The sequence below is a fragment of the Bufo gargarizans genome, chromosome 9 (genome assembly GCF_014858855.1).
Source record: "Bufo gargarizans isolate SCDJY-AF-19 chromosome 9, ASM1485885v1, whole genome shotgun sequence".
Classification (NCBI taxonomy): domain Eukaryota; kingdom Metazoa; phylum Chordata; class Amphibia; order Anura; family Bufonidae; genus Bufo; species Bufo gargarizans.
In genome coordinates this window covers 99,112,476-99,256,654 of record NC_058088.1, presented here as the reverse complement: position 1 = coordinate 99,256,654, position 144,179 = coordinate 99,112,476, and positions in this window count along the sequence as shown.

Genomic DNA, 144,179 nt, shown 5'->3' with positions numbered 1-144,179 from the left:
ATCAGCTGAAATTTTCAAGAAGGAAATTGTGAGATTAAATGGTATTCAAAAATAATATCCGAGGTATAGAGTTTGAGAGAGTTTAGGTCATGACCAAATTCTGGAAAGTTTTATGCCAAGTTTTAGGAATCAAACTATCTACTGCATTTCATCCACAGAGCAATGGACAGAAAGAAAGGGAAACAAATATATAAAAATAAATAAATAAATAAAATAAAAACCTTGGTCAATAACTCAAATGATTTTCTATTTCTTTTCATAATGTCATAAGTGGCTGTGAGTCTTGCCCTTAGTTTAGTTTTCTTATAATAATTCCTTCCATTAATCCATCAATCAAACTGAGCTGTTTTTAATTACAGGTTTCCTTTGCATAATCATTACCAGCCTAGCTTACCACAAGAGATCTCTGTACCAGCTGTCCACATAAGTTGACATTTTTTTCTGGATAACATTGTTAGTCTCCAGCAGTTCCACAAACAAGCCCAGGATTGTCACTGTTCATGTAAATCAAAAGAGGGAAGATTTTCCTAAGTTTCAAATAGATGTGGTTATCCATAGCTGAATTATATTTTTTTTCTCTTTTCCCAAGAAACTGGCACCAAGATACTGGACAGTATCAATAAACAAATCCAGTCATTTAAAAACTTCAGCTGACATCATTATTATTCAGTTTTTCATATATCACTGTTAAAATCCATTCATCCCAATATGGGCAGAATATGAGGTGGAGAAAACTCAAGACTGTAGAAAGTACCATGAAGGCTTGAAATATCTAATTGCCTGGAACCATATCTGGTCTGAGGAAAATTCATAGAAGCATGGAAAAAGGTTCATGCTTCTTTTAATGATCCAGTTCGCCTGCACCAAAAGTCACTCTTGAGGAGGGGACAATATCATCCATGGGCAAGCATGAGCCACCACAATGCTTTATTTCCCAGGGGCAATGTGTTTTCTCATCTGAAGCCATGGAGCTTGGGTCTCACATTTACCTGCCTGTTGCAGACCTATAGCTATACTATTTTTCTAATTGAGCCTGTGTATAGCTGTGTGACTGTTAGGGATTAACCTTGGAGGGAACCCCAACCTGGGTATCTGACTCCACTGCTCCTTGAGTGGGTTAAGGGTAAAGAAAAAGAAAAACCTTAGGTTAGCCTGTACCAACCTAATCATGGTCCCCTGAATTGTCTTCTACCTATCTGTCAAGTCTACAAGACATGCCACCCACAAACCACCTACCAGCTCACCTCAAATGGCATCCAGAGACATTTTTGCCCTTAGACTTGAACTTTAGAAGCATAACACACTACATAAGCAAATTTTTAATTTAATAAAGTGCCTTATTTTAATATGTTGCCCAGTAGAGATGAGTGAATATTTACCACTGACTCACCAAAATGCAAATCATTTTGATGTGCAATCAATCTCAAACCTGGCAAGTTCTATTGACAGGTACTTGGGTAATAAGTAGAGTTGAGCGAACACCTGGATGTTCGGGTTCGAGAAGTTCGGCCGAACATCCCGGAAATGTTCGGGTTCGGGATCCGAACCCGATCCGAACTTCGTCCCGAACCCGAACCCCATTGAAGTCAATGGGGACCCGAACTTTTCGGCACTAAAACGGCTGTAAAACAGCCCAGGAAAGGGCTAGAGGGCTGCAAAAGGCAGCAACATGTAGGTAAATCCCCTGCAAACAAATGTGGATAGGGAAATTAATTAAAATAAAAATTAAATAAATAAAAATTAACCAAAATCAATTGGAGAGAGGTTCCATAGCAGAGAATCTGGCTTCCCGTCACCCACCACTGGAACAGTCCATTCTCAGATATTTAGGCCCCGGCACCCAGGCAGAGGAGAGAGGTCCCGTAACAGACAATCTGGCTTCATGTCAGCAGAGAATCAGTCTTCATGTCATAGCAGAGAATCAGGCTTCACGTCACCCACCACTGTAAGAGTCCATTTTCATAAATTTAGGCCCAGCACCCAGGCAGAGGAGAGAGGTCCCGTAACAGACAATCTGGCTTCATGTCAGCAGAGAATCAGTCTTCATATCATAGCAGAGAATCTGGCTTCCCGTTACCCACCACTGGAACAGTCCATTCTCAGATATTTAGGCCCCGGCACCCAGGCAGAGGAGAGAGGTCCCGTAACAGACAATCTGGCTTCATGTCAGCAGAGAATCAGTCTTCATATCATAGCAGAGAATCAGGCTTCACGTCAGCCACCACTGCAACAGTCCATTGTCATAAATTCAGGCCCAGCACCCAGGCAGAGGAGAGAGGTCCCGTAACAGACAATCTGGCTTCATGTCAGCAGAGAATCAGTCTGCATGTCATAGCAGAGAATGAGGCTTCACGTCACCCACCACTGCAACAGTCCATTTTCATAAATTTAGGCCCAGCACCCAGGCAGAGGAGAGAGGTCCCGTAACAGAGGATCTGGCTTCATGTCACCAGAGAATCAGTCTGCATGTCATAGCAGAGAATCAGGCTTCACGTCACCCACCACTGCAACAGTCCATTTTCATAAATTTAGGCCCAGCACCCAGGCAGAGGAGAGAGGTCCCGTAACAGAGGATCTGGCTTCATGTCACCAGAGAATCAGTCTGCATGTCATAGCAGAGAATCAGGCTTCACGTCAGCCACCACTGCAACAATCCATTGGCATATATTTAGGCCTAGCACACAGGCAGAGGAGAGAGGTCCCGTAACAGACAATCTGGCTTCATGTCAGCAGAGAATCAGTCTTCATATCATAGCAGAGAATCAGGCTTCACGTCAGCCACCAATGCAACAGTCCATTGTCAGATATTTAGGCCCAGCACCCAGGCAGAGGAGAGAGGTCCCGTAACAGAGGATCTGGCTTCATGTCAGCAGAGAATCAGTCTTCATGTCATAGCAGAGAATCAGGCTTCACGTCACCCACCACTGTAAGAGTCCATTTTCATAAATTTAGGCCCAGCACCCAGGCAGAGGAGAGGTCCCGTAACAGACGATCTGGCTTCATGTCAGCAGAGAATCAGTCTGCATGTCATAGCAGAGAATGAGGCTTCACGTCACCCACCACTGCAACAGTCCATTTTCATAAATTTAGGCCCAGCACCCAGGCAGAGGAGAGAGGTCCCGCAACAGAGGATCTGGCTTCATGTCAGCAGAGAATCAGTCTGCATGTCATAGCAGAGAATCAGGCTTCACGTCAGCCACCACTGCAACAGTCCATTGTCATAAATTCAGGCCCAGCACCCAGGCAGAGGAGAGAGGTCCCGTAACAGACAATCTGGCTTCATGTCACCAGAGAATCAGTCTGCATGTCATAGCAGAGAATGAGGCTTCACGTCAGCCACCACTGCAACAATCCATTGGCATATATTTAGGCCTAGCACACAGGCAGAGGAGAGGTTCATTCAACTTTGGGTAGCCTTGCAATATAATGGTAAAATGAAAATAAAAATAGGATTGAATGAGGAAGTGCCCTGGAGTCCAATAATATATGGTTATGGGGAGGTAGTTAATGTCTAATCTGGACAAGGGACGGACAGGTCCTGTGGGATCCATGCCTGGTTCATTTTTATGAACGTCAGCTTGTCCACATTGGCTGTAGACAGGCGGCTGCGTTTGTCTGTAATGACGCCCCCTGCCGTGCTGAATACACGTTCAGACAAAACGCTGGCTGCCGGGCAGGCCAGCACCTCCAAGGCATAAAAGGCTAGCTCTGGCCACGTGGACAATTTAGAGACCCAGAAGTTGAATGGGGCCGAACCATCAGTCAGTACGTGGAGGGGTGTGCACACGTACTGTTCCACCATGTTAGTGAAATGTTGCCTCCTGCTAACACGTTGCGTATCAGGTGGTGGTGCAGTTAGCTGTGGCGTGTTGACAAAAGTTTTCCACATCTCTGCCATGCTAACCCTGCCCTCAGAGGAGCTGGCCGTGACACAGCTGCCTTGGCGACCTCTTGCTCCTCCTCTGCCTTGGCCTTGGGCTTCCACTTGTTCCCCTGTGACATTTGGGAATGCTCTCAGTAGCGCGTCTACCAACGTGCGCTTGTACTCGCGCATCTTCCTATCACGCTCCAGTGCAGGAAGTAAGGTGGGCACATTGTCTTTGTAGCGTGGATCCAGCAGGGTGGCAACCCAGTAGTCCGCACAGGTTAAAATGTGGGCAACTCTGCTGTCGTTGCGCAGGCACTGCAGCATGTAGTCGCTCATGTGTGCCAGGCTGCCCAGGGGTAAGGACAAGCTGTCCTCTGTGGGAGGCGTATCGTCATCGTCCTGCCTTTCCCCCCAGCCACGCACCAGTGATGGACCCGAGCTGCGTTGGGTGCCACCCCGCTGTGACCATGCTTCATCCTCATCCTCCTCCACCTCCTCCTCATCCTCGTCCTCCTCGTCCTCCAGTAGTGGGCCCTGGCTGGCCACATTTGTACCTGGCCTCTGCTGTTGCCAAAAACCTCCCTCTGAGTCACTTCGAAGAGACTGGCCTGAAAGTGCTAAAAATGACCCCTCTTCCTCCTCCTCCTCCTCCTCCTGGGCCACCTCCTCTTCCATCATCGCCCTAAGTGTTTTCTCAAGGAGACATAGAAGTGGTATTGTAACGCTGATAACGGTGTCATCGCCACTGGCCATGTTGGTGGAGTACTCGAAACAGCGCAACAGGGCACACAGGTCTCGCATGGAGGCCCAGTCATTGGTGGTGAAGTGGTGCTGTTCTGTAGTGCGACTGACCCGTGCGTGCTGCAGCTGAAACTCCACTATGGCCTGCTGCTGCTCGCACAGTCTGTCCAGCATGTGCAAGGTGGAGTTCCACCTGGTGGGCACGTCGCATATGAGGCGGTGAGCGGGAAGGCCGAAGTTACGCTGTAGCGCAGACAGGCGAGCAGCGGCAGGATGTGAACGCCGGAAGCGCGAACAGACGGCCCGCACTTTATGCAGCAGCTCTGACATGTCGGGGTAGTTGTGAATGAACTTCTGCACCACCAAATTCAGCACATGCGCCAAGCAAGGGATGTGCGTCAAATTGGCTAGTCCCAGAGCTGCAACGAGATTTCGCCCATTATCACACACCACCAGGCCGGGCTTGAGGCTCACCGGCAGCAACCACTCGTCGGTCTGTTGTTCAATACCCCGCCACAACTCCTGTGCGGTGTGGGGCCTGTCCCCCAAACATATGAGTTTCAGAATGGCCTGCTGACGTTTACCCCGGGCTGTGCTGAAGTTGGTGGTGAAGGTGTGTGGCTGACTGGATGAGCAGGTGGAAGAAGAGGAGGAGGAAGCCGAGAAGGAGGAGGTGGCAACAGGAGGCAAAGAATGTTGCCCTGCGATCCTTGGCGGCGGAAGGACGTGCGCCAAACAGCTCTCCGCCTGGGGCCCAGCTGCCACTACATTTACCCAGTGTGCAGTTAGGGAGATATAGCGTCCCTGGCCGTGCTTACTGGTCCACGTATCTGTGGTTAGGTGGACCTTGCTACAGATGGCGTTGCGCAGTGCACACTTGATTTTATCGGATACTTGGTTGTGCAGGGAAGGCACGGCTCTCTTGGAGAAGTAGTGCCGGCTGGGAACAACATACTGTGGGACAGCAAGCGACATGAGCTGTTTGAAGCTGTCTGTGTCCACCAGCCTAAATGACAGCATTTCATAGGCCAGTAGTTTAGAAATGCTGGCATTCAGGGCCAGGGATCGAGGGTGGCTAGGTGGGAATTTACGCTTTCTATCAAATGTTTGTGAGATGGAGAGCTGAACGCTGGCGTGTGACATGGTTGAGACGCTTGGTGACGGAGGTGGTGGTGGTGGTGTTGGTGGTACATCCCCTGTTTGCTGGGCGGCAGGTGCCAACGTTCCTCCAGAGGCGGAGGAAGAGGCCGAGGCGGCAGCAGCAGAATAGGCCGAGGCGGCAGCAGCAGAAGAGGTAGCAGGGGGAGCCTGAGTGACTTCCTTGGTTTTAAGGTGTTTACTCCACTGCAGTTCATGCTTTGCATGCAGGTGCCTGGTCATGCAGGTTGTGCTCAGGTTCAGAACAGTTAATGCCTCGCTTCAGGCTCTGATGGCACAGCGTGCAAACCACTCGGGTCTTGTCGTCAGCACATTGTTTGAAGAAGTGCCATGCCAGGGAACTCCTTGAAGCTGCCTTTGGGGTGCTCGGTCCCAGATGGCGGCGGTCAGTAGCAGGCGGAGTCTCTTGGCGGCGGGTGTTCTGCTTTTGCCCACTGCTCCCTCTTTTGCTACGCTGTTGGCTCGGTCTCACCACTGCCTCTTCCTCCGAACTGTGAAAGTCAGTGGCACGACCTTCATTCCATGTGGGGTCTAGGACCTCATCGTCCCCTGCATCGTCTTCCACCCAGTCTTGATCCCTGACCTCCTGTTCAGTCTGCACACTGCAGAAAGACGCAGCAGTTGGCACCTGTGTTTCGTCATCATCAGAGACATGCTGAGGTGGTATTCCCATGTCCTCATCATCAGGAAACATAAGTGGTTGTGCGTCAGTGCATTCTATGTCTTTCACCGCTGGGGAAGGGCTAGGTGGATGCCCTTGGGAAACCCTGCCAGCGGAGTCTTCAAACAGCATAAGAGACTGCTGCATAACTTGAGGCTGAGACAGTTTCCCTGGTATGCATGGGGGTGATGTGACAGACTGATGGGGTTGGTTTTCAGGCGCCATCTGTGCGCTTTCTGCAGAAGACTGGGTGGGAGATAATGTGAACGTGCTGGATCCACTGTCGGCCACCCAATTGACTAATGCCTGTACCTGCTCAGGCCTTACCATCCTTAGAACGGCATTGGGCCCCACCATATATCGCTGTAAATTCTGGCGGCTACTGGGACCTGAGGTAGTTGGTACACTAGGACGTGTGGATGTGGCAGAACGGCCACGTCCTCTCCCAGCACCAGAGGGTCCACTAACACCACCACGACCATGTCCACGTCCGCGTCCCTTACTAGATGTTTTTCTCATTGTTATGGTTCACCACAACAACAAATATATTATTTGGCCCAATGTATTGTATTCAAATTCAGCGGGATATAAATTTGAGGCCTAGTATTTAGGCGCTGGGTGACCGGTATGGATTTAGTGACAGAATTAGACTTGGAAATGCACAGAAGCGTGTGTGTGAAGTTATTCTGAATGACCCTATGTGCACCTTGAATATTATATACCCTTTTTGGGATAGATTTCAAATAGCTCTGATATAGCAGGAACCACTAAATTATGAAATTGCTAAATTGGGAATTGTATTTCAACCCAGAACAAAAAATGTGCTTTGACGGACACTAAATATCTTGCCCAGCAACAACAGTACAGCGGTAACGAGAGATTTAGCAGGATATAAATTTGAGGCCTAGTATTTAGGCGCTGGGTGACAGGTATGGGTTTAGTGACAGAATTAGACTTGGAAATACACAGTAGCGGGTGTGTGTGAAGTTATTCTGAATGACCCAATGTGCACCTTGAATATTATATACCCTTTTAGGGATAGATTTCAAATAGCTCTGATATAGCAGAAACCACTAAATTATGAAATTGCTAAATTGGGAATTGTATTTCAACCCAGAACAAAAAATGTGCTTTGACGGACACTAAATATCTTGCCCAGCAACAACAGTACAGCGGTAACGAGAGATTTAGCAGGATATAAATTTGAGGCCTAGTATTTAGGCGCTGGGTGACAGGTATGGGTTTAGTGACAGAATTAGACTTGGAAATACACAGTAGCGGGTGTGTGTGAAGTTATTCTGAATGACCCAATGTGCACCTTGAATATTATATACCCTTTTAGGGATAGATTTCAAATAGCTCTGATATAGCAGAAACCACTAAATTATGAAATTGCTAAATTGGGAATTGTATTTCAACCCAGAACAAAAAATGTGCTTTGACGGACACTAAATATCTTGCCCAGCAACAACAGTACAGCGGTAACGAGAGATTTAGCAGGATATAAATTTGAGGCCTAGTATTTAGGCGCTGGGTGACAGGTATGGGTTTAGTGACAGAATTAGACTTGGAAATACACAGTAGCGGGTGTGTGTGAAGTTATTCTGAATGACCCAATGTGCACCTTGAATATTATATACCCTTTTAGGGATAGATTTCAAATAGCTCTGATATAGCAGAAACCACTAAATTATGAAATTGCTAAATTGGGAATTGTATTTCAACCCAGAACAAAAAATGTGCTTTGACGGACACTAAATATCTTGCCCAGCAACAACAGTACAGCGGTAACGAGAGATTTAGCAGGATATAAATTTGAGGCCTAGTATTTAGGCGCTGGGTGACAGGTATGGGTTTAGTGACAGAATTAGACTTGAAAATACACAGTAGCGGGTGTGTGTGAAGTTATTCTGAATGACCCAATGTGCACCTTGAATATTATATACCCTTTTAGGGATAGATTTCAAATAGCTCTGATATAGCAGAAACCACTAAATTATGAAATTGCTAAATTGGGAATTGTATTTCAACCCAGAACAAAAAATGTGCTTTGACGGACACTAAATATCTTGCCCAGCAACAACAGTACAGCGGTAACGAGAGATTTAGCAGGATATAAATTTGAGGCCTAGTATTTAGGCGCTGGGTGACAGGTATGGGTTTAGTGACAGAATTAGACTTGGAAATACACAGTAGCGGGTGTGTGTGAAGTTATTCTGAATGACCCAATGTGCACCTTGAATATTATATACCCTTTTAGGGATAGATTTCAAATAGCTCTGATATAGCAGAAACCACTAAATTATGAAATTGCTAAATTGGGAATTGTATTTCAACCCAGAACAAAAAATGTGCTTTGACGGACACTAAATATCTTGCCCAGCAACAACAGTACAGCGGTAACGAGAGATTTAGCAGGATATAAATTTGAGGCCTAGTATTTAGGCGCTGGGTGACAGGTATGGGTTTAGTGACAGAATTAGACTTGGAAATACACAGTAGCGGGTGTGTGTGAAGTTATTCTGAATGACCCAATGTGCACCTTGAATATTATATACCCTTTTAGGGATAGATTTCAAATAGCTCTGATATAGCAGAAACCACTAAATTATGAAATTGCTAAATTGGGAATTGTACTTCAACCCAGAACAAAAAATGTGCTTTGACGGACACTAAATAACTTTCCCAGCTACAACAGGACAGCGGTAACGAGAGATTTAGCGGGATATAAATTTGAGGCCTAGTATTTAGGCGCTGGGTGACAGGTATGGGTTTAGTGACAGAATTAGACTTGGAAATACACAGTAGCGGGTGTGTGTGAAGTTATTCTGAATGACCCTATGTGCACCTTCAATATGATCTACCCTTTTAGGGATAGATTTCAAATAGCTCTGATATAGCAGAAACCACTAAATTATGAAATTGCTAAATTGGGAATTGTATTTCAACCCAGAACAAAAAATGTGCTTTGACGGACACTAAATAACTTTCCCAGCTACAACAGGACAGCGGTAACGAGAGATTTAGCAGGATATAAATTTGAGGCCTAGTATTTAGGCGCTGGGTGACAGGTATGGGTTTAGTGACAGAATTAGACTTGAAAATACACAGTAGCGGGTGTGTGTGAAGTTATTCTGAATGACCCAATGTGCACCTTGAATATTATATACCCTTTTAGGGATAGATTTCAAATAGCTCTGATATAGCAGAAACCACTAAATTATGAAATTGCTAAATTGGGAATTGTACTTCAACCCAGAACAAAAAATGTGCTTTGACGGACACTAAATAACTTTCCCAGCTACAACAGGACAGCGGTAACGAGAGATTTAGCAGGATATAAATTTGAGGCCTAGTATTTAGGCGCTGGGTGACAGGTATGGGTTTAGTGACAGAATTAGACTTGAAAATACACAGTAGCGGGTGTGTGTGAAGTTATTCTGAATGACCCAATGTGCACCTTGAATATTATATACCCTTTTAGGGATAGATTTCAAATAGCTCTGATATAGCAGAAACCACTAAATTATGAAATTGCTAAATTGGGAATTGTACTTCAACCCAGAACAAAAAATGTGCTTTGACGGACACTAAATAACTTTCCCAGCTACAACAGGACAGCGGTAACGAGAGATTTAGCGGGATATAAATTTGAGGCCTAGTATTTAGGCGCTGGGTGACCGGTATGGATTTAGTGACAGAATTAGACTGGGATATGGCCAAAAAATAACCACACTATTGCTGGTTAAATGCACTTGGTGACGGGCGCAGCTTGCCCCTGATGTAGTATATGGCCAAAAAATGAACAGACTATTGCTGGTTAAATGCACTTGGTGTCACAGCTTGACCAACCACACTACTGAGGGTTAAATGCACTTGGTGACGGGCGCAGCTTGCCCCTGATGTAGTATATGGCCAAAAAATAAACAGACTATTGCTGGTTAAATGCACTTGGTGTGACAGCTTCACCCTGATGTAGGCTTTAGCCAGAAAACAACCACACCATTGAGGGTTAAATGCACTTGGTGACAGGCGCAGCTTGCCCCTGATTTTGTATATGGCCAAAAAATGAACAGACTATTGCTGGTTAAATGCACTTGGTGTGACAGCTTCACCCTGATGTAGGCTTTAGCCAAAAAACAACCACACCATTGAGGGTTAAATGCACTTGGTGACAGGCGCAGCTTGCCCCTGATTTTGTATATGGCCAAAAAATGAACAGACTATTGCTGGTTAAATGCACTTGGTGTGACAGCTTCACCCTGATGTAGGCTTTAGCCAAAAAACAACCACACCATTGAGGGTTAAATGCACTTGGTGACAGGCGCAGCTTGCCCCTGATTTTGTATATGGCCAAAAAATGAACAGACTATTGCTGGTTAAATGCACTTGGTGTGACAGCTTCACCCTGATGTAGGCTTTAGCCAAAAAACAACCACACCATTGAGGGTTAAATGCACTTGGTGACAGGCGCAGCTTGCCCCTGATTTTGTATATGGCCAAAAAATGAACAGACTATTGCTGGTTAAATGCACTTGGTGTGACAGCTTCACCCTGATGTAGGCTTTAGCCAAAAAACAACCACACCATTGAGGGTTAAATGCACTTGGTCGCAGCTTGTGCTGGCGCACCACAAGACACAAAATGGCCGCCGATCACCCCAGAAAAATGTGACTGACAAACGGTCTGGGCAGCCTAAAAACAGTGAGCAATTGAGGATCAGCAGCTCAATGATCCACAGCTGCAGATCGATCAGTTAATCAAGTCCTTTGGAGGAGTTAATCTGCCTAATCTCGCCCTACTGTCGCAGCCGCAACCTCTCCCTACGCTAATCAGAGCAGAGTGACGGGCGGCGCTATGTGACTCCAGCTTAAATAGAGGCTGGGTCACATGGTGCTCTGGCCAATCACAGCCATGCCAATAGTAGGCATGGCTGTGATGGCCTCTTGGGGCAAGTAGTATGACGCTTGTTGATTGGCTGCTTTGCAGCCTTTCAAAAAGCGCCAAGAAAGCGTCACAAAAGCGCCAAGAAAGCGACGAACACCGAACCCGAACCCGGACTTTTACGAAAATGTCCGGGTTCGGGTCCGTGTCACGGACACCCCAAAATTCGGTACGAACCCGAACTATACAGTTCGAGTTCGCTCATCCCTAGTAATAAGGAAAATGTAAACATATCCAATCCACTTATGATTAAATGTGAGTAGTTTCCACAGACTTCCGTAAATATACCTGTCTAAGTTCACAAGGGCTATTTATTTCTGTGCACACGATTATCCAGGTGAGTGTGGTTGTGGTAGAATGACAGTCAGCTTCCTGCTCTAAAATTTGGCACTGAAGAAACCTCTGATTCCAGTCATTTCATCTCTTATAATACTGATCTAGACACCAGTACTGATTGCAAATTTCTCTGTTTGACAGCTTCTTACTTCCATTAATAATCATCTGTTGATATTGGGAAAGCTTTGTCTAGGCATACATTTTTCCTGCAGCATTTGCTATCCATTCCAACAAATGACTGTTCATGTAATACACAGATACACCGGGTTAGCTAAAAGGGTAGGCCTATGGATGTTGTAGTGCATCCCCCAACATGCCATCCATATACCTTAATTTTAAAGGGGCAGAACCCAAAACAAAAAAAAAAGATCTTTTAAATATTTCAGACACATTATTTATTTATACTTAACTAAAAATGTTTCACAAATACTGTAGTTTGTAGAATGTATTTGTCAATGGCATTTATCTTTTTTCACTATCAATCCGATCTTTCTAGTGAAGATTCACGTAAATGACAGCAACATCAAAAGAACTGGATTACATTCTGAGTCAAATAGACTCCAAAATAAACTGTATGCTCGAATCTAAAAGATTCACTGTTATTATCTCAGCTGGAAACTTCAGGTTAGATTTCTCTTTTCTATGTAAATATCGATACAATGTCAATACAATTTAATGTAACTTTGCATTTACTTAACTTTTAGCCTGCGCCTTGCTGAAGAAGCATTGAACCGTGACATTCCCCTGTATAAAGTTGGATTCACAGTTGCCTGCTTTGAATTCATATGAGTTATCAAGTCCAGCTGTCTGCTGCACCCAGAAGATATACGCAGGCAGCTCCGATAGACTCAAACTTCCTGCTTCACTTGATATTGTTGGAACTTGTACTTCCTTGCTGGCTCAATTAATTTTTTCCTTCCTATGAAAAGATTACAGCAGATGCTGACACCATGTGTTACATCAACACAGTTTCAATGGGTCAATGCTGATAATATGGTGGAGAGGTGACAGGTGATAACCAGCACAGTGGTATGTCCCATTTGTAGTGGATACTCCTCAGTCTGAAGAGTGACAAAATATTGCAGATATGCAAATCTTCAATACATCTATTAAAGAAAACAAATACACACTACTGCATTTGCCATGTATGTAGTGTGTATGCATCTAGGGGATTTACCTATGTATACCTCTGATGAATCCTCCACATATGCCAATATATAGGCATAGAAAGGCAGACATCGTTCCAGACTCCAGAATGTCTTCCATGGATCCAGCTGCATCCCTTTGGTGCAAAGAATGAAATTAAGGAATTCCATTGTGTCTTGAAACTAATATTTAAACCATTTTTGTTTATACAAGAGATACTTTGGGGGTCCTTTATGACGAGAAGTGCGCCACTTTTTTGTGTACTTTTATCGCAGATTCTGTTGCAAAGGGGATTTGCGTCCAAATCTGCGACTTTTCCCTGCTCACGTCACTTTTCTGAGGTGAAGGGAAAAGGGAGCGTGGTGTCTACAACTGTTTTTAGTGTAAAAAATTACTTAAATCTATGTCATCCAGGGAGCTGGCATAGATTTAAACAAGTTGCACAGCCAGCACGGCGCCTCAAAATAACTTTATCAAGCGCAGGATTATCAAGACCGGCGTCTAAAACTCCAGTCTCCATAAATGACCCCATTTATCTTTTATAACCTGTAGTTTTCAATGACTACAGACTTTTCTTTCTACTTTGTGATTAAATATATCAGAGAGATGTTCTAAAGGTTTTTTCTGTACTTTCCAGACAGCTGGTAAATACTTATTCAAAAAGAACCCGCCTCTATAGAATGTAGTACAATCTACAGGCAGCTTGTTATGGAGCAGAAAAATCTGATCAGATTAATACATCGTTTTGGGGAAAATATTCAATTACACTTGTAATTTATACATTAAATCTCTGCTGTTTCTAAGTTTAGTTGTACACAAGAGCTGTTTTATCGGTGACTGACAGATATGTCTGTATACACAGAGAATGCCGTCAATCATTATTAAGAAAGGTCATCAGTAAAAAAAAGTCTGAAACCTATGGCCCTCATTTACTAAGACTGGCATTTTATATCTTAATAATCGGGTTCGCTAGTTTGAGATCCAGCAAATTTATTACTGGGTAATAATAATTATACATTTTGGTACATCTTCGATTCTTCACTGCACTTGACTCTGAAATTTACACCAGCTCAGATTTGGCTTAGATTAAATAAAATTGCAGAATATTAGTAAAATAGTTTACGTTATATATATATATATTTTTTACTACGTTGGTGTATTGTACGTGCTGCAATGAAACATTTTAGAGTACAAATACTAACAATGAGTTTTTTCTTTTCTACTTTAATGTCAGCTTAACGTTCTCCACTTTAGATTTATTTCATTATATTTCTGTAAAATTGCCAAAATCTGGTCAGCATTTTATAAATGTACAGTCCTATAGACTTTCTAGGGTTCTAAAGTCCCAGCATTCCCTACAGAGTTACTTTATAATTGCTGTGAAAACATCACCAGGAACATTTGTGCAATCTAGTCTGATTCTAAAGCATCTCTCCAATAATCCACCTGAAAGACTTTCCAAATTTTTTTTTTTTTTCTGGTGGCCTATCTCCTGAGAGCAGCACATTCTGATTAATAAGACTGGGTGAGCAATTCTGGAATTTATTTCAAAAGCACCTTATGTGTACGATCCACAGGAAGCCAATACAAAGCTATGCACATTCAGCATTATTATAATTTTGCTTACAGCGATACATTTTTAAATTAGTAACATATTTAGTTTATTTTCTTTCATGTATTACTTAGCTCACAAGCAAAGTTTAGCTGGCATATCTCCTAGTTGACAATAAGCCCTTTACCCTTATTAGCCAGGATATTTAACTCTTTCAAGAATGGGTGATTTTCAGTTTTTTTTTTAATATTTATTTTAGTTTTTTACTCCCAGCCCTCCCAAAGCCATAACTTTTTTATTTTGTCATGCACATAGCCGTATGAGGACTAGTTTTTTGCAGAGCAAGATGCAATTTCTAAGGACAATACTTATGTATGCAACATACAATGTAGTGGGAAGCTGGAAGAAAATTACAAATTATTTGAAATTGGAATTTTTTTAAATCCTGGAACAGTTTTTGGGGTTTTGTTTATAAAGTGTTCCCTCTACGGGAAAACTGACCAGTTACTTTCATTTTCCAGATCAGTACAAATCTGGAAATACCACATATGTTTTTACACAAAAAATAAAATAAAATCCTTGAAAAAAAAACTTTTTTTTAGCTTGCTATATTCTGACTCCTATAACTTTTTTGTAGTTACATGTATAGAGCTATGTGAGAGCTCATTTTTTGCCGGCCGATCTGTACTTTTCAGTGAAACCATTTTGGGGTGCATTCAACTTTTTTATATTTTTCATCAAATTTTTTGTAGAAGGAGAAGCAACCAAAAAACAACGAATCGTCCATTTAGCATTTTTTTTTCCATTTTGCTATTTTCCCTATGGGATAAATACTTTTTTTTGGTAACTTTTATTTTTATTGAGAATAATTAATACAATTACAGAATACATAGACAATCATTTGAGGTATTTTGTAGTAATAAAGTAGAACAACAGGAATAGGAAAGTCAAATAAATAAAATACAGTAGTTTATACTATACTATAAAGAAAATCAACATTTGTTGGTCCAGGTAATCAAATTATTTGCTACATAGGAGATATTGCAATACAAGACAATCTAACTATAGGTATCACAAACTTCTTGTTGATAGATTGGAGTATGTATTGATTGTCATCAAGATTTCACCAAGAAGGGGTAAGTAGTTGGTTTTGAATAACTTAGAGACAGGGTATGTGAGTTGTATGCCTAAATATGAGCAGACGTTTCCGATCCAAAAGAGTACCCAGATTTTAATTGTTATACTGTCTTAGATGGAAGACCCATATTCAGGATAGATGATTTGGAATGATTCACTTTATAATATTAAAGCTTACTAAAGTTGGTGAATAAAACTAATTTACAAGTAGAACAAAAGAATAGGAAAGTCAAATAAATAAAATACAGCATTTATACTATACTATAAAGAAAATCAACATTTGTTGGTCCAGGTAATCAAATTATTTGCTACATAGGAGATATTGCAATACAGGACAATCTAACTATAGGTATCACAAACTTCTTGTTGATAGATTGGAGTATGTATTGATTTTTATCAAAAGGAGATTGTTTTATGTTTACAAAATAACCATATATCCCATTTATTTTTGAAAGCCATAATGTTATCCATTAAAGAGGCAATCATAGATTAATACCAACAGTTAGTTTTCACCCCTTGAATTACCCTAGCCATTGATGGTCTGACTGGAGATCTCCAATTACGGGCAAATTGTTCTCTCACTACAGTAAGCACATGAAGAAGGAAAGATTTGTAGAATAAAAAAAATTGGCCAGAATTGATGTTCAGTAATGCCAATGGGGCCTCAAGAATTATTGGAAAACTACATATAAATGATATAAGTCTCCCAATTCTTTTCCAGAATTTCAGAATACATGGGCACTCCCACCATATATGTAAAAAGGATCTGGTTTACCGACATCTCCAGCATTTACTGGGAACGCCGCTAAACAGGGACATCCTTGCAGGTACCATAAACCATCGATGCAACAATTTCCTAGATAGTTCAATATGATTTGAGCATCTACATATCTTATGAATTATAGTGTATGCTTCCTGCTATAAAGGTAGTTTTGAGAGCAGTATCCCATGTTGTTTTATATTTTGCAAGGATCCTATAGCAGTAAAATATTGCCTTCCTTGTGATTGAAAGAGAGGTAAGCCAACTGCTCATTGGAGATTTTGGTGTTCCAGCAGGCCAGATTATCTTAGCTAAAGCATGCCTGACTTGTAAATATGTAAAAGTATCTGAGGATAGTAATTAAAATGTGTTCTTTAAACTTTCAAAGCTGGTAGGTCAGTTGTCTGAGATTAAATCTGATAATTTACATATGCCTTTTGATCTTTCGTATAATGGATTAAAGCAGTTCAGTACCTGCATTCAGAAAGTTCATGGAAAACAGTTTACATTCAATAACTGCTGTCCACCAGGAATCCATGATTTCCCCTATATTTGGATGAGAGCTAATAAGTGGTGTATGAAATAGTGTGGCAGCCTCTAATTTTGCAGATATACCTAGTCTACCGAAAGCTGTATGTCTTGATGTCAACCCAGTGTTTAGATGTATCTAGAAGCCAAAGAGGTTTTAGTTGGTCTAATATGACAGTTCGATAATAGTAGCTAATAGAAGGACATCCCATACGCCATCTTTTTTTTTTTTTTAAGATGAGCCCCAATACTAATACAGTGACCCCTAATATATGCTTTGTGGGCGCCCCACACTGTTTGTGGTGAAACCTCAGAGGTGCAGTTTGTAGTGAAGTATTCTTCGAGAAGGCATTTCAGTTTAGATTTAATAGCTGGTAAGTTGGTGAGTTGTTCATTAAATCTCCAATGGCTAGTGGGTTTATGATTAAGGGGAGATTTCATATGTAGATATATGGGGGCGTGGTCGGATAAAATTATGGATCCTATTTCAGCTCTGGAACACAGATGGAGATGTTCCTTTGAGACAAATAGATAATCCAGGCGTTGATACGACCTGTGTAGTGATGAATAAAAGGCATAATCTCTAGAGTCTGGATAAATGGTGCGCCAGACATCATTTAGGTGAGCTTTGGCTAGTGCAAGTAATAAAGAACGAATGCCCCTTTGGGATTGGACCGATTTGTGTGAAAAGGAGTCAATGAGGGGGTTTAGGACAAGGTTTAAGTCTCCTCCTACCACTGTAATGCCACCTCTAAAGGACTCTAATTTTAGTAAGATTGATTTAAGCCAGGGTATCTGACGACTGTTTGGGGTATAGATATTTACTAAGGTATATAGGTGCTGACCTATCTTAATCATTGAATCCCTTAATCATTATGAATCGACCCTCAGGGTCACATAATTGATCGTCCAAAATAAAGGGGACCTTGCTCTGGAAGCCAATACTCACTCCTCTAGAGTTGGACGTGGGGGAACCACAAGGGTACCAATTAGGGTAAAATGAGATGGATAGGTTAGGAAAGCGTTGGATCTTAAAATGTGTTTCCTGTAGGAAAACTACGTTGCAACCCTTAACATTATAAGAAGCAATGCTAATAGCCATCATGGGGATGACGAGGAGAGGCAAAATGCTGAGTCATTTAAGCACGAGAGCTTGTTGCAATAGTGAACTGTTCAGGGTACTTAACGTCTAGACGGCATGGAGAAAATGAAGGTTGCAGCCTCAGTAATGAAATGACCCGTCTCGGATGAATACACCACAGGATATTGAAAGACTTGAGTAAAACATAGTAAAACAAACACAAAATGAACACATGAAAAACTAAAGCAGCCATAACGAATGGGTCTTGAAGGACCTGGCAAGAGGGGGAAAGTGGCAATTGCCATTTGTGGACCCATTTCATAATTACATATATCAAAAGAGCCACAAGGCTAAAGCTATATATTGTTGAGGGAAAATGGGAATGGGCGAGTTGTATCCTTAGCTCCTTCAATATGTTGTCTAGTTGGACAGTACATGGAGAGAAAAGGAGATGGGCACCCTGGTGAGTGGTGGATGTAAAGGGGACGGCCAGGAGGGGAGGGAATAAAGACAAGGGATAAGGGTCCAAAAGGATCAACGGGTACTCCACGTTAATAGGGAACTTCAAGTTGTTTTAATCAAGAAGTAAGGATATTTAGGATCTGAGTAGATACTCTTAAAGATTACATTTCGTAAGTGAGATAAATTTAAGCCTGAGGCCGCTGAGTACATAAAAAAATAGAACATAGGCGTTGCGAACAAAGTATGACATTGTGATGCCAGCTACACAATGAATCATCACAGAAAAAAAAGAGAGCACAGAGACAGTGTGTAGTCGGGATCACCGTCAGGGACTGATGGGTACATATCATAGCCTAACTGCTCTGGAAAAAATATACAAATTTAAGCCTAAGGCCGCTAAGTACATAAAAGTGAAACATAGGTGTTGCGAACATAGTATGACATAATGAGCTACCCATTGAATCATCGCAAAGAAAGGAGAGCCCAGAGGCAATGTGTAGCCGGGAACACCGTCAATGACCGCTGAGTGCATATCATAGCCTAACTACTCCGGAAATATTATCGATAAGAAGTTCGCATCCTAGTAGTCAACGAATATATAGCCTAACATAATTTCAAGGTATCATAAGCACCATATGACAATATAATACCAGATGAACATCAAATATTGCATTGGAAAACATAACATGAGGTAATGTGTCATCGGGCGCTATGTAATGTAATTTCAAGAGCTCAACATAACCCGGCCAGTTAAGACGGCTGCGAGGCGATTTCGTACCATCTACATCATGCGCCAGGAAATTGCATTGCATGCTGCCCTCCGATATTTCGCATCATCGCACCTAGGAAATGTTGAGCACTCAAAACAGCCCAGCTGCACTAAGGATTCCTCAGGGCAGTACACCGGAGGGAGAGTGAAGGGTCAGAATGTATCACATGATACCTTGTTATCGGGAACATCTCTGTAGAGGCATGGGTAAGTTCTGCACATCAGATAACCTGGTCACGCTTCAAACCCAGCATCTCCACAGAGTACCCAATACCTTGAAGAGTTAGAAAAGAGGAAGACAGAAAGCGCGACATTGTGTCATTGGGTATTTCGCTTGTTAATAGATCGGGCATATTATGCACATTTTCAAGGAGAGTGAAGGAGAGAAAAAGTCATGTGGAGTACATAGAGAAGTAAGTAAGGGAAGTGAGAGAAGGGATATAGAAAGAGAAGGTTTTGAGCATTATACTCAGCATATGGAGCGGAGAACAAGGAGAAGTAGTCCTCCCATGATTCAGAAGACGTCTGTAGATATGCTTCTTGGGGTAAGAGGCTGGTTTTTCTTCTTCTCCTTTTGTCTTTGGGCCCTCGTTTCAAACAGTAGAATCCTGGGGAGCGCCGGTAATAATGATAGATCTTGGACAGTGTCCCAATCCTCGATTTCTATGGGAGAAATGTCCAGAATATCGAAAGCAGGGCCTAAGTCCAGGTGAGACTTAATGGATACCTTCTTGCCTTGGTAAGAAAAGGCCAAACTGAATGGAAACTGCCGGCGATATAGAATTTTGTGGCTTCTGAGCCAATCTGTGAGATGCTTGAGGGTCCTTCTTTTCTGAAGGGTCATTGGGGCTAGATCTTGAAAAATATTCACCGGTACCCCGTTGTATTTCGCTCCACTCGGCAGTCGCGCTTTGTTGATTATGGCTTCTTTGTCTTGGAAGTGGAGGAAGCGGCAAATTATATCTCTAGGGGGCTTATTGCCCTACGGTTTTGGGCGTAAAGCCCGGTGAGCCCACTCAATAACAATCTCAGCGGAGCGTTCTGGGCCTAGTAGACCTGCGCAGATCTCCTTTATTATATCAGAAGAGTCCTGGGGAGAGTCGGTCTCTGGGACCCCTCTAAAACGTAAGTTGTTTCTTCTCCCTCGAATCTCCTGGTCCTCTAGGGCATTAAATGCTTCATTAAGGTGCGTTTGGCACTTCTGTAGGCTTCTGGCTGTGGCCGACTGGAAGTCCAGGATTGCGGCCTGGTTGGATTCAAGGGCCTCTACGCTTCCGCCCACATGCCTAACGTCTTGTCTGAGGGAGGAAAGTTCACTTACAAGTGGTTCCATCGCTCTTTGTAGAGCTGAATCCAGATACTTTCTGGAGATCAGGAGATGTTTGCGATGCCTATGATCCTCCGCATCGCTGCCATCAGCTTGGAGATCCGGCTCACTCTCCTCGGTTTCTTTGCAAGGCTCCGGTGCCATCTTTGCTTCTCTTGCTGCACAGATAGCCGCGGCTTTTTTAATGAATTTGTCCATATCTCCATAATTTGTCGATTGCTCATGGGAGAGGGACGAGTCCCCCGCTTTCTGCTGACCTATTTTGCCCATTATATTTGCCAAGTTGTTAACGTTAGCTTATATGGTCTGAGCAGCAGAGCTCAAGCGCACACGTCCATTCCTGTCCGGCGCTAGCTCCGCCCCCCCCCCCATACCCCATCTTAACCTCCTTATACAGTATGTCTGCCCATGGGGTTTTGCTGTTCCAAATAAATCTCATTAATAAAGATTGGATCTTTGTTAGAAAGGCGTTAGATAAGCGAATCACGACATTTCTAAACACATATAGTATTTTGGGAATCATTAACATTTTGACAGCTGCAATCTTGCCAAACCAAGAGACTCCACCAGTTCTAAAACTAGACAGATCCTTATTGATTTCACCAAGAAGGGGTAAGTAGTTGGTTTTGAATAACAGGGTATGTGAGTTGTATGCCTAAATATGAGCAGACGTTTCCGATCCAAAAGAGTACCCAGATTTTAATTGTGATACTGTCTTAGATGGAAGACCCATATTCAGGATAGATGATTTGGAATGATTCACTTTATAATATTAAAACTTACTAAAGTTGGTGAATAAAACTAATTTAACCTAATTAAAACGTAACATTTAATGCATAATCATTAAAAACAGCCCAAATATTATGTCAAAATCAAGAATCCAAAGACCACCACAGATGTTGCACAGTACAAATGTTGGTTTGTGTACCAGTATCTCAGGCACACCAAGGTAACCATAGAAAAGGATAGCGGAAGATAGAAAAGTTGGAGGAACACAGGTACTTGGTCTCTCGCCCTACCTAACTCTATGTCTACCTCCTTATATCCATCACTCTATGTGACCCTTATTGTCTCTATCAGTGGCCAGCGTTGACTGCCCAGCTTCATCAAAAGATTAGAAAGGGAAAAATGGGTACACTGTTGTCCATTCAATACAAATATCCCGTACCAACGTGTTTCCTTGGCAAAGGTCAAATTATCGGGGGACCAATTCATAAGATAGTATTTCAATGCTTGAATGGCCCCAATGTACATTAAGGCCAAAATCAACAGTCATGTCTATCCATTTGATCAGGTACATGGACAAGTAGCTCTCATGGTGTCCTGCGTGTGGCAGCAGCAACAGGAGAGTGCCGATGCAGCTTTTTAAAGCCGCACCAGAGAGCCTGGTGTCCGCCCCAAGTTTCAGATGACCGGTCACGTGATGTGTCATGTGACTGGACGCACCACATGATTGCCTGAAGCTGCGAGAGGAGCATGTCTGAAGACTGAAGGCACGCCCCTTTCACTGAGGTCAGAAGTGGGTGGACCTGGATACCCAGGTGCATGAGGACAGAATGGGCCACTCTCACTGACCCATGCATCTCCGTATCAGCTGTATTAGCTCAAATCCTAGCGCGACAGGAAGGTAGCTGTCTGCTATAGGCACTAGGGTTTTAGACATGTTCAGGCTATATAAGAGTTATAGGACCAATGTAGGTACTTTAGTGGCAATCTCGTCTAATGCACACGATAATAAAGCAAAATGTCACATAATGTCAGCGTAGTATGAAAGTCAAATTGACAATTGCAAAGAGTAAAGCATGTCTTATTAAAGTACTGCAAAGGACGGATGGGGCATGAAAAGTATTGTTTTGCAAAATAATTTATTTGCAAGAATAGGTTTAGTTAAGAGATAATATCTAATTTTAGAGATGGTATCACATGATATCAAGTTTAAAAAGTGATATCACGTGCTAATCATATTTAGTGTGGAACCTTAATATGAGGTTCGGTATCCGCCATATATATCCACCTGAGAGCAATTATGCATCTAAAAGTGTTGCACAGGGGTAAAGATCAGTGTCATATATAAATATATGTATATATATATATATATATATATATATATAGCAACCAAACAACAATTGTTTGTTTAGACCCTTTGGATGTACTGTTTTGAGTTTGAAGATCCACCATTTTTCTCTTACTTACTTGTAATACATTCTTCTCCCAGTCTCCTCCCCCTCTTCATTGGGGAGACTGTCTCAATGCCCATGAACCTCAATTTAGAGTAATTTCCACCATGTTCTATCAAAATATGTTTGGCCAGAGGGTTGTCTCTTTGATGCCTCAAGTCCCCCTGATGCTCTCCCACTCGCTTACGGAACTCCTGGGTGCTTTTTCCTATGTATTCCAAGCCGCACACACAGGTTGCCCTGTAAATGACACCTTTAGTTCGACAATTTACGAAGTGTCGGATGATATACTTTTTACCCGTGACCCCATTCTTAAAACAACATCCCTGGATAATGAGTGTGCAGGATACACAACCACTGCAGCGAAAGCACCCCACAGCTCGCTGAAGCCATGTCTCAGCACATGCTGGTGTCTCGCTGAAGTGGCTGTGGACTAAAAGTTCATGTAGGCTACACCCTCTGCGATAGGTGACTTGGGGGGTGTCTCTGCAATCACCTCTTTGATATCTGGATCCCACTGCAGAGTTCCCCAATGTTTGTTTAACACCTTTCTCACTTCCATGGCGGCCGCATCATAGGTGCCTATTAGAAATGGCCTTGTGGTTCGCCCTGCAATCGTTTCACGGAGAACTTTGCTCGTTCGCGGTTCGCCGAATGGGCGAACATATGGCGATGTCCAACCGAGCCATATTCTTTTACATTGTGAAGAACTTTGACCCATGACACATCCATCAGGTGGTACAGGACAGACAATTGAGATGTTTCAGCACATGGACACACCCTCTACCTTATAAATAAACCCTATCTGGCCGCTATATTACATTCAGTATTTTGGAAATGTAGGGAGAGGTTGCTGTGTGGAGCAGGGGCAGACTGTTAGAGACACCAAACGCTAGCTAATAGGGACACAAAAGTCCTTTTAAGGACTGATATAGGTGTGCTATCGATAGGTGTGACCTACTAAGGGGTGTGATTTACTTATAATATACTTTATAACATAGAAAGTATATTATAGTGCATTAGTATTGTGCAGCAGTTGTCTGCGTTTCTGCTGCGATACTGCAGCTATACAGATGGGCAAATACTCTTGGAACAAATAATTTAAACTGGTGATATATACCAGTTGCCCCCCCCAAAAAAAACTGATTAAGGCAGGGGTGTGATATACCAATAATATACTTTCTATATAGTGCATTTAGGTAGTGCAGCATTTGTGTGCGGTTCTACTGCTTTACCACAGCTACACAGAGTGACAAACGCTATTTGAACAAATAATTTCAACTGGTGTGATATAGCAGTTGCCCCCCCAAAAAACTGATTGAGGCAGGGGTGTGATATACCTATAATATACTTTCTATATAGTGTATTTAGGAAGTGCAGCATTTGTGTGTGGTTCTTCTGCGTTACCGCAACTACACAGTGACAAACGCTATTGGAACAAATAATTTCAACTGGTCTGATATACCAGTTGCCCCCCAAAAAACAGATTGAGGAAGGGGTGTGATATGCCAATAATATACTTTCTATATAGTGCATTTGTGTAGTGCAGCATTTGTGTCGGGTTCTGCTGCGTTACCCCAGCTACACAGAGTGACAAACACTATTGGAACAAATAATTTCAACTGGTGTGACATACCAGTTGCCCCCCCCAAAAAAAACTGATTGAGGCAGGGGTGTGATATACCTATAATATACTTTCTATATAGTGCATTTGGGAAGTGCAGTATTTGTTTGCGGTTCTACTGCGTTACCGCATTTGCACAGAGTGAAAAAGCTATTGGAACAAACCATTTCAACTGGTGTGATATACCAGTTGTTCCCCCAAACAACTGATTGAGGCAGAGGTGTGATATACGTATAATATACTTTCTATATAGTGCATTTGGGTAGTGCAGCATTTGTGTGCGGTTCTATGTAGCTGCATTACCGCAGCTACATAGAGTGACAAACGCTATTGGAACAAATAATTTCTACTGGTGTGATATACCAGTTGCCCCCGCAAAAAAAAAAACGATTGAGGCAGGGGTGTGATATACCTTGTGACGAATACCACACCTCGTGCCCGCTTGATGTCAACTACGTCAAGCTCACAAGACGCGGTATTGTCCCTGGTTACCAAAAACTTGACGTTACGCCCTCCGGGAGGAGCAGATAAGGTCAGGTGGGTACAGTTTACACAGACACCTCCGATCCACGCGGGCACAGAGAGGCAACAAGCTGAGAGAGCCTTTTCACTGCCGCAGTGAAAACAGTGCTGTCTTAGCCTGGGAAATCTGCCACCAGCTTCTCGTTTGATATAAGCCCGGTCCACTAACGGGATTATATAGGGTCAGAAACTAACCCGCGATAGCTTATATCTAGGCCTAAACACGGACGTGGGGATTCATGATCGAGATACAAGATAGCACAAGATGAAATTATATATTTAATCGCCGTAAGGGCACACTAGATTTAACACAATATACACAGAGACATATACACAGCGGTCTGAGGTTACAGATACAGGTTATATGGGTACAACAGGGTTAAGCAGTGTAAAAGTCAGTTACCGGGTTTGATGAAAGTTCCTTTTGGTTGTGAGATGTTCTTTGCTGGAGTCCACATGAAGGGCTGTGATCTCAGGGTCACAGGGAGATGGTTCTGGGACCAATGGACCTGCCTGGGTTCCGGCTACAAGTAGAGTCCAAACCTGGTACCATTATGTGGTTTCTATGGGGAGATATGGATATCTCCCTCCTCTGACCTCGTCCCATTAAACAAAGACCATGGGCACATACATCGTGGCCACTGGGACACAAATATGTATCCGGTTTGCGCCTGCGATGGCCAGGCGATTCATAATTCCTTATGAAAGGTACATGCCAACATGTCTGGGAGGTCTCATTGATCCTGGGCGAGGGCTGATACCCCCTGCTGGGGGTTTTCCTGCAGGATTTAGCTTGGCTCCAAACTGGTTAACTTAGTTGTGACCTTCTTCACCTGGAGCCCCCTTGAAGCCTGGACCCCCTGGGGCTTTCTTCCTTGCCAGCTGACACTCAGATGGGTGGGAGGGGGTGGAAACTTACTTTGCATGTATCCTGATGAACCTGCCAAAAGGTGAATCAAATGACAAGCAGGACTGGGGCTCTGAAGCAGGGCCCTCCTGTGGAATTCACTACCTCCGCTATCTGTCAGCAAATGGGGGTGTGAGGACATGGCTGACAGTAAATATTAATCCATATTCCTTGCATACCTTCTTCCACAAATACTACTCTTCTATAGGGACTTTTTCACATGGTAATTTTGAAAATGACAGGCAGAGGAAGAGGCAGGCCATTCCGCAAGGGTGGTAGGAGTCGAGTAGGTGCACCAGGCCGGAGCCTAAGTGGGAAGTTGCAGAAAGTGTGTGCAATTATATCAAAGGCTTACTCAGCCATCCGCTTCTGCACACTCCTCATCCTGTCTATCTGCATCCTCTTCACTCTATGCTGTGTGCACCCCCAAAGAACCCACCACCACCACCATATCCCCTTCGCTCGGGTCAGAGGAATTCATTTCCCATCCATTCCAAGACCTTACCGATGCGCAGCCATTCTTGGCATTGGATTAGAAAGAGGAGGAATCAATGGTCGCCACCCAGCAGTCACATGACAGTACCCAGATCAGCCCAAGGAGGGTGGTCTCCGCTGTTGCTGCCTGCTCCGAGATCTCTATTGTCAGTGGTGGTACAGGTGACGATGATGATGTTTTCGATGAACGTCGCGTCGGTGCCCACAAGAGATGAAGAGAAGGGGAGTTCAGAGCGAGAGACAGAGCAGCAGATAGGGAGGAGAATGAGAAGCAAGCATAAATTACAGTGCATAGAAGGCAAAAAGCAGACTGCTAATGTATCTGGAATGAGCCATCCACCATGCACGGTCACATCTGGCTCTCCCAGGATGCCGAGACATGGGTCCGCAGTGTGTGCTTTTTTTTTACGTGTTCGCTGCTGACAATAGTGTTGCCATCTGCAGCCTGTGCTGTCAAGACATAAGTCGCGGTAAGCCCAACACTCACCTAGGGCCGACCGCCTTCAGAAGGCACCTGGCCTCCCATCACCGAGCCCAGTGGGAGCAACACCGTCAGAACCCACAAAGGTACACTCCCGGTGCTACACGTCTTGCCTCTTCTCCTTTCTCCTCTCATTTGTCCTCCACTTCACCTTCCACCATGTCATTTACGCGTTCATCTGGCAAGAGGCAAGCTTCCGTGGCCCAAATGTTTGAGCGTAAAAAGATGATGACGCTGGATAACCCTCTTGCCCAAGGGCTGACTTCCGTTTTGTCGGAACTGCTAGCCCGCCAACTACTGCCATATAAACTGGTGGACAGAGGCCTTTAGAAAATTTGTGGCCATTGGCACACCGCAATGGAAGGTCCCCGGAAGTAAATATTTCTCACAGAAGCGAATCCCGGAGCTATATAGCCAGGTTCAGCGGCAAGTGAATGTATCTCTGGCACACAGTGTCAGTGCAAAGATACATCTGACCACAGACACGTGGTCTAGCAAACACAGGCAGGGAAGTTACATGACTTTTACTGCCCACTGGGTGAACCTTCTGACGGCTATCAAGCATGCAACCCATAGCACACATGTGACACTACCTAACCTTCAGATGTCTGATTTGTGACTGCCCGATGCGATGGAACTCCACCTTGTATATGCTTGATAGGTTGTTCAAGCAGAAACATGCAGTTAACGACTACCTGTATGAACTCTGCGGCAGGAACGTTTCTGGGAGCTAGGTTTTATTTCACCACGCCAGTGGTTGCTTATGCGCAATGCATGCAGACTTCTGTGGCCATTTGTTGAGATCACCAAACTGGTCAGTCGCAGCCAGGGTGCCATCAGTGACATCGTATCTTATGCCTTTTTTGTGGAGCGTGCATTGCATTGTGTCATTGCTCAAGCCATCGAGGAGCAGGAAGATGAGGAAGTCACAATGCTGGATGAATTCCCAGGGACGGCTACTCCATCTAAACAAGTCAACAGGAGTCTGAAGAGGAGTCAGAAAAGGATAGTGCCATGGGGGAGGAGGAGCAGGAGCAAGAAGAGCATCCTTTAAACTTTTCTGGGATCTGGGATCCCTGCTGTTGTCCGTGGCTGGGGGAAAAAGAGCGAGGACGACATTATCCTGGATGATGAGCAGGAGCCAGGCCACCCCATCACTTGAAGTTTAGTGCAAATGGGGGCCTGGCAGAAGAATTTCCACTCACAGAGAAACATTTGCGGGTACCAATCCAGCAGTGAATGCAAGAAGAAGCCGGTTGAAGATGTGTTGGTCACTTCGGATTTGAGAGCATTCTTGCAGCCAACCCAACCACAGTCGCTCTCCAGATCCAGCCTCAGGGAATGCCTAGACCGACAGGTGTCCGACTACATCGGGTTAACGGCCGATGTGGTCGCTCTGAGAAGCGAGAAACCCCTGGACTACTGGGTGTGCAGGCTTGGCCTGTGCTGGCACAATTTGCCATGGAACTCTTGGCTTGCCCCTCTTCCAGTGTCCTGTTCGAAATGACGTTCAGCGCAGCAGCAGGGATCGTGACGATAAGCGCACTCGCCTAGCTCACGACAGTGTGGACTACCTCACATTTCTTAAAATTAATGGAAAATGGATCTCAGAGAAATTCAACACCTGTAACCACCACGTTTAATTGAATTTCCTCATGACAGCCCACACATATCCTACAACACCAAGAACAAAGAATGGTTGCTGTTTTATGTAAATAATGAGGCATAAAAAGCCTTTTCTGTTGATTGAATGGCTAATGTTTTGGGCCTTGGAGGAATTCAACACCTGTGACGACCAAGTGTTTCAACTATTATCATTAGGATTTTTTTTCAAAAGGGGGGATTTTGTTAGCCATGTTTTTAATCCAATTTTATATTTTTAGTTCTAGTAAACATATGTATTTGGCAAGTACCTTCAGTAAAATTGATATCCATTGACCGTCTAATATACCTCCAGCCACATAATCACTTGATCTTTTCTGTACGGTGAATGCATAATTTTTGGGACCTGGATTACACTGGCCTGCAGTAAAATTGATTTCCAATAACTGTGTAATCTACCTCCAGCCACATACTTACTTGTTTATATCTGTCCGGTGAATGAATAATTGTTGAGGCCTGTAGTCCACTGAAATGATACGCAACAGACAATACTAGCTAATTCCTCAAGCCAAAGCTAAGAACTTTGCCAATATCTTTCAGTCAGGAACATATCGGAGCCCCTCATGCACCACTTGTGTGAACAGGGTCTGAACAGTGGTAGAAACCAACTCACCAAGATATTGGCAAAATTTGAGTATGTATATTTTTTCATCTGCACAATGTATTATTTTGTGTAAGATGTCCTTGTGGTGCATGTAGTCCGCCCCGGCATCCTCCATTTTACGCATTTTTTGCTGGGGATTGCCGTTATCGGACCGCATTTTCACCCATTTAGGCCACTTTTTTCAGTGAGCTTTTGTCTTTATGTGTATGGAATGTGCCATTTTATTAATAACATTCTTTTGCACCTGGTAGCTTGTGTCACTCGGTCTGTTGTGGGTGCAGCCCACAGTTTTATTCTACCTCACAGTGCATTGGTGAAACCACTATGGAGACATGTGAGAGTTTGGCTGTGAGTTGGTTTCTACCACTGTAATCTACATTCAGCCACATACTTGTTATTTTCTGAATGGTGAATGAATAATTGTTGGGGCCTCGGAGGAATTCAACACCAGTGACGACAACATGTTATCGAATTTCAGCAATTGTCATTGTTTTTTTTTTTATTATTCAAGAGGGGGGATTTCGTTAACCATGTTTTTAATCCAAATTAATATTTTAAGTTCTTTTAAACATATGTATTTGACCTGTATTTGAACCAGCCTGCAGTAAAATGTATATGTTTTGACCGTGTAATATATCTCCGGCGACATAATCACTTGATCTTTTCTGTCCGGTGAATGCTTAATGTTTGGGCCCTGTAGTCTAATGGCCTACAGTACATTTTTTATCCATTGACCGCATAATGTACCTCGAGCCACATAATCAGAATTTCTTGCCTCATTTTTAAGACCCGTACTCCCATGGCCTAAAATAACATTTTCTAGGCTCCAACAGGGCACATTTTAGAGACTTTTCCTTTAAGATGCATAAAAATGTCCCCTGAATTTCTGTTGGAATTTTTGTCGTTGATCCCCCTCTAGTATGTCACAGTACATGTTGTGGAACTATTTGTGCACTTCTACTAAGTATTTGGTGGCTGCAATTATGAGCTGAAGATTTTCCAGGTTCGACTGCCATTAAAGTGAATGGGGCCCGCCGTGAACTTGCGGTTTGCGAATATTTGATCTCGTTTGCGCGATTGCGTTCGTGAACCGTCTCGGCTGATGTTCGTCCATTACTTGTGCCTATTAGGCGGATCTGATTTACCACAGATTCCTTTTTCTTAGGGTCCTGTGAATGCGCGCACGCAGGCAAGCTGCAGGTAAGCGAGTGGATCTACAGCCTGCCAGCGGCGATTGTTCGCTGGCAGGCTGTAGATGCGATTTTTTTAACCCCTAAAAGGTATATTAGACGCTGTTTTGATAACAGCATCTAATATACCTGCTACCTGGTCCTCTGGTGGTCCCCTTTGCTTGGATCGACCACCAGAGAACACAGGCAGCTCTGTAAAGTAGCACCAAACACCACTACACTACACCCCGCCGTCACTTATTAACCCCTTATTAACCCACTGATCACCCCATATAGACTCCCTGATCACCCCCCTGTCATTGATCACCCCCCAGTTAAGGCTCCATTCAGACGTCCGTATGTGTTTCGCTGATCCGGGGTGTCCAAGTTTTGCGGATCCACAGATCCGTGGATCCACAAAACATATACGGACGTCTGAATGGAGCCTTACAGGGGGGTGATCAATGACATATAGACATATAGCCTATATAGACTCCCTGATCACCCCCCTGTCATTGATCACCCCCCTGTAAGGCTGGCTCCATTCAGAGGTCCTTATGTGTTTTGCGGATCCATAAATCAGATCCGCAAAACACATACGGACCTCTGAATGGAGCCTTACAGGGGGGTGATCACCCCATATAGACTCCCTGATCACCCCCTTGTCATTGATCACCCCCGTGTAAGGCTGGCTCCATTCAGAGGTCCGTATGTGTTTTGCGGATCCGCAAAACACGGACACCGCGGATCCGCAAAACACATACAGACTTCTGAATGGAGCCTTACAGGGGGGTGATCAATGACATATAGCCTATATAGACTCCCTGATCATCCCCTGTCATTGATCACCCCCCTGTAACGCTGGCTCCATTTAGAGGTCTGTATGTGTTTTGCGGATCCATGGATCGGATCCGCAAAACACAAACGGACCTCTGAATGGAGCCTTACAGGGGGGTGATCACCCCATATAGACTCCCTGATCACCCCCTTGTCATTGATCACCCCCGTGTAAGGCTGGCTCCATTCAGAGGTCCGTATGTGTCTTGCAGATCCACGGATCCATGGATCGGATCCGCAAAACACGGACACCGCGGATCCGCAAAACACATACAGACATCTGAATGGAGCCTTACAGGGGGGTGATCAATGACAGGGTGGTGATCACCCCCCTGTCATTGATCACCCCCCTGTAAGGCTCCATTCAGACATTTTTTTTGCACAAGTTAACGGAAATTTATTTTTATTTTTTGTTTGTTTTTTCTTACAAAGTCTCATATTCCACTAACTTGTGACAAAAAATAAAATCTCACATAAACTAACCATACCCCTCACGGAATCCAAATGCGTAACATTTTTTAGACATTTATATTCCAGACTTCTTCTCACGCTTTAGGGCCCCTAAAATGCCAGGGCAGTATAAATACCCCACATGTGACCCCATTTCAGAAAGAAGACACCCCAAGGTATTTGCTGAGGGGCATATTGAGTCCATGAAAGATTGAAATTTTTGTCACAAGTTAGCGGAAAGAGAGACTTTGTGAGAAAAAACTATTTCCGCTAACTTGTGCCAAAAAAATAATAATTTGATGAACTCGCCATGCCCCTCACTGAATACCTTGGGGTGTCTTCTTTCCAAAATGGGGTCACATGTGGGGTATTTATACTGCCCTGGCATTTTAGGGGCCCGAAAGCGTGAGAAGAAGTCTGGAATCCAAATGTCTAAAAATGCCCTCCTAAAAGGAATTTGGGCCCCTTTGCGCACCTAGGCTGCAAAAAAAGTGTCACACATGTGGTATTGCCGTACTCAGGAGAAGTAGAGCAATGTGTTTTGGGGTGTATTTTTACATATACCCATGCTGGGTGAGGGAAATATCTCTCTATAATGACAACTTTGTATAAGTTCCCTCGGTTTTCAATCCATTGTCTGTCTTTCTGGACAAGTTATTGCAGGTCCGGGCGACCTCCGCCCCATCCTATATCAAGGATACTGTGCATTTTCTATCTAAATTACAGGATTTACAACTGCCCGCCCATTTCCTGTTGGTCAGTCTTGATGTAGTATCTTTATACACATTGATTGACCATACATATGGGCTGGGTGTCGTCGATGTGGCCCTGGCCGACATGGGGCTCTCCCCGGGGGTGTGCCGATTTGTCCTCCGCCTCTTGGAGGTGGTCCTGAAGAGGAGTTACTTCCTCTTCGGGGACACTTTCTATCAGCAGCAGCGGGGTGTGGCCATGGGGTCTAATATGGCCCCCACCTACGCTAACATCTTTATGGCTGAGGTGGAGGACAGACTCGTGTATCACTCCCCTTTCTCTGGGAGAGTCCTATGTTGGTGGCGCTACATCGACGACATCTTTATGATCTGGACAGGCACCATGGATGAACTTGAGGCGTTTCATTTGCATCTGAATGCGGGTGTCCCGGGACTGCAATTCACTGTTTCATCCAGTGAGTTGCAGTTCCTTGACGTGCGTGTCTACATGATGGAGGGTAATTTGGCTACGGACCTCTATCGGAAGCCCACTGACCGCAACACTTTACTAATGCATGATAGCTACCACCCACATAGAATGCTTGACTCCCTTCCATGGAGTCAGCTCTTAAGGGTAAAGAGAATAGTCTCCGATGAAGAAATACGATTCTTGGAACGAGGTTACCCGAAACCCCTACTTGTTAGAACTAAACAGAGGGTGAGATTGGTTGACAGATGCACTGCACTACGGAAATCAACAAAAGCGAGTTCTGAGGCTAGGGTTCCGTTTGTGTCCATCTTCGGTCGGGACAGTGGCGACATCGCCCATATCCTTAGAAAGGAATGGCATATACTCCAAAGGGGTCTGCCAGAAATAGAAGAATTCAAGTCCCCACCGATGATGGCATACAGGCGGAACCCTAGCCTCCGTGATAGACTGGTCAAGTCCGATATAGGCGGCCAGTCATTGACACAAAAACTACTTGCACCACGTAAAAACGGGACTTATCCTTGTTTATCTTGTTGTAATTGTGGTAACGTTCTCAAAGGTGATCATTTCTCCCACCCTTACAGCGGTAAAAAATATAAAATCAATGGCTATTACACCTGCAGGTCACGGGATGTGATTTATGCCATCCAGTGTCCTTGCAGCCTTATCTATGTGGGAGAGACCACCATGGAAGTTAGAGAACGTATCAACAAACATAAGAGTACCATACGCAAGATGAATACGGATAAGCCCGTTGCGAAACATTTCGTGGAGGCGGGGCATTCTGTTAACCAACTTCGCTTTAGAGTTATTGATAGTGTGGGTCCGTTACGGAGAGGGGGTGACAAGGACGCAATATTAAGGAAGAAGGAGCTCAAATGGATCTACACATTGAAATCTTTACAGCCATGTGGTTTAAATCTAGAGTTTAATGTGGCTGGCATCAGCTAAATATGGATATAATTGATTTTTCAATGTGGTTGCTCTCATATATTTCTCTTCTGTTATAGTATTTTGCTATGTTTTTATATTATATGCCTTAATCACACCGCTGTGTAGCGCTGCACAATAGACAATGGAGCTTTTTTGTCTGAATATTTTGACATGGTGAATAGTTTGTTAATGAGACTTTCAGTCTAATGAGGATGATACTTGTTGTTAACATACAATGATTTTATTGTATTATGCTTGCTGTACCCTTGTGGCGCTTATATCTTTTCACAGATGCTTTGGTCTTTCCTTGCGCTAATGATGTGTAAATTTGCGCAATATGCCCGTAATACCTAGTCATGGCTTTAATCCACAAAGCGCCCTGCACACTGTTTATGTTTGACAGTAGTGCGAGCGCCCTCTATTGGTAACTCTATTGAGTCCTCATGCACACGTCAGCCTGGAGCGTCAGGTGGGAGTAGCCTTGTGACGTCTGCCGCCCGCCCCCTGATGACGCAATCTGACCGGCGCAGACTGTGTATCTGGATCCATTTGGATACGTCATGCGCATGTCGCCTTGTGGTGACGTATGCGGTGACGTATGCGGACATGTGCATTGCCGATTATGAGACGCTGGATTGACGGAGGGTGTCTGTGCAAGGTGGCCCCACACAGGTATGATTGCTATTAGTTACAGCTGGTTAGCATGTCTCAATATGTTAGTACTCACAGGTCTATTGTGCAGGTGTGTTCTATACATACTAATTTATTTTGGTTGCTCAGCGGTGTGGGCGGTCTTATCATTTGTGATTTATAGGCTGTGATTTTAATTGTTAACATGCTTGACAAAGGCTATCTCTAGCCGAAACGTTGCTGCAAAGATTTTTTATGCCCTGCTGTGAGGTGTTGTACTAAATAAAGAAGAATATTGGTGATACGCTGCTGTGGCCCTCCACTTTTTCTAAATCTATTCCAAGTGATCACATTGTTAACGTGTATATTAGGGACATCGCAAAAAACAATGGTCCTCTCCCACTAGCACAGGAACAGATTAGCGTACGATGGGGCGCAAGAACTCCCCATCGCCATGCCCCGGAGCTAGTGGTAAAGGGAACCATTAAACACAAAGTAGTTAGACGTCAAAGTAAAGTTAAGTAACTGCACTACCAGTCTGTTGTGAGCTTGGTATTGACATCCCCTCATAGCAAGGAAAAATTCAACTGCTTTCAATCCCAGACAATGAGGGATGGAGGAGTATAATGCCTCTACATCAATAGATGTGAGTGCCATACCCTCCTCCATTGACACCCCTTCAAGACGTGTAAGGAGGTCACTGGTATCTCTAACATATGAGGGTAACGTTTTCACAAATGGTGCTAAGATGTAATCAACATAAATTCCCACGTTTTGGCTTAAACTATTTATGCCTGATACAATTGGGTGTCCCTTTAGAGGACTTATACCCTTGTGGATTTTTGGCAGGCTATAGAATGTCGCCACAGTGGGTTGTTTTTTGAACATGAAATCAAACTCATCTTCCAATATTAATTCTTCTGATCTGGCTACACATAAGATCTCATATATTTTCTTATGATAAACTGAGGTGGGGTCGGATGAAAATTTCTCATATGTGTTTCTATCAGTCAACAAATCCAGACACATTCATTACACATTTAGAAAACCTACAGTCACCAATTCACTTTTAAATTGGACCAGTTACCATCCCTCATCTTTAAAAAAAGGAATTCCAACAGGACAATACCTTAGGATGAGAAGGAATTGTTCCAATGATAAGGACTTTAAGGAACAAGCGGATGATCTCCGCAAGAGGTTTTTGTAAAAAGGATACCTTGACCCCATACTTAAGGCAGCCTATAAGAGAGCTTGTAATAGCAACCGTACGGAATAAGTGCACCCTAAGACAAAGACAAAGGAATTTGTGGTAAATCAGATCCGCCTAATAGGCACCTATGATGCAGCCGCCAAGGAAGTGAGAAAGGTGTTAAACTAACATTGGGGGACTCTACAGTTGGATCAATATATCAAAGAGGTGATTGCAGAGACACCCCAAGTCACCTATCGCAGAGGGTGTAGCCTACATGAACATTTAGTCCACAGCCACTTCAGCGAGTCACCAACGCATGCTGGGACATGGCTCCAGCGTGCTGTGGGGTGCTTTCGCTGCAGAGGCTTTGTAACCTGCACATTCAATACCCAGGGATGTTGTTTTATGAGTGGGAGTAAAAATGGGTCCGGCAGCACTACTATGTCCAAAGAAAAGGCCAATTTGGAAAGTCCATATATTATACCTTATATCACGGTAATGTTGGTGCCAGCAGATCGGGATCCTGGCCGATGATCCACAGTCAAACAGCAATATATAAAGAAATCCGCAGCACTCTTCAGGTGATGGTGAATAAAGTGGATTTATTCCATACAGCAGCAAGAAAATGCGACGTTTCGACCGCTCCCGGTCTTTCTCAAGCAATCTGAGAAAGACCGGGAGCGGTCGAAACGTCGCATTTTCTTGCTGCTGTATGGAATAAATCCACTTTATTCACCATCACCTGAAGAGTGCTGCGGATTTCTTTATATATTGCTGTTTTATGAGTGGGGTCATAAATTGTCGAACTAAAGGTGTCATTTACAGGGCAACCTGTGTGTGCGTGGTGCGTCCGGCCACATGACCGGTCATGTGAAACTTTAAAAAGCTGCTTCGGCGCAAGCCTGTTGCTGCTGCCACACACAGGATGCCATGAGAGCTAGTGTGTGTTTGGGTTAATTGTCCTGCTGGAAGGTGAACCTTCGTCTTAGCCTCAGATCACGCACAAAGGTTTTGCTCAAGAATATCCCTGTATTTAGCACCATCCATCTTTCCCTCAACTCTGACCAGTTTCCCAGTCACAGTTTCCCAGTCCCAGCTGCTGAAAAAAATCCCCACATCATGATGCTGCCACCACCATGTTTCACTGTGGACGGTGTTCGTTGGGTGATGTGATGTGGTGGGTTTGCACAAGACATAGCGTTTTCTTTAATGGCAAAATAGTTCAATTTTAGTCTCATCAGACCAGAGCACCTTCCTCCATACATTTTGGGAGTCTCCCACATGCCTTTACGCAAACTCACAACGTGCCTTTTTGATTTTTTCTGAAAGGTCACTCTGCAATAAAGCCCAGCTCTATGGAGCGTATGGCTTATTGCCATCTTATGTACAGATAATCTAGTCTCTGCTGTGGAACTCTGCAGCTCCTCCAGGGTTACCTTAAGTCTCCGTGATGCCTCTCCAATTAATGCCCTCCTTGCCCTGTCCATGAGTTTTAGTGGGCGGCTGTCTCTTGGCAGGTTTGCTGTTGTGCCATGTTTGTTCCATTTAGTTATGATTAGAGTTGAGTGAACACCTGGATGTTCGGGTTCGAGAAGTTCAGCCGAACTTCCCGGAAATGTTCGGGTTCGGGATCCGAACCCAACCCGAACTTCGTCCCGAACCCCATTGAAGTCAACGGTGACCCGAACTTTTCGGCACTAAAAAGGCTGTAAAACAGCCCAGAAAAGAGCTAGAGGGCTGCAAAAGGCAGCAAAATGTAGATAAATCCCCTGCAAACAAATGTGGTTAGGGAAATGAATAAAAATAAAAATAAAATAAATAAAAATTTACCAATATCAATTAGAGAGAGGGCCCATAGCAGAGAATCAGGCTTCATGTCACCCACCACTGGAACAGGCCACTGTCAGATATTTAGACCCCGGCACACAGACAGAGGAGAGAGGTCCCATTGCAGAGAATCAGGCTTCATGTCATAGCAGAGAATCAGGCTTCACGTCACCCACCACTGGAACAGGCCATTGTCAGATATTTTGGCCCTGGCACCCAGACAGACGAGAGAGGTCCCATAGCAGAGAATCAGGCTTAATGTCATAGCAGAGAATCAGGCTTCATGTCATAGCAGAGAATCAGGCTTCATGTCATAGCAGAGAATCAGGCTTCACGTCACCCACCACTGGAACAGGCCATTGTCAGATATTTTGGCCCTGGCACCCAGACAGAGGAGAGAGGTCCCATTGCAGAGAATCAGGCTTCATGTCATAGCAGAGAAACAGGCTTCACGTCACCCACCACTGGAACAGGCCATAGTCAGATATTTTGGCCCTGGCACCCAGACAGAGGAGAGAAGTCCCATAGCAGAGAATCAGGCTTCATGTCATAGCAGAGAATTAGGCTTCATGTCATAGCAGAGAATAAGGCTTCATGTCACCCACCACTGGAACAGGCCATTGTCAGATATTTTTGGGCCCCGGCACCCAGACAGAGGAGAGAGGTCCCATAGCAGAAGAATCAGGCTTCATGTCATAGCAGAGAATCATGCTTCATGTCACCCAACACTGGAAGAGGCCAATGTCAGATATTTTTAGGCCCCGGCACCTAGACAGAGGAGAGAGGTCCCATAGCAGAGAATCAGGCTTCATGTCATAGCAGAGAATCAGGCTTCATGTCACCCACCACTGGAACAGGCCACTGTCAGATATTTTTAGGTCCCGGCACCCAGACAGAGGTGAGAGGTCCCATAGCAGAGAATCAGGCTTCATGTCTTAGCAGAGAATCAGGCTTTATGTCATAGCAGAGAATAAGGCTTCATGTCATAGCAGAGAATCAGGCTTCACGTCACCCACCACTGGAACAGGCCATTGTCAGATATTTTGGCCCTGGCACCCAGACAGAGGAGAGAGGTCCCATTGCAGAGAATCAGGCTTCATGTCATAGCAGAGAAACAGGCTTCACGTCACCCACCACTGGAACAGGCCATAGTCAGATATTTTGGCCCTGGCACCCAGACAGAGGAGAGAGGTCTCATAGCAGAGAATCAGGCTTCATGTCATAGCAGAGAATTAGGCTTCATGTCATAGCAGAGAATCAGGCTTCATGTCACCCACCACTGGAACAGGCCATTGTCAGATATTTTTAGGCCCCGGCACCCAGAAAGAGGAGAGAGGTCCCATAGCAGAAGAATCAGGCTTCATGTCATAGCAGAGAATCATGCTTCATGTCACCCAACACTGGAAGAGGCCACTGTCAGATATTTTTAGGCCCCGGCACCCAGACAGAGGAGAGAGGTCCCATAGCAGAGAATCAGGCTTCATGTCATAGCAGAGAATCAGGCTTCATGTCACCCACCACTGGAACAGGCCACTGTCAGATATTTTTAGGCCCCGGCACCCAGACAGAGGAGAGAGGTCCCATAGCAGAGAATCAGGCTTCATGCCATAGCAGAGAATCATGCTTCATGTCACCCAACACTGGAACAGGCCACTGTCAGATATTTTTAGGTCCCGGCACCCAGACAGAGGAGAGAGGTCCCATAGCAGAGAATCAGGCTTTATGCCATAGCAGAGAATCATGCTTCATGTCACCCAACACTGGAACAGGTCACTGTCAGATATTTTTAGGCCCCGGTACCCAGACAGAGGAGAGAGGTCCCATAGTGGAGAATCAGGCTTCACGTCATAGCAGAGAATCAGGCTTCATGTCATAGCAGAGAATCAGGCTTCATGTCACCCACCACTGGAACAGGCCACTGTCAGATATTTTTAGGCCCCGGCACCCAGACAGAGGAGAGAGGTCCCATAGCAGAGAATCAGGCTTCATGCCATAGCAGAGAATCATGCTTCAAGTCACCCAACACTGGAACAGGCCACTGTCAAATATTTTTAGGCCCCGACACCCAGACAGAGGAGAGAAGTCCCATAGTGGAGAATCAGGCTTCACGTCATAGCAGAGAATCATGCTTCATGTCAGAGCAGAGAATCAGGCTTCATGTCATAGCAGAGAATCAGGCTTCATGTCATAGCAGAGAATCAGGCTTCATGTCACCCAAAACTGGAACAGGCCACTGTCAAATATTTTTAGGCCCCGGCACCCAGACAGAGGAGACAGGTCCCATAGCAGAGAATCAGTCTTCATGTCATTGCAGAGAATCAGGCTTCATGTCACCCAACACTGGAACAGGCCACTGTCAGATCTTTTTAGGCCCCGGCACCCAGACAGAGGAGAGAGGTCCCATAGCAGAGATTCAGGCTTCATGTCATAGCAGAGAATCATGCTTCATGTCACCCAACACTGGAACAGGCCACTGTCAGATATTTTTAGGCCCCGGCACCCAGACAGAGGAGAGGTTCATTCAACTTTGGGTTGCCCCGCAATATAATGGTAAAATAAAAATAAAAATAGAATTGAATGATGAAGTGCCCTGGAGTACAATAAAATATGGTTAAGGCGAGGTAGTTATAAATGTCTAATCTGCACAAGGGATGGACAGGTCCTGTGGGATCCATGCCTGGTTAATTTTTATAAACATCAGCTTGTCCACATTGGCTGTAGACAGGCGGCTGCGTTTGTCTGTAATGACGCCCCCTGCCGTGCTGAATACACATTCAGACAAAACGCTGGCCGCCGGGCAGGCCAGCACCTCCAAGGCATAAAAGGCTCCTATCACGCTCCATGCAGGAATTAAGGTGCGCACATTGTCTTTGTATCGGGGATCCAGCAGGGTGGCAACCCAGTAGTCCTTACACGTTAAAATGTGGGCAACTCTGCTGTCGTTGCGCAGGCACTGCAGCAAGTAGTCGCTCATGTGTGCCAGGCTGCCCAGAGGTAAGGACAAGCTGTCCTCTGTGGGAGACGTATCGTCATCGTCCTGTCCTGCCTTTTCCCCCAGCCACGCACCAGTGATGGGCCCGATCTGCGTTGGGTGCCACTCCGCTGTTAACATGCTTCATCCTCATCCTCCTCCACCTCATCCTCGTGCTCCTCGTCCTCCAGTAGTGGGCCCTGGCTGACCAAATTTGTACCTGGCCTCTGCTGTTGCAAAAAACCTCCCTCTGAGCCACTTTGAAGAGACTGTCCTGAAAGTGCTAAAAATGACCCCTCTTCCTCCTCCTCCTCCTCCTGGGCCAACTCCTCTTCCATCATCGCCCTAAGTGTTTTCTCAAGGAGACATAGAAGTGGTTTTGTAACGCTGATAACAGCGTCATCGCCACTGGCCATGTTGGTGGAGTACTCGAAACAGCGCAACAGGGCACACAGGTCTCGCATGGAGGCCCAGTCATTGGTGGTGAAGTGGTGCTGTTCCGCAGTGCGACTGACCCGTGCATGCTGCAGCTGAAACTCCACTATGGCCTGCTGCTGCTCACACAGTCTGTCCAGCATGTGCAAGGTGGAGTTCCACCTGGTGGGCACATCGCATATGAGGCGGCGAGCGGGAAGGCCGAAGTTACGCTGTAGCGCGGACAGGTGAGAAGCAGCAGGATGTGAACGCTGGAAGCGCGAACAGACGGCCCGCACTTTATGCAGCAGCTCTGACATGTCGGGGTAGTTGTGAATGAACTTCTGCACCACCAAATTCAGCACAAGCGCCAGGTAAAAGATGTGCGTCAAACCGGCTAGTCCCAGAGCTGCAACGAGATTTCGCCCATTATCGCACACCACAAGGCCAGGCTTGAGGCTCACCGGCAACAACCACTCGTCGGTCTGTTGTTATATACCCCACCACAACTCTTGTGCGGTGTGGGGCCTGTCTTGTGTTCAATACTTAAGGGCCTATTATTTTATTTAAACATCACATTAAATGTTACGTTTTAACTAGAGTTGAGCGAACACCTGGATGTTCGGGTTCGAGAAGTTCGGCCGAACATCCCGGAAATGTTCGGGTTCGGGATCCGAACCCGATCCGAACTTCGTCCCGAACCCGAACCCCATTGAAGTCAATGGGGACCCGAACTTTTCGGCACTAAAAAGGCTGTAAAACAGCCCAGGAAAGAGCTAGAGGGCTGCAAAAGGCAGCAACATGTAGGTAAATCCCCTGCAAACAAATGTGGATAGGGAAATGAATTAAAATAAAAATTAAATAAATAAAAATTAACCAAAATCATTTGGAGAGAGGTTCCATAGCAGAGAATCTGGCTTCCCGTCACCCACCACTGGAACAGTCCATTCTCAGATATTTAGGCCCCGGCACCCAGGCAGAGGAGAGAGGTCCCGTAACAGAGAATCTGTCTTCATGTCAGCAGAGAATTAGTCTGCATGTCATAGCAGAGAATGAGGCTTCACGTCAGCCACCACTGCAACAGTCCATTGGCATATATTTAGGCCCAGCACCCAGGCAGAGGAGGGAGGTCCCGTAACAGAGAATCTGTCTTCATGTCAGCAGAGAATTAGTCTGCATGTCATAGCAGAGAATGAGGCTTCACGTCAGCCACCACTGCAACAGTCCATTGGCATATATTTAGGCCCAGCACACACACAGGCAGAGGAGAGAGGTCCCGTAACAGAGAATCTGGCTTCATGTCAGCAGAGAATCAGTCTGCATGTCATAGCAGAGAATGAGGCTTCACGTCAGCCATCACTGCAACAGTCCATTGGCATATATTTAGGCCCAGCACACACACAGGCAGAGGAGAGAGGTCCCGTAACAGAGAATCTGGCTTCATGTCAGCAGAGAATCAGTCTGCATGTCATAGCAGAGAATGAGGCTTCACGTCAGCCACCACTGCAACAGTCCATTGGCATATATTTAGGCCCAGCACACACACAGGCAGAGGAGAGAGGTCCCGTAACAGAGAATCTGTCTTCATGTCAGCAGAGAATTAGTCTGCATGTCATAGCAGAGAATGAGGCTTCACGTCAGCCACCACTGCAACAGTCCATTGGCATATATTTAGGCCCAGCACCCAGGCAGAGGAGGGAGGTCCCGTAACAGAGAATCTGTCTTCATGTCAGCAGAGAATTAGTCTGCATGTCATAGCAGAGAATGAGGCTTCACGTCAGCCACCACTGCAACAGTCCATTGGCATATATTTAGGCCCAGCACACACACAGGCAGAGGAGAGAGGTCCCGTAACAGACAATCTGGCTTCATGTCAGCAGAGAATCAGTCTGCATGTCATAGCAGAGAATGAGGCTTCACGTCACCCACCACTGCAACAGTCCATTGGCATATATTTAGGCCTAGCACACAGGCAGAGCAGAGAGGTCCCGTAACAGACAATCTGGCTTCATGACAGCAGAGAATCAGTCTGCATGTCATAGCAGAGAATCAGGCTTCACGTCAGCCACCACTGCAACAGTCCATTGTCATAAATTTAGGCCCAGCACCCAGGCAGAGGAGAGAGGTCCCGTAACAGAGGATCTGGCTTCATGTCAGCAGAGAATCAGTCTGCATGTCATAGCAGAGAATCAGGCTTCACGTCAGCCACCACTGCAACAGTCCATTGTCATAAATTTAGGCCCAGCACCCAGGCAGAGGAGAGAGGTCCCGTAACAGACAATCTGGCTTCATGTCAGCAGAGAATTAGTCTGCATGTCATAGCAGAGAATGAGGCTTCACGTCAGCCACCACTGCAACAGTCCATTGGCATATATTTAGGCCTAGCACACAGGCAGAGGAGAGAGGTCCCGTAACAGACAATCTGGCTTCATGTCAGCAGAGAATCAGTCTGCATGTCATAGCAGAGAATGAGGCTTCACGTCACCCACCACTGCAACAGTCCATTGGCATATATTTAGGCCTAGCACACAGGCAGAGCAGAGAGGTCCCGTAACAGACAATCTGGCTTCATGACAGCAGAGAATCAGTCTGCATGTCATAGCAGAGAATGAGGCTTCACGTCACCCACCACTGCAACAGTCCATTGGCATATATTTAGGCCTAGCACACAGGCAGAGCAGAGAGGTCCCGTAACAGACGATCTGGCTTCATGTCAGCAGAGAATCAGTCTGCATGTCATAGCAGAGAATGAGGCTTCACGTCAGCCACCACTGCAACAGTCCATTGGCATATATTTAGGCCTAGCACACAGGCAGAGGAGAGAGGTCCCGTAACAGACAATCTGGCTTCATGTCAGCAGAGAATCAGTCTGCATGTCATAGCAGAGAATGAGGCTTCACGTCACCCACCACTGCAACAGTCCATTGGCATATATTTAGGCCTAGCACACAGGCAGAGCAGAGAGGTCCCGTAACAGACGATCTGGCTTCATGTCAGCAGAGAATCAGTCTGCATGTCATAGCAGAGAATGAGGCTTCACGTCACCCACCACTGCAACAGTCCATTGGCATATATTTAGGCCTAGCACACAGGCAGAGCAGAGAGGTCCCGTAACAGACAATCTGGCTTCATGTCAGCAGAGAATCAGTCTGCATGTCATAGCAGAGAATCAGGCTTCACGTCAGCCACCACTGCAACAATCCATTGTCATAAATTTAGGCCCAGCACCCAGGCAGAGGAGAGAGGTCCCGTAACAGACAATCTGGCTTCATGTCAGCAGAGAATTAGTCTGCATGTCATAGCAGAGAATCAGGCTTCATGTCAGCCACCACTGCAACAGTCCATTGGCATATATTTAGGCCTAGCGCACAGGCAGAGGAGAGGTTCATTCAACTTTGGGTAGCCTCGCAATATAATGGTAAAATGAAAATAAAAATAGGATTGAATGAGGAAGTGCCCTGGAGTCCAATAATATATGGTTATGGGGAGGTAGTTAATGTCTAATCTGGACAAGGGACGGACAGGTCCTGTGGGATCCATGCCTGGTTCATTTTTATGAACGTCAGCTTGTCCACATTGGCTGTAGACAGGCGGCTGCGTTTGTCTGTAATGACGCCCCCTGCCGTGCTGAATACACGTTCAGACAAAACGCTGGCTGCCGGGCAGGCCAGCACCTCCAAGGCATAAAAGGCTAGCTCTGGCCACGTGGACAATTTAGAGACCCAGAAGTTGAATGGGGCCGAACCATCAGTCAGTACGTGGAGGGGTGTGCACACGTACTGTTCCACCATGTTAGTGAAATGTTGCCTCCTGCTAACACGTTGCGTATCAGGTGGTGGTGCAGTTAGCTGTGGCGTGTTGACAAAAGTTTTCCACATCTCTGCCATGCTAACCCTGCCCTCAGAGGAGCTGGCCGTGACACAGCTGCCTTGGCGACCTCTTGCTCCTCCTCTGCCTTGGCCTTGGGCTTCCACTTGTTCCCCTGTGACATTTGGGAATGCTCTCAGTAGCGCGTCTACCAACGTGTGCTTGTACTCGCGCATCTTCCTATCACGCTCCAGTGCAGGAAGTAAGGTGGGCACATTGTCTTTGTAGCGTGGATCCAGCAGGGTGGCAACCCAGTAGTCCGCACAGGTTAAAATGTGGGCAACTCTGCTGTCGTTGCGCAGGCACTGCAGCATGTAGTCGCTCATGTGTGCCAGGCTGCCCAGGGGTAAGGACAAGCTGTCCTCTGTGGGAGGCGTATCGTCATCGTCCTGCCTTTCCCCCCAGCCACGCACCAGTGATGGACCCGAGCTGCGTTGGGTGCCACCCCGCTGTGACCATGCTTCATCCTCATCCTCCTCCACCTCCTCCTCATCCTCGTCCTCCTCGTCCTCCAGTAGTGGGCCCTGGCTGGCCACATTTGTACCTGGCCTCTGCTGTTGCCAAAAACCTCCCTCTGAGTCACTTCGAAGAGACTGGCCTGAAAGTGCTAAAAATGACCCCTCTTCCTCCTCCTCCTCCTCCTCCTGGGCCACCTCCTCTTCCATCATCGCCCTAAGTGTTTTCTCAAGGAGACATAGAAGTGGTATTGTAACGCTGATAACGGTGTCATCGCCACTGGCCATGTTGGTGGAGTACTCGAAACAGCGCAACAGGGCACACAGGTCTCGCATGGAGGCCCAGTCATTGGTGGTGAAGTGGTGCTGTTCTGTAGTGCGACTGACCCGTGCGTGCTGCAGCTGAAACTCCACTATGGCCTGCTGCTGCTCGCACAGTCTGTCCAGCATGTGCAAGGTGGAGTTCCACCTGCTGGGCACGTCGCATATGAGGCGGTGAGCGGGAAGGCCGAAGTTACGCTGTAGCGCAGACAGGCGAGCAGCAGCAGGATGTGAACGCCGGAAGCGCGACAGGCGGCCCGCACTTTATGCAGCAGCTCTGACATGTCGGGGTAGTTGTGAATGAACTTCTGCACCACCAAATTCAGCACATGCGCCAAGCAAGGGATGTGCGTCAAATTGGCTAGTCCCAGAGCTGCAACGAGATTTCGCCCATTATCACACACCACCAGGCCGGGCTTGAGGCTCACCGGCAGCAACCACTCGTCGGTCTGTTGTTCAATACCCCGCCACAACTCCTGTGCGGTGTGGGGCCTGTCCCCCAAACATATGAGTTTCAGAATGGCCTGCTGACGTTTACCCCGGGCTGTGCTGAAGTTGGTGGTGAAGGTGTGTGGCTGACTGGATGAGCAGGTGGAAGAAGAGGAGGAGGAAGCCGAGAAGGAGGAGGTGGCAACAGGAGGCAAAGAATGTTGCCCTGCGATCCTTGGCGGCGGAAGGACGTGCGCCAAACAGCTCTCCGCCTGGGGCCCAGCTGCCACTACATTTACCCAGTGTGCAGTTAGGGAGATATAGCGTCCCTGGCCGTGCTTACTGGTCCACGTATCTGTGGTTAGGTGGACCTTGCTACAGATGGCGTTGCGCAGTGCACACTTGATTTTATCAGATACTTGGTTGTGCAGGGAAGGCACGGCTCTCTTGGAGAAGTAGTGCCGGCTGGGAACAACATACTGTGGGACAGCAAGCGACATGAGCTGTTTGAAGCTGTCTGTGTCCACCAGCCTAAATGACAGCATTTCATAGGCCAGTAGTTTAGAAATGCTGGCATTCAGGGCCAGGGATCGAGGGTGGCTAGGTGGGAATTTACGCTTTCTATCAAATGTTTGTGAGATGGAGAGCTGAACGCTGGCGTGTGACATGGTTGAGACGCTTGGTGACGGAGGTGGTGGTGGTGGTGTTGGTGGTACATCCCCTGTTTGCTGGGCGGCAGGTGCCAACGTTCCTCCAGAGGCGGAGGAAGAGGCCGAGGCGGCAGCAGCAGAATAGGCCGAGGCGGCAGCAGCAGAAGAGGTAGCAGGGGGAGCCTGAGTGACTTCCTTGGTTTTAAGGTGTTTACTCCACTGCAGTTCATGCTTTGCATGCAGGTGCCTGGTCATGCAGGTTGTGCTCAGGTTCAGAACGTTAATGCCTCGCTTCAGGCTCTGATGGCACAGCGTGCAAACCACTCGGGTCTTGTCGTCAGCACATTGTTTGAAGAAGTGCCATGCCAGGGAACTCCTTGAAGCTGCCTTTGGGGTGCTCGGTCCCAGATGGCGGCGGTCAGTAGCAGGCGGAGTCTCTTGGCGGCGGGTGTTCTGCTTTTGCCCACTGCTCCCTCTTTTGCTACGCTGTTGGCTCGGTCTCACCACTGCCTCTTCCTCCGAACTGTGAAAGTCAGTGGCACGACCTTCATTCCATGTGGGGTCTAGGACCTCATCGTCCCCTGCATCGTCTTCCACCCAGTCTTGATCCCTGACCTCCTGTTCAGTCTGCACACTGCAGAAAGACGCAGCAGTTGGCACCTGTGTTTCGTCATCATCAGAGACATGCTGAGGTGGTATTCCCATGTCCTCATCATCAGGAAACATAAGTGGTTGTGCGTCAGTGCATTCTATGTCTTTCACCGCTGGGGAAGGGCTAGGTGGATGCCCTTGGGAAACCCTGCCAGCGGAGTCTTCAAACAGCATAAGAGACTGCTGCATAACTTGAGGCTGAGACAGTTTCCCTGGTATGCATGGGGGTGATGTGACAGACTGATGGGGTTGGTTTTCAGGCGCCATCTGTGCGCTTTCTGCAGAAGACTGGGTGGGAGATAATGTGAACGTGCTGGATCCACTGTCGGCCACCCAATTGACTAATGCCTGTACCTGCTCAGGCCTTACCATCCTTAGAACGGCATTGGGCCCCACCATATATCGCTGTAAATTCTGGCGGCTACTGGGACCTGAGGTAGTTGGTACACTAGGACGTGTGGATGTGGCAGAACGGCCACGTCCTCTCCCAGCACCAGAGGGTCCACTAACACCACCACGACCATGTCCACGTCCGCGTCCCTTACTAGATGTTTTTCTCATTGTTATGGTTCACCACAACAACAAATATATTATTTGGCCCAATGTATTGTATTCAAATTCAGCGGGATATAAATTTGAGGCCTAGTATTTAGGCGCTGGGTGACCGGTATGGATTTAGTGACAGAATTAGACTTGGAAATGCACAGAAGCGTGTGTGTGTGAAGTTATTCTGAATGACCCAATGTGCACCTTGAATATTATATACCCTTTTAGGGATAGATTTCAAATAGCTCTGATATAGCAGAAACCACTAAATTATGAAATTGCTAAATTGGGAATTGTATTTCAACCCAGAACAAAAAATGTGCTTTGACGGACACTAAATAACTTTCCCAGCCACAACAGGACAGCGTTAACGAGAGATTTAGCAGGATATAAATTTGAGGCCTAGTATTTAGGCGCTGGGTGACAGGTATGGGTTTAGTGACAGAATTAGAATTAGACTTAGAAATACACAGTAGCGGGTGTGTGTGAAGTTATTCTGAATGACCCAATGTGCACCTTGAATATTATATACCCTTTTAGGGATAGATTTCAAATAGCTCTGATATAGCAGAAACCACTAAATTATGAAATTGCTAAATTGGGAATTGTATTTCAACCCAGAACAAAAAATGTGCTTTGACGGACACTAAATAACTTTCCCAGCCACAACAGGACAGCGTTAACGAGAGATTTAGCAGGATATAAATTTGAGGCCTAGTATTTAGGCGCTGGGTGACAGGTATGGGTTTAGTGACAGAATTAGACTTAGAAATACACAGTAGCGGGTGTGTGTGAAGTTATTCTGAATGACCCAATGTGCACCTTGAATATTATATACCCTTTTAGGGATAGATTTCAAATAGCTCTGATATAGCAGAAACCACTAAATTATGAAATTGCTAAATTGGGAATTGTATTTCAACCCAGAACAAAAAATGTGCTTTGACGGACACTAAATAACTTTCCCAGCCACAACAGGACAGCGTTAACGAGAGATTTAGCAGGATATAAATTTGAGGCCTAGTATTTAGGCGCTGGGTGACAGGTATGGGTTTAGTGACAGAATTAGACTTAGAAATACACAGTAGCGGGTGTGTGTGAAGTTATTCTGAATGACCCAATGTGCACCTTGAATATTATATACCCTTTTAGGGATAGATTTCAAATAGCTCTGATATAGCAGAAACCACTAAATTATGAAATTGCTAAATTGGGAATTGTATTTCAACCCAGAACAAAAAATGTGCTTTGACGGACACTAAATAACTTTCCCAGCCACAACAGGACAGCGTTAACGAGAGATTTAGCAGGATATAAATTTGAGGCCTAGTATTTAGGCGCTGGGTGACAGGTATGGGTTTAGTGACAGAATTAGAATTAGACTTAGAAATACACAGTAGCGGGTGTGTGTGAAGTTATTCTGAATGACCCAATGTGCACCTTGAATATTATATACCCTTTTAGGGATAGATTTCAAATAGCTCTGATATAGCAGAAACCACTAAATTATGAAATTGCTAAATTGGGAATTGTATTTCAACCCAGAACAAAAAATGTGCTTTGACGGACACTAAATAACTTTCCCAGCCACAACAGGACAGCGTTAACGAGAGATTTAGCAGGATATAAATTTGAGGCCTAGTATTTAGGCGCTGGGTGACAGGTATGGGTTTAGTGACAGAATTAGACTTAGAAATACACAGTAGCGGGTGTGTGTGAAGTTATTCTGAATGACCCAATGTGCACCTTGAATATTATATACCCTTTTAGGGATAGATTTCAAATAGCTCTGATATAGCAGAAACCACTAAATTATGAAATTGCTAAATTGGGAATTGTATTTCAACCCAGAACAAAAAATGTGCTTTGACGGACACTAAATAACTTTCCCAGCCACAACAGGACAGCGTTAACGAGAGATTTAGCAGGATATAAATTTGAGGCCTAGTATTTAGGCGCTGGGTGACAGGTATGGGTTTAGTGACAGAATTAGACTTAGAAATACACAGTAGCGGGTGTGTGTGAAGTTATTCTGAATGACCCAATGTGCACCTTGAATATTATATACCCTTTTAGGGATAGATTTCAAATAGCTCTGATATAGCAGAAACCACTAAATTATGAAATTGCTAAATTGGGAATTGTATTTCAACCCAGAACAAAAAATGTGCTTTGACGGACACTAAATAACTTTCCCAGCCACAACAGGACAGCGTTAACGAGAGATTTAGCAGGATATAAATTTGAGGCCTAGTATTTAGGCGCTGGGTGACAGGTATGGGTTTAGTGACAGAATTAGACTTAGAAATACACAGTAGCGGGTGTGTGTGAAGTTATTCTGAATGACCCAATGTGCACCTTGAATATTATATACCCTTTTAGGGATAGATTTCAAATAGCTCTGATATAGCAGAAACCACTAAATTATGAAATTGCTAAGTTGGGAATTGTATTTCAACCCAGAACAAAAAATGTGCTTGAACGGACACTAAATAACTCGCCCAGCTATAGCACTAACGACAGATTTAGCTGGATATGAATTTGAGGCCTAGTATTTAGGCGCTGGGTGACAGGTATGGGTTTAGTGACAGAATTAGACTTGGAAATACACAGTAGCGGGTGTGTGTGAAGTTATTCTGAATGACCCAATGTGCACCTTGAATATTATATACCCTTTTAGGGATAGATTTCAAATAGCTCTGATATAGCAGAAACCACTAAATTATGAAATTGCTAAATTGGGAATTGTATTTCAACCCAGAACAAGAAATGTGCTTGAACGGACACTAAATAACTCGCCCAGCTACAGCACTAAGGACAGATTTAGCTGGATATAAATTTGAGGCCTAGTATTTAGGCGCTGGGTGACAGGTATGGGTTTAGTGACAGAATTAGACTTGGAAATGCACAGTAGCGGGTGTGTGAAGTTATTCTGAATGTCCCTATGTGCACCTTCAATATGATCTACCCTTTTAGGGATAGATTTCAAATAGCTCTGATATAGCAGAAACCACTAAATTATGAAATTGCTAAATTGGGAATTGTATTTCAACCCAGAACAAGAAATGTGCTTGAACGGACACTAAATAACTCGCCCAGCTACAGCACTAACGACAGATTTAGCTGGATATGAATTTGAGGCCTAGTATTTAGGCGCTGGGTGACAGGTATGGGTTTAGTGACAGAATTAGACTTGGAAATACACAGTAGCGGGTGTGTGTGAAGTTATTCTGAATGACCCAATGTGCACCTTGAATATTATATACCCTTTTAGGGATAGATTTCAAATAGCTCTGATATAGCAGAAACCACTAAATTATGAAATTGCTAAATTGGGAATTGTATTTCAACCCAGAACAAGAAATGTGCTTGAACGGACACTAAATAACTCGCCCAGCTACAGCACTAAGGACAGATTTAGCTGGATATAAATTTGAGGCCTAGTATTTAGGCGCTGGGTGACAGGTATGGGTTTAGTGACAGAATTAGACTTGGAAATGCACAGTAGCGGGTGTGTGAAGTTATTCTGAATGTCCCTATGTGCACCTTCAATATGATCTACCCTTTTAGGGATAGATTTCAAATAGCTCTGATATAGCAGAAACCACTAAATTATGAAATTGCTAAATTGGGAATTGTATTTCAACCCAGAACAAGAAATGTGCTTGAACGGACACTAAATAACTCGCCCAGCTACAGCACTAACGACAGATTTAGCTGGATATGAATTTGAGGCCTAGTATTTAGGCGCTGGGTGACAGGTATGGGTTTAGTGACAGAATTAGACTTGGAAATACACAGTAGCGGGTGTGTGTGAAGTTATTCTGAATGACCCAATGTGCACCTTGAATATTATATACCCTTTTAGGGATAGATTTCAAATAGCTCTGATATAGCAGAAACCACTAAATTATGAAATTGCTAAATTGGGAATTGTATTTCAACCCAGAACAAGAAATGTGCTTGAACGGACACTAAATAACTCGCCCAGCTACAGCACTAAGGACAGATTTAGCTGGATATAAATTTGAGGCCTAGTATTTAGGCGCTGGGTGACAGGTATGGGTTTAGTGACAGAATTAGACTTGGAAATGCACAGTAGCGGGTGTGTGAAGTTATTCTGAATGTCCCTATGTGCACCTTCAATATGATCTACCCTTTTAGGGATAGATTTCAAATAGCTCTGATATAGCAGAAACCACTAAATTATGAAATTGCTAAATTGGGAATTGTATTTCAACCCAGAACAAGAAATGTGCTTGAACGGACACTAAATAACTCGCCCAGCTACAGCACTAACGACAGATTTAGCTGGATATGAATTTGAGGCCTAGTATTTAGGCGCTGGGTGACAGGTATGGGTTTAGTGACAGAATTAGACTTGGAAATACACAGTAGCGGGTGTGTGTGAAGTTATTCTGAATGACCCAATGTGCACCTTGAATATTATATACCCTTTTAGGGATAGATTTCAAATAGCTCTGATATAGCAGAAACCACTAAATTATGAAATTGCTAAATTGGGAATTGTATTTCAACCCAGAACAAGAAATGTGCTTGAACGGACACTAAATAACTCGCCCAGCTACAGCACTAAGGACAGATTTAGCTGGATATAAATTTGAGGCCTAGTATTTAGGCGCTGGGTGACAGGTATGGGTTTAGTGACAGAATTAGACTTGGAAATGCACAGTAGCGGGTGTGTGAAGTTATTCTGAATGTCCCTATGTGCACCTTCAATATGATCTACCCTTTTAGGGATAGATTTCAAATAGCTCTGATATAGCAGAAACCACTAAATTATGAAATTGCTAAATTGGGAATTGTATTTCAACCCAGAACAAGAAATGTGCTTGAACGGACACTAAATAACTCGCCCAGCTACAGCACTAAGGACAGATTTAGCTGGATATAAATTTGAGGCCTAGTATTTAGGCGCTGGGTGACAGGTATGGGTTTAGTGACAGAATTAGACTTGGAAATGCACAGTAGCGGGTGTGTGAAGTTATTCTGAATGTCCCTATGTGCACCTTCAATATGATCTACCCTTTTAGGGATAGATTTCAAATAGCTCTGATATAGCAGAAACCACTAAATTATGAAATTGCTAAATTGGGAATTGTATTTCAACCCAGAACAAGAAATGTGCTTGAACGGACACTAAATAACTCGCCCAGCTACAGCACTAACGACAGATTTAGCTGGATATGAATTTGAGGCCTAGTATTTAGGCGCTGGGTGACAGGTATGGGTTTAGTGACAGAATTAGACTTGGAAATGCACAGTAGCGGGTGTGTGAAGTTATTCTGAATGACCCTATGTGCACCTTGAATATTATATACCCTTTTAGGGATAGATTTCAAATAGCTCTGATACAGCAGAAACCACTAAATTTTTAAATTGCTAAATTGGGAATTGTATTTCAACCCAGAACAAAAAATGTGCTTTGACGGACACTAAATAACTTTCCCAGCCACAACAGGACAGCGGTAACGAGAGATTTAGCGGGATATAAATTTGAGGCCTAGTATTTAGGCGCTGGGTGACCGGTATGGATTTAGTGACAGAATTAGACTGGGATATGGCCAAAAAATAACCACACTATTGCTGGTTAAATGCACTTGGTGATGGGCGCAGCTTGCCCCTGATGTAGTATATGGCCAAAAAATGAACAGACTATTGCTGGTTAAATGCACTTGGTGTCACAGCTTGACCAACCACACTACTGAGGGTTAAATGCACTTGGTGACGGGCGCAGCTTGCCCCTGATGTAGTATATGGCCAAAAAATTAACAGACTATTGCTGGTTAAATGCACTTGGTGACGGGCGCAGCTTGCCCCTGATTTAGTATATGGCCAAAAAATGAACAGACTATTGCTGGTTAAATGCACTTGGTGTGATAGCTTGACCAACCACACTACTGAGGGTTAAATGCACTTGGTGACGGGCGCAGCTTGCCCCTGATGTAGTATATGGCCAAAAAATAAACAGACTATTGCTGGTTAAATGCACTTGGTGTGACAGCTTCACCCTGATGTAGGCTTTAGCCAAAAAAGAACCACACCATTGAGGGTTAAATGCACTTGGTCGCAGCTTGTGCTGGCGCACCACAAGACACAAAATGGCCGCCGATCACCCCAGAAAAATGTGACTGACAAACGGTCTGGGCAGCCTAAAAACAGTGAGCAATTGAGGATCAGCAGCTCAATGATCCACAGCTGCAGATCGATCAGTTAATCAAGTCCTTTGGAGGAGTTAATCTGCCTAATCTCGCCCTACTGTCGCAGCCGCAACCTCTCCCTACGCTAATCAGAGCAGAGTGACGGGCGGCGCTATGTGACTCCAGCTTAAATAGAGGCTGGGTCACATGGTGCTCTGGCCAATCACAGCCATGCCAATAGTAGGCATGGCTGTGATGGCCTCTTGGGGCAAGTAGTATGACGCTTGTTGATTGGCTGCTTTGCAGCCTTTCAAAAAGCGCCAAGAAAGCGTCACAAAAGCGCGAAGAAAGCGACGAACACCGAACCCGAACCCGGACTTTTACGAAAATGTCCGGGTTCGGGTCCGTGTCACGGACACCCCAAAATTCGGTACGAACCCGAACTATACAGTTCGAGTTCGCTCATCCCTAGTTTTAACTTAAATAAGCTACCCACTAATGTTAATATAATTTTTTGGGGCCTGTCCCCCAAACATATGAGTTTCAGAATGGCCTGCTGACATTTACCCCGGGCTGTGCTGAAGTTGGTGGTGAAGGTGTGTGGCTGACTGGATGAGCAGGTGGAAGAAGAGGAGGAGGAAGCTGAACAGGAGGAGTTGGCAACAGGAGGCAAAGAATGTTGCCCTGCGATCCTTGGCGGCAGGAGGACGTGCGCCAAACAGCTCTCCACCTGGGGCCCAGCAGCCACTACATTTACCCAGTGTGCAGTTAGAGAGATATAGCGTCCCTGGCCGTGCTTACTGGTCCACGTATCTGTGGTTAAGTGGACCTTGCCACAGATGGCGTTGCACAGTGCACACTTGATTTTATCAGATACTTGGTTGTGCGGGGAAGGCACGGCTCTCTTGGAGAAGTAGTGGCGGCTGGGAACAACATACTGTGGGACAGCAAGCGACATGAGCTGTTTGAAGCTGTCTGTGTCCACCAGCCTGAATGACAGCATTTCATAGGCCAGTAGTTTAGAAATGCTGGCATTCAGGGCCAGGGAACGTGGCTAGGTGGGAATTTACGCTTTCTCTCAAATGTTTGTGAGATGGAGAGCTGAACGCTGCCGTGTGACATGGTTGAGATGCTTGGTGACGGAGGTGGTGGTGTTGGTGGTATATCCCCTGTTTGCTGGGCGGCAGGTGCCAATGTTCCTCCAGAGGCGGAGGAAGAGGCCGAGACGGCAGCAGCAGAAGAGGCCGAGGCGGCAGCAGCAGAAGAGGTAGCAGGGGGAGCCTGAGTGAGTTCCTTGTTTTTAAGGTGTTTACTCCACTGCAGTTCATGCTTTGCATGCAGGTGCCTGGTCATGCAGGTTGTGCTCAGGTTCAGAACGTTAATGCCTCGCTTCAGGCTCTGATGGCACAGCGTGCAAACCACTCGGGTCTTGTCGTCAGCACATTGTTTGAAGAAGTGCCATGCCAGGGCACTCCTTTAAGCTGCCTTTGAGGTGCTCGGTCCCAGATGGCGGCGGTCAGTAGCAGGCAGAGTCTCTTGGCGGCGGGTGTTCTGCTTTTGCCCACTGCTCCCTCTTTTGCTACGCTGTTGGCTCGGTCTCACCACTGCCTCTTCCTCCGAACTCTGAAAGTCAGTGGCACGACCTTCATTCCATGTGGGGTCTAGGACCTCATCGTCCCCTGCATCGTCTTCATCCCTGACCTCCTGTTCAGTCTGCACACTGCAGAAAGACGCAGCAGTTGGCACCTGTGTTTCGTCATCATCAGAGACTTGCTTAGGTGGTATTCCCATGTCCTCATCATCAGGAAACATAAGTGGTTCTGCGTCAGTGCATTCTATGTTTTCCATTGCTGGGGAAGGGCTAGGTGGATGCCCTTGGGAAACCCTGCCAGCAGAGTCTTCAAACAACATAAGAGACTGCTGCATAACTTGAGGCTCAGACAGTTTCCCTGATATGCATGGGGGTGATGTGACAGACTGATGGGCTTGGTTTTCAGGCGCCATCTGTGCGCTTTCTGCAGAAGACTGGGTGGGAGATAATGTGAACGTGCTGGATCCACTGTCGGCCACCCAATTGACTAATGCCTGTACCTGCTCAGGCCTTACCATCCTTAGAATGGCATTGGGCCCCACCAAATATCGCTGCAAATTCTGGCGGCTACTGGGACCTGAGGTAGTTGGTTCACTACGACGTGTGGCTGTGGCAGAACGGCCACGTCCTCTCCCAGCACCAGAGGGTCCACTAACACCAACACGACCATGTCCGCGTCCGCGTCCCTTACTAGATGTTTTCCTCTTTGTTACTGTTCACCACAATAAGAAAAAAAATATTTGGCCCAATGTATTGAATTCAAATTCAGGCCTTTTTTTACAGACATCTAACACTATCTGGCTATCTATTTAGGTACCGTATTACACTAATTCAGGCACAGCAGTAACAACAGAATTAGCTGAATATAAATTGTAGGCCTAGTATTTAGGCCCTGGATGACAGGTATACGTTTACGGACAGAATTAGACTTGGAAATGCATGGTAGCATGTGAAGTTATTGAGGATGACACTATCCGCACCTTCAATCTAATATACCCTTTTATGGATAGATTTAAAGTAGGCCTGATACAGCAGAAACCACTAATTTAGGGAATTGCTAAGTTGGGAATTGTATTTCAACCCAGAACAAAAACCGTGCTTTGACGGACGCCAAATAACTTGATCAGCCACAGCAATAATGACAGATTTAGCTGAATATAAATTGTAGGCCTAGTATTTAGGCGCTAGATGACAGGTATACGTTTACGGACAGAATTAGACTTGGAAATGCACTGTAGCGTGTGAAGTTATTGAAGATGACACTATCCGCACCTTCAATCTAATATACCCTTTTATGGATGGATTTAAAGTAGGCCTGATACAGCAGAAACCACTAATTTAGGGAATTGCTAAGTTGGGAATTGTATTTCAACCCAGAACAAAAACTGTGCTTTAACGGACACCAAATAACTTGACCAGTCACAGCAATAATGACAGATTTAGCTGAATATAAATTGTAGGCCTAGTATTTAGACGCTGGATGACAGGTATACGTTTACGGACAGAATTAGACTTGGAAATGCACGGTATCATGTGAAGTTATTGAGGATGACACTATCCTCACCTTCAATCTAATATACCTTTTTATGGATATATTTAAAGTAGGCCTGATACAGCAGAAACCACAATTTTAGGGAATTGCTAAGTTGGGAATTGTATTTCAACCCAGAACAAAAACTGTGCTTTAACGGACACCAAATAACTTGACAAGCCACAGCAATAATGACAGATTTAGCTGAATATAAATTGTAGGCCTAGTATTTAGGCCCTGGATGACAAGTATACGTTTACGGACAGAATTAGACATGGGAATGCACGGTAGCGTGTGAAGTTATTTAGGATGACCTTATCAGCACCTTCAATCTAATATACCCTTCTATGGATCGATTTAAAGTTGGCCTGATACAGCAGAAACCACTGATTTTGGGAATTGTATTTCAACCCAGAACAAAAATATATTCTTTGCAAGACTGCAGACAGTATTACAATTGACTAGCCACAGCTGAAACACCAAAATTTAGGGTACTGCTATCTCGGCAATTGTATTTCACCCCTCAATAAAATAGCAAGCACAGCCAAGCCCCTGATGTAGGATATAGCAAAAACAAAACAAAACACTATTGATGGTTAAATGGACTTGGTGGCAGCCTGTGCTGGCGCACCTCAAGACACAAATTGGCCGCCGATCACCCCAGAAAAAAGTGACTGAAAAACGCTCTGGGCAGCCTAAAAACAGTGAGCAATTGAATAGCAGAAGATGAATGATTCACAGCTGTAGATCGATCCCTTCATTAAGTGTTTTTGCCGAGTAAATCCCTGTCTAGTGCCTAATCTCACCCTAACAGCAGCTGCATCCTCTCCCTACACTGATCAGAGCAGAGTGATGTGCGGCGCTACGTGACTCCAGCTTAAATAGAGGCTGGGTCACATGCTGCACTGGCCAATCACAGCCATGCCAATAGTAGGCATGGCTGTGATGGCCTCTTGGGGCAAGTAGTATGACGCTTGTTGATTGGCTGCTTTGCAGCCTTTCAAAAAGCGCCAAGAAAGCGACGAACACCGAACCCGAACCCAGACTTTTACGAAAATGTTCGGGTTCGGGTCCGTGTCACGGAAACCCCAAGATATTAAATGGGGAATATTCCGATAACATACATATTGGTAGGGGGGTTAAACAGGGATGCCTTCTTTCCCCGCTACTTTTTGCTATAGTCATGGAACCGTTAGCTGACATGATTAGGCAAGATGAAGAAATTGTAGAGTTCAGGTTCGGTGAACACGAGGAAAAAATTGCTTTATACGCAGATGATATTATGTTGTTTGTAGGTTCACATAGATCACTCATGAAAAATTTTCAGGTATTTGACCAATATGGCAAACATGCTGGGTTAACTATAAATTGGTCTAAATCGGCCTGCGTGCCGATTGATCCTCTGAACAATTTTATACCAGGACCATTGGAAATTAAGAGAATTAACGAACGCGTTTAATATCTGGGCATTCAAATAACTCCAAATCTCAATGTATTTGTTCAACTGAATGTGATCCCTAAAATACAGGAGATTAGGAAAAAAATAGAGGTATGGAAAATACTATATGTCTCGATGGCAGGCCGTATATCTTTGGTAAAAATGTGTCTACTACCTTCCCTAAATTATATTCTATGGAACTCACCGGCAATAATCCCCCCAAAAATATTTAAATGAATAGCAAGCCTCTTAATGGATTTGATATGGCGAGGGAAAAAAACAAGGATAAAATCAGAAATATTGTGCATTCATGAGAAGGAGGGTGTACTATCAGTTCCAGACTTGGAACTTTATTTCATGTCGGGCATATGAAAAACATGATAACGTGGAGCAACACGCAAAGATACAAGGCCATGATTGAAGGGATAAATGATAGGTTGGAGAACTGTACTATCTTTCAATTAATAGAAGCCAGTATTCTGACACAACAGGGTAGTAAGATACCACTATTTGAGCTGATGGATAGGGTCTGGAGGCATGTAAGAAAGAACATTGTGGAATCAAACTAGACTCAATGTTCACACCATATTGTGGGAAAATACCCACCTTTTAGAATTTAAGCTAATTGAACAGAAAATTTGGTGGAAACAAGGAGTCTATAAATTAGGCCAGGTATGGAGACAGGGGGATGTAATATTGTATGAAGATCTTAAAAAGGAGTATGGACTTGGTGATATAGACCTGAGGTTTTATTATTTACAATTAAAATATGCACTACGAGCATCATTAGGAAAAGGTACACCAATCGATACTCTCCAACAGTCGGTAGTTAATATTTCTAAATTGACACCAGTGGGAAAATTAGTATCTAAAATATATGGATGCTTATTACAGCGAAAAACTAAGAAGAGAGCAGCCATTAGTTTAATGCATAAATGGTGAGATGTTATAAATCCTCAGCGAGAAGAGTTCTGGGATCTGGCTATACAAGAAAAAAATAGGATTTCAAAGAACTTTTCCTATAGGATTACCCAATTTAATATACTATATCGCCTGTACTATTTCCCTGGGATATTAATGAAATGTTATAAACCTAAAATCTTTAGCTGCCTAAAATGTGGGGAAGTAGGGGTGGATCATGTCTATATACTCTGGCTATGCATAAAAACTCAAGAGTTCTAGGGAAAGGTCAATGACAGGATAGGGCAATATCACAGGATTAGAATACACAGGCAATTTGAGATATGCATACTGGGGGTGATGGGAAAAAATCGATAACCCCCAACATCGAGAAATAGTATCCAAACTCCTGTTTCAAGCAAGGAAATGTATTGTTCGACATTGGGGAGGTAGTGCTGTACCCATGGTCAGGGGATGGGAGAGACTCACTAGAAATTCACTTGCCATAGAGGAATTGAATTAGGTAAATATTAAGAAAACATAGTTTTATTAGAACATGGAAGAAATGGTTAATAAAGTGACCCCCCTTTGAGAGGACAGCAGGGGGAAATTAATATGGGCTGGGGGGGGGGTATACAAAATGTTATTGAAATTATAATGTTATGAAATCAAAAGATTGTTATAATTATTTGTATTATGGAAAAGAAAACAATAAAGAATTATTTATAAAAAAAAAAAAAAGATAATACACTGGCTGCAGGGCAGGGCAGCACCTCCAAGGCGTAAAGGGCAAGCTCAGGCCATGTATCCAATTTGGAGACCCAGAAGTTGAAGGGGGAAGATCCGTCATTCAGTACGTGCAGGCGTGTGCACACATACTGCTCCACCATGTTGGTGAAATGCTGCCTCCTGCTAAGACATTCCATATCAGCTGGTGGAGCTGGTTGCTGTGGCGTGCTGACAAAGCTTTTCCACATTTTGTCCATGCTAACCCTGCTTTCTATGGTGCTGGCGGTGCCCCAGCTGTGTTGGTGACCTCTTCCTCCACGTTTGCCTTTGTCTTGTGCTTCCACTGTGCCACCGCTGTCAGGTGGGAATGCCACCAGCAGCGCGTCTACCAGCATGCGTTTGTACTCGTGCATCGTACGATCACGCTCCAGTGACGGAATTAAGGACGGTACATTGTCCTTGTAATGGGGATCCAGCAGCGTGGCCACCAAGTAATCAGCACAAGTTAGAATGTGGGCAACTCGGCGGTCGTTGCGGAGACACTGCAGCATGTAATCGCTCATGTGTGCCAGGCTGCCCAGAGGCAATAAAAAGCTGTGCTGTGTGGGAGGTGTATCGTCTGTGTCCTCTGTATCCCCCCAGCCAAGCAACAGTGATGGCCATGAGCTGGTCTGGGTGCCACCCTGCTGTAAAAAAGGTTCCTCCTCCTCCATCTCCTCATCCTCCACCTTGTCATCCTCCAGAACTGTGCCCTGGCTGGACAATTGTGTACCTGGCTTTTGTGGGTGCAGGAAACCACTCTCGGAGCCACTTGTGAATAACTCGCCGGAATCCCTAAGAAATGATCCCTCTTCCTCTTACTCCTCCTGTGCCACATCCTCTTCCATCATCGCCAGCAGCGTTTTTTCAAGGAGGCATAGAAGTGGGATAGTAAAGCTGAGAACGGCGTTATCACCACTGGCCATGTTGGTGGAGTACTCAAAACAGCGTAACAAGGAAAACAGGTCTAGCATGGTGGCCCAGTCATTGGTGGTGAAGTGGTGCTGTTCTGCTGAGCGATTCACCCGTGTGTGCTGCAGCTGAAACATTACTATCGCCTGCTGCTGCTTGCACAGTCTGGCCAGCATGTGCAACGTGGAGTTCCACCTTGGAGCCACGTCGCATATGAGGTGGTGAGCGGGAAGGCCGAAGTTACGCTGCAGCGCTGACAGGCGAGCAGCAGCAGTGTGAGAACGCCAAAAGCACGCACAGACGGCCCGCACTTTATGCAGCAGCTCTGACACAGCGGGGTAATTTTTAATGAATCTACTCACCACCAAATTCAGCATATGCGCCAGGCAAGGGATGTGCGTCAAACCGGCTAGTCCCAGAGCTGCTACAAGATTTTGCCCAGGCCAGGCTGGAGGATCACTGGCGCCAACCACTCATCGGTCTGTTGTTCAAGGCCCGTCCACAGCTTCTGAGCGGTATGGGGTTTGTCCCCCAAACAGATAAGTTTTAAAACTGCCTGCTGTCGTTTACAACTGGCTGTGCTGAAGTTGGTGGTGAAGGTGTTACGCTGACCAGATGAGGAGGCGATAGAGGATGAAGAAGCGGAGTAGGAGGAGGAAGCAACAGGAGTCAAACTAAAGCGCCCTGCAATCCTCAGTGATGGAAGGACATGTGACAAATTGCTATCAGGCCCAGCCGCTACTGGAGTTATATCTCCAGTGTGCTGTTATGGAGATATAACGTCCCTGACCGTGCATACTGGTCCGCGTATCCGTAGTGAGGTGCACCTTGCCACAGATGGCGTTGCGCAGTGCACACCTGATTTTGTCCCCCACTTGGTTGTGCAGGGAAGGGATGGCTCGTCTGGAAAAATAGTGGCGGCTGGGCACGACGTACTGTGGGACAGCCACCTCCATAAGGCCTTTAAAACTCTCTGTCTCCACCAGACGGAATGACAGCATTTCAAATGCCAGTAATTTTAAAATGCTGGCATTCAGGGCCAGGGTTCGCAGGTGGGTAGGGGGATACTTCCTCTTCCACTCCAGTGTTTGGAAGATGGAGAGCTGAACACTTCCATGGGACATTGTGGAGATGCTTGGTGACCCAGATGGTGGTATTGCTGGCAGATCCTCAGTTTGTGGGGTGGCAGGTGGCACTGTCACTCCAGAGGTGGATGAAGAGGCCGAGACTGCAGCAGAAGAGAAAGCAGGAGGAGCCAGAGACATTTCTTGGTCTTTGAGGTGTCTACTCCACTGCAGCTCGTGCTTTCCACTTAGATGCCTGGTCATGCAGGTTGTGCTCAGGTTGAGAACGTTTATGCCTCGATGGTCCTCCCATGTACTCATCTTGAAACATAAGTGGTTGGGCATCGGTGCACTCAATCTCTTCCACTTCTGGGGCAGGGATAGGTGGATGGACCTGGGAAACAATGCTAACAGAGTCATCAAAAAGCAGAAGAGACTTATGCATGACTTGGGGCTCAGACTGCTTGGCTGATTTGCAAGGGGGTGAGGTGAAAGACTGATGGACATCGGCTGCAGGTGCAAACTCTGATCTTTCAGCAGGAGACTGGGTGGGAGACAATGTGAAGGAACTGGAAGCACTGTCAGCAACCCAATCTACTATCGCCTGTGCTTGTTCTGGCCTCACCATTCTTATAGCCGCATTAGTCCCGACCAAATACCGCTGCAGGTTCCATCGCCTACTTGCACCTGAGGAAGGAGTTTTAATTGTGCGTGTAGCTGGCACAGATCAACCACATCCTCTTCCTGCAACAGGAGCTCCACCAGCAGCACCATTACCTGGGCCACGTCCCTTATTTGACGATCTCCTCATATTTCTCAAGTTTAGGATCTTGCCCTAAATGGGTGTTTTATTAAAGCAGAATAGAACGACTATATAAAAAGGCTGTATCTCACACGTACAGATGCAGACTAGACAGAAATTAAATATTTTTGCCCAAAATGGGTGTTTTATTAATAGCAGAATAGAACCACAGTATTTAAAGGGTGTATCTCACAATGACATATGCAGCAAAAGCCTCAAAATTATGTTTTTTGCGCAAAGGCTGCAAAATTAAGTTTTTTGCCCAAAATGGGTGTTTGATTAATAGCAGAATAGAGCCACAGTATGTAAAAGGTGTATCTCACAATAACATATGCAGTAAAGGCTGCAAAATTATGTTTTTTGCCCCAAATGAGTGTTTTTTTACTAACAGAATATGACAGTTGCATATAAAGCTTAAATTTCACACGTGCAGATGCAGCAAGGACTGTAAAATTGCATATTTTGCCACAAAAAGGGTGTTTTTTAAAACCCAGAAAATTATAACTGTATTTCTAGCTTAAATTGCACACTGACTAATGCAGCAGAGGACCAAAATGAAGTTTATTACCAAAAATTGGTGCTTTTTCAAAGCCCGAAAAAAAATTCTAACTTCTTTTTAAGAATCACAGATACAGCAAGGGCTGTAAAATTGTGTATTTTGCCCAAAAAGGGTGTTTTATTAATAGCAGAATAGAACCACAGTGTCACGGCGGACGTACACCCAGTATCAAAGACAACACACCAACCAGGCTCTGTACGAGAGACAGGGGAAGGGTCACCTCCTAGCTTATCCCTGACCTCTTTCCCTGCACTGCTCAGCCCACAGTAGACCTTGAAGGTAGGTGTACTAGTGTCCTCCAGCCTGGGCTAACAAAAACCCTGAACTCCCTAAGATGGTGAAGTGGGGAGATAGGAGCAGTCTGCTCGCACAGAACCTGGATGGACAAGAAGACACAAACAACCGAACAAGCAATGAAACTTATCTCTGAGAGCAGGAACAGACAGCCAACCTTCTCTCCAAACTTCCCAGACAGAATGAACAGTATAATCCACTCAGGGCACTGGGCAGTGTGCTATTTAACCTAAAAACCCCACCCAGTGCACCTGAGAGAGGCGGATCCAGCACAGCTCCAAAGCAATCACTAAACTCGTGCTGCTATCCTGGCTGACCTCCGCACATGGTCAGAGTGGGGCATGACACACAGTAACTAAAGTGTGTATCTTTCACTTACAGATGCAAACTAGGCCGCAAACAAATATTTTGCGCAAAATGGGTGTTTTGCTAATAGCAGAATACAACCACAGTATCTAAGGGATGTATCTCACACTTACAGATGTAGACTAGGCCGCAATTAAAGTTTTTTGCCCAAAATGGGTGTGTTGCTAATAGCAGAATAGAACCACAGTATGTAAAAGGTGTATCTCGCAATGACATATGCAGTAAAGGCTGCAAAATTTTGTTTTTTGCCCAAAATTGATGTTTTTTTAATTACAGAATATGACAGCAGTATATAATGCTTGAATTTCACATGTGCAGTTGCAGCAAAGGCTGTAAAATTGTGTATTTTGCCCAAAAAGGGTGTTTTTTTATAGCAGAATAGAACCATAGTATCTAAAGTGTGTATCTCACACTTACAGATGCAGACTAGGCTGCAATTAAATATTTTGGCCAAAATGGGTGTTTTATTAATAGCAAAATAGAACCACAGTATGTAAAGGGTGTATCTCACAATGACATATGCAGTAAAGGCTGCAAAATTAAGTTTTTTGCCACAGAATATGACAGCTGTATATAAAGCTTGAATTTCACACGTGCAGATGCAGCAAGGACTGTAAAATTGCATATTTTGCCACAAAAAGGGTGTTTTTTAAAACCCAGAAAATTATAACTGTATTTCTAGCTTAAATTGCACACTGACTAATGCGGCAGAGGACCAAAATTAAGTTTATTAACAAAAATTGGTGTTTTTTCAAAGCCAGAAAATTATTCAAGTATTTCAAACTCGTTTTTAAGAATCACAGATGCAGCAAGGGCTGCAAAATTTAGTTTTTTACCTAAAATGGGTGTTTTTTTAATTACAGAATATGACAGCAATATATAACGCTTGAATTTCACACGTGCAGATGCAGCAAGGGCTGTAAAATTGTGTATTTTGCCCAAAAAGGGTGTTTTATTAAAAGCAGAATAGACCCACAGTAACTAAAGTTTGTATCTCACACTTACAGATGCAGACTAGGCCGCAATTAAATATTTTGCCCAAAAAGGGTGTTTTGCTAATAGCAGAATAGAACCACAGAATCTAAAGGATGTATCTCACACGTACAGATGTAGACTAGGCCGCAATTAAAGTTTTTTGCCCAAAATGGGTGTTTTGCTAATAGCAGAATAGAACCACAGTATGTAAAGGGTTTATTTCACAATGAAATATGCAGCAAAGGCTGCAAAATTAAGTTTTATGCCCAAAATGGGTGTTTTTTTTGTTTTATAACAGAATACGACAGCAGTATATAACGCTTGAATTTCACATGTGCAGACTCAGTAAGGGCTATAAAATTGTGCATTTTGTCCAAAAAGGGTGTTTTATTAAAACCCAGAAAATTATAACTGTATTTCTAGCTTAAATTGCATACTGACTAATTCTGCAAAGGCAGAACCTTTTAAACCAGATTATTATTGCAGTATTTCAAGCTTGGAATTTGAATGTCACAAAAGCACAGAGGGTGCACTGAGCTTGCATAAAATGGCCGCCTCCGCCCACCTAACTAACAGACAGATAAAAGTTATTTTTCTTTGGCACTGGGCTCAGGCAGGGTAAAAAGATTGTGCACTGCACCCACACAACTAAATCTATGTACATCGCTGAGTTCAATTGAAGGAGGGCAACTAAAGTAATAACTGGAATGGGGCAACTACAGTACCCTGAAAGATTATCAAAATTAGGGTTATTCACTTTAGAAAAAAGACGACTGAGGGGAGATCTAATTACTATGTATAAATATATCAGGAGTCAGTACAGAGATCTATCCCATCATCTGTTTATCCCCAGGACTGTGACTGTGACGAGGGGACATCCTCTGCGTCTAGAGGAAAGAAGGTTTGTACACAAACATAGAAGAGGATTTTTTACGGTAAGAGCAGTGAGACTATGGAACTCTCTGCCTGAGGAAGTGGTGATGGTGAGTACAATAAAATAATTCAAGAGGGACCTGGATGTATTTCTGGAGTGTAATAATATTACAGGATATAGCTACTAGAAAGGGATCGTTGATCCAGGGAGTTATTCTGATTGCCTGATTGGAGTCGGGAAGGAATTTTTTATTCCCCTAAAGTGAGGAAAATTGGCTTATACCTCACAGGGTTTTTTTGCCTTCCTCTGGATCAACTTGCAGGATGACAGGCCGAACTGGATGGACAAATGTCTTTTTTCGGCCTTATGTACTATGTTACTATGTTACTATGTTACTATTGATTAAAGATTCTGTCCTATTCTCTCCCTCACAGCAGCAGCATCCTATCCCTACACTAAGCACAGCAGAGTGACGTGCAGCGCTATGTGACTCCAGCTTATATAGAGGCTGGGTAACATGCTGCACTGGCCAATCACAGCCATGCCATTAGTGTCATGAATAAGAACTCACCTGTTCGAAACGCGTAGATTGCAAACAGGACCTGCGAACTAGTTTTATTGCTGTCATTTATCACTGCAAATAAAGAATATTTTACTCAAGAAAAACAGTGGTGCTGGAAAATCCTTCTCTATTTCTACTTCCAAGGTCTGTCCTTCGCTTCTGTGCACCCAAAGTGGAACATCCATATGCAACAAGGGTGAGCTGGATATATCTATCATCCATGCCATTAGTAGTCATGGCTATGATGGCTTCTAAGGTCACACAGTTAAACGCTTGATGATTGGCTGCTCTTCAGCCTTTCAAAAAGCACAGAGAAATCGCCTAACATCGAACCCGAACCCAAACTTTTACTGAAATGTTTGGTTTCGGTTCTGGGGTCCAAAAAAACGAAAGTTCGGTATGAACCCGAACTTTACAGTTCCGGGTTCGCTCAACCCTAGTCAGGTTATTTCTTGCTCTAGTAATAGGAATTTTAGGAAGATGAATAGATTGTGCTACTTCTGTGGTCAAGAAGGTCATTTTGTTAATGTGTGCCCTTTTATTAAACCTCAAAGTGGTAATGAAAAACAAATAGTGGATTCCTTCAAAGAAAAAAAAAACTCCCTTACTCTTGGTAGTGTGAATGGGGAGTCAGAGCAGCCATATTCGTATGCTACCTGCAGTACCCGATTCCTCCTGCCTGCCATGGTGGCGCTAGACTCTGGAAATTTTGAGTTAAAGGTATTTGTTGACAGTGGTGCAGGGGTTAATCATATTGATTTTCAATGTCTTCAGAGTCATGGTTTTAAAACTAGCGCATTAAGCAAAGAGATACCAGTGTTTGCTATAGATTCCGTCCCCCTCTTGCAAAAATGTCTAACTCATATTGTTCAGGATATTCATTTGAGGGTGGGTGATTCTCATGATGAGTTCATTTCTTGCTTTGTTATGAAAGGTTTGCCTGCTCCTATGGTTCTGGGTTTACCATGGTTGATAAAACATAACCCTACCATTAACTGGCAAACAAGACATATCAGTAATTTGAGTGAATTTTGTATGAACAACTGTCTTAGTGCCTCTATTTCGATGGTGTCCACTAAGGTGTTGTCTCAGTTTCTTTCTGTTTTTTTGGATGTATTCTCGGAGGGAGGAGCTCAGGAGTTGCAACCTCACCGAGAGAATGATTGTCCGGTCAATCTTATCCCCGAAGCAGAATTGCCAAAATCTCAGTTATATAATCTTTCTCAACCCGAAAGAGTAGCTATGCAGGAGTATATTGCCGAGAGTTTGACAAAGGGACATATTAGACCATCTAAGTCTCCTATGGCCGCTGGCTTCTTTTTCTTAAAGAGGAAGGACTGATCTCTTAGACCGTGCCTAGATTTCCGAGAACTGAATCTCATTACTGTCCGTGATACTTATCCCCTTCCTATTTGATCAGATTGTTGGTGCCAAGGTGTTTTCTAAGTAGAATTTAAGAGGAGCTTATAATCTGATCCCAATCAGGGGAGGAGATGAATGAAAAACGTCATTCAATACCCCGGAGGGTCATTTTGAGAACCTAGTCCTGCCCTCTGGTTTAACTAATGCTCCAACAGTCTTTCAGCGCTTTATCAATGACATTTCATCATTTGGTGGGGAGGTTCGCTGTTATTTACCTTGATGACATACTAATTTACTCAGCCGATATGAAGACTCATCAGGATCATATGAGACAAGTGTTATTGATCCTTCGGGAGAATAAATTGTATGCTAAGTTGGAAAAATGTGTGTTTGCGGTTCAGGAGCTGCCGTTTTTGGGGTACTTGCTTTCTGCCTCCAGTTTTCGTATGGATCCCAAAAAGGTCAGTGCGGTACTGGAATGGTACCGGTCGGAGAACCAGAAAGCCCTGATGCAGTTTTTAGGATTTACTAATTACTACAGAAAATTCATCTTGAATTATTCCACCATTGGTAAACCTTTGACAGATATGACTAGGAAGGGTGCTGACTTCTCTATCTGGTCGGATGAGGCATTACAGGCTTTTTCTGCTATTAAGAAATGTTTTGCTTCTGCTCCCATTCTTAAGCAACCTGATGTGTCTCAACCCCTCAGCCGCCGAAAGAAATTATGATGTTGGAAATAGAGAGTTGTTGACCATCAAATTGGCCTTTGAGGAGTGGTGTCATTGGCTAAAAGGGGCTACCCATCCGATTACGGTATTTACTTACCATATTAATCTGGTTTACCTGCAATCTGCAAAGCATTTAAATCCTAGGCAGGCTAGATAGTCATTGTTTTTTACCAGGTTAAATTTTGTGGTCACCTATCGTCCTGGTATTAAAAACTTCAAAGCGGATGCGTTGTCACGTAGCTTTCTGGGGGGGGGGGGGGAATTCGGAGGATCCCTCTCCAATTTTGGCTGATGGGGTGGTGGTTTCCGATCTTTACCCCGAGCTGGAGACGGAAGTGTTGGGGGCTCAAGAGGAGGCACCTGATTCTTGTCCTCCAGGCAAGTTGTTTGTTCCTTCTGAACTGCGATACAAGGTGTTCAAGGAACATCATGATACTGTCCTTGCGGGACATCCTGGAAGTAGATCCACTGTAGATCTTATTTCAAGGAGATTTTGGTGGCCAGAGTTGCGTAAAAGTGTTGAGGGTTCTGTAGCAGCTTGAGAGACCTGTGCACGCGCGAAAGTGGCTCACAGTCAGCCATCAGAATCTATTCTTCCTTTGTCCATCCCATCTCGTCTTTGGACGCATTTGTCCATGGACTTCATTACTGATTTGCCGAGTTCCTCTGGGAAAACTGTGATTTTGGTGGTAGTGGACTGCTTCAGCAAGATGGCTTACCATTATCAGGTTTGCGTAATGCTCTCGCTCAGGTTTTTATTGATAACACTGTGAAATTACATGGCGTTCCCTCTGATGTGGTGTCTGATAGGGGGACACAATATGTTTCCAGGTTTTGAAGTTTTTTTTTTTTTCTGATCTGGGTATTCAGTTGTTTTTCTCTTCTGCTTTTCATCCTCAGTCGAATGGTCAAACTGAGAGCACTAACCAAAACCTGGAGACCTATTTGAGGTGTTTTGTCGTTGAGAATCAGAATAAGTGATTCTCATTCTTATCTTTAGCTGAGTTTGCCTTGAAAAACCGTAGGCAGGAGTCAACTGGTAAGTCGACATTTTTTGGCGCATATGGTTTTCACCCTCAATTTGGTACTTTTTCTGGGACTGAATCTTTTGGGATACCGGAAGAGGAGAGATTATTTTCCTCTTTGTCATCTATCTGGCGGAAGATTCAAGTTAATTTGAAATAAATGGGTGAAAGATATAAACGGATAGCTGACAAGAGACGTATGACTGGTCCGGATCTGTGTGTGGGTAATTTGCTGTGGTTGTCCACTAAAAACATTAAGCTGAAGGTGCCCTCTTGGAAATTGGGTCCAAGATTTATTGTCCCTTACAAAATCTCGGCCATTGTCAATCCTGGAAGCCTGGACGATCCATAATGTGTTTCACAGGTCCTTGTTGAAGAAATATCTCGTTTGACTCCTCCTTCTGTTTTGGTTGATGGTAATCTGAAGTTTCAGATCTCTAGAATTCTCACTTCACGGATTCTCCGGGGTTCCCTTCAGTACCTGGTGCATTGGAGGGGATACGGTCCCGAGGAAAGAATGTGGGTTCCGGCTACCGATGTTAACGCTAGCCGCCTTGTCAATGCCTTTCACAGGACACACCCGGATAAAGTTGGACCTGGGTATCTGGAGGTCACCCGTAGAGGGGCGGGGGTACTGTCACGCCCTGCTCTGTGGGTGTTCGTTCTGAGGAGATCTGTCAGAGTTGCTGCTCATGACTCAATCTGACAGTTTGTTTTGTTTTGGGTTTGAATTGAATCCCGCCTCCTCCCAGGTGTTGTTCTTTAGGTAATTGGTGAGGCTATTTATTCCTCCCTCTCCATATAGCCTTTGCGGGTTATAGTTCTGCCTTGTGTGAGCTCTGGAAGTTTGGTGGATCACTCAAACACATCTCTAGATAAGTCCTTTTCCCTTTTTCCTGCTGTGTCTGTTTTTACTAGGCCTCTAGGGTGATGCTAGCTCCTTCGGTTGTTGTAGGAGCTGGGTGCCTCTTTCCCTCTTCCCTACAGCTGAGGGTTTGGTTCAGTGTGTTATAGTCTTAGGTATCTGGGCATGTGCATATCTACCATTGAGATATGCACATGGGCATAGCAGCTTAGGGAAAGTGTTTTAGGGATTGCTAGGTGACCCCTTTGTTCCCTAGCATTTGGGGCCTAGTCAGTTGTTTTGTTTGCCTTTTCGCGTTCTGTTTCCATCCCTTATCTGACCTACTGTGACAGTAATAGGAGTGAAGCCTTATTTGGGAGTCACCAATATGACAGGCTTGCCTGCAAGGGCTAACCCTCTTCATTTACAAAATGTTAGTTTGTAAAATGCTGGGTCTTTTTGAGCTCCTGGTATTCAAGTTTACTACCTATAGGACAACTGAAGACAGATTTATTCCTCATTCACCCATTCATGTCTATGATAATGTTCTTCACAAGATGGCCAATGGTTCATCCCTAAAGATGTCTGTGAAGGATTCAAGTTTGGTCAGTTTTTTTGCCCTGTGTGTGTTCTCCATATTCCACTTCTAGGCTGAGGTTTCAGACTATCTCCTAACAATGGTTCAGAATTTGTTTCCAGACTATCTCTTAGCAACGGTCTGTACAAACCACAGACCAAACATTGATGGCCTCTGTGTTGTGTCCATGGTTTCCCCCCCCAAAAAAATTAAGAAGTCGGATATCTAATCCAGTATATGTGAAATGCAGTGAAAACTATGGTCTCTACTTATAGTTAGTCAGTTATTGCATGTGATGTGCAATCTCACAGAAATACTTACACATATACGTCTGTGATATTGCTCAGTTTTTCTTTAGCCCTCGGGGTACTTCAGATACAAATGTTATAGCCTTTTCTCAATGCCGAGTGATCCTCTAGATCAGGCATGCTCAACCTGCGGCCCTCCAGCTGTTGTAAAACTACAACTCCCACAATTCCGTGCTGTTGGATGATAGTTGTAGGCTGTCTGGGTATGCTGGGAGTTGTAGTTTTGCAACAGCTGGAGGGCCACAAGTTGAGCATCCCTGCTCTAGATGCTCAATACTTTTCTTCACTTCAGCAAGAGGTCCTATAAAAGGATATACTCAGAGTGCTCACTGTGTTTATGATATTAAAACAGGTTTTTATTGTACTTACAAGATTTAAGACTTGCTTCATTCACATAAAATTTCATAAAAACTGATAGCTCGACCTAGGTTTTGCACCGCTTCATCAGGGGCATATCACCCTGTGTCTGTTGTAAGTGCTTTTAAACCTCCTGCTTGCGGCATCGTATCCGCCTACTTCCTTACTTTTTACATGATGCACTTTATATGTTTAAAAATATATAAATATCCATCTAAAATGGTTTACAAATAAACATTCCATTACACTTAATTTAAATACTAAAACATTTAAACACAGTTTGCCACCATGAACTCATCACTGATTTTAAAACTGTCATGTAGTCCTTTTAACAGGCAGCTCATTCACCTTTTGTTTTTTGGACAGGGAGTATCCCTTCAACAGGCAGCTCAGTAACCTTTTGTTTCCTGGACTGGGAATGACCAATTCAAAAACTATCGTGTAGACTTTTCAACAGGCAGCTCATTCACCCTTTGTTTCCTGGACAAAGAGTATCCTTTCAACAGGCAGCTCATTAACCTTGTGTTTTTCTGGACAGGGAGTGACTACTCTCCCAATCTCTTTCTATTCTAACTACTACTTGACACTCCTCCAATACATGAAAATTGCATGTGCTCCCTAAATCTATATGTATTAATCGGAACCTATGCTATAATATAAGGTATTGCCTCTTACAGTTAGCATTGTTACGGGAAATACTTATGTATTGGGACACTGTGTTTAATACATAGAAACCGCTTTCACATCCCACTCTATATTTAGACCTGCAGGTTGCAGGGTCCACATCTGATATATCCATTCCATCTCCTTTTTATTTATATACTCGATTAGATCTCCACCACTCCATTTGTTTCTCACTAACTCCACACCAGTAAATTTCATACCTGCCGGATTGCTTTGATGGAATTTTTTAAATGTGCTGATACGCTGTGTGTCTCTAAGCCTTTCCTTATATTTCTAAGATGTTCCCCTATCCTTACTTGTAATTTTCCTATTGTAATTTACAGGGACATTTGGGCACATATATTACTCTTATGTTTTCACAGGAGTGAACTTAAAAATGGGAAATATACTGAATGGGAAACTTGTAATCTATAGGCAATTGCAGCGTATATGAAGCACATTGGTTATATAATAGGTCACCAATATTTCAGGTATAAATGGGAGTGATAACCATGTTTACCATGTAATATCCATAGCCTCATAACACATACTGGGACTGAATAGTGACATTTTTTCTCAAAACATCCACATTAAATAAACCTAATAGTCCCATTTTGTCTCCAACAGTTAGGCAGATTTAAAGGGGTTAATGGCTTTACTTTTGCAGCCAACTGCATAGGAAAATGAATGCCGTAGCTCTTGAACTATGGCAGCTTTTTACGCTCAATGCAGCGTGGCACATCTGAATGTCTTGCTGTGAGTTAAGTATTGTTTTTGAATCTCCAGTTAATCTCTTTGGAGCATAATTCCCCGCTGTCTGCCTATTGTGAACCCAAGTGTGGAAAGAGAGATTGCTGCAGTGGCTATGATGTATGCAGCTTATACAAACAGAAAATTGTGGAGTTAACAGAAGCACATCTTTTTATAAAAGAATATATTTGTTTTGTATCTCATGTTAATGAATAGCCAGCCTGCAGTCTGTCTTCCAAACCACTGCTTTACTGCACCCGCTCCAGGAAGGAATTGCCAGGCTGGCTGCTTCTCCTTCTTCTGATGGATGTTCTAATATTTTTACAGGCCAAATATTTCAAAGTAATCTTTGCTGTTCAATCTGTCACTTTTATGCTGAAAAATCTCACACAGTCTACTTTTTCTTCCAAATTAGGATGAAATTGTAGACAAATGGTTGTTTCTGCGTCTTTACTATTTTGAACATTAGTAGCACAATGGACTATATTATCCAGCTGAAACTTATATTATCCTTTTTTATATTGAACTTTTCAATCAGTAGTGGCTACAAATTTAAATGTAATGTAACTAATAGTAAACTATGAGTATCATATACTTTATATCCATTGCTGCAAATGAAAGGTGCCACCTTTTGGGGGGGGGGGGGGGGGGGGGTTGGCAACCACCCTTCCTGGCCAGACCTGCAAAAGGGGAGCATACTTTCCAACTGCTGGTTCACAGCTTTTTTGCTCCTCATCATTAATTATCTTGCTTGGGTGCCCCGCCATCAACTTTGACACTGGTGGTAGCAATGAAGTCACCCCTTGCATCACATGACCAATTGAGCTAATGCTAGGGAAAGAGGCTACCAAGGACAGGAAGTAAAGAAGACCCATTGGTGTGGAGAAGGTAACTATGCTTCCCTTTTGCAGGTCTGGCTAGGAATGGGGTTTGCCAAAAAACCCAAAAGGTGACCAACCACTTTTTAAGATTTAGGACTTCCGAGATTTGGCAAATATATGCATTAGGTTAATTTGTAGCAATGTTGCACAAAGTATCAAAGTGGTGACATGTCAAGAATGTCATAGGTAGATTCCATATTTAGATTCTGTCGCATCACGCAAAATAAAAAAAGTTCAATTAGAATATCTTTTAAAAACTGCTTGCTGTCGCCTATTTGTTATGGATGGACTTTAATTCCCTTCTCAGAACGTACACCTAAAGTGATCAGTGCTGGTGGACACACATGCTCTGTAGCTAGTCCCACTGTCTAAATCCTATTGTGCATGAGGGGTAGTGTAGAGCGAATCATAGCATCCGAAGTGGGATTCAATCCGAAGTCTAGGAAAAATCGATTCTCCAGAAATCCGAATTTCCTTGGAGGTGACAAATAAATTTTTCCTAAAAAAAATAAAAAAATAATTATCCTTACCTCATCCAATTGATCACAGAGAGGCCAACCGCTCCTGTCTTGATTGTAGAAAACCAGCCTCTGAAGAGGGGAGGGTGCCTGGTTCATAGGAAAAGGTCAGAAATTGATGGAAACACCACCAAAATGGTTTGGAAACAGCATGGGGAGGATGTCTTGAGGCATCTTGGACTCCCAGGTCGCTGCTGGAAACCATGTTGTCCGAGTAGTACGCCACTTTTACAGACTGACAATTATACGCACAAAAACTTAAAAAAAAAATTCTTTCCTATATATTAACTTGTATATAAAGTGCAAGTGCTACCAAAATTACAAGGAAGAGGTACTCCGATACAACCTTTATAACACATTCACATTGTGGTACAATAGTTCAGGTAGTGGGACTCCTACACTCATAAAGCCTATGCACTAAGTGAAAGGGCTGCCAAAAATTACAAGGAACTGGCATTTCAAAACACCCTTTGTTACACATAAAGGAGGGCATCAGACACACCCTTGAAAAATTATGATTGGTGGCCTGCTGGTGACCCTCAAAAATATTTGGAGCAAGGGCCTGCTCATTTGACCATCTACAACATTAGGGGTGAGGGCCTGCTGCCGCATTGGTGACTCTAGATAGCCTCTGGGCGATTGCACACCCCCGTGACAGCGACGATCCATTCGGATGTCTGCCCTATCAAATTTTGATGTTCTTTTCTGCGCCTACCATGGTGATCACGGGTAACGGGGAATCAAGGTTTGATGACTGAGAAACGGCTACCACATCCAAGGCAGGTCAATGGCTGAAATCTGATTGGCTGTTGTTACCTTGCCCCTGTTTTTTCCTAATTGTGAACCAGCCAGAGGGGGTGGGTCAAGTTATTAAATCACAAGCATCCAAGAAAGGAAGCAGGTGCGCATCAATTACCCACTCCCGACTCGGGGAGGTAGTGATGATAAATAACAAGAGGCCCTGTTATTGAAATGAATACACTTTTCGGTAACGAGGATCTATTGGAGGGCAAGTCTGGTGCCAGCAGCCGACTTGCTCCCGGCCTTTATAACGTTCACCCAGTGTGCCGTCATGGTGAGGATTGTGTTGACCAGACTCTTGGCTACTGAGACTGGACTTGTAGCTGATGGGCCTGCAGTTGAGCTCACCCTGTAAAAAAGTATATGCGAGGGCCTGCAGGTGAGCTGGCCCTGTAAAACATTATATGCAAGGGCCTGCAGTTGAGCTGATGCTGTAAAACATTATATGCGAGGGCCTGCAGGTGAGCTGACCCTGTAAAATATTTTATGCAAGGGCCTGCAGGTGAGCTGATCCTGTAAAACATTATATGTGAGGGCCTGCAGTTGAGCTGACCCTGTAAGACATTATATGCGAGGGCCTGCAGGTTAGATGACCCTGTAAAACATTATATGCGAGGGCCTGCAGTTGAGCTGACCCTGAGGATGAGAAAAGAAAGATTTAACCAGATACCCTTTTTTTGTGGTGGAAGGGGTGCATGGGAATACAGTGTATTTAGTACATTAAACAACACATTTAAAGTGCCTTTGTTCATCCTTTTTCCACTGGTGGAGTCGAGAAGTGTGGTGTAATCCAGGCATTGTTCATTTTTATGAGTCAACCTGTCAGCATTTTTAGTTGACAGGCGGATACGCTTATCTGTTATAATGCCACCAACAGCACTAAATAACCGCTCAGACAAAACGCTGGTGGCAGGGCAGGCCAGCACCTCCAAGGCGTAGACTGCCAGTTTGTGCCACTTGTCCAGCTTGGACACCCAGTAGTTGTAAGGCACTGAGGGATCACTGAGGACGCTGACAGGGTCTGCTACATACTCCTTCACCATCTTCTAAAACTTTTCCGTCCTTGTGACACTAGGCCGCACATCAAGGTGAGGGTGCTGGTGGGGTGTCATAAAACTGTCCCAGGCCTTGGAGAGTGTTGATCTGCCTCTGTTGGAACTGCTGTGTGTTCCTCTTGTCTCCCCTCCTTGGTTGCCCAAGGAACTATGGACTCTGCCGCCAGCGCTGTCAGATATAAATTTTTGGAGCAATTTTTCATAAAGGACCTTATGGTTTCCATCATTTTTGCTCATCCTCTCCACCTGAGGAATGAGAGATGAGAAGTTCTCTTTGTAGTGGGTGTCAATAAGGGTGAACACCCAGTAATCTGTGTTGTCTAAAATGCATATAACGCGCGGGTCGACGGGAAAGGCAGCCTAACATGAAGTCAGCCATGTGTGCCAGAGTACCAACAGACAAGTCTTCTCTATTGTCATCAGGAGGATGACTGTCTATCTCCTCATCCTCTTCTGCCCACCCACATGGGTACTACCCTCTGTAGTGGAGGCAACTGTCTCCTGCTCCTCCTCCTCTTCATCATTCAATTTGCGCTGAGATGACTAAATTGGGGTGGTCTGGATATCACCCTGTATAATGTATTCTTCCCCCATTTCAACCTCTTTCACATGCAAAGCGTTGTCCTTAATTGTGAGCAGCGAGCGTTTGAGTAGACACAGAAATGGGATGGTTACGCTTATAATAGCGTTATCGCCGTTCACCATCTATGCTGATTACTCAAAGTTTCTTAAAACCTCACAGAGGCCAGACATCCATGCCCACTCCTTGCTTCTGATTAGCGGAAGCTGACTGGAAATGCGACAACCATGTTGCAGCTGGTATTCCATTACTGCCCTCTGCTGCTCACAAAGCCTGGCAAACATGTGGAACGTCGAGTTCCAGTGCGTGCTCACATCGTGCAACAGACGGTGAGCTGGCAAGTTAAAGCGCTGCTGCAGCGTTGACAGACCTGCTGAAGCTGTCAATTACACGGCGCACCTTCACCAGTAGCTCTGGCAAATTGGGGTAGTGTCATGGTCTTACCTCCTTGCTGTTCCCTTCGTTTGACATGTGCTGGCGGCCATCTTGGTTTCTGGGTTTTCTTGTAGCCTCCCACCCTGCGGCTCCTCCTTCCCACTGGGAGGAGCTGGATGCCTAGCTCATATATATAGGAGGTCTGTGGCTTCAGTTCCTTGCTTGGTCCTCCTGTGTTCACATGCTTCCAAGACTGCTGCTGCTTCTGGTTCCTGATCCTGGCCTCGTCTGACTACCCCGTTGGTTCCTGATCCCGGCTTCGTCTGACTACCCTTCTGGTTCGGTTTAGCCATCCGTTTGGACTTTGCTTACGGCTTGCTCTTCAATAAAACCTTCTTATTTTCCACTTATCTCTTGTTGTACGTCTGGTTCATGGTTCCATGACATTAGGACCAAGCCATGAATTCTGACGGTACAGGGCCATCCTTGCTACCTTCGCTGGTTGCCAGACTTGATCAGCAGGATCACCTGTTGGGTCGGTTCGCTGTGGCGTTGCAAACCCTGCTTGAACGCACGGCTCATTTAGCTTCCGTTGCCGATGGGTCGGTTGTCGCTCCTGGGCCCGCTCCTACTGCCGCTCCGGTTGTTGCGCCAGAGTCTACCCTGACACCTGTTGCTGTGCCTGTGGTGTTTCGGGGTATGACCGGTTCTGCCCCCCTTCCACAGCGCTTTGGGGGAGAGCCAACTCAGTGCCGAGGTTTCCTTAACCAGGTGGGCATTTACTTCGAGTTGCTGCCACATGCCTTTCCTACTGAGAGATCAAAGGTGGGCTTCTTGATCTCGCTGCTCTCGGACAAGGCCTTGGCCTGGGCCAGCCCTTTATGGGAGAACAACAATCCGGTGGTTGCCGAGTTTTCCGGTTTTGTTGCTTCTCTTCGGAAGGTATTCGATGTGCCGGCTCGTGCTACCTCTGCTGCGAAGCTCCTTATGTCCATCAGACAGGGTTCACGATCCGTAGCTGAATACGCCATTGAGTTTCGTACCCTGGCAGCAGAGGTGGGCTGGAATAATGAGGCTCTGGTCGCTGCTTTCTCTCATGGTCTCTCGGATGCCTTGAAGGATGAGGTTGCAGCTAAGGACCTACCAGTGGAGCTCGATTCTCTTATTTCTTTCCTGATTTTGATTGACACCAGACTCAGGGAGAGACCTTCCTTTAAGGAGAGCCTGCGGAGGCCTTCTAACAGATTGGCGCCTACGTTTGCTGTCCCACCCGTGCCTCCCTCTCCTCCCACGCCTCCTGGGGATGACTTGTCTGGGGGTGAACCCATGCAGCTGGGGTTTGCTCGCCTGTCCGAGGGGGAGAGGGTACTCCGGAGACGCGAGAAACGTCCGGGAAAATGCTCGCACCTGAGATCCTGTCGGGGGCAGATCTTGGGTGGAGTCTCCTCGTCCCCGGTTTCCCGTGTTGACAAACCACTGATTACTGTTGTCCTCTCCTGGGTCGGGGGCTCGGTGACGACCCAGGCGTTGGTGGACTCTGGTGCTGGTGGTTTGTTCATTGATAGTGTGTTCGCTGCCGCCAATTCCATTCCTCTGCAGCCTCGAGGTTCCCCACTGGCTCTTGAGGCGATAGACGGCAGACCCCTTCTGCCGCCACACGTGACTCATGAGACCCTTCCAGTGGGGATGGCCATTGGTGCCGTTCACAGAGAGTCGGTCTGTCTCCAGGTTATTTCGTCTCCACACTACTCGGTGGTCTTGGGGTACCCCTGGCTCCAGAAGCATAATCCGACTTTCGATTGGAAATCGGCCGAGATCCTCTCGTGGTCACCGCAGTGTGGGGCTAGTTGCATCCATGGGCCTGTCAAGTTGCTGAGTACTTCCTCGGACTCTCTGTTGCCTCCTGAATACGAGGAGTACCGGGATGTATTCGATAAGGTGCGTGCGGTTGCCCTACCTCCGCACCGCCCATACGATTGTGCCATAGAGTTACAATCTGGTGCCGTTCCTCCTCGTGGCAAAGTCTATCCACTGTCGGTAGCGGAGAATGAGGCCATGGAGGAGTACGTGAGGGAGGCGCTTTCACGCGGACACATTCGCAAATCCTCGTCCCCGGCAGGGGCTGGATTTTTCTTTGTGAAAAAGAAGGGCGGTGAATTGAGGCCTTGCATCGATTACAGGGGTCTCAATCGCATCACGATAAAGAACGCTTACCCGATACCCTTGATTTCCGAGCTGTTCGATCGCCTCAAAGGGGCCACGGTCTTTACCAAACTCGACCTGAGGGCGGCATATAACCTGGTAAGGATCAAGGCGGGCGATGAGTGGAAGACCGCGTTTAACACCAGGACCGGTCATTATGAATCCTTGGTTATGCCCTTTGGGTTGTGCAATGCGCCCGCAGTCTTCCAGGAATTCATCAACGATGTTTTCCGTGACCTGTTGCAGCAGTGTGTGGTGGTCTATTTGGATGACATCTTGGTATATTCTGAATCTATGGAGGCCCACGTTCTGGATGTCAGACGAGTGTTGCAACGGTTACGAGAGAACAAGCTGTTCGGTAAGCTTGAGAAATGCGAATTTCACCGATCCCAGGTAACCTTCTTAGGTTACATCATTTCCGCTGAGGGGTTCTCCATGGATCCTGAGAAGGTTTCGGCTGTCTTACAGTGGCCCCAGCCCAGTGGTCTTCGTGCCCTGCAGCGCTTTTTGGGCTTCGCCAATTATTATCGGAAGTTCATCAGGGACTTTTCCATGCTAGCCAAGCCTCTCACGGATCTGACCAGGAAGGGCAGCAATCCCCAGGTCTGGCCGCCCGAGGCCATCCGAGCTTTTGAGGCTCTAAAGTCCGCCTTTGTGTCGGCTCCGATTCTGTCGCATCCCAACCCTGGGTTGCCGTTTGTCCTTGAGGTGGACGCGTCTGAGACGGGAGTAGGCGCCCTCCTGTCTCAGCGTAGAACACCGGAGGGTCCTCTGCTTCCTTGTGGGTTTTACTCCCGGAAACTGTCTTCCGCGGAGTGCAACTATCAGATTGGTGACAGGGAGTTATTGGCCATCGTGCAGGCCCTTAAAGAATGGAGGCACTTGCTCGAGGGCTCGGTGGTTCCGGTTCTCATCCTGACACGGACCACAAGAATCTGACCTACCTCTCTGAGGCCAAGAGATTGACACCACGTCAGGCCAGATGGGCTCTGTTCTTGTCACGTTTTAATTACGTGGTCTCCTACCTACCCGGTTCCAAGAACATCAGAGCGGATGCCTTATCACGGCAGTACTCCGAGCTGTCCGGGGAGGAGTCGATTCCGACTTCGGTCATACCTCCGAATCAGATCCTGGCCGCCATTCGCACCAGCCTGACCTCTCCCCTGGGTGAGCAGATTTTGGCGGCTCAATCTGGTGCTCCCTCTGGGAGACCCAACGGCAGGTGTTTTGTGCCTGAGGAGTTGCGCACTCGGTTGTTGCGAACCTACCATAACTCCAAGGCCGCGGGGCATCCTGGAAAGAATCAGCTGTCCTGGGCTGTTTCACGTCTGTTCTGGTGGCCTTCCCTACGTTCCGACATCGCCGCATATGTAGCGGCATGCTCCGTTTGTGCCCAGAGTAAGTCCCCTCGGCACCTTCCGTTGGGCCTTTTGCAACCCATAGCCACCGGGGAGCGTCCATGGTCACACCTGGGGATGGATTTCATTGTGGACCTCCCTGCATCCCGAGGCCATACGGTCATTCTCATGATAGTGGATCGGTTTTCCAAAATGTGCCACTGTGTTCCTCTCAAGAAGTTACCCTCTGCACAAGAGTTGGCCTCGATTTTTGCCAGGGAGGTCTTCCGGTTGCACGGTTTGCCCAAGGAGATTGTGTCGGATCGGGGGAGTCAGTTTGTGTCCAGGTTCTGGCGCGCCTTTTGCTCCCAGTTGGGGATCCATCTCTCTTTCTCCTCGGCCTACCACCCTCAGTCCAATGGGGCCGCAGAACGATCCAATCAGGCCTTGGAGCAATTCCTTCGTTGCTATGTCTCCGATCACCAAGACAATTGGGTTGACCTCCTGCCTTGGGCTGAGTTTGCCAGGAACGCGGCGGTGAACTCTTCCTCTGGGACGTCTCCCTTCATGGCCAATTATGGGTTCCAACCTGCCGTGTTACCGGAGGTATTCTCTCCCCAGGATATTCCGGCTGTGGAGGATCACCTTTCCGTCCTACGTGCTTCTTGGGTACAGATCCAGAGGTCCCTTGAGGTCTCTGCGCAGCGCCAGAAACTCCAGGCTGATCGCAGACGAGCGCCCGCTCCTTCCTACCAGGTCGGAGACCGCGTATGGTTGTCCACCCGCAACCTCAACCTTCGAGTGCCCACTCCCAAGCTGGCGCCTCGCTTTGTTGGTCCCTTCCGAGTGCTTCGCAGGGTAAACCCGGTAGCCTATGCCCTTGCGCTTCCTCCTGGCATGCGGATCTCCAACGTGTTTCATGTCTCCCTGTTGAAGCCACTGGTGTGTAATCGTTTCACTTCCTCGATTCCTCGGCCTCGTCCGGTCCAAGTGGGCAATCGTGAGGAGTATGAGGTGAGCAATATCCTGGACTCACGCCTGGTCCGCGGCCGGGTGCAGTTTTTGGTCCATTGGCGTGGTTATGGTCCAGAGGAGCGTTCCTGGGTTCCCTCCGCAGATGTCCATGCTCCTGTCTTGCTCCGAGCCTTCCACGCACGCTTCCCTCAGAAACCGTTCCTTACTCCGCGGAGGAGGGGCCCTTGAGGGGGAGGTACTGTCATGGTCTTACCTCCTTGCTGTTCCCTTCGTTTGACATGTGCTGGCGGCCATCTTGGTTTCTGGGTTTTCTTGTAGCCTCCCACCCTGCGGCTCCTCCTTCCCACTGGGAGGAGCTGGATGCCTAGCTCATATATATAGGAGGTCTGTGGCTTCAGTTCCTTGCTTGGTCCTCCTGTGTTCACATGCTTCCAAGACTGCTGCTGCTTCTGGTTCCTGATCCTGGCCTCGTCTGACTACCCCGTTGGTTCCTGATCCCGGCTTCGTCTGACTACCCCGTTGGTTCCTGATCCTGGCTTCGTCTGACTACCCTTCTGGTTCCTGACCTCTGTCTCCGCAAGACCCTGCTTCGGTTTAGCCATCCGTTTGGACTTTGCTTACGGCTTGCTCTTCAATAAAACCTTCTTATTTTCCACTTATCTCTTGTTGTACGTCTGGTTCATGGTTCCATGACAGGTAGGTTTTGAGAAACTTCTGAACCACTAAGTTTAATACATGGGTTAGGCATGGGATATGTGTGAGCTTGCCGAGCTCCAAAGCCGCCACCAAGTTACGGCCATTATCACACACAGCCATGCCTGGTTGTAGGTTGAGTGGCGAGAGACACAGCTCAGTCTGGTCTATTATCCCCTGCAACAGCTCTGCAGCAGTGTGCTGTTTGTCCCCTAAGCATATCAGCTTCAGCACGGCCTGTTGACGCTTCCCTATTGCAGTGCTACACTGCTTTCAGCTACCGGCTGATGGCTGACTGGTGCTGCACCCGGATAATTCGGAGGTGGAAATGGAGGCGGAGGAAGAGAAGTGGGGGGGTTGGAGCCACTAACGTAGGTGCTGGTGGAAACATTGATAGAATTAGGGCCCGTATTCCTCGGCGTCGGTAGCACCTGTGCCATCCCAGGGAATGACTCGCTCCCGGCCTCCACAATGTTCACCCAGTGTGCCGTCAGGGAAATGTAGCGTCCCTGGCCAAATGCACTTGTCCATGTGTCCGTGGTTAAGTGGATCTTCCCAGTAACTGCGTTGGTCAGGGCACGTGTGACATTTCGGGACACATGTTGGTGTAAGGCGTGCATGGCACACCTTAAAAAATAGTGGCGGCTGGGGACAGAGTACCGCGGGACGGCCACCGACATCAGGCTGCGGAAGGCCTCAGTGTCCTTAAGCCTAAATGGCAACATTTTCACGGCCAGTAATTTTGAAAGGAGCGTATTTAGTGGTATATCCTGTGGATGGGTGGCCGGGTATTTGTGCTTGTGTTCAAATGCCAGGGGTAATGACATTTGGATGCTGCGCTGGGACAGGGAAGTGGATGTGGTCGCTGATGGTGCAGGGTTCCAGGTGCAGGGTTAGAAGCCTCCTCGCCTGCGACTTCGACAGGAGAATGGACATCTCGTACCATAGGGGAAGAGGAGGCAGTGGTGTGACCCGCAGACACAGATTGTGGACCCAGGCGTTCTTCCCACTTATTACGGTGCTTAGATGCCATGTGGCGGATCCTCACTCTGATCATCCTCTTGATTTGTTGACCTAACCACAACCTTAGTGATTGACAACTGTGTCTCATCCTCTTCATCAACTTCCTGAGACACTAATTACGGTTCACTCATTGGCAACTGTGTCTCATCATCATCCACCTCATTAAACACAAATTGCCGTTCCCCACCGTAATGGTTCTTTTGACTGTGGATACTCAAGAGGTTGGAAATCAGGGCACAAGATCTCATGTACCTCTTCAAGCGTGCTTGGCGAGAGGGTCAAATCAAGTAATGGCGATGAAAAGAGCTCCTCGGAATTTCGAAGTGTTAGATCACTTGTTTGGCCAGACTCTCCATGGTGGGAGGAAGGAGTATCAGGATGAGGATTCTGTTGATTAGACTCTTGGCTACTAAGACTGGACTTGTTGGAAGACACGGTGGTGCTTAACCGACTGGAAGAATTATCTGCTGCAATCCAACTGACAACCTGGTGACACTGGTCTGACTTTAAGAGTTGTGTCCTGCACTGCCCTGCAAACTGGGACATGAAGCTAGGTATCGTGGATAATTGTTTTTCTTGTGCTCTAGTAGCAGGCACAGTTTCAACGTGCCCAAGGCCACGGCCTCTGCGTGAACCACCAGCATCATGGCCACTTCCCCATCCCTTAATGCTCGCCTTCTTCATATTAAATGTTATATTAAATGTTATATACATGTTTTATACACAAGATGTGGCAAGGATGTCACAGTTCATAGCAAGCACATAAAACACACCTATGCCGTTATGCATTTATGTTAAGGAGCACAGACCCCACACATATTGTGTGTTGCTCCTAGTTGCCTCCATGCGCAGCAGCAACCGATGGGAGGAGGAGGACACACAACTATATGTACCACCTTAATCAAGGTCGCCTATTAGATAGGTGGGGCAAAAGTGCACATGAATACTACTCCCAAGATAGGAGCGTATTCACAAGTGAATAGGCAACCTTGATTAAGGTGGTACATATAGTTGTGTGTGCTCCTCCTCCCACTGGTTGCTGCTGCACATGGAAGTAACTAGGAGCAACACACTATATCTGTGGGGTTTGTGCTCCTGAATATAAGTGCAAGGATGTTTTATATATATTTTTTTTACGAGAATGAGAGGCACAGCCACTATACAGTGGACAGAACTTAGTGCTTCCAGTTCAATCCACTATATCATTTTTAGCTCCGGTGGCTACCCAAAACAGCTGACCAGTGGGGGTGCCTGGTGTTGGACTGCCACTGATCAGAACCAGAAACTATACAGTGGCCGAAAGTCTACATCCTCTTTGACATTTCCAGTGCTGGCATACTCCATCTACTATTCAGTAGAATATGAGGTGCAGTAACTTGGCACAGCCACTATACAGTGGACAGAACTTAGTGCTTCCAGTTCAATCTACTATATAATTTTCAGCTCTGGTGGCTACCCAAAACAGCTGACCAGTGGGGGTACCTGGTTTTGGACTGCCACTGATCTGATATTGTTGACCTCTATGATATTGTTGAACTCGCCTGAGGATAAGTCATCAAAAGTCCCAGAAAACCACAATTTTGTGGTATATGCAGTTGTGTTGTGTGTGTGGCTTCATATAGGCGTCTTCTAATTGTAACAGTACTCAGAGGTAACTTTAGACCTTCTTTGATCTTCCTGAAGCTGATGTTGGCTGAGTTCTTGCCATTTTGGCTATTCGTCTCTCTATTTGAATGGAAGTTTTTCGCTTTCTTCCACGTCTTTCAGGTTTTGGTTGCAATTTTAAAGCATTTGCGATCATTTTAGCTGAGCAGCCTATTATTTTCTGCACTTCCTTATATGTTTTCCCCTCTCCAATCAACTTTTTAATCATGGTTCACTTTTCTTCTGAACAATGTCTGGAACGACCCATTTTCCTCATAATTTCTGAGAGAAATGCGCTATAACCAGCATTTACTAAATTTGCTGCCTTCCTTCCTTAAATAAGGGCAATAATTGCCACCTGTTTTTCAAAGAATGAATAACCTCACTCATTGAACTCCACACTGCTATTATTTTGAACATGCCTCTTTGAATTAGTGATTTAATTACACAGAATCAGCATCATGCATGTCATGACTGTTGGGTCTGTTGGTTTTCTATTACTCTACTACACCTGCTAGTAAATTATTTGCCATGTAGAAATATAATTTCTACCAAAAACTGTGATTGATCAGGTTAGTAATGTCTGACTGCTCATATATATATATATATATATATATATATATATATATATATACCTCCTATATAACTCCTAACAGTGATCTATATACACACTCATGTTTGTGCATCTTTAGACTGTGTGTATTGTCCATAGATAGGAATATTAGTATCATCTCTGGAATGATTCTTCCAACATACAGAATGTACAAAAATAGAAGCCATGATCTAACATATTATTTCGCATATGTGTTATTACAATATGCTAATATGCATTACAATGCACTGAACCATTTAATTAAACATTATAATAGCTCAGCCTAATAATTATGGTTATATTGATGAATGGGAGCTTTGATATTAACCAGGATGTACTTATATAGGGAATGTTAGATGAGAAATATTCCTCATGCTATGAAAAGCATTAGAATTGTATTGTAAAATTTGTATAATGTGTTTTGCTAGCAATGTGATCAAATAGTGGCATTTAGAAATATAGTGAGATAAAAAAAAAGGTGTTAAGAAACCTCCTATGTTAATTCTTATGTGAGGAATTTCCAGTAAAAATACCACATATCGTCAAGATATATCACTAGTTTTGATCGAGCACTGCAGTGCTCGGGTGCTCGGGCTGAGCACCCAAGTATAATGGAAGTCAATCCGAGCATTAAACCAGATACCCTCTGCTCTGAAAAGGGGAGGGTGCCTGGTTAATAAAGAAATTTCAGAAATTGTTGGTAACACCACCAAAATGGTTCTGTAACATCAAGGGGAGGATGTATGGATGCATCTAGGGGTTGCTGGCAGCTGCTGTGAACTATGTTGTCCGAATAGTAAGCCACTTTTATATAATGAGAATAATACACAGAGGAAAAATTGAAAGAATATATTATTATTTCTTGAATATTTACTTGTATAAAAAAGTGCAAGTGCTGCCAAAAATTACAAGGAAGAGACACTCCTATACACCCTTAGTTACACATAAAGAAGGGCCTCATACACACCCTTTAAAAATTAAGATTGATGGCCTGCTGGTGTCCCTCAAAAACATTAGGAGCAAGGGCCTGCTGACCATCTAAAACATATGCGGTGGCCTGCTGGCGCTTTGGTGACTACAGTTAACCTGGGGCCGATGGCACGTCCCCGTGACGGCGACGATCCGTTCGGATGTCTGGCTATCAACTTTCAATGTAATTGTCAGCTCAAAACCATTGTAAACTACGGGTAATAAGAAATCAGTGTTTGATCCCGGAGAGGGAGCCAGAGAAATGGCTAACACATCCAAGGAAGGCAAGCGAGTGTTGCGCAAATCACACACTCCCGACTCGTGGGGGTAGTGACGATAAATAACAATACAGGATTCTTAAGATGCCCTGTTATTGGAATGAGTAATAAAAAAATTACAGGGAATGAAAGGGTATTTTGGATGAGGAAACGTTATACAGGAGAGGCCCTGCTGCCGCTTTGTTGACTCTAGATAACTTCTACCTGATTGCACGTCCCCGTGACAACCACGATCCATTTGGATAACTTCCCTATCAACATTCGATGTTCTTTTATGTGCCTAACATGGCGACCACCGGTAACGGGGAATCATTATTTCAATTTCGGAGAGGGAGCCTGATAAATGGCTACGGCTACTACTTCAAAGCAAGGCAGCATGAGTTGCGCGCATGCAGATGAGCTGACCCTGTAAAAAAATTTAGGTGTGGGCCTGCTGGTGAGCTGACCCTGTAAAACATTATATGCGAGTGCCTGCAGGTGAGCTGACCCTCTAAAAAATTCTATGCAAGGGCCTACATGTGAGCTGACCTAGTAAAAGATTTAAGTTGTGTGCCTGCAGCTGAGCTGACCCTGTAAATGATTTGAGTTGCGGGCCTGCAGGTGAGCTGATTCAGTAAAATATTTTATGTGCGGGCCTGCTGGTAATCTGAGGTGGAACCCAACTTGATTTTTATGGCTGCATTAATGTCTAGGTGACCATCATACAGCTCTATAGATTTGTTTCCACCTGAATCTTTCTCAACAATCTGTGGCCTCAGTCTTTTATCCAGACTGTCATTGTGCCACTATGTGGCCTCCTCATGCCGCCATCGCCACACCATGTCACCTTGCCACTCATTTTTATCACCATGCTGCTGCTGATGCTGCTTAAAAAGGCCTTAAAGTGATCACCAGGCCTACAATTTAATCAAGGTTTTGAAATCGATAAACCCAACTTGCTTTTGTGGGCTGCATTAGTGGCGTAGCTAGAAATGACTGGGCCCCACAGCAATTTTTTTTTTAGCAACCGAGAAAAGTGTGGGGAGAAGAGTGGAAGCTGGAGCCACTTATGTAGGTGCTGGTGGAAACCCTGATCGAAGTAGGGCCCGCAATCCATGCCATTAGTAGCACCTGTACCATCCTAGAGTACGACTCGCTCCCGGCCTCCACAACATTCACCCAGTGTGCCGTCAGGGAAATGTAGCGTCCCAGGCAAATGCTCTTTTCCATGTGGTTAAGTGGACATTCCCAGTAACTGCATTGGTCAGGGTACGTTTAATGTTTTGGGACACATGTTAGAGTAAGAATGGCACGGCAGACCTTGAAAAATAGTGGCGGGTGGGTACTGCGTAACGCAGGACGGCCGGCGACATCAGGCTGCATTAGGCCTCAGTGTCCAGAAGCCTAAATGGCAATATTTCCAGGGCCAGTAATTTGGAAAGCTGCGCATTTAGTGCTATGGACTGTGGGTGGGTGGCTGGTAGGGTTGAGTGAACCCGAACTGTAAAGTTCGTGTTCATACCGAACTTTAGGATTTTTTTACCCTGGACCCGAGCCCGAATATTTCAGTAAATGTTCGGGTTTGAGTTCGGTGTTCGGTGAGTTAATGGCGCTTTTTGAAAAGGCTGCAGGGCAGCCAATCAACAAGAATTTAGCTTGTGTGCCCTTAGAAGCCATCACAGCTATGCCTACTAATGGCATGGCTGTGATCGGCCAGTGCAGCATGTGACCCAGCCTCACGTCATGTAGCACTGCACGTCACTCTGCTCTTACTAGTGTAGGGATAGGATGCTGCTGCTATGAGGGAGAGAATAGGAAAGAATCTATCTGATATCACAGCACAACTTGTTGTTAACTATGCGATCTACAGCGATTTTATTTTGTGGGTGCAGTGCAACATTTTTATACCCTGCCCTTTGTCCAGTGACACAGAAAAATATGTTTTATCCGTCTGTTAGTTAGGTGGGCGTCGGCGGCCATTTTGTGCAAGTTCAGTGCACCAGCACTGCATATGTGCCAGGGACAATATTTTAATCCTGCTATTTTAGTTCAGTGGGCAACATATACCCATTTTTTAAGTGCACCTGCACTGCATATGTGCCAGGGGAAGGGGAAATAATATAGGTAATCTGTCTGTGAGTTCAGGGACCCAGGGGGTGACATATTCCCATTTTTTTCAGTAAAGTACAATCCAAGTAAATCTATCTGTTAGATTCTGTGGGGACAAATTAGATGTTTTTTTTGCTAAAAAGTAAATTTGTTCCCTGCACTGCATTTGTGATGGTGAAAGAAAGCCAATTAAATCCATCCCTTTAATTGTGGGTGAAAAAATCATATTTATTTTTTGCCAGAAAGCACCCTTGCGGCCTGCATTGCAAATCTGATAGTGAAATAGAATTAGTGCATACAACTGGGACATTGTGGGTAAAAAAAACACTTTTTTTTGGCCATAAAGTACCTTTGTGGCCTGCACTGCAAATCTGATAGTGAAATAAAATCAGTAAATCCATCTGTTTAACTGTGGGTGAAAAAAATCATATATTTTTTTCCATAAAGTAACTTTGCGGGCTTTGCTGCATTTCTAACAGTCCAATACAAGCGTTAAATACTGATGTTATATTCAGGTTTTTTTTTAAACACCCATTTTGTGCAAGATACCACATTTGCAGCCTTTACTGCATTTTTGACAGTCCAATACAGCCTTTAAATACTGCTAATATATAGTGGTTTAAAAAAAAAACACCCATTTTGTGCAAGATACTACATTTGGGTCTTTTGATGCATTTCCAAGAGTCCAATACAAGCGTTAAATACTGCTGTTATATTCTGGTTTAAAAAAAAAAAAAAAAAAACTATTTTGTGCAAGATACTACATTTGCGGCCTTTGCTGCATTTCTGACAGTGTAAGGGCTCTTTCACACTTGCGTTGTTCTGTTCCGGCATAGAGTTCTGTCGTCAGTGCTCTATGCCGGAAGAATCCTGATCAGGATTATCCCCTTGCATTCTGAATGGAGAGAAATCCATTCAGGATGCATCAGGATGTCTTCAGTTCCGGACCAGAACGTTTTTTGGCTGGAGAAAATATCGCAGCATGCTGCGCTTTTTGCTTCGGCCAAAAATCCTGAACACTTGCCGCAAGGCCGGATCCAGAATCAATGCCCATTGAAAGGCATTAATCCGGATCCTGCCTTAAGCTAAACGTTGTTTCCGCGCATTACCGGATCCGATGTTTAGCTTTTTCTGAATGGTTACCATGGCTGCCAGGACGCTAAAGTCCTGTTTGCCATGGTAAAGTGTAGTGGGGAGCAGGGGAGCAGTATACGTACCGTCCGTGCAGCTCCCGAGGCGCTTCAGAGTGACGTCAGGGCGCCCCACGCGGATGGATGACGTGATCGCATGGACACGTCATCCATGCCCATGGGGCGCTCTGACGTCCTTCTGGAGCGCCCCGGGAGCCGCACGGACGGTAAGTATACTGCTCCCCTGCTGCCCACTACTACTATGGCAACCAGGACTTTAATAGCGTCCTGGCTGCCATAGTAACACTGAACGCATTTTGAAGACTGATCCGTCTTCAAATGCTTTCAGTTCACTTGCGTTTTTCCGGATCCAGCGTGTAATTCTGGCAAATGGAGTACATGCCGGATCCGGACAACGCAAGTGTGAAAGAGCCCTAATACAGCCTTTAAATACTGCTATTATATTCTTTTTTTTTTTTTTTTTTATACCTATTTTGTGCAAGATACTACATTTGCGGCCTTTGCTGCATTTCCGAGAGTCCAATACAAGTGTTAAATACTGCTGTTATATTCTGGTTTTAAAAGAACACCCATTTTGTGCAAGATACTACATTTGTGGCCTTTGCTGCATTTTTGACAGTCCAATACAGCCTTTAAATATTGTTATTATATTGTTGTTTTAAAAAAGCACCCATTTTGTGCAAGATACTACATTTGCGGCCTTTTGATGCATTTCCAAGAGTGCAATACAAGCGTTAAATACTGCTGTTATATTCTGGTTTTAAAAAAATACACCTATTTTGTGCAATATACTACATTTGTGGCGTTTGCTACATTTCTGACAGTCCAATACAAGCGTTAGATACTTCAGTTATATTCTAGTTTTAAAGAAACACCAAATTTGTGCAAAATACTACATTTGCGACCTTTGCTGCATTTTTGACAGTCCAATACAGCCTTTAAATACTGCTGTTATATTGTGGTTTTAAAACAACAACCAATTTGTGCAAGATACTACATTTGCGGCCTTTGCTGCATTTCCGAGAGTCCAATAAAAGCCTTTAAATACTGCTGTTATATTCTGGTTTTAAAAAAACACCCATTTTGTGCAAGATACTATATTTGCGGCCTTTGCTGCTTATCTGCGAGTCCAATAAAAGTGTTAAATACTGCTGTTATATTCTGATTGAAAAAAACACCTATTTTGTGCAAGATACTACATATGCGGCCTATGCTGCATTTCCCAGAGTCCAATACAAGCGTTAAATACTGCTGTTATATTTATTTTATTTTTTTAAAACACCGTTTTTGTGCAAGATCCTACAATTGCGGCATTTGCTGCATTTCTAACAGTCCAATTCAGCCTTTATATACTGGTGTTATATTGTGGTTTTAAAAAAACACCCATTTTGTGAAAAATACTACATTTGCAGCCTTTGCTACATTTCTGAGAGTCCAAAACAAGCGTTAAATACTGCAGTTATTTTCTGGTTTAAAAAAAACACAAATTTTCTGCAAGATACTACATTTGCAGCCTTTGCTGCATTTCTGAGAGTCCAATACAAGCGTTAAATATTGCTGTTATAATCTGGTTATAAAAAAACACCTATTTTGTGCAAGATACTACGGTACATTTGCAGCCTTTGCTGCATTTCTGATAGTGCAATACAAGTGTTAAATACTACTGTTTTAAAACTTATCTGTTTGGGGTGCAAACCCCACACTGCACAGGAGCTGTGGACGGGCATGGAACAACAGACCGATGAGTGGTTGGTGCCAGTGAGCCTCAACCCCAGCTTGGTGGTGTGCGATAATGGGCGAAATCTCGTAGCAGCTCTGGGCCTAGCCGGTTTGACGCACATCTCTTGCCTGGCACATGTGCTGAATTTGGTGTTGCAGAAATTCCTGAAAAATTACCCCAATATGTCAGAGCTGCTGCAGAAAGTGCAGGCCGTCTGTGCACTTTCAACGTTCTCACCCTGCTGCTGTCAGTGCTGCAGCGTAACTTCGACTTTCCCGCTCACTGCCTCATACGCGATGTGCCCACAAGGTGGAACACCACCTTGCACATGCTGGCCAGACTGTGCGATCAGCAGCAGGCGATAATAGAGTTTCAGCTGCAGCACAAATGGGTGAGTCGCTCTGCGGAACAGCACCACTTCACCACCAATAAGTGGGCTTCCATGCAAGACCTGTGTGCCTTGTTGTGCTGTTTTGAGTACTCCACCAACATGGCCAGTGCCAATGACGCGGTTCTCAGCATTACTATCCCACTTCTATGCCTTGCTGAAAAAACGATTCGGGTGGTGATGGAAGAGGATGTGGCATGTGAGGAGAAAGAAGAGGGATCATTTACAAGGGTTTCAGGCCAGTCTTTCACAAGTGGCTCAGAGGGTGGGTCCCTGCACCAAAATACGCCAGGAACACAATTGTCCAGCCAGGGCACAGTTCTGGAGGATGACGAGGAGGAGGAGATGGAGGAGGAGGAACCGTGTTCACAGCAGGGTAGCACCCAAACCAGCTCATGGCCATCACTGGTGCGTGGCTGGGGGGATACAGAGAACACAGACGATACATCTCCCACAGACGACAGCTTATCGTTGCCTCTGGCCAGCCTGGCACACATGAGTGATTGTATGCTGCAGTGTCTCCGTAACAACTGCTGAGTTGGCCATATTCTAACTTGTGCTAATTACTGGGTGGCCTAGCTGCTGGATCCCCATTACAAGGACAATGTACCATCCTTAATTCCATCACTGGAGCATGATCGTAAGATTCGCGGGTACAAGTACACGCTGGTAGATGGGCTGCTGATGGCATTCGAACCTGACAGTGGGGCACAGTGGAAGCACAAGGCAAAGGCAGAGGAGGAGGAAGAGGCCTCCAACCCAGCTGGGGCACCGCCAGAACCTCAGAAGGCAGGGTTAGCATGTCCAAAATGTGGAAAAGCTCTGTCAGCACACCACAACAAACAGCACCTCCAGCTGATATGGAATGTCTTAGCAGTAGGCAGCATTTCAGCAACATGGTGGAGCTTTATGTCTGCACACGCCTACATTTACTGAATGTTGGTTCTGCCCCCTTCAACTGCTGGGTCTTCAAATTGGGCACATGGCCTGAGCTTGCCCTTTACGCCTTGGAGGTGCTGGCCTGCCCTGTAGCCAGTTTATTGTCTGAACGTGTGTTTAGCACGGCAATTTGTGTTATCAAAGACAAGCGCAGCCACCTGTCCACATACAATGTGGACAAGCTCACGTTCATTAAAATAAACCAGGACTTGTCCGTACATTGTGCAGAATAGACATGTATACAGGCCTCACCCAGCCATTGTTATACTACAGCGCACTTTCTCATTGTTTTATTTTTTATATTTCCTAAAGTTTTGAGGTGTACCCTAATTCAAACAAAAAATTATAATAAAAAAATAAAAACCAAAAACCAGTGTTGGATACCTCCACCCCCGCTTCCACCTACACAGTGACGTCCACCGCCTCCTCAACCTCCTACTCCATATGGACCTCCACCTCCTAGATGAAGATTATAATTCTTTTATTTATTTTTTTACATATTTTATGTTATTTTAAGTCATTTCACAAATTTGTCTGATACATTGTTGGGTCACATACCCAAATTTTTGGCTGTGATATACCCCTGCTCTACATAGCGGACAGGGAAATACAGGGAGTGCAGAATTATTAGGCAAGTTGTATTTTTGAGGATTAATTTTATTATTGAACAACAACCATGTTCTCAATGAACCCAAAAAACTCATTAATATCAAAGCTGAATATTTTTGGAAGTAGTTTTTAGTTTTAGCTATTTTAGGGGGATATCTGTGTGTGCAGGTGACTATTACTGTACATAATTATTAGGCAACTTAACAAAAAACAAATATATACCCATTTCAATTATTTATTTTTACCAGTGAAACCAATATAACATCTCAACATTCACAAATATACATTTCTGACATTCAAAAACAAAACAAAAACAAATCAGTGACCAATATAGCCACCTTTCTTTGCAAGGACACTCAAAAGCCTGCCATCCATGGATTCTGTCAGTGTTTTGATCTGTTCACCATCAACATTGCGTGCAGCAGCAACCACAGCCTCCCAGACACTGTTCCGAGAGGTGTACTGTTTTCCCTCCTTGTAAATCTCACATTTGATGATGGACCACAGGTTCTCAATGGGGTTCAGATCAGGTGAACAAGGAGGCCATGTCATTAGATTTTCTTCTTTTATACCCTTTCTTGCCAGCCACGTTGTGGAGTACTTGGACGCGTGTGATGGAGCATTGTCCTGCATGAAAATCATGTTTTTCTTACCTTGCAGACTTCTTCCTGTACCACTGCTTTAAGAAGGTGTCTTCCAGAAACTGGCAGTAGGACTGGGAGTTGAGCTTGACTCCATCCTCAACCCAAAAAGGCCCCACAAGCTCATCTTTGATGATACCAGCCCAAACCAGTACTCCACCTCCACCTTGCTGGCGTCTGAGTCGGACTGGAGCTCTCTGCCCTTTACCAATCCAGCCATCTGGCCCATCAAGACTCACTCTCATTTCATCAGTCCATAAAACCTTAGAAAAATCAGTCTTGAGATATTTCTTGGCCCAGTCTTGACTTTTTAGCTTGTGTGTCTTATTCAGTGGTGGTCGTCTTTCAGCCTTTCTTACCTTGGCCATGTCTCTGAGTATTGCACACCTTGTGCTTTTGGGCACTCCAGTGATGTTGCAGCTCTGAAATATGGCCAAACTGGTGGCAAGTGGCATCTTGGCAGCTGCACGCTTGACTTTTCTCAGTTCATGGGCAGTTATTTTGCGCCTTGGTTTTTCCACACTCTTCTTGCGACCCTGTTGACTATTTTGAATGAAACACTTGATTGTTCGATGATCACGCTTCAGAAGCTTTGCAATTTTAAGAGTGCTGCATCCCTCTGCAAGATATCTCACTATTTTAGACTTTTCTGAGCCTGTCACGTCCTTCTTTTGACCTATTTTGCCAAAGGAAAGGAAGTTGCCTAATAATTATGCACACCTGATATAGGGTGTTGATGTCATTAGACCACACCCCTTCTCATTACAGAGATGCACATCACCTAATATGCTTAATTGGTAGTAGGCTTTCGAGCCTATACAGCTTAGAGTAAGACAACATGCATGATGTGGTCAAAATACTCATTTGCCTAATAATTCTGCACGTAGTGTACATTTCACTAATTCATCTGTAACATTGTTGTGTGACATTCCCAAATTTTTAGCTGTGATATACCCCTGCTCTACATAGTGGACAGGGAATTCAATTTCACTAATTTGTCTGTTACACTGTCGGGTGAAATTTACCAATTTTTGGCTGTCATATACCCCTGCGCTACATGTTGGATGTGGAAATACATTTCACTAATTTGGCTGTTACATTGTTATGTGACATTAAACAGTTTTTGGCTGCGATATACCCCTGCTCTACATTGTGGACAGGAAAGTACATTTCACTAATTTGTCTGTTACATTGTTGGGTGACATTCACCAATTTTTGGCTGTGATATACCCCTGCTCTACCTAGTGGAATGGAAAATACATTTCACTAAATTGTCTGTTACATTGTTGGGAGACAAATGCTCATCTTTTGCGCTAGAAGCTACATTTGTGTCCTACACCGCCTTTAGGACTGTACGAATAGTGAGGCCAGAACAAGTACAGGTGATAGTAGATTGGGTGGCTGACAGTGCCTCCAGTTCCTTCGCATTTTCTCCCACCCAGTCCCCTGCTCAAAGATCATAGTTGGCACCTATAGCCCATGGCCATCTGTCTTTCGACTCACCACCTTACAAATCAGTCAAGCAGTCTGAGCCCCAAGTCATGCAGCAGTCTCTTATGGTTTTTGATGACTCTGCTGGCAGGGTTTCCGTGGGCCATCCACATAGCCCTGCCCCAGAAGTGGAAGAGATTGAGTGCACTGATGCCCAACCACTCATGTTTCAGGATGAAGACATGGGAAGACCACCGCAGCACATCTCTGATAATGACGAAACACAGGTGCCAACTGCTGCGGCTTTCTGCAGTCTGCAGACCGACAAGGAGGGCAGGGGTATAGAGTGGGTGGAAGATGATGTGGAGGATGATGAGGTACCAGACCCCACATGGAATCAAGGTCATGCGAGAGGCGGTGGTCGCACAGAGGCACCAGCACAGCAAAATAGGGAGCAGGGTGCAAAAGCATCTGTTACATTCTCAGGTGACATTTTACCATTTTTGCCATATACAAACCCCTGCTCTGCATAGGTGACAGGGACCTAATTTTTGTACAATCGTCTGTTCAATTCGTGGGTGACAAGAACCCAGTTTTGCTGTGAATAAACCCCTGCTCTGCATAGTTGACAGGGACTTAAATTTCTAAAATACGTCTTTAATTGACGCGTGCCCCCTCCTTTCATTCTATCCTTCCGCTTTAACAACTTGTCCCACATATTTCAGCCATTGACCTCACTTGGATGTGGTATCCCTTTCCACGCTCCCTCTCTGGCATTGAACCATGATTCCCTGTTACCCGTGATCACCATGGTAGGCCCATAAAAGCACATCAAAAGTTGATGGAGAAGATATCCAATTGGATCGTGGACATCATAGGGACATGTGATTAGGCAGAAGTTATCTAGAGTCAACAAAGTGGCAGCAGGGCCTCTCCTGTATAACATTTCCTCATCCAAAATACCGCTGTGACATTCCCTGTAATTTTTTTAATTGCTCATTCCAATAACAGGGCATCTTAAGAGTCCTGTATTGTTATTTATCGTCAGTACCTCCCAGAGTCGGGAGTGGGTAATTGCCACGCGCCCTCTCCTTTACATGGATGATTCTCATTTAACAACTTGTCCCACATTTCCGCTATCACATTTCATCCATTGACCTCCCTTGGATGTGGTATCCCTTTCTCAGGCTCCCTTTCTGGCATGGAACCCTGAATCCCCATTACCCGTGATCACCATGGTAGGTGCATAAAAGAACATTGAAAGTTGATGGGGAAGATAGCCAATTGGATCAAGGCCGTCACGGGGACATGTGATCAGGCAGAAGTTATCTAGAGTCAACAAAGTGGCAGCAGGGCCTCTCCTGTCTAACGTTTCCTAATCCAAAATACTGCAGTGACATTCCGTGTAATCTTTTATTACTCATTCCAATAACAGGGCATCTTAAGAGTCCTGTATTGTTATTTACCGTCACTACCTCCCCGAGTCGGGAGTGGGTAATTGCCGCACGCCCCCTCCTTTACTTGGATGCTTCTGCTTCAATAACTTGTCCCACATTTCCGCTCAATAACATTTCAGCCATTGACCTCCCTTGGATGTGGTTCCTTTCTCAGGCTCCCTCTCCGGCATAAAACCCTGATTCCCTATTACCCGTGATCACCATGGTAGCACATTGAAAGTTGATAGGGAAGATATCCAATTGGATCAAGGCCGTCACGGGGACATGCTACATAGTGGAGCACACGCCTACACGTACTGACTGATGGGTCTGCCCCCTTCAACTTCTGGGTCTCCAAATTAGGCACATGGCCTGAGCTTGCCCTTTACGCCTTGGAGGTGCTGGCCTGCCCTGCAGCCAGTGTATTGTCTGAACGTTTGTTTAGTATGGCAGGAGGGGGTTATCACAGACAAGCACAGCCGCCTGTCTACAGCCAATATGGACAAGCTCACGTTCATTAAAATGAACCAGGCAGGATCCCACAGGACTTGTCCGTATCTTATGCAGAATAGACATGTATACCGGCCTCACCCAGCCATTGTTGTACTCCAGCGCACTTTCTATATTTCCCAATGTTTTGGGGTCTACCCAAATTTGAAAAAATAAATAAAAATATATAAAATAAAATGAAAAACAAAACCAAAAAACTGTGTTTTGCTACCTCCTCCACCTCCGATTCCACCTACACCGCCACATCCACTGCCTCCTCAACCTCCTACTCCATTATTTTAAGTCATTTCCCTATCCACATTTGTTTGCAGAGCACTTGCCATGCCCTTAACCACATTTTGCTACCTTTTGCAGCCCTCTAGCCATTTCCATGATTTCTTTAGAGCCATTTTAGTGCTCCAAAGTTCGGGTCCCCATTGACTTCAATGGGGGTTCAGGTTCGGGGTCAAGTTCAGGTCCCGAACTCGAACTTTTTTGCGAAGTTCGGCCGAACCCGTCGAACCTGAACATCCAGGTGTCTGCTCAACTCTAGTGGCTGGGTGTTTGCGCTTGCATTCAAATGCCTGGGGTAAGGACATTTGTACGCTGAGCTGGAACACGGAAGTGGATGTGGTCGCTGATGGTGCTTGCGAAGGTCCAGGTGCAGGGTGGGAGGCATCCGGGCCTGCGCCTTCGACAGGGGATTGTCCAGCACGTAACACAGGGGAAGAGGAGGAAGTGGTGTGACTTTCAGACACAGATTGTGGACCTGCACCACCCTGCAAACTGGGACATGAAGCTAGGTATCGTGGATGATTGTTTTTCTTGTGCTCTGGCAGTAGGCACAGTTTCACTGCGCCTAGGGCCACGGCCTCTGCACGCACCATCAGCATCACGGCCACTGCCCCGTCCCTTACTGCTCGCCTTCTTCATATTAAATGTTATATATGATTGAAAGTCTCTCACACGTACAGTAGCATAGGATTTGGAAGTGTATGCACAAACAATTTTAAAAAGGTATTTGGGATGTGGAAACGTCACACAGGAGATATCCCGTAGATAATATCAATGCTGTCAATAAAAAATTACAGGGCATGTCTTTGGGGTGAGGAACTGTTATACAGGAGAGGTACCAACAGTAATGTCACTGCAAGCAGCATCTACGCAAAAAAGTACACTGTATATCACAGATACATTTTTTAGGCGCACACGTTACACTGCAGATGTGGCACTGGTTATGTTACTGTCAGAAGCGGACACCGTCTATTGAAAAAGTACACTGTATGTCACAGATATTTTTGGGATGCGCACACTTTTACACAGGAGATGTCGCACAGCTAATGTCACTATACGCAGCGGATACCGTCTATGGAAAAAGTACACTGGATGTCAGATATTTTTGGGGGATGGGCACACTTTACACTGGAGATGTGGCGTAGCTAATGTCACTGTCCGCAGTGGACACCGTCTATGGAAAAAGGACACTGGATGTCACAGATATTTTTGGCATGCGCACACTTTACACTGGAGATGTGGCGCAGCTAATGTCACTGTCCGCAGCGGACACCGTCTACGGAAAAAGTACACTGGATGTCACAGATTTTTTTGGGATGCACACACTTTACACTAGGGATGTGGCGCAGCTAATGTTGCTGTCTGCGACGCTAAATAGATATTGCTGTCACACACAATAGTCCTTAGGAGGACTTTTGGGTCTGTAAAGTTTTAGCAATTTATCGCAGGTTGCGCTAAAAATATAGATTGCTGCTGCCGCACACAATAGTCCTTAAAAGGACTTTTGGGTCTCTGAAAAGTTTTGCCTTCCTCAGCATAGCTCTCCCTGACTAAGAATGAGCCGAACATGCGTCATCAGATGCTATATAGTACCCGATGACACGTTCTGGCCAGCCAATCACTGTAATGCCAGCAGCCAACATGGCTATGGCATTGCAGTGAGGTCAGTACCTTCCAGCACGTTTATTGGCTGCGTAGCAGCCATGAAACGTGCGGGAAGAAGACTCGAGCATGGCACTTGAGCACATGCGGTACTCGCCCGAGTACCACCATGTACCGAGCATAGCAATGCTCGAGTCGAACAGGTGTTCGGCCGAGCATGCTCGATTAGCACGAGTGAATACTAATCAGCGCTTCCATTATGGAAGCGCTGATTATTACCGGAGGACCGGGAAGCACTTAAAGCTCTGTACTCACTGCTTCCTGGTCCTCGGCTGTTGGTTGTGCAGTGGCTGCGCACAGCGTTACCTCTCGCTGTGCGCAGCCTTCACAGCCAACATCTGAGGACCAGGAAGAAGAGAGGAGCTGCGACGTCCAGGAGGAGGAGAGGTAAGTTATTTATTTTATTTGCACTAAGGGTTAATACATGAGGCTGGGGGGCTGATACATGAGCCTGGGGGGCTGATACATGAGGCCTGGGGGGCTGATCATCATTCGGAGGCACTGCAACGCTAGGATGAGCCAAGCCCCGTTCTCTTCACAAAGAAGAACCCTGCATCTACGGGTTAAGAAGAGGGTCCGATATGTCCTTAGCCAGACTCTCGGAAATATAATCCTTCATGGCTTGTCTTTCGGGGCCAGAAAGATAATATAACCTGGTCTTAGGAAACTTTGCTCCAGGGAGCAGGTTAACCGGGCAATCATACAGATGATGGGGTGGTAACTCTTGACAACCCTTCTCAGAGAAAACATCTTTAAAATTGTTCACAAATGATGGTAAGATTGAAATGGAGGTGGCTGAGCAACTGCTTACTTAAGCAATTGTCCCTACAATGCTCACTCCACTCCAATATCTCCCTGGCCTGCCAATAAACAACAGGATAGTGCGCCACCAACCAGGGTAGTCCTAATACCATAGGAGTAGGAAACCCTTCCAGGACATAGCAAGAAATAACCTCATTATGGAGGGCCCCCACCCGAAGATGTATGTCATGTACAATGTGTGTCAGGTTCCCCTGAGAAAGAGGAGCAAAGTCGATAACAAAAATTATTCATTCACCGGACAGAAAACATCAAGTGATTATGAGGCTGGAAGTATATTAGACGGTCATTGGATAACAATTTTAATGCAGGCCAGTGGAGTACAGGCCACAAACATTAGGCATTCACCGGACAGAAAGCATCAAGGGATTATGTGGCCGGAGGTATATTAGACGTTCATTGGATATAGATTTTACTGCAGGCCAGTACAAATACATCTTCAAATACATATGTTTAAAAATATAAAATTGGATTAAAAACATGGCTAATGAAATCCCCCCTCTTGAATAAACCTCAAAGGATCCCATATGGAAGAGAAATACAGTACAGACTAAAAGTTTGGACACCTTCTCATTCAAAGAGTTTTCTTTATTTTCATGACTGTGAAAATTGTAGATTCACACTGAAGGCATCAAAACTATAAATTAACACATGTGGAATTATATACTTATCAAAAAAGTATGAAACAACAGAAAATATGTCATATTCTAGGTTCTTCAAAGTAGCCACCTTTTGCTTTGATTACTGCTTTGCACACTCTTGGCAATCTCTTGATGAGCTTCAAGAGATAGTCACCTGAAATGGTTTTCCAACAGTCTTGAAGGAGTTCCCAGAGATGCTTAGCACTTGTTGGCCCTTTTGCCTTCACTCTGCGGTCCAGCTCACCCCAAACCATCTCAATTGGGTTCAGGTCTGGTGACTGTGGAGGCCAGGTCATCTGGCGCAGCACCCCATCACTCTCCTTCATGGTCAAATAGCCCTTACACAGCCTGGAGGTGTGTTTGGGGTCATTGTCCTGTTGAAAAATAAATGATTGTCCAACTAAATGCAAACCGGATGGAATAGCATGCCGCTGCAAGATGCTGTGGTAGCCACGCTGGTTCAGTATGCCTTCAATTTTGAATAAATCCCCAACAGTGTCACCAGCAAAGCACCCCCATACCATCACACCTCTTCCTCCATATTCATGAAAATACAGAAAACTCTTTGAATGAGAAGGTGTGTCCAAACTTTTGGTCTGTACTGTATATTTCAAATATATTTAGCAAAAAAATGTATATATGTGACATATATTTACAATATATTGTCTGACTCAAATATATTTTAAGATATATGAAAAAAAATGTAAATGAAAATATATTTTCCAAAGTAATATATTTAAAAATATATTTTTAAAATATATTTTGTAGATATTTTTTAACATGGAATAAAATAAATTTAAGCATATATTTTGAAATGTATTAGGGAATTCATTTAAAAAATGTATTTCAAATGTATTTTCCAAAGACATATATTTGAAAATATATTTTTCAAATATTTTTTGAGATTCTTTAACATGTAAAAAAAGACATTTCAACATATATTTTGAATTGTATTTGGGAATGCATTCCAAAAAAGTAATTAAAATGTATTTTCCAAAGATACATATTTTATAATATATTTTAAGTGCCTATTTTTCAGATATTTTAAACATAAAAAAATTATCTAAACATTTATTTTAAAATATACTGGTAAATGTATTCCAAAAATGTAACCTAAATGCATTTTCCAAAGACATATTTTTTAAAATATATTTTCATCATGTTTTAACATCTAAAAAGGCATTTAGACATATTTTGTAAAACATGTTTGTAAAATTGACTTGGAATGTGTATTAAAAAAATCGCTATAAAATAGCTAAAGATTCTGAATGTCAAAGGCACTGTCTAGTTTTACTGTTTTAAAATAAATCAATAACAAAATATGTTAATAAAGTATTATTTTTTTTTATAAACACGTTAAACACAATAATTAAGAATAAATAATTAAACTGTATTCTTTATTTATGCCAAGTGGATATATGCATGGAATTCAGAGGAGGGAAGGTTATTACATGAATACTTACCCTCCACAGCGCAGCCCTTCCTATGATTTTATTCACGGTCACGTGACCGCTCCTGAAGCCTTTTGGAGGCTTCCAGTCCAACGCCATCTTCTTCTTCTCCAGCCTGAGGCAGGAGAAGAAACTTAATCACTGATATCACCGCCTCCTGCCGGGCTCCCCCGTGGCTGGGCTCCAGAACAGTTAGTACAGCCCCTTGGGCACCTTACCAGGATGATTTGCATAGATATAAAATAATTTTTTACACTCAATAAAAGCATTCAGAGATATAGGACAGGTATATTGCGGACAAGCTAGCGGCAATCTAGCCGTGCATGTCCGCAGCTCTAAAGGGGTAAAACGAGGTGACAGAATCATTAAACAAACACATCTTGGTTTCCTACTTTTCCATCATCCTTCCACCTTCTCAACACCCCAACCTGCCCCCCCTCAATACTGTGCCACCCAATGCTATTCTGCAGAAACAGTCCCCATGAAAATTCAGGTACCACACAGTGTGCCAGTACAAAAATTCCCCTACAGCTTGGAGTCAGTGGCGAACTACTAGTGGTGCAACATTTGCAGCTAGGACTGGGCCCTAGTGCTCCATCACTGTTCTAAAATCAGTAGTCTGCATTGTTTAAACAAAGTATGAAAAGTATTAGTAATTGGCATCGTAAAGTATCTGTACTCGTACTTGGTCTGGAACCAGTGGTATCGGTGCATCCCAAATTGTTAATTTACTTTACTCTTGCATCTGTTACAGTACTTTTGAATATCTAATACGTTTATTATTTTCCATTTACTTCTTAAAGCTGCAACTTTAGAAAAATTTCCAGGGACTTCAAAGAGTGTCATAAGTGATGCCGTTAACAGGAAAATTGCAGAATTAAAATATTGATTGAAGGAAACAGTGAAGACCTCAGCAGATTTACAGAAATCATTTTTATAATGCAATTAAGTTTCAAAAATGTTAACAATGTTATACAAGCGTTTTTCTATTGTATTCTATTGTATTTTTACATGATAATAATATAATACAAGATTTGTTTATTGTACTGTTTTTTGTCTTCATTCAGAAAATGTTTTGGAATTGAATACTATAAATTTTTTAACGTAGTGGATTATATTTGAAATGCATTGGAAATATATTATAAAAACTACCAGAAAGGCCTCTTTCACACGGGTGTTCCGGATTTGCTCTGGATGCATCCCGGGTGCATTGCGGGTGCGACTGCAATTGCGTTGTTCAGTTTTTTCAGTATGAGTGCAATGCATTTTGCATACGCGTGAGAAAAAAACTGAATGTGGCACGCAGACCCAAACTTCTTCACTGAAGTTCGGGTTTGGATTCGGTGTTGTGTAGATTTTATTATTTTCCCTTATAACATGGTTATAATGGAAAATAATAACATTCTTAATACAGAATGCTTACTAAAATGTGCCTTGAGGGGTTAAAAAAAATAAAAAAATAACTCACACAGTTAGGCATTATCTTCTTTCTTCTTCTTTGAGGACCTTTAAGATCCGTCTATCTTCATTCAGCAGGACCTGCGCTGATGTCACCGTGCTCACCATGTGGTGAGCACGATTACATCATCAAAGGTCCTTTTGCAGGTCCTTTAAGAAGAACAAAGAAGAGGATCACAGGTGCGCGAACAATTGGATGAGGTGAGTTAATAATTTTTAGTAAGCATTCTGTATTAAGAATGTTATTATGTTCCCTTCTAACCATGTTTTAAGGGAAAATAATAAAGTAAATGGGGTCCCGGGTCACTCATCCTTTATCTCCTTAGCAACCATGTGTGCAAATCGCATTGCATCTGCATTCATTTCTAGGGGGCCTGCGTTGTGTGAAAAAGGCAAAATATAGAATATGATGCGATTTTCACGCAATGTACAAGTGATGCGTGAAAATCACTACTCATCTGCACAGCCCAATTGAAGTGAATGGGTCCGGATTCAGTGTGGGCGCAATGCGTTCACCTCACGCATTGAACCTGTGCGGAATTCTCACCCGTGTAAAAGGGACCTAATACATGACGATTTTATAGGCCTATGATATATAAAATACATTACAAATGCATTTCAGAATATAATAGTAAAGTGTGTTTTTTTTATTTCTCCCTCACATATTTTGCATTCAGAAGTACATTTAACATAATATTCCAGAACATATTCACAGTACATTCCAAAATACATTTTGATATATATTTATGGCCAAAGTAATACAAACCGGATTTCCAAAAAGTTGGGACACTAAACAAATTGTGAATAAAAACTGAATGCAATGATGTGGAGATGGCAAATGTCAATATTTTATTTGTAATAGAACGTAGATGACAGATCAAACGTTTAATCCGAGTAAATGTATCATTTTAAAGGAAAAATACGCTGATTCAAATTTTCACGTTGTCAACAAATCCCCAAAAAGTTGGGAAAAGTAGCAATAAGAGGCTGGAAAAAGTAAATTTGGGCATAACGAAGAGCTGGAAGACCAATTAACACTAATTAGGTCAATTGGCAACATGATTGGGTATAAAAAGAGCTTCTCAGAGTGGCAGTGTCTCTCAGAAGCCAAAATGGGTAGAGCATCACCAATTCCCACAATGCTGCGCAGAAAGATAGTGGAGCAATATCAGAAAGGTGTTACCCAGCGAAAAATTGCAAAGACTTTGCATCTATCATCATCAACTGTGCATAACATCATCCGAAGATTCAGAGAATCTGGAACAATCTCTGTGCGTAAGGGTCAAGGCCGTAAAACCATCCGTCGTTGCCAGCTGAAACTCTACAGTGCAAAGAAGAAGCCAGATACACAAGCTCAGGCGTTTTCACTGGGCCAGGGATCATTTAAAATGGAGTGTGGCAAAATGGAAGACTTTTGGAAATCTGGGACGTCATGTCATCCGGACCAAAGAGCACAAGGACAACCCAAGTTGTTATCAACGCTCAGTTCAGAAGCCTGCATCTCTGATGGTATGGGGTTGCATGAGTGCATGTGGCATGGGCAGCTTGCATGTCTGGAAAGGCACCATCAATGCAGAAAAATATATTCAGGTTTTAGAACAACATATACTCCCATCCAGACGTCATCTCTTTCAGGGAAGACCCTGCATTTTTCAACAAGATAATGCCAGACCACATTCTGCATCAATCACAACATCATGGCTGAGTAGGAGAAGAATCCGGGTACTGAAATGGCCAGTCTGCAGTCCAGATCTTTCACCTATAGAGAACATTTGGCGCATCATAAAGAGGAAGGTGCAACAAAGAAGGCCCAAGACGATTGAACAGTTAGAGGCCTGTATTAGACAAGAATGGGAGAGCATTCCTATTTCTAAACTTGAGAAACTGGTCTCCTCGGTCCCCAGACATCTGTTGAGTGTTGTAAGAAGAAGGGGAGATGCCACACAGTGGTGAAAATGGCCTTGTCCCAACTTTTTGGGGATTTGTTGACACCATGAAATTCTGATTCAACATATTTTTCCCTTAAAATTGTACATTTTCTCAGTTTAAACATTTGTTATGTGATTTATGTTCTATTCTGAATAAAATTTTAGAAGTTGGCACCTCCACATCATTGCATTCAGTTTTTATTCACGATTTGTATAGTGTCCCAACTTTTTTGGAATCCGGTTTGTATATCATATGAAGGTATTCTACCCTGGAAGCATTCTAGGGAAGAATATATCACCTAATAGAGTCTTGTATGCATTTATGTGTAATGTGTGTGTATGTCTGTAACTCTGTGTCTGTAATGTAAGTATATGTGTGCATTATAGGAGTACTATGTATGTGCTTGGAATAGTGATATGATACATGTGTGTGGTATAGTGGTACTATGCGGCATATGTATACTATAGAGGGGTTACATTTTTTTAAAGGGGTTAGTCTATCACAGACATTGGAGACATATCACTAGGATATGCCACCAGTGTCAGATAGGTGCGGGTCTCACTTCGGTGAATGAAGAATGGACCAGACATGCATGACCACTTCTCTTTTCACCAATTTGGGGTGCTGGAAATAGCTTAACCAGTGCTCTAATATCATCAGAACTCCCACAGCATTGAATGGAGAACACACCACACATGAATGGCCACCTTCACGGAACTCCCATAGTGGTAAACGGAGGGTGACGACGCTTGTGCAATGCTCTAACCTTCTCATCGAGGCTTGTTCTGGGGAAAAGCAGAACTGAGACCCACACCTATCTGACACTGAAGGCATATCCTAACAACATGCCATCAATGTCTGAGATGAGACAACTCTTTTAAGTTCTTGTTGTGTGTGCTTGTGTGTGTACATACTTTGTGTGTGTTGGAGGGGCCACCACACAGAAGTCCTACTACAGCTCTGTTAATAGGAAACAGTTTGTTTCTAGCAGACTAGCAGACTAGCAGATACTAAAGAAAGCATATGAGCCGCTGAATATTCACCTTTTTCCTCTATACTAAATGCTTATGTCTAGATACTACACAGAAAATATAGTTCAAATCAATTTAGTCAATTATAATAAGTTTTACTGAATTTCGACTTCCTCCAGAGAAAACCATCTATGAGCTTTTTAAGAGGATGATAATTGTTGTGCCAAACCAATTTTGTTGTACCTTTTATATGACTCATAAAATAGAGAGGTTTTAAAGTGTTATTTTAATTCCATGTTTTAACTTCAAATGGCACCAGACAGACACAATTCATGCTACTTTGCGGGATCATAGGTCCTGTCAACTATCAGCGGATGATATAAAAAGCTATTTGAACTGAGTTCCTCTGCATACTGATTAGAAGAAAATTAAAAAGCAATGTGCAGTAATGTAGTATTGTCAACATGTCACTCAAGCTGACTGGCCTTTGACTTCCAATGAATTCTGATTAGCCTCAAAGCCATCACGTCTTTCAGAATATTTGTGATAGTTACATGGTCAACACTGGGAAGAAATCTGAGATATCACATTAATGTTTCTGAATTAGTCTTGTCCTGTGATTGTGGAGGCTAGATAGGATTTACCATTTAATGGTAAATTGCTAATAAAATCATTTTATTTTATTTTCATTGCACGTGTCTAGTATCTGTACATGACTGTGCTTTATTTTATTTATTTTTAGAAGAGAAAAAAAATAATAATAATATTCATTTGTTTTTTATAGCTTTTATATATATCGGCACTGTCTGGACCACGTGGCTTTCATCACTAACCATATATCACTTTGTTTAGAAATACAGTGGTGCACATTTACTAATCCTGTAGATGGCATAAACTTAGAAAGGCCGTCCAGACCTCCACCATATTCATCACAGTGGCTCAGGCCAGATGACAGAATTGGGGCATAGCTGGACACTTTTGTCTAACTCTGTAGCAACCATTGGTCAGCTTACTTTGAGACAGAATTTTATGCCACAATTACAGCGCAATTCCAGAGCAAAATGGCACATCATAGGCCATGATCATTTCATGTAAAGCCATACCTCTTTTCTCGTGCAGCATAAAGACTTATAATGTCTTTAAACCTAGATGTGCCAAATTGTAACAAATTGTGACACTTTTTAGCGCAATTTACGCTGAAATCTAGGTTCACTCACATAAATTTATGTGGACCAGTATATTTAAAGGGTTGTCCTCTTGAAGAGGCTGCCAGGGTACAGAGCTGAACCCTGATGTACACCAAATTTTACCCAGGCAGCCCCCCTGTCAAGAGCATCAGAGCAGTTCATTTTGTGGAGTTCCGGTGATGAACCAGGCTCTCCTTCGGGCTGCCAGGTAGAGGTTTCCACCCAGCAGTGAGCCCGGTGACGTCACTGCCACTCAGGGCCGGTACAAGGATTTTTGCCAACACAAGCAAAGCTACATTTTGGCACCCCTCCCTCGCAGCTCACCTGGCCCTGGTCCCGTCTGCAGCAGCTGGCATCTCCTCTGTGTGGTCCTGGTATCTTCTCTCCTTCTCTCTGCTTCAGACAATCGCTAGTTTTAGGACCGTATTTTTCGCCCTCTAAGACGCACCGGCCTATAAGACGCACCGAGGAGGATAATAAGAAAAAAATATTTTCCATTGCACATCAGGTCAGACCAGCAATCAGACCCCCAATATTAATCAGACCTCAGATCAGACCCTCAATGCCTCAGATCAGCCCCAAATGTCGGCCATCAGCCCCCCATGTCAGCCATCAGTCCCCCATCATGTCCCCATGTCAGCCATCATGCTCCCATGTCAGCCATCATGCTCCCATGTTAGCCATCATGCCTACATGTCAGCCATCATGCTCCCATGTTAGCCATCATGCCTACATGTCAGCCATCATGCCTACATGTCAGCCATCATGCCCCCATGTCAGCCATCATGCCCGCCATCAATAATGCCCCCCCATGTCAGCCATCAGCGCAAATAAAATATAAAAAAATAATTTACCTCTCCTGCTCCTGGACACCATCGCTCCTCACCACCAGCGCTCTCTCTCTTCTTCCTGGTTCTCGGCTGTCAGCTGTGAAGGCTACGCACAGTGAGGTTACATGGTGCACAGCCTTTTACAGCAGACAACCGAGCGGAGGACCAGGAAGCGGTGAGTACAGATCCTTCACCACTTCCCGGTCCTCCGGTACTAATGAAGCGCTTTCAAAATGGAAGCGCTTCATTAGTACTCGCCCCATAAGACCCAGGGGAGAAAAATACAGGGTATTTAAAAGAAAAAAAAGGTTTCATTTTTTCCACCCCCCGTCTCTGCGCCATAAGGCAGCCGCTTGGTCTGCCTTATTATAGCACCGGCCCTGCCGCAACTGATATGTGGGCTTTAGCACTTCCCTAGCCGTTTTACAGGCTAGGAAAGCGCTATAGCCCACCCATCAGTGCCGGTGATGTCACCAAACACACTGCTGGGTGGAAGCCTCCGCCCAGCAGTGTGTTATAGTAAATAAAAGAGCCCTTGCCCTGCGCAGGATGGCGCAGGGCAATGGAGAGCATCAGAGCATGAACTTCTCCGATGCTCATGTCAGGGAGGGCTACCTGGGTGAAATTACAGGTATGTCTGGGTTCAGCTCTGAACCCGGATAACCCCTTTAAATGAGATGCATATTGATGTAGCCTTTATTGAGCACATGTATTACATTGTAGCTGTTCAAATGTATGCACTCAATCCTCTCACAAGAAGATCTAGTTGTCTCACAAGCAGAAATCCCCCACAACCAGCATACTTCTAAATAAGCCATGTAAGCAGTTTTTTTTCTTATCCCTTTTCTCTATAAGTGTCTGATTGCTGAGAGTCAAAAAAATTGATGAAAAGCCGCAGCACTCCCAGTCTTGAATCCAACTTTGTGTTTATTAACACCCAAAAAAAAGCAACTTTTTGACAGCAAAGTTTTTTTCAAGCTATATCATATATATAGCTCTAAAAAAAACTTTTCTGTCGAAACGTTGCTATTTTTTTCGGTGTTAATAAACACAAAATTGGATTCAAGACTAGGAGTGCTGCTGTTTTTCATCTATTTTTTGGGCTACCAAGGGGGCCCTCAGGTCGGGGCCTGGCACTGCGAGCACAGCAGCCATTTTACACAGAAATCGACTAACAAGTGGTGCTGTCCTGTCTTCTCTTTGACGAGTGATTGCTGAGAGTCCTACGTTCCTGAGACTGTGTCCCTGTTTGAAAGGTGCAATATAGTGAGCATGTGTAACCACTGCCAACACTCCATTCAAATGATAGACTAAAGAGCCCACGAGTGGTGGTTTCTATGGTCAAGCTTTTAGCACTCATACACTTTTTACCTATCCTGTGGATTGGTGAGAAGTTGCTGTGGTGGGACAACTCTGTTTAGCTTTATCAGTGACACAAAAATCTGCCTTCATAGACAATTGCCAACATTTTATCCCTATTGTACTGAGTTGCAATTGTGAATTATTTTTGCTTTTATTGCTGTACCATGAAAAACACAATGTGCACAGTGTGATAATACTATTTATATTTTCTTAATAAGCAATATACCCACATAAGAGGATCATAGGAACAACACATAAGCAGTTAAAACATAAATGTAAAAAAGGACAGTCTGAATTCTATTTGATTGTTATATGTAATGTTGAATAACATACTAAGGTCAACTGATAGCTACATGAGGTACAAAAGCCAACTTAATGTCATCTGTTATCTCTTTATATATTTAATAGTATAGTAAAATAGGTCATAACATGTCATAACATTATCATGTCTATCTATTTGTGTATACAGTATGTATACAGAAACAATTACTTATGCATATACTGCCTCATATTTCATTACTTAAAAAAATGGTATCTTTGTAGAATTCATTAAAGAGGACCTTTCACTTGTATAAACTATGTGAACTGAGTATGCTGCCATATAGAGCGGCGCCCGGGGATCTCACTGCACTTACTATTATCCCCGGGCGCCGCTCCGTTCTCCAGTTATAGGCTCCGGTACCTTTGCTCCTTAAGTTATAGTAGGCGGGTCATCCCTTGTCCTGTGGACGTATCCTTCTCCTAGGCTGCAGCGCTGGCCAATCGCAGCGCACAGCTCACAGCCTGGGAGGTTTTTTTCTCCCAGGCTGTGAGCTGTGCGCTGCGATTGGCCTGTGAACCCTGGTTTATTAATTTAAAAAATGTTTTATATTTTCACTTCTTGGTTCAGGTTTCAAAATCACCCAGTCATTTTTTTTAGACAAAAGCATTGATTATTACATGATGGTAAGTAATGAAAGACATGAAATACCATGAATACTAATATCTAGATTTTACTGTATTTCTTCTGACTATAGCCTATTCTTTGAAGACTGTACCAACCAGTCCTAGGCTCATATATTCTGCTGATCAAGAGATAAACATCTGGTTCCTGCATTCACTTTGCTCCAAACTATCATACAATATCTTTGTCAGTGAAAATGTAACCCTGAGACTTGTATATCACATAAAGTCATGTACCTTTTTTCATAACACAAGATGCTGTTCTCCGGGATACATAAGGCATACATTATTAGAATATAACTATTTTCTTCCAGTCTCCAAGGCAACAAATTATTCAGCTTCACTTGTTTTGTTTATTATTTTACCACAAATAAACTGTGCCATTTTTTACTGTAAAATTAGGTGTTATTTAATTAGTCCAAATTTGTTCCAGAAGGACATTTACATGCTGTACTATTATATACTACAATTATCTTCATTTATATTCATTTTTATTAAAAGAAATATAGAATACCCTGTTATGATGTTATAAATATGATATAAAGATTCTTCTTGCTTTTTTAGGACCCATTCTAGACCCCAATACCACCATTCCATTGTAATAGAAAGCTATTCTGTGGCACATGAAGAATACCAGGACTTCTCTAAAGGCTCAAGCCCATGAATGTAAGGGCAGAGGCATTGTGGAGGCATCGGAAGTGGTTTGTATTTCAAGTCAATGGGTCTGCATCTGCAGCAAGGACTGCAATACGGCCACAGAGCCCATACGTTCGTGGGCATGAAGTAACAGGTCTAAAGCCTCTAGCACTCCAGCTTTTGGGAAGCTACAATTCGCAGCATGCACACTTGTTCAGCTATTCTTAGAACTTCTATTGAAAGTGAATGGAACATGCTGTGATTTGTAGTTTTGCAATAGCTGGAGTGCCAAAGGTTTCTGAGCACTGTACTAAGAGACCTAAATCAAGATTTCTCTCTCAATATTTTCTACTGGCTACTTGGATTAAAAAAATTCTATATTTGTCTAAAATAAAGTTTTGGGATTTTATTCCTTAGATCTTGATGACTTGTACTTTGCACCTGGGAGGCAACCCTGTTTATCCCTGCATGCTTTGGATGTTTTCTCTCTCTAAGGAGGACTAGGTGAGTTAATCTACACTTTCTTTTCTTATATTATTATGACCTCATTAACTAGAACATGGTGCTTAAAGATAAGCAAATCGTATCGCACAAAGTGGAATTTTATCCGATTCTCAGAATAAATTAGATTCGCCTCAAAGCTGAATTTCCTCATGCTTCGTGGTAGTGATTTAACCTGAAATAGTGTAAAAAATGAAAAAAATCTAACTTACCACCTTCATTTGCTCGCGAATGGCATGCCGCCGCCATCTTGATTGGAGATTTTGGCCAAAATACCGTGCGTAGTGACTAGAGATGAGCGTATCAAAGCTGACGAAGTGGAAATCGATCTTAATTTCAGGAAAAATACGATTCGCAATGAATGCAAATTTCTTCGCGCTTCGTGGCAACGAATCACAATTTTTTCTAAAATGGCGGCTACAATGGTGGCTATACGTGTAATGACATGGGGCAAAGAACTCTGGCAAGGCGGGCTGCCCCATAATGCCATGCATGCAGCCAATCAGCAGCCAACCACCCCTGTGATGTCACAGCCCTATAAATACTGCAGCCATCTTAGAGTCAGACATTTTCAAGTGTTCTGAGTGCAGGGACAGATGTTAGAAGGTGCTAGGGACAGCAATTGGAAAAACCTGATTGTGAAAAAAAAACCTGAAAAAACTATTTATAAGTGCAAGGAAAGGATAGTGAGGAATCATTTCACAGCATCTTAGTGTCACGAGTTGGAGGTCCCAGGAGAGACCTCCGCGTCGTCAAGCAATAAACAAACGGAAATCAGGTACAGAAGGTACCGACGGTACATAGGCAAACATAACAAACAAGCAGTTACAAGCAGGCAACTAAAAACACAAGCAGAAGTTCATAGCAAGGAAACAGGAGTGACAATGAGCAGAGAAGGACTAGCTCCACTAGTAGTAAACTGCATGGCCTTGCCCATGGCACTCTGCTGCAAAGAAAAGTACAGCAAGGGCTTGCTGAACAGAGACATGAATACAAACTTGGTGACTAAAACATAACTGGCAGAACAGATAACAAAACACAGGAAAGAAGACGGGAATGAACAAGTAGGAAACCCACAGAGCACGCACAGACAGACTGGGATCCCATGGGTCAGTAGCATGGGAGAGTGAGTACAAACTTGGCGCAGGACAAGACAACACACACCAGGAGAGCTGACACAGAACTGAGGAAACCTCAGCCTTCTATACAGGTTCCATGGGTGCAGCAGAGAGGCCACACCAATGGAGCAGACAGAGGATTAACTCTTAATAGGCACACAGGGAGTTAACCCATAAAGAACCACAAACACACAGGAACTGAGCTGCAGCGAGAGCATAGACAGAAGGTCACAGCCAGAGGTAACGACTGTGACACTTAAGTGCAGGGAGAGAAGTCAGAAGGCGCTAGGGATAGTGCTAGAAAAGCGATTTACAAGTGTAGTGAAAGAATAGGGAGGAATCATTTCACAGGCAGCATCTTAGTGCAGGGAGAGATGCCAGATGGCGTTAGGGACGGTGCTAGAAAAGCGATTTACAAGTGCATGGAAAGATTATTTGGGGATTCAAATAGCCATTATACAGCTCTGTCATTCCATCAATTTGTTCTTGGGGTGCAAGTGCTATATTACAAATCCTTTAGTGGTGTATATCTTTTCAAACAAGAAAAATACAGTATTTACATTGTTCACTTCTGCAGTTCTATGTGTTAAAAGCGTGCAGAAAGAAAAAAATATACACACTTCACTGGTGCAGTTATTTGTGGAAAAAGGGTTTAGTGGTCTTTTTTAGTACAGAAAGAAAAATATATACGCACTTCACTGGTGCATTTATTTCTACTAAAAGCGTTTACTGGCCTATTTCAGTACAAAAAGAAAAATACAGTATATTCTCAGTTCACTTCAGCAGTTATATGTCTTGAAACTGTTTACTGGCCTATTTCAGTACAGAAAGAAAAATATATACACACTTCTCTTTATTTCAGTACAAAAAGAAATATATTCTAAGTTCACGTTGACGGTTATATGTGTTGAAAGCGTACAGAAAGAAAAAATATATGCACTTCACTGGTGCACTTATTTGTGGCAATAGAATTTAGTGGCCAATTTCATAATAGAAAGAAAAAAATGTGCATTTCACTGGTGCACTTATTTGTGGCAAAAGGGTTTAGTGGCCTATTTTATTATAGAAAGATAAAAATATACACACTTTACTGGTCCAATTATTTGTGGCAACAGCGTTTAGAGGCCTATTTTAGTACAGAAAGAAAAATTTATACACACTTCACTTGTGCACTTATTTGTGGCAAAAGCATTCAGTGGCCTATTTCATTATAGAAAGAAAAAAATATACGCACTTCACTAGTGCTGTTATTCGTGGCAAAAGCGTTTAGTGGTTTATAGTGATGGACGAACATCGGCTGGGACGGTTCACGAACGCGATCAAATGTTCGCGAACCTGAAAAACCCTTAGCTCATATTTGCAGCCACCAAATACTTAGTAGAAGTGTACAAATAGTCACTCAACATGGAAAGTGACATACTAGAGGGGGATCAATGACAAAAATTCCAACAAAAAATATGTATCTTAGTCAGGGGACATTTTTATGTGTCTGAATCCTCTGAAATGTGCCCTGTTGGATCCTAGAAAATGTTTATTTTAGGCCACAGGAGTAGGGGCTTTAAAAATTAGGCATTCACCTGACATAAAAGAAATTCTGATTATGTGGCTCGAGGTACATTTTGCGGTCAATGGATACAAATTTTACTGTAGGCCACTGAACTACAGGCCCCAAACATTAGGCAGGCCAATTTTACTGCAGGCCAATTTTACTGCAGGCCAGTACAAATACAGGTCAAATCCATATGTTTCCTCCGAGGCCCAAAACATTAGGCATTCAACAGACAGAAAAGGCCTTTTATGGCGCTAAATTTACCTAAGACATGGACTAATACCGAGTGGTGACGGATATTTGTGGACTGGCATGAGGAAATTCAATTAAACTTGGTCGTCACAGGTGTTGAATTCCTCCGAGATCCATGCCTCATTCATTTTTAGAAATGTGTGGTAGTCCACACCGTCGGGAGCTAGGTGAGTGCACTTATTGGTCACGATCCCCCCTGCTGCGCTGAATCTCCTTTCAGACAGGACACTGTACAAGGAGCAAGCCAACAGTTCCATGGCAAATTGTGCCAGCTCTGGCCACAGGTCAAGCCTGCACACCCAGTAGTCCAAGGATTCCTCGCTTCTCAGAACGTCCACATCGGCCGTTAACCCAATGTAGTCAGACACCTGTCGGTCTAGGCGTTCCGTGAGGCTGGATCGATGGGTTGGCTGCAAGAATGATCATATATCTGAAGTGACCGACACATTTTCAAACCGCCCTCTTCTTGCATGTGCTTTTGGATTGGTACCTGCAACTTCTCTGCCAGCGCCCGCAAAAGCAGAATGCAGCATTTCTCGAAGCAAGGCCTGGAAGTTCTGCATTCTGACAGTCCTCTGTGATGGTGGCAACATGTCCGACATTTTGTGTTTGTACCCGGGGTCTAAGTACGTTGCCACCCAGTAATGGTCCTTTGCCTTTATAATTTTTATACTAGGGTCCCTCTTCAAATACTGGAGCATAAAGGCCCCAATTTTCATGAAACTGGAAGCGGTGGAGTGGCCTGGCTCCTGCTCATTGTCCAGGATAATGTCATCCTCGTTCTCCTTCCCCCAGCCACAGCCAACAGCGGGGATCTTGCTCCTCCTCCGCCCGGGCAACATCCTCCTCTTTCTCCTCTTCAGACTCCTGTTGACTTGTCTCAGATGAAGTAGCCCCCCCTGGGAATTCATCCAGCATTGCGACCTTCTCATCTTCTTGCTCCTCTCCAGAAAGAAGGCGTAAGGTACGATGTCACTGATGGCACCCTGGCTGCGACTGACCAGTTTAGTTATCTCATCAAATGGCAGCAGAAGTCTGCATGCATTGCGCATGAGCAACCAGTGGTGTGGTGAAAAAAAAACAAGCTCCCCAGAACCTGTCCTGCCGCAGAATTCGTACAAGTAGTCGTTAACTGCATGTTTCTGCTGAAGCAGTCTATCAAGCATATACAAGGTGAAGCTCCATCGCGACAGGCAGTCACAAATCAGACGTCTGACGGCAGGTGGTGTTGCCACTTAATGTCAGCAAGGCGAGACATGGCCGTGTAATATCTTCTAAAAGTGCTAGAGATTTTCCTGGCCTGCCACAAGACGTCCTGGACACCGAGGTTTTAGGAAACAAATTGCTGCATGACTAAGTACAGGACGTGTGCCATGCACAGCACATGTGTCATCTAGCCCAGTTTCAGCTCGCTCAGCAGATTGGCACCATTGTCGCACACCACTTTACCAACTGTCAAAATGAGCAGGGTTAGCGACTGATCAGTCTGTGACCGCAAAGCTGAAACGAGTGCAGGACCAGTGTGCCTCTTGGTTTCCAGGCACAACAGCCGCAGCACAGTATGGCAACATTTCACCTGGCACGTCGAATAGGTTCTGGGAAGCTTGGGGAGCGCAGCGGAAGAGGCGGTAGCAGTGGAATAGGAGGAGTCAGCCGAGGAGGAGACGGAGGATGGAGTAGGAGGAGGAGAAGAAGAGACAGGCCTGCATGCAATCTGTGGCGGTAACACCAATTCCACACGGGTGCAACAGGTTGCATGATTGACTGCCGTCAGAAGGTTTGCCCAGTGGGCAGTAAAAAAGTTATGTACCTTCCCTGCTCGTATTTGCTAGACCACGTGTCTGTGGTCAGATGTATCTTGGAACCGACACTGTGTGCCAGATATACATCCACTTGCCGCTGAACGTGGTCACATAGCTCCGGGATGCCATTCTGGGAGAAATATTTCCTTCCGGGTACCTTCCATTGTGTTGTGCGAATGACCACAAATTTTTTAAAGGCCTCCGAGTCCACCAATTTATATGGAAGTAGTTGGCGGGCTAGCAGTTCAGACGAGCCACCGGTCAGCCGTTGGGCAAGAGGGTTATCCAGCATCATCATCTTTTTTTGCTCTAACATTTGGGCTATGGAAGCTTGCCTTTTGCCAGATGAAGTCGACCACGGCATGGTGGAAGGTGGAGTGGAGGACAAATGGAAAGAGAGAGAGGAGAAGGGGAAGGGGAAGGAGAAGAGGCAGGACGAGGAGCACCAGAAGTGTGTCTTTGTGGGTTCTGACGGTGTTGCTCCCACTGGGCTCGGTGATGGGAGGCCAGGTGCTTTCTTAAGGCGGTCGTCCCTAGGTGAGTGTTCGGCTTACCGTGACTTATGCGTTGACAGCACAGGCTGCAGATCGAAACACTATTGTCAGCAGCGAACACGTAAAAAAAAAGCCCACACTGCTGAGCCATGTGCCGTCGACCTGGGAGCGCCAGATGTGACCGTGCATGGTGGATGGCTTGTTCCAGATACATTTGCAGTCTGCTTTTTGCCTCCTGTGCACTGTAAGTTCTGCCTGCTTCTCCTCCTTCTCCTCCCTATTTGCTGCTTTGTCTCTCCCTTTGAACTCCCCCCCTCTTCCTCTCTTGTGGGCACCAATGTGACATCCAAAGACACATCATCTTCGTCCCCTTCACCACCACTGACATTAGAGATCTTGGAGTAGGCAGCAACAGCGGGGACCACCCTCCTTGGGCTGATCTGGGTACTGTCGTCAGACTGCTGGGAGCAGACCGTTGCTACCTCCCCTTCCTGATCCAATGCCAAGAATGGCTGCGCATCGGTAAGGTCTTGTAATGGATGGGAAAATAGTTCCTTTGACTTGAGAGGAGGGGATATGGTGGTAGTGGTGGTTGTGTCTTTGGGGGTAGACACAGCAGAGAGTAAAAAGGGTGCAGATAGAGAGGATGAGGAGGCTGCAGAAGCGGAAGGCTGAGTGAGTCACTCAACCAAGTCCGGTGCGTCCTTTGACGTAATTGCATGCACCTTCTGCAACTTCCCACTTAGGCTCCGGCTGGTGCACCTGCCTGACCCCTACCACCCACGCTGAATTGCCTGCCTCTTCCTCTGCCTGTCATTTTTAAAATGATCCTGTGACAAAAGTCCATATAGAAGAGCAGTACTTGTTGAAGAAGGTATATCACATCCCTGCTTCAATCGCTTTTTTTGAGGGGCAACTGGTATATCACACCAGTAGAAATTATTTGTTCTAATGTCGTTTGTCACTATCTGTAGATGAGGTAATGCAGGTAAACCGCAAACTAATTCTGCACTACCCAAATGCACTATATAGAAAGTATATAATTATTATATAAGACACCTGCTTCAATCAGTTTTTTGGGGGGGGGCAACTGGTATATCACACCAGTAGAAATTATTTGTTCTAATGTTGTTTCTCATTATCTATAGCTGAGCTAACGCAGCTAAAACACAAACAAATGCTGCACTACCAAACTGCACTATATAGAAAGTATATAATTGGTACATAACACCCCTGCTTCAAATAGTTATATTTGGGGGGCAACTGGTATATCACACCAGTAGAAATTATTTGTTCTAATGTCATTTGTCACTATCTGTAGCTGAGGTAACACAGCAAAACTGCAAACAAATGCTGCACTACCCAAATGCACTATATAGAAAGTATATAATTGGTATATCACACCCCTAGTTCAATAACAATTTTTTTTGGGGGGGCAACTGGTATATCACACCAGTAGAAATGATTTGTTCCAATGGTGTTTGTCACTATCTGTAGCTGTGGTAACGCAGCAAAGCTGCCAACAAATGCTGCACTACCTAAATGCACTATATAGAAAGTATTTTATTGGTATATAACACCCCTGCTTCAATCAGTTTTTTTGGGGGGGCAACTGGTATATAACACCTGTGGAAATGATTTGTTTCAATGGCGTTTGTCCCTATCTGTAGCTAAGGTAATGCAGCAAAACCGCAAAGAAATGCTGCAATACCCAAATGCACTATATAGAAAGAATATTATTGGTATATAACACCCCTGCTTCAATCAGATTGTTTGGGAGGCAACTGATATATCACACCAATAGAAATTATTTGTTTCATTGGCGTTTGCCACGCTGTGTAGATGCGGTAACGCAGCAAAACCACAAACAAATGCTGCACTGTCCAAATGCACTATATAGAAAGTTTATAATTGGTATACAAGACCCCTGCCTCAATCAGTTTATTTTTGGGGCAACTTATATATCACACCAGTAGAAATGATTTGCTCCAATGGCGTTTGTCACTCTGTGTAGCTGAGGTAATGCAAAACTGCAAATAAAAGCTGCACTACCCAAATGCACTATATAGAAAGTATATTATTGGTATATAACACCCCTGCTTCAATAAAAAAAAAATTGGGGGGCAACTGGAATATCACACCATTAGAAATTATTTGTTCCAATGGCGTTTGTCACTATCTGTAGCTGAGCTAACGCAGCTAAACCACAAACAAATGCTGCACTACACAAATGCACTATATAGAAAGTTTATTATTGGTATATAACACCCCTGCTTCAATCAATTTTTTTAGGGGGCAACTGGTATTTCACACCAGTAGAAATTATTTGTTCCAATGGCGTTTGTCACTATCTGTAGCTGAGCTAACGCAGCTAAACCACAAACAAATGCTGCACTACACAAATGACCTATATAGAAAGTATATTATTGGTATACAACACCCCTGCTTAAATCAGTTTTTTCCAGGGCAACTGGTATATCACACAAGTGGAAATTATTAGCATTAAGTGCCCTATTTCATCATAGAAAGAAAACAATATACGCACTTCACTGGTGCAGTTATTTGTGGCAAAAGGGTTTAGTGGCCTATTTCAGTACAGAAATAAAAATATATATGCACTTCACTGGTACACTTATTTGTGGCAAAAGCATTTAGTGGCCTATTTCATTATAGAAAGAAAAAAATATACACACTTTACTGGTGCAGTTATTTGTGGCAAAAGGGTTTAGTGGCCTATTTCAGTACAGAAAGATTTATAAATACGCATTTCAGTTGTTCATTTATTTCTTCTAAAAGTGTTTACTGGCCTATTTTAGTACAAGAAGAAAAATATATTCTCAGTTCACTTCTGCAGTTATATGTATTGAAAGCCTGTACAGGCTTATTTCAGTACAGAAATAAAAATATATACACACTTCACTGGTGCATTTATTTTTGCTGAAAGCGTTTACTGGCCTATTTTATTACAAAATGAAAAATATATTCTCAGTTCACATCGGCGGTTATATGTGTTGAAAGCATGGCTGGGAGTCAGCAGGGTGAGGTCGGGAGCCAAATGTGCCCTGGGTAGACTACCAGCTTCGCAACAGCCTACGTGCCCGGGAGTTAGTGGTTCAGGGGTTCACGGAAGTAGCAGTCAGTCAGTGAGGCGGTTATATGTGTTATTTTGTATTTCAGTACAAAAAGAAAAATGTATTCTCAGTTCACTTTGGCGGTTATTTGTGTTGAAAGCGTTTAGTGGCCTATTTCATTACAAAAAGAAAAATACATTTTCAGTTCACGTCAGCAGCGGTTATATGTCTTCTTGAAAGCATTTAGTATCCTATTTCAGTATGAAAAGAAAATATTTTCTCAGTTTACGTCGGCGGCGGTTATATGTCTTGAAAGCGCTTAGTGGCCTATCTCAGTACAAAAAGAAAAATACATTCTCAGTTCATGTCAGCGGCAGTTATATGTCTTGAAAGCGCTTAGTGGCCTATCTCAGTACAAAAAAATATATACATTCTCATTTCACGTCGGCAGCGGTTATATGTCTTGAAAGCGTTTAGTGGCCTATTTCAGTACAAAGAGAAAAATATATTATCAGTTCACGTCGGAAGTTATATGTGTTGAAAGCATGGCTGGGAGTCAGCAAGGTGGCAGTTGTGAGTCAGCAGGATGGCAGTAGTGGGATGTCGGGAGCCAAACGTGCCCGGGGTAGACCACCTGTTTCGCAGCAGCTTACCTGCCCGATAATTAGTGGTGCAGGGGTTCACGGAAGTAGCGACAGTAGCACTCAGTCAGTGCAGCAGGTATATGTGTTATTTTGAATTTCAGTACAAAAACAAACATATTCTCAGTTGACTTCGGTGGTTATTTGTGTTGAAAGCGTTTAGTGGCCTATTTCAGTAGAAAAATAAAAATACATTCTCAGTTTACGTCGGTGCCGGTTATATGTCTTGAAAGCGTTTAGTGTCCTATTTCAGTACGAGAAGAAAAATATATTCTCATTTCACATCGGCGGCAGTTATATGTCTTGAAACCCTTTAATGACCTATTTCAGTACAAAAAGAAAAATATATTCTCAATTCATGTGGGCTGAGGTTATATGTCTAGAAATTGTTTAGTGGCCTATTTTAGAACAAAAAGAAAAATAAATTCTCAGTTCACGTCGGCGCTGGTTATACGTGGTAAAATCTTTATTGAAGTATTTTGGTCAAAAAACAAAATGTATTCAGTGGTCAGTGTTGCGGTTATATGCGGTAAAATCTCCATGATGTCTCCATGATAAATCTGCAGCGTGGTGGCCCCATGTGGCTTCTACACGGATGACCAGGACGCTCTATGACCTTTCCAGGAGCTGCTGTCGGAAGCAGCGGTTCATTTCTGAGACGTCCATATAGTGCGGGGGGAATTTGAAGACCCTCTCCATCTCTATGCTCCGTTATATGTGGTAAAATCTTTATTGAAGTATTTTGGTTGAAGTTATATGTGGTAAAACCTTTTTGGACTTATTTCAATCGAAAAACGTAATTTATTCAGCGGTCAGCGCTGCGGTTATATGCAGTAAATTCTTTAGTGACGTATCTTGATGAACTTTGCGACTCTTCCGGGCTCAAAGCTATCTTGACGCTTTGTCTTCTCATTGTCTGTAGTTACTAGAGGCCTGTTCATGCCAGGCAGGTTCCCCCTGAAGTATCTGTCTTGATGAGCAGATGATACCGCACATGCATCAATCTTGACAGGATTTGTCTCCAGGTGGAGAGAAATTGTTTTTTAGAATGCTTTCTCCATCGTAACCAAGTTGTTGAATAAACAGAAGACTGGCGGATTCTCTCCTGTCTTAGGCAACACTTAATTTTTATTATTAAAATTATTAAATATTGAATATTAAATTGAACCAAAACTTGATTAAAATTATAGGAAAATGAACTCAAATTCACCAATATATTATCCCAATGTTTGAGGGAAATTAACAGACAATCAATTTTGTGCCTCCAGACTCTGTCATTGTGCCATTCTGTGGTCTCCTCATGCTACCACCACCTCCAGACTCTGTCATTGTGCCACTATGTGGCCTCCTGATGCTGCTGCAACCTCCAGACCCTGTCATTTGGCCACTCTGTGATCCTCATGCTGTTCCCACCCTCCCCACTTCATGACTGTACTACCTTTTTGCATTTTGGCCTGCTGGCATCTTCATTTGTTTGATCCTTCTTCTGATCTGTGTATTATGGAAATCCAGCTAACCTTTTGTTGCTATCCTGATATTTACCCCTTGGTGCACAAAAAATGAAGGTAAGACCTCAAGTTTGTAAAAAAAAAGTTGATCCAGCACCTTGACAATTTTTGATTCAAGGTTTCTTTATTTCCAGCAGTGAATATTACAGTGGCAATAAAACACGTCCTCATCAAATACCGCTTTAGTCTACGCATTTCAAACAAAGCATGTTCTTACTCATAACTCAACTCAACTCATAAGTAAGAACATGCTTTGGAAAATGAAGGAAAGGGACCTCAGTTAGGGAGGAAGACTAATGAATCTTTTGATACATGTGTCTTTACAGAGGAAGAGGTTCGAAGTCAGCTGTCTAAAATTAATACAAATAAGTCACATGGGCCTGATGGGATACACCCAAAGCTATTAAAAGAGCTTAGCGGTGAACTAGAAAAAACATTAACAGATTTGCTGTATTTAATCAATCACTGGTAACAGGAATCGTCCCAGAAGATTGAAAATTAGCAAATGTTGTGCCCATTCACAAGAAAGGCAGTAGTGAGGAATCGGGCAACTATAGGCTAGTAAGCCTGACATCAATAGTGGGGAAATTAATGGAAACCATACTTAAGGAGAGGATTGTGGAACATCTAAAAGCCCATGGATTGAAAGATGAAAAACAGCATGCGTTTACTTCAGGGAGATCATGTCAAACTAATTCTTATAGATTTTTTTGATTGGGTGACTAAAATAATAGATGGCAGAGGTGCAGTAGACATCACTTATCTAGACTTTAGTAAGGCTTTTGCTACTGTCCCACATAGAAGGCTTATCAATAAATTGCAGTCTTTGCGCTTGGACTCCTATATTGTTGAATGGATTATGCAGTGGCTGAGGGACAGAAAACAGAGGGTTGTAGTCAATGGAGTATATTCAGACCATGGTCTTGTTACCAGTGGGGTACCTCAGGGATCTGTTCTGGGACCCATATTGTTTAATATCTATATCAGCGAAATTGCAGAATGCCTCGATAGTAAGGTGTGTCTTTTTGCTGATGACACAAAGATTTGTAACAGGGTTGATGTTCCTGGAGGGATACACCAAATGGAAAAGGATTTAGGAAAACTAGAGGAATGGTCAAAAATCTGGCAACTAAAATTTAATGTTGATAAGTGCAAGATAATGCACCTGGGGAGTAAAAACCCAAGAGCAGAGTATAAAATCAGTGATACAGTCCTAACCTCAGTATCTGAGGAAAGGGATTTAGGGGTCATTATTTCAGAAGACTTAAAGGTAGGCAGACAATGTCATAGAGCAGCAGGAAATGTTAGCAGAATGCTTGGCGTGTATAGGGAGAGGCATTAACAGCAGAAAGAGGGAGGTGCTCATGCCGCTCTACAGAGCACTAGTGAGACCTCATTTGGAGTATTGTGTGCAGTACTGGAGACCATATCTCCAGAAGGATATTGATACTTTGGAGAGAGTTCAGAGAAGAGCTGCTAAACTAGTATATGGATTGCAGGATAAAACTTACCAGGAAAGATTAAAGGACCTTAACATGTATAGCTTGGAAGAAAGATGAGACAGAGGGCATATGATAGAAACTTTAAATACATAAAGGCAATCAACATGATAAAAGAGGAGAGAATATTTAAAAGAAGAAAAACTGCTACAAGAGATCATTTTAAAATTAGAGGGGCAAAGGTTTAAAAGTAATATCAGGAAGTTTCACTTTACTGAGAGAGTAGTGGATGCATGGAATAGCCTTCCTGCAGAAGTGGTAGCTGAAAATACAGTTTTAACATGCATGGGATAGGCATAAGGCCATCCTTCATATAAGATAGGGCCAGGGGCTATTCATAGTATTTAGTATATTGGGCAGACTAGATGGGCCAAATGGTTCTCATCTGCCAACACATTTTATGTTTCTATGTTTTCTATGTATTTTATGAGGACGTGTTTTATTGCCACTGTAATACCTTCTTCTGATCTGTCAGAAGGAAGGAAAAATGAGACGCACAACAGATCCTGTCGGTGTAGCAGCTGCAAGGCCTGTATGGTCCCATCAGAGCTGGCTTATGATTTGGTAGCCAAAAGCAGGAGTGGGTACAAAACACAGAAGACATGCAAATATTCCATTCACGTGTCATCTCTGTTTTAGATCCAGTCCTGTTTTTTTTGGGCATTAGCAATACTGATGGATTATTGAGCAAATGCTGACCGAGTGAAGGCGTATGCTCCATAGACAGGATCCGTTTTTTGTGGGTTATTGTTCTGACGGATCAGAGGAAGGGCAAATTAATCAGTGACGTCAGCACAAACTTACTGCTGACACCCTCTCCACTCTGTCAGGGGTGGTCTACTTGTATAAGCGTTTAATAGAGACGGTTCTGATAACATCTATGTGGAATCAGCTGGCAATGGTGTAAAAGGAGTGCGCTACTTCTTGGCACTAACATCGACCTGTAATGTTGACTTCATACTTGAGTTATTTGGTCAGTTTTGGCCCTGTGACTGCCCTAATAAGTGAAGTGTGCAGTTATTCTAAGAGAGCGTATGCTCCATAGACAGGATCAGTCATACGGACAGTATTATTTCGCTATCAAAGCAGACTCCCTATGCGTGTTACTACAAGGCTCTTAGCAGCCAGAAAATAGAAGTGTTTTAATGTAATTCGCCACACATATATTCAGATAAAACAGAATTTTTCCACAAAAAATTACCAAACCAGCAAATCTAATTTTTAGCCGAATTGAACGTTTCAATAATTTGCTTAGATCTAATGGTGATGCTTGGACCTCACCAGTGGTCAAAGTCCATACTGAAAATTACAAATGCATTTCAATTTATAAATTATGTTGCTTAACCATGGAATGGTTCAGCTAGACAAATGCTTGTAAATCTATGATCACATCTTCCAAATGTACCTATCTAATCGTGTCCAACTAACAAGTGGGTGCCTCATGAGCAAGGACCACTTAGTAGTTTGAAAAGTTCTGAAGTAGGTTATAGTTAGCAAATGCACATGCTATGTTTTCTCTATATGTGACATACAAAGATTGAGTTGTGCCAGTGGATGAATATCCCATTTGAAATTAGTGATTAGCGGCATGGGCGATATTTGAATTTGCGATGTTTTGCGAATATTTGGGCGATAATTCAATAATTTGTGATTGTTTTCTTGATGGCGAAAATAACCAATGTAAAATGCGCGTATTGCATACACAATACAAGCGTGGGTCACTGTTGCTACACTTTTTAAGCTGCTAGAAGTTTCTTGAACTGGAGAAAATGGTTGGCACGGAAGAACATCACAATAGCTTTATATGCAGATAGAGTGCTCCAATATATTTGCAATGGCACAAATCGGCAATTAATGATGCGCATATTTTTGCGCAATACGTGCAACTTCACATTTTAGCAGGTCTGACTACATATTACTGATTGGTGCACTAAGTATTTTTGTGAACTTGTGACATCACAGCACTATGTCTGTAGCATGTATGTATGGACAAAATCACCCATAAGCCTTTTTCCAGCTGTCACTAAGGGGCTTTAGGCTGGGCCATTGCCTTTTTATAGTGTGCCAGTCTAAGTACTGTATGGGTCTCTGGAGCCCAGAGAGTGGGGGCTTTTCTCCCACATGAGAGCCATGCACCGGCTTCAACAGCCCAGACCAGCAGAAGTACTTATCTGGGCTATTTGACCCCTTACATGGCACACACCGATTGTAAGTGGTTTTAGAGGGAGCGGACTACCTCTGTATTCATCAGCACCCCACAAATGAGATTGTGGGGTGCCGATGTCAGCGCATCAGGCTGGGACCTAGTGTAGGCCTCAGGCTGCACCAGAGAGGTGAATGTCAGCATAGCATTTAGACTATTATACGTTGTGGAATAGTGCAACTTATTTTAGAAGATCACCTATCCCATTGTGGGACTATTAAATGGTTATAAAAAGTTTTAAAGAATTATAAAATAAAAAAAATCCAAGTTAAAAAATACACCTTTTTTCCATTGATGGAAAAATCTTGTAGGGTGAACACCATATAAAAAAAAAATAAACCAGAATTGCTGCTTTTTGCTTAGTCACCAACATTTTTTTTTTTTATAAAAAGCGACCAAAAATGATGTACCCCTAAATAATACCAATCAAAGCTACAAGTCGTCCAACAAAAATCAAGCCCTACAGCTCAGTAGGAAAGAGTCTTGGGCTGTGGCAATACAAAAACATTTTCAACTTTAAAAAAGTAGTAAAACATAAAAACTATATGTATTTGGTATGGCTTTAATTGTACTGAACTAGAGAATAACGTTATCATGTTGTTTATACCAAAAAATGAGCGCTACAAAATTCATGACATAAAAGCTCAGTAGCAGTATGTCCTGTTTTTTTCCCTATCTCAGAAAGCGTCAATAAAAGTAATTCAGTATTGTGTGCCATAAAATGGCACTATTAAATTCTACAAATTGTCCTGCTAAAAACAAGCCCTCATAAGGATACATAGATGGAAAAATAAAATAGTATTAGCTCTTTTAAGGCAACAATGAAAAAAATAAAATAAAAATCCTGGTCATTAAGGCCCAAAACAGGCTGTCGCTAAGGGGTTAAATACCCCTTGCAATAGCTAATACAGTGTATTAGACATTAACAGTTCCATACAGCACAATAGAGCTGTATTGTGCTTGCCTTACAAGAGCTAATACAGTGTAAGACACTAACAGTTCAATACAGCACAATAGAGATGTATTGTGCTGCATTCAAACAGGGATCAGACCCTGTAATGTTGAAGTCCCAGAGTGGGACAAATAGTAAAGTGAAAAAAAAAAGCAAAAAAAAAAGCAAAAAAAAAAAGTTTTTTTTTTTTATTTGTTTAAGTTTCAAGTAAAAAAAGCGTCATTTTTCCTCAAAAAAAGTTTAAAATAAAATTGTAAAAAATAGGGAAAAAAATAAAAGTAGACATATTAGGTATAACCGCGTCCGTATCGACTAGCTCTATTGCAATATCAAATAATCCCTCAGGTAAACACCGTAAATTAAAAAAAACTGTGCTAAAAAAGACATTGTTTTGTTACCTTACATCACTAAAGGTGCAACATTAAGCGGTCAAAAAGGTGTATGTCCCCCAAAATAGTACCAATATAACTGTCACCTTTGAGCCCCTACATAAGACAATCGCCTAAAAAATAAAAAAGTAGACATATTAGATATTGCCGCATCCGTAACAACCTGCTCTATAAAAATACCACATGACCTAACCCCTCAGATGAACACTGAAAATAAAATGGTGTCAAAAGCCATTTTTTTGTCACCTTACATCACAAAAAGTGTAATAGCAAGCAATCAAAAAGTCATATACAACCCAAAATAGATCCAAACTTTAATCTCATCCTGCAAAAAATGAGCCCCTAACTAAGACAATAACCCACAAATTGTTTCTCAGACTATGGAGACAATAAAACATTATTTTTTTGTTTTAAATATGATATTATTGTGTAAAACTTAAATAAAATAAAAACAGTATACATATTAGGTATCTCCGCGTCCGTAACAACCTGCTCTGTAAAAGGTTTTGCATGACTTAACCCCTCAGATGAACACCGTAAAAAAAAACATTTAAACTGAGTCAAAAGATATTTTTTGTCACCTTACATCACAAAAACATAGCAAGCGATTAAAAACTCACATGCATCCCAAATAGTGCCAAATTAAATCTCATCCCGCAAAAAATTACACCTTACCTAAGACACCAAAAAAAAAAAATATATATATATATATATATATATATTTATATATATATATATATATATGGCTTTCAGAATATCGAGACACTAAAACATGATTTTTTGAATTGTGTAAAACTTAAATAAATAAAAAAGTATACATATTAGGTATTGCTGCGTCCATAAGAACCTGCTGTATAAAAATATCACATGACTAGGGATGAGCGAACTCGAACTGTATAGTTCGGGTTCGTACCGAATTTTGGGGTGTCCGTGACACGGACCCGAACCCGGACATTTTCGTAAAAGTCCGGGTTCGGGTTCGGTGTTCGTCGCTTTCTTCGCGCTTTTGTGACGCTTTCTTGGCGCTTTTTGAAAGGCTGCAAAGCAGCCAATCAACAAGCGTCATACTACTTGCCCCAAGAGGCCATCACAGCCATGCCTACTATTGGCATGGCTGTGATTGGCCAGAGCACCATGTGACCCAGCCTCTATTTAAGCTGGAGTCACATAGCGCCGCCCGTCACTCTGCTCTGATTAGCGTAGGGAGAGGTTGCGGCTGCGACAGTAGGGCGAGATTAGGCAGATTAACTCCTCCAAAGGACTTGATTAACTGATCGATCTGCAGCTGTGGATCATTGAGCTGCTGATCCTCAATTGCTCACTGTTTTTAGGCTGCACAGACCGTTTGTCAGTCACATTTTTCTGGGGTGATCGGCGGCCATTTTGTGTCTTGTGGTGCGCCAGCACAAGCTGCGACCAAGTGCATTTAACCCTCAATGGTGTGGTTGTTTTTTGGCTAAAGCCTACATCAGGGTGAAGCTGTCACACCAAGTGCATTTAACCAGCAATAGTCTGTTCATTTTTTGGCCATATACAAAATCAGGGGCAAGCTGCGCCTGTCACCAAGTGCATTTAACCCTCAATGGTGTGGTTGTTTTTTGGCTAAAGCCTACATCAGGGTGAAGCTGTCACACCAAGTGCATTTAACCAGCAATAGTCTGTTCATTTTTTGGCCATATACTAAATCAGGGGCAAGCTGCGCCTGTCACCAAGTGCATTTAACCCTCAATGGTGTGGTTGTTTTTTGGCTAAAGCCTACATCAGGGTGAAGCTGTCACACCAAGTGCATTTAACCAGCAATAGTCTGTTTATTTTTTGGCCATATCCCAGTCTAATTCTGTCACTAAATCCATACCGGTCACCCAGCGCCTAAATACTAGGCCTCAAATTTATATCCAGCTAAATCTGTCCCTAGTGCTGTAGCTGGGCGAGTTATTTAGTGTCCGTTCAAGCACATTTCTTGTTCTGGGTTGAAATACAATTCCCAATTTAGCAATTTCATAATTTAGTGGTTTCTGCTATATCAGAGCTATTTGAAATCTATCCCTAAAAGGGTATATAATATTCAAGGTGCACATTGGGTCATTCAGAATAACTTCACACACACCCGCTACTGTGTATTTCCAAGTCTAATTCTGGCACTAAACCCATACCTGTCACCCAGCGCCTAAATACTAGGCCTCAAATTTATATCCCGCTAAATCTGTCCTTAGTGCTGTAGCTGGGCGAGTTATTTAGTGTCCGTTCAAGCACATTTCTTGTTCTGGGTTGAAATACAATTCCCAATTTAGCAATTTCATAATTTAGTGGTTTCTGCTATATCAGAGCTATTTGAAATCTATCCCTAAAAGGGTATATAATATTCAAGGTGCACATTGGGTCATTCAGAATAACTTCACACACACCCGCTACTGTGTATTTCCAAGTCTAATTCTGGCACTAAACCCATACCTGTCACCCAGCGCCTAAATACTAGGCCTCAAATTTATATCCCGCTAAATCTGTCCTTAGTGCTGTAGCTGGGCGAGTTATTTAGTGTCCGTTCAAGCACATTTCTTGTTCTGGGTTGAAATACAATTCCCAATTTAGCAATTTCATAATTTAGTGGTTTCTGCTATATCAGAGCTATTTGAAATCTATCCCTAAAAGGGTATATAATATTCAAGGTGCACATTGGGTCATTCAGAATAACTTCACACACACCCGCTACTGTGTATTTCCAAGTCTAATTCTGGCACTAAACCCATACCTGTCACCCAGCGCCTAAATACTAGGCCTCAAATTTATATCCCGCTAAATCTGTCCTTAGTGCTGTAGCTGGGCGAGTTATTTAGTGTCCGTTCAAGCACATTTCTTGTTCTGGGTTGAAATACAATTCCCAATTTAGCAATTTCATAATTTAGTGGTTTCTGCTATATCAGAGCTATTTTAAATCTATCCCTAAAAGGGTATATAATATTCAAGGTGCACATTGGGTCATTCAGAATAACTTCACACACACCCGCTACTGTGTATTTCCAAGTCTAATTCTGGCACTAAACCCATACCTGTCACCCAGCGCCTAAATACTAGGCCTCAAATTTATATCCCGCTAAATCTGTCCTTAGTGCTGTAGCTGGGCGAGTTATTTAGTGTCCGTTCAAGCACATTTCTTGTTCTGGGTTGAAATACAATTCCCAATTTAGCAATTTCATAATTTAGTGGTTTCTGCTATATCAGAGCTATTTGAAATCTATCCCTAAAAGGGTATATAATATTCAAGGTGCACATTGGGTCATTCAGAATAACTTCACACACACCCGCTACTGTGTATTTCCAAGTCTAATTCTGGCACTAAACCCATACCTGTCACCCAGCGCCTAAATACTAGGCCTCAAATTTATATCCCGCTAAATCTGTCCTTAGTGCTGTAGCTGGGCGAGTTATTTAGTGTCCGTTCAAGCACATTTCTTGTTCTGGGTTGAAATACAATTCCCAATTTAGCAATTTCATAATTTAGTGGTTTCTGCTATATCAGAGCTATTTGAAATCTATCCCTAAAAGGGTATATAATATTCAAGGTGCACATTGGGTCATTCAGAATAACTTCACACACACCCGCTACTGTGTATTTCCAAGTCTAATTCTGGCACTAAACCCATACCTGTCACCCAGCGCCTAAATACTAGGTCTCAAATTTATATCCCGCTAAATCTGTCCTTAGTGCTGTAGCTGGGCGAGTTATTTAGTGTCCGTTCAAGCACATTTCTTGTTCTGGGTTGAAATACAATTCCCAATTTAGCAATTTCATAATTTAGTGGTTTCTGCTATATCAGAGCTATTTGAAATCTATCCCTAAAAGGGTATATAATATTCAAGGTGCACATTGGGTCATTCAGAATAACTTCACACACACCCGCTACTGTGTATTTCTAAGTCTAATTCTGTCACTAAACCCATACCTGTCACCCAGCGCCTAAATACTAGGCCTCAAATTTATATCCTGCTAAATCTCTCGTTAACGCTGTCCTGTTGTGGCTGGGAAAGTTATTTAGTGTCCGTCAAAGCACATTTTTTGTTCTGGGTTTAAATACAATTCCCAATTTAACAATTTCATAATTTAGTGGTTTCTGCTATATCAGAGCTATTTGAAATCTATCCCTAAAAGGGTATATAATATTCAAGGTGCACATTGGGTCATTCAGAATAACTTCACACACACCCGCTACTGTGTATTTCCAAGTCTAATTCTGTCACTAAACCCATACCTGTCACCCAGCGCCTAAATACTAGGCCTCAAATTTATATCCTGCTAAATCTCTCGTTAACGCTGTCCTGTTGTGGCTGGGAAAGTTATTTAGTGTCCGTCAAAGCACATTTTTTGTTCTGGGTTGAAATACAATTCCCAATTTAGCAATTTCATAATTTAGTGGTTTCTGCTATATCAGAGCTATTTGAAATCTATCCCTAAAAGGGTATATAATATTCAAGGTGCACATAGGGTCATTCAGAATAACTTCACACACACGCTTCTGTGCATTTCCAAGTCTAATTCTGTCACTAAATCCATACCGGTCACCCAGCGCCTAAATACTAGGCCTCAAATTTATATCCAGCTAAATCTGTCCCTAGTGCTGTAGCTGGGCGAGTTATTTAGTGTCCGTTCAAGCACATTTCTTGTTCTGGGTTGAAATACAATTCCCAATTTAGCAATTTCATAATTTAGTGGTTTCTGCTATATCAGAGCTATTTGAAATCTATCCCTAAAAGGGTATATAATATTCAAGGTGCACATAGGGTCATTCAGAATAACTTCACACACACGCTTCTGTGCATTTCCAAGTCTAATTCTGTCACTAAATCCATACCGGTCACCCAGCGCCTAAATACTAGGCCTCAAATTTATATCCAGCTAAATCTGTCCCTAGTGCTGTAGCTGGGCGAGTTATTTAGTGTCCGTTCAAGCACATTTCTTGTTCTGGGTTGAAATACAATTCCCAATTTAGCAATTTCATAATTTAGTGGTTTCTGCTATATCAGAGCTATTTGAAATCTATCCCTAAAAGGGTATATAATATTCAAGGTGCACATACGGTCATTCAGAATAACTTCACACACACCCGCTACTGTGTATTTCTAAGTCTAATTCTGTCACTAAACCCATACCTGTCACCCAGCGCCTAAATACTAGGCCTCAAATTTATATCCTGCTAAATCTCTCGTTAACGCTGTCCTGTTGTGGCTGGGAAAGTTATTTAGTGTCCGTCAAAGCACATTTTTTGTTCTGGGTTTAAATACAATTCCCAATTTAACAATTTCATAATTTAGTGGTTTCTGCTATATCAGAGCTATTTGAAATCTATCCCTAAAAGGGTATATAATATTCAAGGTGCACATTGGGTCATTCAGAATAACTTCACACACACCCGCTACTGTGTATTTCCAAGTCTAATTCTGTCACTAAACCCATACCTGTCACCCAGCGCCTAAATACTAGGCCTCAAATTTATATCCTGCTAAATCTCTCGTTAACGCTGTCCTGTTGTGGCTGGGAAAGTTATTTAGTGTCCGTCAAAGCACATTTTTTGTTCTGGGTTGAAATACAATTCCCAATTTAGCAATTTCATAATTTAGTGGTTTCTGCTATATCAGAGCTATTTGAAATCTATCCCTAAAAGGGTATATAATATTCAAGGTGCACATAGGGTCATTCAGAATAACTTCACACACACGCTTCTGTGCATTTCCAAGTCTAATTCTGTCACTAAATCCATACCGGTCACCCAGCGCCTAAATACTAGGCCTCAAATTTATATCCAGCTAAATCTGTCCCTAGTGCTGTAGCTGGGCGAGTTATTTAGTGTCCGTTCAAGCACATTTCTTGTTCTGGGTTGAAATACAATTCCCAATTTAGCAATTTCATAATTTAGTGGTTTCTGCTATATCAGAGCTATTTGAAATCTATCCCTAAAAGGGTATATAATATTCAAGGTGCACATAGGGTCATTCAGAATAACTTCACACACACGCTTCTGTGCATTTCCAAGTCTAATTCTGTCACTAAATCCATACCGGTCACCCAGCGCCTAAATACTAGGCCTCAAATTTATATCCAGCTAAATCTGTCCCTAGTGCTGTAGCTGGGCGAGTTATTTAGTGTCCGTTCAAGCACATTTCTTGTTCTGGGTTGAAATACAATTCCCAATTTAGCAATTTCATAATTTAGTGGTTTCTGCTATATCAGAGCTATTTGAAATCTATCCCTAAAAGGGTATATAATATTCAAGGTGCACATACGGTCATTCAGAATAACTTCACACACCCGCTACTGTGCATTTCCAAATCTAATTCTGTCACTAAACCCATACCTGTCACCCAGCGCCTAAATACTAGGCCTCAAATTTATATCCCGCTAAATCTCTCGTTACCGCTGTCCTGTTGTGGCTGGGAAAGTTATTTAGTGTCCGTCAAAGCACATTTTTTGTTCTGGGTTGAAATACAATTCCCAATTTAGCAATTTCATAATTTAGTCGTTTCTGCTATATCAGAGCTATTTGAAATCTATCCCTAAAAGGGTAGATCATATTGAAGGTGCACATAGGGTCATTCAGAATAACTTCACACACACGCTTCTGTGCATTTCCAAGTCTAATTCTGTCACTAAATCCATACCGGTCACCCAGCGCCTAAATACTAGGCCTCAAATTTATATCCCGCTGAATTTGAATACAATACATTGGGCCAAATAATATATTTGTTGTTGTGGTGAACCATAACAATGAGAAAAACATCTAGTAAGGGACGCGGACGTGGACATGGTCGTGGTGGTGTTAGTGGACCCTCTGGTGCTGGGAGAGGACGTGGCCGTTCTGCCACATCCACACGTCCTAGTGTACCAACTACCTCAGGTCCCAGTAGCCGCCAGAATTTACAGCGATATATGGTGGGGCCCAATGCCGTTCTAAGGATGGTAAGGCCTGAGCAGGTACAGGCATTAGTCAATTGGGTGGCCGACAGTGGATCCAGCACGTTCACATTATCTCCCACCCAGTCTTCTGCAGAAAGCGCACAGATGGCGCCTGAAAACCAACCCCATCAGTCTGTCACATCACCCCCATGCATACCAGGGAAACTGTCTCAGCCTCAAGTTATGCAGCAGTCTCTTATGCTGTTTGAAGACTCCGCTGGCAGGGTTTCCCAAGGGCATCCACCTAGCCCTTCCCCAGCGGTGAAAGACATAGAATGCACTGACGCACAACCACTTATGTTTCCTGATGATGAGGACATGGGAATACCACCTCAGCATGTCTCTGATGATGACGAAACACAGGTGCCAACTGCTGCGTCTTTCTGCAGTGTGCAGAATGAACAGGAGGTCAGGGATCAAGACTGGGTGGAAGACGATGCAGGGGACGATGAGGTCCTAGACCCCACATGGAATGAAGGTCGTGCCACTGACTTTCACAGTTCGGAGGAAGAGGCAGTGGTGAGACCGAGCCAACAGCGTAGCAAAAGAGGGAGCAGTGGGCAAAAGCAGAACACCCGCCGCCAAGAGACTCCGCCTGCTACTGACCGCCGCCATCTGGGACCGAGCACCCCAAAGGCAGCTTCAAGGAGTTCCCTGGCATGGCACTTCTTCAAACAATGTGCTGACGACAAGACCCGAGTGGTTTGCACGCTGTGCCATCAGAGCCTGAAGCGAGGCATTAACGTTCTGAACCTGAGCACAACCTGCATGACCAGGCACCTGCATGCAAAGCATGAACTGCAGTGGAGTAAACACCTTAAAACCAAGGAAGTCACTCAGGCTCCCCCTGCTACCTCTTCTGCTGCTGCCGCCTCGGCCTATTCTGCTGCTGCCGCCTCGGCCTCTTCCTCCGCCTCTGGAGGAACGTTGGCACCTGCCGCCCAGCAAACAGGGGATGTACCACCAACACCACCACCACCACCTCCGTCACCAAGCGTCTCAACCATGTCACACGCCAGCGTTCAGCTCTCCATCTCACAAACATTTGATAGAAAGCGTAAATTCCCACCTAGCCACCCTCGATCCCTGGCCCTGAATGCCAGCATTTCTAAACTACTGGCCTATGAAATGCTGTCATTTAGGCTGGTGGACACAGACAGCTTCAAACAGCTCATGTCGCTTGCTGTCCCACAGTATGTTGTTCCCAGCCGGCACTACTTCTCCAAGAGAGCCGTGCCTTCCCTGCACAACCAAGTATCCGATAAAATCAAGTGTGCACTGCGCAACGCCATCTGTGGCAAGGTCCACCTAACCACAGATACGTGGACCAGTAAGCACGGCCAGGGACGCTATATCTCCCTAACTGCACACTGGGTAAATGTAGTGGCAGCTGGGCCCCAGGCGGAGAGCTGTTTGGCGCACGTCCTTCCGCCGCCAAGGATCGCAGGGCAACATTCTTTGCCTCCTGTTGCCACCTCCTCCTTCTCGGCTTCCTCCTCCTCTTCTTCCACCTGCTCATCCAGTCAGCCACACACCTTCACCACCAACTTCAGCACAGCCCGGGGTAAACGTCAGCAGGCCATTCTGAAACTCATATGTTTGGGGGACAGGCCCCACACCGCACAGGAGTTGTGGCGGGGTATAGAACAACAGACCGACGAGTGGTTGCTGCCGGTGAGCCTCAAGCCCGGCCTGGTGGTGTGTGATAATGGGCGAAATCTCGTTGCAGCTCTGGGACTAGCCAATTTGACGCACATCCCTTGCTTGGCGCATGTGCTGAATTTGGTGGTGCAGAAGTTCATTCACAACTACCCCGACATGTCAGAGCTGCTGCATAAAGTGCGGGCCGTCTGTTCGCGCTTCCGGCGTTCACATCCTGCTGCTGCTCGCCTGTCTGCGCTACAGCGTAACTTCGGCCTTCCCGCTCACCGCCTCATATGCGACGTGCCCACCAGGTGGAACTCCACCTTGCACATGCTGGACAGACTGTGCGAGCAGCAGCAGGCCATAGTGGAGTTTCAGCTGCAGCACGCACGGGTCAGTCGCACTACAGAACAGCACCACTTCACCACCAATGACTGGGCCTCCATGCGAGACCTGTGTGCCCTGTTGCGCTGTTTCGAGTACTCCACCAACATGGCCAGTGGCGATGACACCGTTATCAGCGTTACAATACCACTTCTATGTCTCCTTGAGAAAACACTTAGGGCGATGATGGAACAGGAGGTGGCCCAGGAGGAGGAGGAGGAGGAGGAGGAGGAGGAAGAGGGGTCATTTTTAGCACTTTCAGGCCAGTCTCTTCGAAGTGACTCAGAGGGAGGTTTTTGGCAACAGCAGAGGCCAGGTACAAATGTGGCCAGCCAGGGCCCACTACTGGAGGACGAGGAGGACGAGGATGAGGAGGAGGTGGAGGAGGATGAGGATGAAGCATGGTCACAGCGGGGTGGCACCCAACGCAGCTCGGGTCCATCACTGGTGCGTGGCTGGGGGGAAAGGCAGGACGATGATGATACGCCTCCCACAGAGGACAGCTTGTCCTTATCCCTGGGCAGCCTGGCACACATGAGCGACTACATGCTGCAGTGCCTGCGCAACGACAGCAGAGTTGCCCACATTTTAACCTGTGCGGACTACTGGGTTGCCACCCTGCTGGATCCACGCTACAAAGACAATGTGCCCACCTTACTTCCTGCACTGGAGCGTGATAGGAAGATGCGCGAGTACAAGCGCACGTTGGTAGACGCGCTACTGAGAGCATTCCCAAATGTCACAGGGGAACAAGTGGAAGCCCAAGGCCAAGGCAGAGGAGGAGCAAGAGGTCGCCAAGGCAGCTGTGTCACGGCCAGCTCCTCTGAGGGCAGGGTTAGCATGGCAGAGATGTGGAAAACTTTTGTCAACACGCCACAGCTAACTGCACCACCACCTGATACGCAACGTGTTAGCAGGAGGCAACATTTCACTAACATGGTGGAACAGTACGTGTGCACACCCCTCCACGTACTGACTGATGGTTCGGCCCCATTCAACTTCTGGGTCTCTAAATTGTCCACGTGGCCAGAGCTAGCCTTTTATGCCTTGGAGGTGCTGGCCTGCCCGGCAGCCAGCGTTTTGTCTGAACGTGTATTCAGCACGGCAGGGGGCGTCATTACAGACAAACGCAGCCGCCTGTCTACAGCCAATGTGGACAAGCTGACGTTCATAAAAATGAACCAGGCATGGATCCCACAGGACCTGTCCGTCCCTTGTCCAGATTAGACATTAACTACCTCCCCATAACCATATATTATTGGACTCCAGGGCACTTCCTCATTCAATCCTATTTTTATTTTCATTTTACCATTATATTGCGATGCTACCCAAAGTTGAATGAACCTCTCCTCTGCCTGTGTGCTAGGCCTAAATATATGCCAATGGACTGTTGCAGTGGTGGCTGACATGAAGCCTGATTCTCTGCTATGACATGCAGACTAATTCTCTGCTGACATGAAGCCAGATTGTCTGTTACGGGACCTCTCTCCTCTGCCTGTGTGTGTGCTGGGCCTAAATATATGCCAATGGACTGTTGCAGTGGTGGCTGACGTGAAGCCTCATTCTCTGCTATGACATGCAGACTAATTCTCTGCTGACATGAAGACAGATTCTCTGTTACGGGACCTCTCTCCTCTGCCTGTGTGTGTGCTGGGCCTAAATATATGCCAATGGACTGTTGCAGTGGTGGCTGACGTGAAGCCTCATTCTCTGCTATGACATGCAGACTAATTCTCTGCTGACATGAAGACAGATTCTCTGTTACGGGACCTCCCTCCTCTGCCTGGGTGCTGGGCCTAAATATATGCCAATGGACTGTTGCAGTGGTGGGTGACGTGAAGCCTCATTCTCTGCTATGACATGCAGACTAATTCTCTGCTGACATGAAGCCAGATTGTCTGTTACGGGACCTCTCTCCTCTGCCTGTGTGTGTGCTGGGCCTAAATATATGCCAATGGACTGTTGCAGTGGTGGCTGACGTGAAGCCTCATTCTCTGCTATGACATGCAGACTAATTCTCTGCTGACATGAAGACAGATTCTCTGTTACGGGACCTCTCTCCTCTGCCTGTGTGTGTGCTGGGCCTAAATATATGCCAATGGACTGTTGCAGTGGTGGCTGACGTGAAGCCTCATTCTCTGCTATGACATGCAGACTAATTCTCTGCTGACATGAAGACAGATTCTCTGTTACGGGACCTCCCTCCTCTGCCTGGGTGCTGGGCCTAAATATATGCCAATGGACTGTTGCAGTGGTGGGTGACGTGAAGCCTGATTCTCTGCTATGACATGCAGACTAATTCTCTGCTGACATGAAGACAGATTCTCTGTTACGGGACCTCTCTCCTCTGCCTGTGTGTGTGCTGGGCCTAAATATATGCCAATGGACTGTTGCAGTGGTGGCTGACGTGAAGCCTCATTCTCTGCTATGACATGCAGACTAATTCTCTGCTGACATGAAGACAGATTCTCTGTTACGGGACCTCCCTCCTCTGCCTGGGTGCTGGGCCTAAATATATGCCAATGGACTGTTGCAGTGGTGGCTGACGTGAAGCCTCATTCTCTGCTATGACATGCAGACTGATTCTCTGCTGACATGAAGCCAGATCGTCTGTTACGGGACCTCTCTGCTCTGCCTGTGTGCTAGGCCTAAATATATGCCAATGGACTGTTGCAGTGGTGGGTGACGTGAAGCCTCATTCTCTGCTATGACATGCAGACTGATTCTCTGCTGTCATGAAGCCAGATTGTCTGTTACGGGACCTCTCTGCTCTGCCTGTGTGCTAGGCCTAAATATATGCCAATGGACTGTTGCAGTGGTGGGTGACGTGAAGCCTCATTCTCTGCTATGACATGCAGACTGATTCTCTGCTGTCATGAAGCCAGATTGTCTGTTACGGGACCTCTCTGCTCTGCCTGTGTGCTAGGCCTAAATATATGCCAATGGACTGTTGCAGTGGTGGGTGACGTGAAGCCTCATTCTCTGCTATGACATGCAGACTGATTCTCTGCTGACATGAAGCCAGATTGTCTGTTACGGGACCTCTCTCCTCTGCCTGTGTGCTAGGCCTAAATATATGCCAATGGACTGTTGCAGTGGTGGCTGACGTGAAGCCTCATTCTCTGCTATGACATGCAGACTAATTCTCTGCTGACATGAAGCCAGATTGTCTGTTACGGGACCTCTCTCCTCTGCCTGGGTGCTGGGCCTAAATTTATGACAATGGACTGTTGCAGTGGTGGCTGACGTGAAGCCTGATTCTCTGCTATGACATGCAGACTGATTCTCTGCTGACATGAAGCCAGATCCTCTGTTACGGGACCTCTCTCCTCTGCCTGTGTGTGTGCTGGGCCTAAATATATGCCAATGGACTGTTGCAGTGGTGGCTGACGTGAAGCCTCATTCTCTGCTATGACATGCAGACTGATTCTCTGCTGACATGAAGCCAGATTCTCTGTTACGGGACCTCTCTCCTCTGCCTGTGTGTGTGCTGGGCCTAAATATATGCCAATGGACTGTTGCAGTGGTGGCTGACGTGAAGCCTCATTCTCTGCTATGACATGCAGACTAATTCTCTGCTGACATGAAGACAGATTCTCTGTTACGGGACCTCCCTCCTCTGCCTGGGTGCTGGGCCTAAATATATGCCAATGGACTGTTGCAGTGGTGGCTGACGTGAAGCCTCATTCTCTGCTATGACATGCAGACTAATTCTCTGCTGACATGAAGACAGATTCTCTGTTACGGGACCTCTCTCCTCTGCCTGGGTGCCGGGGCCTAAATATCTGAGAATGGACTGTTCCAGTGGTGGGTGACGGGAAGCCAGATTCTCTGCTATGGAACCTCTCTCCAATTGATTTTGGTTAATTTTTATTTATTTAATTTTTAATTTAATTCATTTCCCTATCCACATTTGTTTGCAGGGGATTTACCTACATGTTGCTGCCTTTTGCAGCCCTCTAGCTCTTTCCTGGGCTGTTTTACAGCCTTTTTAGTGCCGAAAAGTTCGGGTCCCCATTGACTTCAATGGGGTTCGGGTTCGGGACGAAGTTCGGATCGGGTTCGGATCCCGAACCCGAACATTTCCGGGATGTTCGGCCGAACTTCTCGAACCCGAACATCCAGGTGTTCGCTCAACTCTACACATGACCTAACCCCTCAGGTGAGCACTGTAAATATATATATATATTTTTTTTTTAAAGTGTGTCAAAAAAGCCATTTTTGGTCACCTTAAATCACAAAAAGTGTAATACCAAGCAATCAAAAAGTCATATGCACCCTAAAATACAATCAAACGGTACAATCAATCAAATTGGTACAATCAAACGTCATCTTATACTGAAAAAAATAAGCCCCTAAATTATACAGTCACCCAAAAAATTTTAAAAAAACTATGGATTTCAGAATATGGAGAAAAATTCTTTATTATGTAAAACTGAAACAAAAAAAGTTGTCATCTTTAGTAGTGTCATGTCCGTAACAAACTGCACTATAAAAATACCAGATGATCTAACCTATTAGATGAACACTGTAAATAACAAAAAATAAAAACATTGCCAAAACAGCTATTTTTTGTTACCTTGCCTCACAAAAAGTGTAATATAGTTCAATGAAAAATCATATGTACCCTAATATAGTACCAACAAAACTGCCACCTTATCCTGTAGTTTCCAAAATGTTAATTTATTTGAGTTTCTACTCTAGGGGTGCATCAGGGGGTCTTCAAATGTGACACGGCAGCTTAAAATTATTCCAGTGAAATCTGCCTTCCAAAAACCATATGGCATTCCTTTCCCTCTGCGCCCTGCCGTGAGGCCATACAGCAGTTTACAACCACATATGGGGTGTTTCTATAAACTACAGAATCAGGGTAATGAATATTGAGTTGTGTTTGGCAGTGAACCCTTGCTTTGTTACTGGAAAAAAACTGATTAAAATGGAAAATCTGCCCAAAAAGTGAAATTCAGAAATTTCATCTTCATTTTCCATTAATTTTTGTGGAACACCTAAAGGGTTAACAAACTTTGTAAAATCAGTTTTAAATACCTTGAGGGTGTAGTTTCTAAAATGAGGTCATTTTCGGGTGGTTTCTATTATGTAAGCCTCACAAAGTGACTTCAGACCTGAACTGGTCCTTAAAAAGCTGGTTTTAGAAATTTTCTGAAAAATTTCAAGATTTGCTTCTAAACTTCTAAGCCTTCTAACGTCCCCAAGAAATAAAATGGCATTCACAAAATTATCCAAACATGAAGTAGATCCATGAGTAATGTAAAGTAATAACTATTTTTGGAGTTATTACTATCTATTATAAAAGTAAAGAAATTGAAACTTGGAAATTTGCTACTTTTTCCAAATTTTTGGTAAGTTTGGTAATTTTTTATAAATCAAAATGAATTTTTTTGACTAAATTTTACCACTTTCATGAAGTGCAAAATGTCATGAGAAAACAATCTCAGAATGGCCTGGATAAGTAAAAGCTTTTTAAAGTTATTACCACGTAAAGTGACACATGTCAGATTTGCAAAAACTGGCTTGGTCCTGAAGGTGAAAAATGGCAAAGTCCTTAAGGGGGTAACTATCACTTGCCTGGGTCTCTGGTGTAGTTAAAGAGAGTCCTTGATGACTTGAGTGACAGTTCTGGTCCTATTCTGTAAACCTAATCAACTTTGCATTGGGTAAGAATCCCTAAGGCCACTAGTAGCTCATTTTCGACAATTCTCAAATTGTTTTGCTTATTTTCCTGCAAAACTATCCGAAGATCAGATCGTATGGTTGAATTTTCATCTTCCAGAGACCAAACTTGTGTTTCTACCTCATCTAAGAGTTGGATGTGGCTGGTGACTTCAGCTTACAATTCCATCAAGGAGTTGCCCACCATACAAGGCAACAATTAAAATTCTTATCACCACTTTAATAGCAAGTAATCCTGCCTGTAATCTATTTGTGCCTCTTTGTTGTCTTCCTTATTATCAAAGTGGCCCTGCTCTGCAGGATCTGGGAAATCTACAGTCACAGGATGCTGAAGGTCAGACAACGGTAGTCTAAGGTACTGCTGTTTTGCCTGCTTAAAGATGTCCTTTTTGCTTGTGTTTACTACCCATTTGTACAAAGAAATGATTCATAGACCGAAGGAGCAGATGTCAGCAAGATACAGTATGCCCAGCTATTCAAGCGAATTACAGCTGGTATGTAGGGGAGATTAGCTATTCTAGGCCATGTCACTTGGAGCACTTAGCACACTCATCTCTCCAAGTTGGATAAAAATATTTTCTGATGACCCATTGACTCTAAGACAATAGGGGCTGACATGCGAATCCCAATTACAGCTTTTTTTTTTAGCTTCTCTCAGTTTTTTTATATCCCCCACATACAGTAGCTCCATAGTAGAAAAATAACTGTCCTCATGAGCCACCCACAACTTACACTGGTTTCTTACTGATGCTCACAGTTAGCGTTGAGTGAATCAAAGTTCACAAAGAAGGCGTTTGTCGGGTATTTATTTCATATAAGATATGAAATCATAAAAATTATGATTTCATATTTTTATGAAATATTAAAAATTTAAAATTTAATTGGCGGACATATAAACGCCAGTTCTTTTATTGATGAGATCTAAAGTTAATTTGTGCAGCTAATAAAACAGGGTGCAATTAATTATACAAAATATTATTTATTATAAATACAAGCAGTAAAAATGGCATAGAAATGAATAGAAAGATAATATCAAAATTGACCACACGATGGTGCTCCACCGTTTACGCCGGGCTCACTTAATTTACTACACCAAGTATAATACAGTACTACTTTATCTCTTATCAAATTATTACCAATTAATGTATTGGTTATCAAAATATTATAATGCAACAAAAAATAAACAAATATAGAAGTAAATCTGTGGAAAATCCCTTATGCTCAATCAAAGAATATGGCAGTAAGAGACACCTTATAAATACGCCCGTTGGCCTAACTATGGATAATAAAATCCGATCAGAGATTCCACTCTGATAGCAATATTACAGGAATTCTAATGATGTGCATGTTCATTAAAATTTCCCATAAAATTATTGTTTTAACACTATTGGCCCACTAATAATGGGGTCTCAACTATATGCCAAGTGGAGCTATTTATAATTACTGCAAATGAAATAAATTATACATTACCCCTGGCTTTGGAATAAAGAGCGTTTAGAAGGGACCCAGCTTTCCAAGATTTAGATCTAGCCCGTCCTGTGGTACGTTCCTGACGTGTGAAGTGATGCTGATGAATGAATCTGAAGTGTCTCTCCCAAGTGAATTTGAAGTGTTTTTCAAGTTCCTTGAATCCCCCACCAATGGATCCTATATTCTCA